Source organism: Hyperolius riggenbachi, chromosome 5 (assembly GCF_040937935.1).
Source record: "Hyperolius riggenbachi isolate aHypRig1 chromosome 5, aHypRig1.pri, whole genome shotgun sequence".
Classification (NCBI taxonomy): Eukaryota; Metazoa; Chordata; class Amphibia; order Anura; family Hyperoliidae; genus Hyperolius; species Hyperolius riggenbachi.
This window is the reverse complement of record NC_090650.1, coordinates 361,249,971-361,394,149: the sequence shown is the minus strand read 5'-3', so window position 1 is coordinate 361,394,149 and position 144,179 is coordinate 361,249,971. Positions and strand designations below refer to the sequence as shown.

General features: G+C 43.8%; 1 long non-coding RNA gene across 1 annotated transcript; it reads right to left on the bottom strand.

Annotated features, from left to right (window-relative positions):
- Nucleotides 1-36,745: 36,745 nt before the first annotated feature.
- Nucleotides 36,746-137,674, bottom strand: LOC137517781 (uncharacterized). Its single transcript, XR_011020664.1, has 5 exons — nucleotides 137,620-137,674; nucleotides 130,174-130,258; nucleotides 76,643-76,890; nucleotides 67,263-67,349; nucleotides 36,746-36,990 (listed from the first exon to the last, which is right to left on the bottom strand). It is a non-coding gene; the product is annotated as an uncharacterized lncRNA (long non-coding RNA).
- Nucleotides 137,675-144,179: the final 6,505 nt, after the last annotated feature.

Sequence of the window (144,179 nt, the reverse complement as noted above, 5' to 3'; positions counted from 1 at the left end):
TTTTTCACTGCGCCCTTTTTTTATGCACGCGTTAAAAAAACGCTTTGCTAATGTAAAGCTATGTGTGATCTTTAACTATTTAAGCCACCTGGACGTGATTGTCACATCCAGGTGGCTGCTGCTGTACTTCTGGGCGCTCCCGCATGCGCCTGCGCACGCGTTTGCCACCCCCCAGTAACCCGGAGATCAATGAATTTAGACATAGTTCCCTTTCATTGATCTCAGTCCCCAGCAGAAAAACCGACGGCTTCCTATCAGAGGCCGTGGTGTTTCTGACATCCTCTATATGCATCCATGAGCGCTGTCACCAGTCTGTATGTATGTTTTATCAAATGTGTATACCATTTGTCTGATTAGCTGCACTGGAAATGTTGTGTTTTTATCGCTAGATTAGCGTTAGGTTTAGCGTTAGGTCTTCCCCAAGGGGGTCCGTCACAGCCGTGGGGAAGTCTAGTAAGCATAATTTGTGCACATATTATCTCTGAAGCTAACACCCCCCTTTGCCTGAAGTGAAGCTAGGTGTGTATTCTAGTCCAGTGGTCATTGGAGCTTTGCACACTGTGGCAGATAATTCATTCAGGTGTAGGTTCACCCCTCACTGAAGTTATGTTCCCCCATTTTTTGTGCCTGCAATGAGTGTTGGTGTGTATTTTAGTCCAGTAGTATTGGAGCTCTGCACATTTTATACTATTAAAACATTCAGGTATGAGTTTCTGAAAGCGCTGCCATTCCTTTTGCTGTATGAATTGAATGTGTGTATACTAGTGGCTAGCTGCATTCACTGATTCACAATTATTCACAAAGCTTTAGATTAGAATCAGCACACAATTTGCATCTGCTTTGCATTCAGGGCGTGTATTTAGTCCAGAGGGGCTGTGCATTGTCCCTGTAGGTTTGCAAGCGAATGCATCCATGAGCGCTGTCACCAGTCTGTATGTATGTGCTCTGGTCAGATGAGACCAAAATGGAACTTTTTGGCCAAAATGCAAAACGCTATGTGTGGCAGAAAATTAACACTGCACATCACTCAGAACGCACCATCTCCACTGTCAAATATGGTGGTGGCAGCATCATGCCCTGGAGGTGCTTCTCTTCAGCAGGGACAGGGAAGCTGGTCAGAGTTGATGGGAAGATGGATGGAGCCAAATACAGGGCAATCTTGGAAGAAAACCTCTTGGCATCTGCAAAAGACTTGAGACTGGGGCGGAGGTTCACCTTCCAGCAGGACAACAACCCTAAAGATAAAGCCAGGGCAACAATGGAATGGTTTAAACAAAACATATTCATGTGTTAGAATGGCCCAGTCAAAGTCCAGATCTAAATTCAATCGAGAATCTGTGGCAAGATCTGAAAACTGCTGTTCACAAACGCTGTCCATCTAATCTGACTGAGCTGGAGCTGTTTTGCAAAGAAGAATGGGCAAAGATTTCAGTCTCTAGATGTGCAAAGCTGGTAGAGACATACCCTAAAAGACTGGCAGCTGTAATTGCAGCAAAAGGTGGTTCTACAAAGTGTTGACTCAGGGGGCTAAATAATTACACACACCCCACTTTGTACACCACTTTGTATTGGTCTTTCATGTGGAATTCCAATAAAATTGATTCATGTTTGGGGAAGTTATGTGACAAAATGTGGAAAACTTCAAGGGGGCCGAATACTTTTGCAAGCCACTGTATATGGACCTGATGGGTTGATGCAGCAGGGGGCAATATGACAGGGATGGGGTATGTAAGTAGCAGCTGTAAATTCAAATAAGCCCTGCTGGCCTGGAGCTAGTGAGGAAAAATTCCCCTTTCTTTGCCATAGAGGCATTCCAAATCATTCTGCAATAGTCCTGGTATCAGCTTACTGGTGTGATTGTCACAGAAAGTAAAAGTTCTAATCATTAAAGGGACACTGACCTCTAAAAATAAACGAAAATGGTACTCACCTAGGGCTTTCTTCAGCCCACCATAGGTCGGGAGGTCCCTCAGCGTCCTCCTGGCTCTTCTCCCGGTCCTACCGCCGCATACCGCACCGAGGACACCCACGCCGGATGTCAGGCTCCCACTTCCTGAACAGGGGCGCTCTTCATCATTACGCTGGCCGCTGCGCGACATCATGGCGACCGGCGTGAAAGTACTGTGCATGCGCAATTTGACCGCGTATGCGTAGTACTGTCACGCCGCCGTGATGACGCGCAGCGGGCAGCGTAATGACGAAGAACGTTCCCGTTCAGGAAGTCAGCGCCCGACACCCGGCGCGGGTGTCCTCGGTGCGGTATGCGGCGGAGGGACCGGGAGAGGAGCCATGACCACGCCGGGGGACCTCCCAACCTACGGTGGGCTGCAGAAAGCCCCAGGTGAGTACCATTTTCGTTTATAATTATTTTTAGAGCTCGGAGTCCCTTTAAGGCCGGTTTTACCAATGCATTGTGGTGAGATGCTCTGCCCCATCGCATCGCACCATAAAAACTTAATTCATATGACTCTGGGGCAGAGTCACGCCCTTCCCTCGCCATGTGACATACTACCTGCTAAACAGGAAGTACATCACTGGAATTCCCAGGTTACCCGTCACATTTGCATCGTTCCATGCATGTGCACCTCACTGTAAAATGTAAAATCCCTGCGTCGCCCATTGACTTACATGCATTCCGCCGCTGCATCGCTGTGGTAAGCATGCTAGGCCCTGTTGCCTTGCATTGTCGTTGCGTTACTCTACGGCAAAACAAGGTAACGCAATGCACACTTGCAAGGCAAGTGTAAAAGGGGCCTAAAAGATCAGGGTGAGATAAGGAAAGTCAGATTATCCTCATTAGAAATCTTATAGAATCCAGCAACTCTCAGGGTGTAGAGAAGAAATGGAACACTGTCTGCAGCTTGTCCCTATTCTTGCTTAGGGTGCCCTCAGGCAGGGAACACACTTGACTTTCAGTTTTCCGCGCGCGTTTTTCGGCATACTTTTTCTGCACACCAAGTGTGTTTCCATGCAGGAAACCGCGCGCGTTTTTTCACAGCAGCTGATGTAAATGATAAAGGAAACTGCCGAAATGTGCAGAATCAGGATGCAAAATGTCCGTTTTTTTTCTGCGTGCGAACAACACAGTAAGTGTGTACTAGCCCATTGATTAACATGAGTTCTCAGTTTTTCTGTGCAGTAAACGCGCACGAAAACTGTCAAGTGTGTTCCCTGCCTCAAGGTAACCTAGCTCCTAAGCCATGCTGGATACTTGTTATTAGGCCCGGTCTGCCCATGATGCCAAGAGATGCGACTTCCTTAGGCGAGGCGGCATAAGTCTGTGGGCAGCAATAGGTAGAAACAGGAAGTGAAGAGAGTGCCTGGCCAACCTGTACTGAAGGCAACTGTACCTAGCTAGCAATACTGAGGGTGTTTTTTTTGTTTTTTGGGGGGCTCACCACAGCTATAACATGCGGTGCAAATTGTCGGGAGCTGTGCAATCATTCCAAGTCGGGGGGGGGGGGGGGGGGTTGGGGCATCCTCACAAGTTTGCCCCAGGCAACAAAAAGTCTAGAACTGGCCCTGCTTGTTAGTATAATTGGGTAACTGTCTCAAGGGAGGTTGGGACCTGTGGAGTAGCTATAGGAGATTGACAGGGTGCGATCACACCAGGGCACCTGAACCTGAGGGATCCACATGCGGCTTTCCTCTAGTCACTATCTTAGCTCTTTATTGGTGCTGTACTGGCAAGGATCACCTCTGTGTATGTTTTGAATAGTGGTAATCATTAACAAACCATTCCTTTTTCTCTGCGTACACTTCTATCACACTTTGCCAGCCTTGGAAAGGTTACTTTATTTGGGTATATCATGTGATGTTTTGGCTGTATCATATTCACATGTCTATTTCACATAGAGTGCTGGGGGGGTGCAAAATTTGCTTTGGAGAGGTACAGTGCAAGTTTTGCACCCCCCCCCCCAGCACGCTATGGGCTTGATTCATGAAACCGTGGTAACTCATATCACGGTTGCACTAGCGGCTTCATGCAAAATTTCGCCTTTTGCGCGCGTTGCGCCTGGGATTGCATGCAAAAATTAGCGATTGCGCGCAAATGTGACACGCGCAAAAGGCTAAATTGCGCACAAAAACACTAGCGGGGCCGTGATATGAGTTATCACGGTTTAGTGAATCAAGCCCAGTGTGTAATAGTCATGTGATACAGACAAAACAGCACATGATATAGCCAAATAAAGTAATCTTAATCAAGCACAGTGCAATAGAAGTGTACGCAGAGAAAAAGGAATGGTTTATTAATGATTACCACTATTCAAAGCAGAGGTGATGCTTGCCAGTACAGCACCAATAAAGAGTTAGGGCTGGTTCACGCGGGCGTCTGATCGACTTTTGGCGGCATTACATTCGGTGGCATTGCGTTCGGGCTTTCAGCGGCTTTCAGTTGTGGTCAGCGTTTTTTTTCCCCATAGAGGGACATTAACTGTGGAGGTTAACTGCCCCAGGATGCTACATGTAGTGTCCAGGGTCGAACACCAGGAAAAATCGGGATCCGAATGCCGCGTTCGCATGAACGCCAGTCAAAGCCTGGTATAAACGCTCCCATTCACTCGAATGGGAGCATTTAACACCAAGTCCCGAATGCCGGCCGTAAACGCGGGGCAGACGCCTGTGTGAACCAGCCCTTAATGGTTCTATGGCTATGCCACTGGTTAGGACAGGGATGCAAGAGACAGGATTAATGTGGCAAAGCAATATAACATTTATATGCAAATAAGCGGACCCAATGTCTCTTTTGTATATTAGAGATAGGTAAGTTGTATAAGATGCTGCTATGTTCGTGCTGGAGTGAACTTATACAGTACATGTGTCTTGAAATGGCTGAGAAGCCCCTCGCTGTAGCCCTACAGAAGCCAGGCGCTACTCGGTTTCAGAGCTTGTTACCATTTGTGTGGCAGTTTGTATGGTTCTGTGGCTGCGCCTGCATGCATGCATCTCAACAGATTCTGTAGTATTTTACTAAGCACATAGAATCATTCACAGTAGTGTACTGTTCACAACATTCTAATGGTTCATAGTAGACTGTATAACTATGTAATGTACAAAGATTTACAGCCCACTGTCCATGGTTCTGAATTCCTATGTTCTAGTAAGAATGGGAATTTATAACATATGAATCCCAATAATCAGACCAGTTTATTCCTAATTCTTCTTTATAAAAAAAGAAGGGCAGTACAGTGGTGTATTAACCACTTCACCACTGAGGGGTTTTACCCCCTGAGCACCAGAGCAATTTTCACCTTTCAGCGCTCCTTCCATTCATTCGTCTATAACTTTATCATTACTTATCGCAATGAAATGAACTATATCTTGTTTTTTCCGCCACCAATTAGGCTTTCTTTAGGTGGGACATTATGCCAAGAATTATTTTTTTCTAAATGTGTTTTAATGGGAAAATAGGAAAAATGTGAGGAAAAAAATAATTATTTTTCAGTTTTCGGCCATTATAGTTTTTAAATAATGCATGCTACTGTAATTAAAACCCATGAAACGTATTTGCCCTTTTGTCCCGGTTATAAAACCATTTAAATTATGTCCCTATCACAATGTTTGGCGCCAATATTTTATTTGGAAATAAAGGTGCATTTTTTTCATTTTTGCGTCCATCCCTAATTACAAGCCCATAGTTTATAAAGTAACAGTGTTATACCCTCTTGACATAAATATTTAAAAAGTTCAGTCCCTAAGGTAACTATTTATGTATTTTTTTTAATTGTAAATTTTTTTATTTTTTTTTAATTACAAAAAAAAAAAAATGGGGAGTGTGGGAGGTAATGAGTTAATTTTATGTGTAAAAGTCATTTATTTGTATGTGAAAAATGTGTAGGGTGTAGTTTACTATTTGGCCACAAGATGGCCACAGTAACTTTTTGTTTTAATGCGACCTCCAAGCTTCCTTCCGGAAGCTTGGAGGAAGTATAAGGAGGCTGGACACGTGAGTTTTTTCTCACAATGATCGCGCTGCCCATAGGAGAGCAGCTGATCATTGCGGGGCTTAGATCAACGAACGGGAATGGATTTTCCCGTTCATTGATCTCTGGGCGAGCAGGCGGCGGCGTGTTTACTAGCGGCGGGCGGCGTGTTTACGAGCGGGAGCGCGGGCAGCGTCGGGAACGCGGAAAGTACGTGTTTCTCCGTCCCTGGTTGTTAAAGGATGGAAAAAGGGGCGGAGAAATACGTACGCGCGGGGGTAAAGTGGTTAAAGGATACCCAAAGTGACATGTGACATGATGAGATAGACATGTGTATGTACAGTGCCTAGCACACAAATAACTATGCTGTGTTCATTTTTTTTCTTTCTCTGCCTGAAAGAGTTAAATATTAGGAATGTAACTGGCTGACTTAATCATGACTCAGACAGGAAGTGACTACAGTGTGACTCTCACTGATAAGAAATTCCAACTATAAAACACTTTCCTAGCAGAAAATGGCTTCTGAGAGCAAGAAAGAGATAAAAAGGGGAATCTCATATCAGTGAGGGTCACACTGTAGTCACTTCCTGTCTGAGTCAGGACTGAGTCAGCCACTTACATACCTGATATTTAACGCTTTCAGGCAGAGAAAGAAAAAAAGGAACACAGCATAGTTATTTGTGTGCTAGGCACTGTACATACCCTTGTCTATCTCATCATGCCACGTTTCACTTCGGGTATCCTTTAAGTAGTCTTCTTATCTTACAGCCTAGTGTTACACTCTCAATTATGATTGTAGTATGAGGGTCAACAGATATTGAATACTATGAGCAGATTGGGTAAGTAAACCTTCATACTACATGGAGGTTGTAAAATTGGTCAGTGATTGGCCAATCATAATTGAAAGTAAGCGTGAGGTCCCAGGCTCAAATGTTGGCCAGGACATTATATGCGTGGAGATTGTATGTTCTCTCCATTGACATGGGTCTCCTCCCACATCTTAAAGAGACACTGAAGCGAAAAAAAATATGATATAGTGAATTGGTTGTGTACTATGAAAAATTACTAGAAGATTGGCAGCAAAGAAAATATTCTCATACTTTTATTTTCAGGTATATAGTGTTTTTTCTAACATTGCATCATTCTATAATATGTGCAGATTACACAACACTCAGCATTCAAAATGATTCTTTCAGAGCAGTCTGTGAACTAATGACCTCTCCTCTGGCAGAGAAAAAGTAAATAGTCCAGGAACAGTTGAGATAATAAAAGTCAGATAACAGCCCTCTCCAGGACTTTGAAAGTCGTAGAGCTTAAAGAGGAACTCCAGTGAAAATAATGTAGTAAAAAAGTGCTTCATTTTTTTACCATAATTATGTATAAATGATTTAGTCAATGTTTGCTCATTGTAAAATCTTTCCTCTCCCTGATTTACATTCTGACATTTATTACATGGTGACATTGTTACTGTGGGCAGGTTATGTAGCTGCTCCTAGCTGTTTTGGCTGTTAGAGACAGCTGTAAACAGCTAATTCCTGTCTGTGAACATTGTTACATTGTGGCAGTTTGCCTAGAGTACCGCGGTACTCAGAGCTTCTTGTGGGAGGGGTTTCAGCACAAAATCAGTCATACAGCACCCCCTGATGGTCTGTTTGTGAAAATCATTATATTTCTCATGTAAAAGGGGGTATCAGCTACTGATTGGGATAAAGTTCAATTCTAGGTTGGAGTTTCTCTTTAATGGCTTTTTTGCATAGAGATAACAACTGGAGTTTCTTAACTCTTCCTGTACTGGAAACAATTAGACTGATGTATCTGATCTTAATGTTTTATTACTTAGCTGTACTATACATACAAATCAAAATATCATAATTTTTTTTCGCTTCAGTGTCTCTTTAAAAACATACTAGAAAGTCAACTGGCTCCTCCTCAAAGTTGGGCTGAGTTTATGAGCTCCTCTGCAAGACAGTTAGTGACAGGACTAGGCTCTCTGTAAAGCAATGTGGAAGATTTTAGTGCTACATAAATACACACTAATAGTAGTAAAGATACTCCTTCCCAAATAATATAGATAACCATAATAATCTTATTTGTGATCCTGTGAGCCAATCACAGCAATCACTGTGTTCTAATAGAAAGAAATTGCTCTGATCCTTAAGGGGCAAGAACCGTTCTGTCCCAGAAGAGTTAGGGCCCGTTTCCACTGGAGCGGTTTCCGCTCCAAATCCGCAGAGTTTCCCCGCACACAAATTGCATAGGGAAACTCTGCCATAGAAAACTATGGTGCCGCTAGCCGAATCGCTTGCGCTAGCAAGTTGGCCGAAACTGCCCACAGTTTTCACACGGGTGGCTGCGCATCCCATAGCCGTGCATGGCACGGCTTCTGGGATTCGCCTGCGATCCCGCACACCCAGAAGTGCCGCCGCGCGTCTCACTGACGAGTGCGGCACAGGTGAAAGCGGGCCCTAAAAGGACACTTGTCACAAACTGTAACAGTCTTAACTGAACATACATTGAAAAAATATATCATTACAGGTGGGACTAACATTAAAGAGGAACTCCAGTGAAAATAATGTATTGAACAAAAGTGCTTCATTTTTACAAAAGTTATGTATAAATGATTTAGTCAGTGTTTGCCCATTCTAAAAGCTTTCCTCTCCCCGATTTACAGTCTGACATTTATCACATGGCGACATTTTTTACTGCTGGCTGGTGATGTCAGTGGAAGGATTTGCTGCTTGCTTTTTTTGGCAAAACAGCTCTTATTTCTCACACTGCAACAAGGCTCCCACAGTGTGATGTCAGCACAGTGTCCTGACATTACACTGTGGGAGGGGTTTCACCACAATATCAGCCATACAGAGCCCCCTGATGATCCGTTTGAGAAAGGGTAAGTATTTCTCATGGGAAAGGGGGTATCAGCTACTGATTGGGATGAAGTTCAATCCTTGGTTACGGTTTCTCTTTAACGTCATCGTTCTCACCTCTCAAATAGGACCTAGATGTGATTACTGGCTTTACTGACCATTGGCAAAGTTTTACTTTACTCTAAATTTAAACAGCTTATATTGGTGAAATCTCTGTGTGTTTTGATATGTTGCTGTGAAAGAAGATAATTATCTGACCATATATTTCATTATTTCAATACGTAGATATTTAGCTTTTTTTTTCATTTCTTCGATACATTGTAGATATTTAGATTTTATCTGTGAGTGCATCAATTACCGGTAACTGATTTCACAGACAGTGGCTTGTGAAGTGCTCATGCAGTGATTTCCACTGTAGAATTGTATCTGTTTATACACAGTGCCATGTGACAACTCAGAGATCACGGCCATCCAATACTGGCATTTGACCTTGTCCCCTGCATACAGAATATTTGATGATTATCGTCTGTTGCCAAGTCTTGTGCCAAAGGGAAGCACATGGCATTGGCACTCTGTTCAATACCAAAGTTCCACCACTCACGGCAGAAGTAAATATATACTATGAGCCATTTTATTTGCTGGGCTTGATGTAGAAAGTTAATGTCTTTTTATCATCATATCTATCATTTTTTTCCTTTGAGGATTGTAAGGGCTTTGTGCCGCAGGTAACTGCCTAACGTAATAGATGTGCAGGTCATAATGACTGCAATGCCGGGGAGATCCTGGACGATATTTTCCACCTCAAAAGAAATTATTTTTAGCTCTAAATATTTAATACCAATATTTCATGTGTACAAATACATCTGACTTGAGGCACAAAAATAAAAGTGTTAAATTCACTTTGAAGTCAATTTTGTCTTCCTGCTATTCTTTCTTAAAGGCACAGGGGGTGTCTCGAGCCGCCAGCCCCAGGGCTAATTCTATCCTCTGCAACCCATCATTTCCTAGCAATAGATTCCTCCCTGACAATCTCCGCTTCCAGTCTCCCTCCAGCATGGTAACAGATATGACAGGCTGTCATCTCTCTGATTCCTTTATGATCTGTAGGGAAGGCGATAGCTTCCAGGCTTCCTACGGCTTCTCGGCTTTTGTGGAACTACAGCTCTCAGTGTTCTCTTAGACTTCTGTCTGATGGCGCCAATTAGCGATTGTTGTTCTCTGTTAGTAAACCAGGCATCAGACCGGTGACTCGATCACGATGATGACGTAGGAAGTCTATTTTTGCTGTAGGCTTGTGTTAATCACAGGCTATTTTGGGATGTTTTACCCTTTTTTCACGTAAAACATTCAAGAGAGCCTCCAGGAGGAATTCCTCCTTCTGTAATGCATACGTATTGTATATCTTTATACTGGGGTGCATTTAGGCTTACACGAAAGCACATGATGTACTAAAGTATATGGGGGGAGGCAAATTGAAGCTATTCTGTGATCATTGCAAAAATCCCTCCCAAGTCTTGTATAGGAGAATTATAAGTCAAAACACTAAGCAAAATATTATTGTACCCAGGCCTGCATTTACATCACTGGAGCCTATAGGCACCAATGTTCTGGTATCCTAGACTTCGCCCTCCATGAACCTACAAACCCCCGCTAAACCACACTACAAGTGTTATGTCTGACTTCTCTCTTTCTTCCCTTGCCGGTCATAGGTAGCTACAAGTGACCCTTAGCATTAAGTGGTCAGATGTACCCTCAGTATTAAGTAGCTAGAGGTGAAAAGGGAGATCTCATCAGTGGAATACAGAAAGCAGGGTGAGTGACCTCTCATTCACACTCTGCTTGGGACTCTGCATAGTGAAGGAGGGAGGAAGGCACTGGGGGAGGGGAGTGGGCCACCATTCTATCATCAGGCGCCTGTAGGCACGCGCCTAAAGTGCCTTTTGGCAAATCCGGCCCTTATTGTACCTTTTTAAATGTGTGTTAGCGGTTTTATAAAAATAACTCAGTTCCTATATTACGTTGATGTCGTCCAACCCCAATTTTGCTGTCAGGATTCAGTTGGACTTAGGGCTGGGATTCACAGGAGCGCTTTCAGCCGCGTTTTGGAATTTCCAAAAAGCGCCAGGGTAATGAAAGTAGAAGGAAGCAAGCCCGCAGGAGCGATTGCCCCAAATCACAACTGTGGGTCCTGCAGCATGTTTGGAGCATTTGCTCTCCAATAGAAAGTATAAGATCGCTGCAAAATCTCTTTGTGATCGCTGTTCAAAAATGAATTTGGAGCGATTTTACTACCCAAACCAAAACAATAAAAAAAAATAAAAAATGAAAAATGTAATTTAACAATCGTCATTCAATTGCTACCATTACATTAAAAAGCGATTCGAAATCGTGCTTTTAACAAGGCAAAAAATGCTACAATCGCAAATGCTATTGCAGTGGGCCCCAGGCTGGTGTGCAGCTCACACTATAATATGTAAGTAATGAGGACTTTTACTACGTTAACCAATTGTTTGTTGGTGTTCTTAGGGTTAACCACTTGAGGATCACAGGTGTACACCCCCCTAGTGACCGGGCGATTTTTCAGAATTCAGCACACTTCAGCTTTAACAGTATATTGCACAGGTGTACAACATACCGTCCAAATGAATCTTACCTTCTTTTCTTCTTACTAGTAGGGCTTTCTTTTGGTGGTCTCTGATCACTGCTGCGATCGTTAGGTTTTTTTTTTTTTCTTTTTTTAAAGAACCTTTTTTAAAAAATGACTGTAGTCCCCCCTCTCTCCCCCCTTCCCCCCTAAATTAACCCTGGACAGCGATCCGTCCACTTCCTCTCCTCTCATAGGCATCACAGAGCTATACCGATGTAGACAAAGAGGTTGTTTTTTTTTCCACTAACAGCCTGCCAGCCGCGATTGCGGGCTGGCAGGCTGATCACGGAGCTTTACTCCGTATCTCTGCAGGGACCAATCATGCATTTGTGCTCGTGTTCCCTGCTATACCCTGCCTACAGGACCTGACACCGAAAGGCGTTACGCTGTCCAGTAGCTGCCACCCTCCAACCAGCGATCGGCATTAGGCGGTCTGGAGGGGGTTACAGAGGAACCATAATGATATACAGTAGTGCATAATTATTTATAATTATTTCTTCAGGATATCCATTTTTACCTTAATTATTATGGTTTCAGTATCAGAAATGCTGTAAATTGGTGTGTAGCCTTCCAGTGATGTTTAGCTTAGGCTATGAGGTCATGCAGCCTTCTCCACCCGAGCGTAAAAACCCCCACTACACAGTGATTCACCTTGTCAGCAGTAAAGATGCTTACATCTCTGATCAATTTAATAATGTAAATCAGGGTGAGGTGAGATTTTACAATGGACAAACATTGACTAAATAATTTACACATTTTGTAAATGAATATTGTAAAAATAAGAAAATGTATTTATCAAGGTATGTATTGTAAAGTTCCTCTTTCAGTATACTCCGTATGTGGTATTTCTCATATCCAGTCCAAAATAGTGGGAATCCATACCCAGGTAGCCATGCCTGTTTTCTAATGATAAGTAAACTTAGAGGTCTCTGCACACATTTACATTTGTACGTCATGCATATGAATCAGCATAGTCCCATCACAGATTTTTTTAGACTAGTAGGTACCAGGCAGATCGAGAGGAAGAAGCAAGAGTATTGGCCACAATCAAAGGATGACTAAACCATGACTATTGAAAAAGTGGAGCAGAGTGCAATGAATACTAAAGGGAATTTATTTCAAACACTCCATCCCCCTTCCTCTCTCCTGAGCCTTAGCTTCTGACTTTATACCTTAGACTCTCTGTTTATGTAGGGTTGTATTTTGAAGGATCTACTATTTATAGCTGATCTCAGTGTTTAGTAGAATATAGTTGTTATTATTATTATTTATTGTATTTATAAACCGTCAACATATTACGTAATAATGCACAACAGATAATTGGGTTAACATACCAGATAGGTAGGACAAGCAGGGCCAGTTCTAGACTTTTTGCTGCCTGAGACAAACTTGTGACGATGCCCGTCACCCCCCAATGAAATGATCACACAGCATCCGACAATTTACTCTGCTTTATTTAATGTTCTCACATGACACGCTGCAGCTCAACACAATAGCACACCGGCTGGCTGTGAGTCTGTGCCAAACATACTGCTCACCCTCAGCCACTCCATTCCTCCTCAGGAAGGTACACACAGTACAAAAATGCTGCCCTTGAAATCTCTGCGCCTGATGCAAATGTTTCACCTGGCTTCATCAGAGAACTGGCCCTGCTTACAAGGAGTTCAGCACAAGAAACAAGATCTTGTGATGGGGTTGAATGTCCTTAGTAACAGTAGTTAAAGTCCAATTTAGTCCATGAGAGGGGTGCCCGGCAATGAGGGTGCATGATCAATCTGGAAATACTAGGGGGGAGGGCCCTGCCAGAGACTTACAATCTAAATGATGGGGGTAGAGACACACTAGGTGCATTGGTTGAGAAGGTGCTCAGCAGAATGTATTATGCTAATGATGCCGGGTGGGGGAGCATGAAGAGATGAGTTTTGAAAGCTCCTTTAACCACTTCCCGACCGCCGTATGTACAATTGGCGGCCGGGAAGTGCACCCCGCAAGGACCGCCGTATTGACAAATGGCGGCGGTCCTTGTAGGGGCATGGGCGGAGCGATCGCGTCATCCGTGACGCGATCCTCCGCCTCCGCCTGGCGCCGCTCACCCGCCGCAACATCCCGCCGGCCATACGGAAGCGCCGGCGGGATGTTAACCCGACGATCGCCGCATACAAAGTGTATAATACACTTTGTAATGTTTACAAAGTGTATTATACAGGCTGCCTCCTGCCCTGGTGGTCCCAGTGTCCGAGGGACCACCAGGGCAGGCTGCAGCCACCCTAGTCTGCACCAAGCACACTGATTTTTTACCCCCCCTGCCCCAGATCGCCCACAGCACCCATCAGACCCCCCCCCCTGCCCACCCCCCAGACCCCTGTTTGCACCCAATCACCCCCCTAATCACCCATCAATCACTCCCTGTCACTATCTGTCAATGCTATTTTTTTTTATCCCCCCCCCCTGCCCACTGCTCCCTCCTGATCACCCCCCCACCCCTCAGATTCTCCCCAGACCCCCCCCAGACCCCCCCCATGTACTGTATGCATCTATCCCCCCTGATCACCTGTCAATCACCTGTCAATCGCCTGTCAATCACCCATCAATCACCCCCTGTCACTGCCACCCATCAATCAGCCCCTAACCTGCCCCTTGCGGGCAATCTGATCACCCCCCCACACCAATAGATCGCCCGCAGATCCGACATCAGATCACCTCCCAAATCCATTGTTTACATCTATTCTCTCCTCTAAACACCCACTAATTACCCATCAATCACCCATCAATCACCCCCTATCACCACCTGTCACTTTTACCTATCAGATCAGACCCTAATCTGCCCCTTGCGGGCACCCAATCACCCGCCCACACGCTCAGATTGCCCTCTGACCCCCCCTTATCAATTCACCAGTGCATTAATTACATCTGTTCTTCCCTGTAATAACCCACTGATCACCTGTCAATCACCTGCCAATCACCTATCACCCATCAATCACCCCCTGTCACCCCCTGTCACCGCCACCCATCAATCAGCCCCTAACCTGCCCCTTGCGGGCAATCTGATCACCCACCCACACCATTAGATCGCCCGCAAACCCGCCGTCAGATTACCTCCTAAATGTATCGTTTACATCTGTTATCTTCTCTAAACACCCACTAATTACCCATCAATCACCCCCTATCACCACCTGTCACTGTTACCTATCAGATCAGACCCTAATCTGCCCCTTGCGGGCACCCAATCACCCGCCCACACGCTCAGATTGCCCTCAGACCCCCCCCCCCCCCTTATCAATTCGCCAGTGCATTAATTACATCTGTCCTTCCCTGTAATAACCCACTGATCACCTGTCAATAACCTGCCAATCACCTATCACCCATCAATCACCCCCTGTCACTGCCACCCAACAATCAGCCCCTAACCTGCCCCTTGCGGGCAATCTGATCACCCACCCACACAAATAGATCGCCCGCAGATCCGACATCAGATCACCACCCAAGCGCAGCGTTTACATCTATTCTCTCCTCTAAACACCCACTAATTACCCATCAATCACCCCCTATCACCACCTGTCACTGTTACCCATCAGATCAGACCCTAATCTGCCCCTTGCGGGCACCCAATCACCCGCCTACACGCTCAGATTGCCCTCAGACCCCCCCCCTTATCAATTCGCCAGTGCAATATTTACATCTGTCCTTCCCTGTAATAACCCACTGATCACCTGTCAATCACCTGCCAATCACCTATCACCCATCAATCACCCCCTGTCACTGCTACCTATCAGATTAGACCCCTATCTGCCCCTAGGGCACTCAATCACCCGCCCACACCCTCAGAATGCCCTCAGACCCCAGCCCTGATCACCTCGCCAGTGCATTGCTTGCATCTATTCCCCCCTCTAATCACACCTTGAGACACCCATCAATCACCTCCTGTCACCCCCTAGCACACCTACCCATCAGATCAGGCCCCAATTTGCCCCGTGTGGGCTCCTGATCACTCGGCCAAACCCTCAGATCCCCCTCAGACCCCCTTCCGATCACCTCCCCAGTGCATTGATTGCATCTATTTTCCCCTCTAACCACCCCCTGAGACAGCCATCAATCACCTCCTGTCACCCCCCTAGCACTCCTATCCATCAGATCAGGCCCAATACAACCTGTCATCTAAAAGGCCACCCTGCTTATGACCGGTTCCACAAAATTCGCCCCCTCATAGACCACCTGTCATCAAAATTTGCAGATGCTTATACCCCTGAACAGTCATTTTGAGACATTTGGTTTCCAGACTACTCACGGTTTTGGGCCTGTAAAATGCCAGGGCGGTATAGGAACCCCACAAGTGACCCCATTTTAGAAAAAAAGACACCCCAAGGTATTTTGTTAGGTGTATGACGAGTTCATAGAAGATTTTATTTTTTGTCAAAAGTTAGCGGAAATTAATTTTTATTGTTTTTTTTTCACAAAGTGTCATTTTTCACTAACTTGTGACAAAAAAATAAAATCTTCTATGAACTCGCCATACACCTAACATAATACCTTGGGGTGTCTTCTTTCTAAAATGGGGTCACTTGTGGGGTTCCTATACTGCCCTGGCATTTTAGGGCCCCTAAACCGCGAGGAGTAGTCTAGAAAACAAATGCTTCAAAATGATCTGTGAATAGGACGTTGGGCCCCTTAGCGCACCTAGGCTGCAAAAAAGTGTCACACATGTGGTACCGCCGTACTCAGGAAAAGTAGTATAATGTGTTTTGGGGTGTATTTTTACACATACCCATGCTGGGTGGGAGAAATTTCTATGTAAATGGACAATTGTGTGTAAAAAAATCAAACAATTGTCATTTACAGAGATATTTCTCCCACTTAGCATGGGTATGTGTAAAAATACACCCCAAAACGCATTATACTACTTCTCCTGAGTACGGCGGTACCACATGTGTGGCACTTTTTTACACCCTAAGTACGCTAAGGGGCCCAAAGTCCAATGAGTACCTTTAGGATTTCACAGGTCATTTTGCGACATTTGGTTTCAAGACTACTCCTCACGGTTTAGGGCCCCTAAAATGCCAGGGCAGTATAGGAACCTCACAAATGACCCCATTCTAGAAAGAAGACACCCAAAGGTATTCCGTACGGAGTATGGTGAGTTCATAGAAGATTTTATTTTTTGTCACAAGTTAGCGGAAAATGACACTTTGTGAAAAAAAACTATTAAAATCAATGTCCGCTAATTTGTGACAAAAAAATAAAAACTTCTATGAACTCACCATACTCCTAACGGAATACCTTGGGGTGTCTTCTTTCTAAAATGGGGTCATTAGTGGGGTTCCTATACTGCCCTGGCATTTTAGGGGCCCTAAACCGCGAGGAGTAGTCTTGAAACAAAAATGACCTGTGAAATCCTAAAGTTACTCATTGGACTTTGGGCCCCTTAGTGCAGTTAGGGTGCAAAAAAGTGCCACACATGTGGTATCGCCATACTCGGGAGAAGTAGTATAATGTGTTTGTGGGAGAAATACCTCTGTAAATGACAATCTTTTGATTTTTTTACACACAATTGTCCATTTACAGAGGTATTTCTCCCACCCAGCATGGGTATGTGTAAAAATACACCCCAAAACACATTGTACTACTTCTCCCGAGTATGGCGATACCACATGTGTGGCACTTTTTTGCACCCTAACTGCGCTAAAGGGCCCAAAGTCCAATGCGTACCTTTAGGATTTCACAGGTCATTTTGAGAAATTTTGTTTCAAGACTACTCCTCACGGTTTAGGGCCCCTAAAATGCCAGGGCAGTATAGGAACCCCACAAATGACCCCATTTTAGAAAGAAGACACCCCAAGGTATTCCGTTAGTAGTATGGCGAGTTCATAGAAGATTTTATTTTTTGTCACAAGTTAGCGGAAATTGATTTTAATTGTGTTTTTTCACAAAGTGTCATTTTCCGCTAACTTTTGACAAAAAATAAAATCTTCTATGAACTCACCATACTCCTAACGGAATAACTTGGGGTGTCTTCTTTCTAAAATGGGGTCATTTGTGGGGTTCCTATACTGCCCTGGCATTTTAGGGGCCCTAAACCGTGAGGAGTAGTCTTGAAACGAAATTTCTCAAAATGACCTGTGAAATCCTAAAGGTATTTATTGGACTTTGGGCCCTTTAGCGCAGTTAGGGTGCAAAAAAGTGCCACACATGTGGTATCGCCGTACTCAGGAGAAGTAGTATAATGTGTTTTGTGGTGTATTTTTACACATACCCATGCTGAGTGGGAGAAAGATCTCTGTAAATGGACAATTGTGTGTTATAAAAATTAACAAATTGTCATTTACAGAGATATTTCTCCCACCCAGCATGGGTATGTGTAAAAATACACCCCAAAACACATTATACTACTTCTCCTGAGTACGGCAATACCACATGTGTGGCACTTTTTTGCAGCCTAACTGCGCTAAGGGGTCCAAAGTCCAATGAGCACCTTTAGGCTTTACAGGGGTGCTTACAATTTAGCACCCACCAAAATGTCAGGACAGTAAACACACCCCACAAATGACCCCATTTTGGAAAGTAGACCCTTCAAGGTATTCAGAGAGGGGCATGGTGAGTCCGTGGCAGATTTCATTTTTTTTTGTCGCAAGTTAGAAGAAATGGAAACTTTTTTTTTTTTTTTTTTCTCACAAAGTGTCATTTTCCGCTTACTTGTGACAAAAAATAATATCTTCTATGAACTCACTATGCCTCTCAGTGAATACTTTGGGATGTCTTCTTTCCAAAATGGGGTCATTTGGGGGGTATTTATACTATCCTGGAATTCTAGCCCCTCATGAAACATGACAGGGGGTCAGAAAAGTCAGAGATGCTTGAAAATGGGAAAATGCACTTTTTGCACCATAGTTTGTAAACGCTATAACTTTTACCCAAACCAATAAATATACACTGAATGGGTTTTTTTTAATCAAAAACATGTTTGTCCACATTTTTCGCGCTGCATGTATACAGAAATTTTACTTTATTTGAAAAATGTCAGCACAGAAAGTTAAAAAAATCATTTTTTTGCCAAAATTCATGTCTTTTTTGATGAATATAATAAAAAGTAAAAATCGCAGGAGCAATCAAATAGCACCAAAAGAAAGCTTTATTAGTGACAAGAAAAGGAGCCAAAATTCATTTAGGTGGTAGGTTGTATGAGCGAGCAATAAACCGTGAAAGCTGCAGTGGTCTGAATGGAAAAAAAGTGGCCGGTCCGGGGTAGAAAGCCCTAGGTCCTCAAGTGGTTAAAGGAATTCAATGAGGGAGTGAGTTAATAATTTTAATTTTAGATTTATTTTAAGGGTAGATTTACACATATATGTGAAACTTGCACCCAGTGGCGTAACCCAGGGACTTGGGGCCCACGGTGTGAGTTTTACACAGAGCCCAAAGCACTCTATTGATATGGAGCCCCAAAACCTACTAAGGACAGCTGCAATGTCAGAGAGGTGTATTTACAGTAAGGGAACAGCTTGTTACATAGTTACATAGTTATTTGCGTTGAAAAAAAGACATACGTCCATCGAGTTCCACCAGAGAACAAAGTACAACACCAGCCTACTCCCTCACATATCCCTGTTGATCCAGAGGAAGGTGAAAAACCCTTATAAGGCATGGTCCAATTAGCCCCAAAAGGGAAAAAAATCCTTCGCTACTCCAGATGGCAATCAGATAAAATTCCTGGACCAACATCATTAGGCATTACCTAGTAATTGTTGCCATGGATGTCTTTCAACGCAAGGAAAGCATCTAAGCCCCCTTTAAATTCAGGTATAGAATTTGCTATAACGACTTCCTGTGCAAATGCATTACTGTAAAGAACCCTTTCCTACATAAATGGCAAAAACGTTTTCCCTCCATGCGCAGTTTATGTCCTCTAGTCCTTTGAGAAGGCCTAAGGATAAAAAGCTCATCCGCCAAGCTTTTATATTGCCCTCTGATGTATTTATACATGTTAATTAGATCTCCTCTAAGGCGTCTTTTCTCTAGACTAAATAAACCCAGTTTATCTAACCTTTCTTGGTAAGTGAGACCTTCCATCCCACATATCAATTTTGTTGCTCGCCTCTGCACCTGCTCTAAAACTGCAATATCTTTCCTGTTATGTGGTGCCCAGAACTGAATTCCATATTCCGGATGTGGCCTTATTAGAGAGTTAAACGAGCATTATTATGCTAGCATCTCGAGTTTTTATTTCCCTTTTAATGCATCCCAAAATTTTATTAGCTTTAGCTGCAGCGGCTTGGCATTGAGTCCGATTATTTAACTTGTTGTCGATGAGTACTCCTAAGCAGGGCCGGTTTAAGGGGCCCTGGGGCCCCAGGGCAAACTTAATCTGTGGGGCCCTCCTTCCCCCCACAGTTTCCTCCTGACCACTAATAATAATAATAATTTGCCTCGCCAGGATTGCACTTTTATTTAGCTTTCCTGTATGACAAGAAGACACCCAACACTAGAGGAAGAGGGAAACAAAGGTGAATGAGGGAGGGCTAGTGCACACCAAGAGGGCTTCTGAGCATTTTTTAAATTGACAGTGACTTGAAAAGCGCTTGGCTAATGTTACCCTATGACGGTGTTCTCACAGCAGGCAGCAGCATTGTGATTTTTTCAAAATTACAAACACACAGCATATAGCATGTTTTTGAGCGATTCATTCAAAAATCGCTCTGAAAAAAAAAATCGATTCACACAATTGAACTCACAAATTGCTAGCGATTGCTATTGTGATTTTGGCATGCACTAGCCCAGAGAGAGAAGAAGGAGTGGAGAGAAATTGAGAATAGCCTGAGATGGAGCAGATAGCTTATCTGTATTGCAGTCCCACATCACACAGAGGCTATTTGCCTGTAATATGACTCCTGTCCCTGCCAGTCTCTCACACAAGTCAGAAAGCAGCCCTGGAGTCTAGGGACTGTCAAAAACTTTTCAACTTGTTTAACACCTTATCCACAAATGCAGTCATTATAACAATGGGGAGAGACCAGACCAGATATTTTCCCACAGACCCTCCAGGCAAGCTCTGCATCATGCTGTGTATATTTACCAGCTTGCCTGCCCTGGAATTGCACTTTTATCTGCTAGCCTAGTGTTTCACATTGCCTTACAACAACAAACCTGAATACACCAGGCATTGGACCGGCCCTAAATCACTAAATAAAAGGCGGCCTGGGGGGAGATTGCCCCCCTTCCCCCAGCACTAGAGAAAGTGGGAAAACAAGGGTGAATGAGGGAGAGATGAGGAGTGGAGAGCTTGAGATAGGGCTGGTGCACACCAGAGCAGTTCTGGAGCGTTTTTTAAAACGCTTGCAGGGGGGAAACCGCTTGGCTAATGAAAGTGAATGGGATGGTGCACACCAGAGCGGCTCGTTTTTTCCACAAATGCAAACTCAGGGGCTGCAGCATTTTTGAGATTTCTGAGGCATTTCTGCCTCAATATATAGTATAGTAAAGTGGAAAACCGCTCTGAAAAACGCTAGATCAGAGCGGTTTTCCAGGCGTTTTTGTTACAGAAGCTGTTCAGTAACAGCTTTACTGGAACAATGTATGAAATCTGCTACACAAAAACGCTCCAAAAAATGCTAGGCATGTTTAGAAAACCTCTCTAAACATGCCTAGAATCATTTTGAAATCTGCTTCAAAAACCTCTAGCATTTCGCAGATCTGCTACAGGTTTTTGGTGTGCATTGTCTGGGCCATAGAGCAGAGAGCATATCTGTATTGCAATCCCACATCACACAGAGGCTAGTTGCCTGTAATGTGTCTCCTGTCCTTGCCAGTCTCTCATTCAAGTCAGAAAGCAGCCCTCCTGGAGTCTAGGGACTGTCAAAAACTTTTCAACCTGTGAAATACCTTATGTAGCTGTCCACATCAGTCTTTACAATAGTGAAAGAGGTGAGTTTTTCTCACAGACCCTGCAGGAGGCAAGCCTCTGTACAGTTACCAGCTTGCCAGCTGCTTCAGCGATTTCAGGGAATTTTTTTAAAAGGTACAGGAGTTATTCCAGACATCCAGCTAGCCATTCACCTTTTCTTGCACACAGTCACAGCATGTCTCTATCCCTCAGCCACTTCTCCCAGGAGATCAGGGGACATCTGTAGGCTGAAAGATAACAGCAGCATGTCTCCCTCCCTCAACCCCCCTCTCCCAGTGCAGTGAGTAACACAGACTCACTGAAATGTGTTCATGCTCTGGGCTGCTTCTGCTTCACAGTCAGCCCCCCTGCTTGTACACACAGACACTATCACTATACCTCACAGATCAACAGCTGCTGAATGCCTGGGGGTGGGCAGCAGAACTTCCTGAAGTGTGCTGGTAGGCGGGGCAGCCTGCATACACTTGGCTTGAACTTTCAAGCCTCTTTAGTAAAAACAAATAAACAGCAGTGAGGAAAACAACTCTGCCAGCAGGGGGCCTTTGAAGTGGTGGGGGCCCTAGGGCAAATGCCTAGTCTACCTGAATGGTAGCGCCGGCTCTGCTCCTAAGTCCTTCTCCAAGTTTGATGTCCCCAACTGTATCCCATTTATTTTGTATGGTGCTAGACCATTGGTATGACCAAAATGACTTTACATTGTTCAACATTGAATTTCTTCTGCCATGTATGTGCCCATATAGCCATCCTATCCAGATCCTGTTGCAATATGTCCCTATCTTCCTGAGAGTTGATGATTCTGCACAATTTTGTATCATCTGCAAAAATAGCAACATTGCTCACTACTGCATCTACTAGGTCATTAATAAATTACCACTTTGCATTGCACATATAGAGGTGTTCATTATCGGCATAGCACCAATGAATAGCTAATAAGATGGATGAAGCAGAACCCCTAGTGGGCCCCTCTGGTCCAGGGGCTCTGGTGCAGTTGCAACCTCTATGCCAATGATTGCCCCTGTATTTTTATATGTGTTCTTTCAGACACCACAGGCTACGTTCTTCAGTCGTAGGAAGCCTTTGGATAATTTAGAAGCTTCTCCGATCCTCCTCTAGCCCTCCATTCCAGCATTGGCTCCCTCCGAACATATTCAATAAAAATGGTTAACTATAAATCATCAGGGAGCCCCCCAGCAAACCTTTGATGGGGCCCACCCCAATATTCACACCCTTTCCCTTGCCAGTCTTTAGTTGTGACTGTCACAGCCGGGGGGGGGGTTTAACTTACAAGAGTCATAAAATAAGTGTGGACATCATAATCTTCCCACCCCTGACAAGTGTAGCCACAAAAACAAGATGGATCCCTTTATCAGGCAAAGTGAAGTAGTAGCTGGGGGCCCCCCTACAGCTCTAGGCCGCCCTGCGGTCACAAAGGGGTTCACGCCTCTAGTTACGCCCTTGTAGAGCACTAACATCTGCAGTGCAGTCCAGCAGTTGTCCTGTCATGTTGTACTCATGACTTAGCATGAGATTCCCTGTAATATCATTGTCCATATCTATATCTATCTATATATACTGTATATATATATAAGGGTACGTGCCTCAACCTTCAAGCAAGAAGAAGAAGTAGCGACATGCCCCCAGGGGCAGTCCTAGACTTGCCGCCGAGCTGGAGGGGGTCCACCGAGCTGGAGGGGGTAGCGGGCAGGAAGGGGGTATTGGGCACAGCGGCGGGGAGGGGGGTCGGACCCCCCCTCTCTCACCTGGATCCCCCATCTGCGCTCCCCCTCTAGCTTAAGTTCAGCAGCAGCTGCCGCTATTAGTGAGAGGTAGTGGGCGGGAATGACTCACCTCTTCCACGCTCCAGCGTGCGTTCCACTGTCGTCACTTCCTGCAATGCCGTCCACTTACAATACAGTGTTTACAATACATACTGTTTACAAAAATATCTGAAAAACAGTTTGATGTGTAAATCTTCAACCAACCCCATGTGCTAGAATAGCACGCCTCTAAATTGTGCAAATACACACACTCATTATGTGCACTTGATTGCCGTTCACAAGTTGTTGCTTCTCAACAACACTGAATGGGCCGGCATATGCCGGGACTCACATAGCTCCTATTGCTGTGCATCAACATCCGGGATCAGAGTCCTCATACACGCTCCTATGTTGCTGTCACTTACAGTAGGTAGTAGAAATCTGACAGAACCTATAGGTCCATCTCTTCATGGGGGTTCTCTCAGCAAAGCTCTTATTTTAAATAAAGACATTTATGCAATGATGCTGGCCAGCTTCCCTGCTCCCTTCACACTTTTGGCAGTTGGACAGAAAAACTGTCATTCACTAAGTGCTTTTGAAAATAAACAAAACACTGAGAATCCCCTATAAGAAGATGGACTAGTCGAAAACCTGTCAGTTCTGTGAGATTTCTACTACCTATTGTAAGTGACAGCAACATAGGAGAAAAGCAATTTATGGCTCATTTCACTCTGGAAGAAACAGACTTCTTATATGTATATGTTTACATGTATTTTAAACTCTGCAATTTTTGCAATAGTGGTCCTTTAATCTCATGGCTAGAGTGGGGCCGAACCTCCGATTTTAGGTTCGCGAACCGGGTTCGCGAACTTCCGCGTAAGGTTCGGTTCGCGTAAAAGTTCGCGAACCGCAATAGACTTCAACTTTGAAAAAAAAAAAAAAATTATGCTGGCCACAAAAGTGATGGAAAAGATGTTTCAAGGGGTCTAACACCTGGACCCCCAGGTGGAGGAGTGGGATACATGCCAAAAGTCCCCGGGAAAAATCTGGATTTGACGCAAAGCAGCGTTTTAAGGGCAGAAATCACATTGAATGCTAAATGACAGGCCTAAATTGCTTTCAAATATCTTGCATGTGTATACATCAATCAGGTAGTGTAATTAAGGTACTGCTTCACACTGACACACCAAACTCACCGTGTAACGCACCGCAAACAGCTGTTTGTGTAGTGACGGCCGTGCTGGACTGGTGCGCACCATGGCGAGAGTGCAGGTTTTGGTGGCTTTACAGCCCATATGGCCGCCTGGCTGATATACAGAACAGGTATGCAGTGGCGGGTTCACTGAACAGAACAGGTATGCAGTGGTGGGTTCACGGAACATGTATGCAGTGGCAGGTTCACTGAACAGGTATTCAGTGGCGGGTTCACTGAACACAACAGGTATGCAGTGGCGGGTTCACTGAACAGGAATACAGTGGCGGGTTCACTGAACAGAACAGGTATGCAGTGGCGGGTTCACTGAATAGTACAGGTATGCAGTGGCAGGTTCACTGAACAGGTATGCAGTGGTGGGTTCACAGAACAGGTATGCAGTGGTGGGTTTACAGAACAGGTATGCAGTGGCAGGTTCACTGAACAGGTATGCAGTGGTGGGTTCACAGAACAGGTATGCAGTGGTGAGTTCACAGAACAGGTATGCAGTGGCAGGTTCACTGAACAGGTATGCAGTGGCGGGTTCACTGAACAGGTATGCAGTGGTGGGTTCACTGAACAGGTATGCAGTGGTGGGTTCACAGTACAGGTATGCAGTGGTGGGTTCACAGAACAGGTATGCAGTGGCAGGTTCACTGAACAGGTATGCAGTGGTGGGTTCACAGAACAGGTATGCAGTGGTGGGTTCACATAACAGGTATGCAGTGGTGGGTTCACTGAACAGGTATGCAGTGGTGGGTTCACAGAACAGGTATGCAGTGGTGGGTTCACAGAACAGGTATGCAGTGGCAGGTTCACTGAAAAGGTATGCAGTGGTGGGTTCACTGAACAGGTATGCAGTGGTGGGCTCACTGAACAGGTATGCAGTGGTGGGTTCACAGTACAGGTATGCAGTGGTGGGTTCACAGAACAGGTATGCAGTGGTGGGTTCACAGAGCAGGTATGCAGTGGCGGGTTCACTGAACAGGTATGCAGTGGTGGGTTCACAGAACAGGTATGCAGTGGTGGGTTCACAGAACAGGTATGCAGTGGCAGGTTCACTGAACAGGTATGCAGGTATCCAGTGGGCTCACTGAACAGAACAGGTATGGTGGGCTCACTGAACAGAACAGGTATGCAGCCAGGAACAAGCTAAGCCTAACTAATCTTTCCCTATGAGAGACAGTCTGCAGCAGCTCGCCCTACTCTCACTAACGCAGGCACATGAGTGAGCGTAATGGCCGCCGCTGCCTGCCTTTTATTAGGGGGGGAGTGGCTCCAGGGGCTAGTGTAGCCTAATTGGCTACACTGGGCCTGCTGACTGTGATGTAGAGGGTCAAAGTTGCATTATGGGGCGAACCGAACTTCCGCAAAAGTTCGCCTACGGGACGCGAACGCGAACCACTGAAGTTCGCATGGAACCGTTCGCAGGCGAACCGATCGGCCCAACTCTACTCATGGCTGAAGTCACCATCTGCCGAGAACGTCTACTTTTTGCCCATTAATATGACAACATACATACTTGAATATGAGTAAATATTACTCTAAACCGAGCCCCACTGAGAAAACAGGTTTAGATGGTTTATGTAAACCATGAATGACAGTCGTGCTCATGACTGGTAATAGTACATGTCACAATGCAGTAAATAATATGATGTCAGTGCTAGGACATGTAAGGAAGAATATCATGCGCTATTGACAATAGAACTCAGGATTTGATGAGACAGCTATGCTTTGGCACACTGAGGTCCCAGTACTGAGTTGCGGAAGGATGAAGGATTGTGGAAATACCAATTATTACTCACGTCATCATATCTGGAAACCAAGCACAGCCTCTGAAACTTTCTCAAATTTATTGCTGGTGATGTCACCAATTTTGACTTTCGATACCAGCAGCGGAAGCAGGCAGGAGTCACCACAGGTGAGAGGGGCAATAAGCTTTTATGATGACACCAAAATACCCGATATACAGTATACTGTGTACTGAATGGCCAGGACCAGTTCACACTATGATGGAGCAGTCAGAGCGGGTAGCGTACCCAATATGCAGTATTCATTCCACAGTACCCACTTCAGTGCGCTTTAAAAGGTGTCCCCAACAAACGTTATTACCCATTTTTGCTGTGCCATGTATTGTTTATGCTTCTGGCCTGTAGATGGCACTGTGAAACTGCATGATTACATGGGATCTATCTACCTGTTCTAGAGATTTGTTAATTCCTGTCTTGCCTGTATGTGTGCGCTGGATACAAAGCTAAGCATGGCTTGATGCAGAGAACTGCAGTAAATTGTAAACAAACCTAGCTCCAGTTATGCTGCATCTGTGATTACTAAAACAACATGTCATCTAAGAGAAATTTCCATGCATCATACGCTTAGGATGCCTCTTCTACATAGAAGTGTCCCCCCAGATGGCAGCACTAGGTAGTTATTCCCCCCTTTGGCCCTATGCAAGTATCGGCCCTGCCTGCTCCAGAAAATGGTCCAGCCAGGGGCGTAACTAGAAATCACTGGGCCCCTCTGCAAAACTTTTGATGGGGCCCCTCTACCCCCCGCCCCTTCTTGCTTTCTGCACAGGTAAACTGAGAACCAATGTTACTCGATTAGATAGTGCGTTTGTGTGCTAGTTTGTTTTCCCCATGCAATTAAAAACAGACAGCAGTAAAGCACTGCACACATTTTCTTTATTCATTACATTAACTTCTGTGATAAAACGTGCATGTTTTTTTCACACATACAGGCACACATGGGACTTGATTCACTAAACCGTGATAACTCATATCAAAGCTGTTTTTCACGTGCGTTTTCGCACAATCGCGAATGTGCATGCGCAATCATGAATTTTTCATGCACAATCGTGAGATTTCACACAAAAATAGCCGTGTTTTTGCGTGAAAATTTGCGATTGTGCACGGAAATTCATGATTGCACATGCAAATTTGCTATTGCGTAAAAACGCGCGTGAAAACGGCCGTGATTTGAGTTATCACGGTTTAGTGAATCAAGCCACATGTGTGCAGAAAACTGAATAGGGACTGTCTACATAAATCTTTCTCTGCAAGAGTTTGTAGGATACCTTAGCAGTGGCTGAGCAGATGCAATTATTAGAACAACTGTGCAGAGAGCAGAAAGTTTTTTTTCTCTCTCCGTGCCCATAGTTGTCAGTCTCTCAGGACAGGGAAAAGAAACCTCTCCCCCCCCCTTGGGGCCCCTTGAGGCTTCTGGGCCCTTCTGCAGCTGCATCCCTTGCAGGGTCTATTGTTACGCCCCTGGGTCCAGTGACAGATCTAGTGTGAACTGACTCTGTGTGCTTTTATGCATGAACACTTTATTAACAAATAAATATGAGTGTTTTACTTTGTTAACTTTAGTTCTTTCCTAATCCTCAATAGATGGTGCCCTACTTCCTCACAATGAGGGAACATGTACCATACATAGTATAGAGCTGCAACAGTTCTGACACTGGGACTGGGCACTGGGACTGCTGAAGACCACCATGCCATTTATGAACTACTTTAAACTTTTCAAGTGATGCCCTGATTTTAGGCTTCCCAGAATCCCCACACATCCCATGCAAAGCACCCCATCATTGCTGGACACAATACAGGCTGGCAATCAGCACGGCAGTCACTCCCTGAACTTGGAAGGACAAAACAATTGATGTATTTATCTTGACTAACCCACAACTGAAATGTAATTACATTTTCTTTTAATTATGAATGCATACAGCGAGCCACAGCAGCATGTGCTTCACAATGACATATCACATTACAGTTGTATCTCAAAATATGCCTGCTATTTACAACTTACAGATACATTATTTTAAAATATAATTATCGCAACCCTGAAGCAAAAATAAATCTATGAGATAATGAATTGTGTGTGTGTAGTACAGCTAAGAAATAGAACATTAGTAGCAAATAAAATAGTCTAATATTGTTTTCCAACACAGGAAGAGTTAAAAAACTTCAGTTGTTATCTATGCAGAAGGGCTTCTCTGAGCTCTCTGACCCAACTTGGGTCAGCTACAGTCCCATTTTCTGAAGCACTTAAACAGCCAAGAAACAGTGAGAGACAGCTTGGGATAAGGTTTTACTGCAGGAAAGTTCAAAAGGTCATTATTTCTGCTTTGATTTATAAAAATACAGTGTAGTTTTAAAGCTACAACTGTGGCAGTCTTGACTGAATTTCATCATATGACTAATTTCTCCACTGTTATGCTACGCTATATGGCCTTCAGCCTCCTACTGCTCTCTCCACTACAAGGACCATGAATATTTACTGTCACTCCCAGTTAGATGTTCAGCCGATGAACTGTCCTAAATTGATCTGAAATGCATTGGCGGGCAAGATGAAGGGTTCCTAATCTTAGAGTGATTTGCCAAAACATCAAACTATGCATGGCTATTGGTTTAGTCTTGGTCTACATTATGCCAGATGCAGAATAGTGCGGATACGTTGTGTCCATCACAGTTTCCTTTTAGTGGCCTAATTACAATTCATGGGGTCCCACAGCAAAACTTTGATGGTGCCCCCCCCCACAATGGTGGGCCCCCACAGCTCGGGGCCCCCTGCTATTGCAGGAGCTGCTCCCCTCTAGTTACACCCCATGTCCTTTGTAGTATCTACACCTTGTGCATGCTATGGACTGTAGTGCAAATGATCGGGTCCACTGCTGCCGCCACTGCTCGGGGTCCACTGCTCCCGCCACTGCTAGGGTTCACTGCTGTGCCCAATGGGGACAGGCACCAATGGGAGTCCGGGCAAAAGCAATCAAGTGCTGAGGCTCCATATTGGATTTAAACAGACCATTGGAAATCATTTTTTCCAGGGAGGTTTCAAATTGGCCTACCACTTATCCATTGATCTGTTTCAATCCAATGGGGAGCCCCAGTGGTTAACGGTATAGCGGTGCTTGTCCCTGGTGGCTACAGGGGCAGACCGGAGCAGCGTCGGCATACAGAAGAAGGCAGAATAGGACAGAAGAAAGCAGATGGTGAAGGCAACAGAAGAAAGAACATGAGTGCATATGACAAGTGTTTATTGTCTCCATTGGCATCTACAGCCTATGCTGTGCACAAAGAAGCTGTACAGGCCAGGAGTTTGCGTTCTGGAATAGATTTGTCGACATACTGTATGTCTGAATGGATCCTATGTTCAACATAGGATCAGGGACACGTTTGTTGGTCTGTTCCAGGCATCACACCATTTTCTGGTCTAGCTTAAACCAGCCTTTACTGTAGAGGATGTACATTTTATAATCTCTGATACAGGAGATATAAGCTTTTATTAATAATCAGCTATGGGAAAAGAAGTAACAATGGAAGGATGCTGCAATAAGAGTCTCTGGTACTTCAAGATGCAGAAAATCTGAATTATGCCTTGAAGCGGACCTAACCTCAGAACTTCCTCTCTGCTCTAAAAGATAAGCAACAGCATAATAACCTTTAAAGAAAAACACTTCTTTGCTACAGCCGATACAAATCCTGCAGTAAATCTGCAGGGTGTCTACTTCCTGCCTTCATGGAAGCAGACATAAGGTTAACATCCTGTGTTTACAAATGAGCTGCTCTGCTGAGGCAGCAAGCTGATGCAGCTGAGAGATTAAATTACACTGTGATTAGTCACAGATGAGGGGGGAATGAGACAGGCTAAACTCTCTAAATATATACAAGGTGCATTTCTCTTCTGTCCTGTGCAAGAGTTCAGGTCCACTTTAAGTAAGGCTGCTTTAACCTTGACTTTGATTGCGTATTTAAAGTAAACACAAGCTTGGCTAAATATTGCTTTTTCAATAAATCAGTCCTATTATGTTAATAGACCTACTGTATTTCTATTGCATACACCTAAATCACAATTAGCTCTTATTCTGGCAGCTAATAGACAGCGAGGCTGGCAGGCATGTACTGATGCTGCTGAATGGTTGTCTGAAATTCTCACGAGGAATTGTCCTGAGCATCAATCATTTACTGTTTTGTAAGTAAATATCCCAGGAGGGCTGTAACCTTGTCAGCAGGTCCCTGTGCAGTCACACCATTTCCTTGGAATTTTAACCTTTAGCATTGTAATCAATAGGGTTTCCTTTTGTCCTTTGAATATATCCTCATTCTGGTCTAATGATCATGATGTTGGAGTGCTGAGATCTTTTTATTTAAAAAAGGAAAAAAGAAAGGAGCAGTTTGGCACTTGCATTCCACTAAAAAAGCTTTATTCTTGCGGCTTCAGAATTTCTCTTGAATAAATACATGTAAAAATCATGTTGAAAATTCCTACCAGGTCCCTTGGGCGCTGTGGGGTTGGTGGGAGCGGTGTGGGGCCTGACGACCGTTTCGCTCACTGAGCGTCCTCAGAGGCTCTCTGCACGCTGCGGCATCCATTTCTGGAATCATTTATAGGGATATCCTCCCTTCCCGTTTGCGTGCTTAATCACCGCCGCTCGCCGGATCCCCGGCCGGCTGTCGCTTGATCGACGTCACGCCGGAACCGGAAGTTCGTGCGTTCCACCGCGGCCTCTCATTGCCAGGAAAACAATGTAACCACTGGCAGTATGAGAAGCCGCCGCTAGATGGCGCCAAAACGTAAAGAGCATATGACCGTTCAGTATGGGAGATTCTTATCTCCCATACCAGAAACCGTCCTATTCTGACCTGGAAGAAAGATTACTGTTTAGTTAAAAAGTACAGGCAACAAAATGAATAATAGTGGATAGTGATGTTGATAATGAAATGCATAAAGGGGGGGAGGGAAAGAAACAAACACACGTGCGGGTGCATGCGCAATGGCCACCAAGGAATAAAGTCCTATTGAGGTCTGCCGCCGCACATCCACCTACACCCCATCCACCCCTAAAGACATCACACCATCCTAAAGGGAAAGGGGGAGAGAGAGGAAAGACCATGGGATAATTTATACTATCTCTCATAGTGTTCGTTTACATTTTGGCTATTCAGTTCCCACTACTCACTCCCACATGTTCCCACCTATTCTGACTGTACTAACTAAAAACAACAATAAAAAAAAGTGCAATTAGACATGTGACTCTTTCCATAATAACTAACTAGGAAGGATGTGTTCTCCACAGGCAACTCACTACATCTAAGTTCAGGGGTCAAGAAAACAGGCCATGTCCACATAATCATTTAGTCCCAACGCGCCCATGGCATCAGTTCTAATAATCCATTGGGTTTCTTTTCTCAGCAGCATTTTCTTCCTATCTCCACCTCTATGTGGTATCATGACCTGTTCCAATCCAGCAAATCGTAAACATCCTGGGTTTCCATCATGTTGTGACCTAACATGTTCTATCAAGCGGGGACAGCCCTTCCCTGACCCTATAGATCCCAGGTGCCTTTGTATTCTTTCTTTGAGTTTTCTGGTCGTCATGCCAACATAAAAACGCTGGCACGAGCACCAGATAATATATACCACATACCTCGTCTGGCATGTGATTAAGGTTTTCAACATGTTTTCTACCGGGCCTACTTTCAAACTCCTTCCCTGCTCCATTTGGGGACATACAGAACAACGTCCACACCTATAGTTGCCTTGTGGCTGCATTTTCTCCAGCCAATTCTGTTTTCTAGGGGTCCTGAACTCACTACTAGTTAGATGGTTTCCCAATGTTGGAGCTCTCTTGAAGGTAATTAAAGGGGGTTCTTTGTAAATTTTCCCTAAAATAGGGTCTCTTTCAATGATTTTCCAATTTTTCAAAATACTCTTTTTTATTTCTCTGGCCATCGGTGTATACTCAAAGGTGAAGGTGAGACGTTCATCTGTTCTCTCTTGTTTTTTGTTTTTCCTTACTATCAGATTCTTCCTGTCCACTCTTTGTGCCCTCATCCAGGCTTCATCTAATTGTTTCTGGTTGTATCCTCTTTTCTCTAGGTTTGATTTGAGTTCTTGTGCCTGTTCCATGAAGTCCTCTTCATTTGTATTATTTCGCCTAAGGCGCAAAAATTGGCTATATGGCAGGGATTTAAATACATGTTCCGGATGGTAACTTTCTCTGTGTAAAAGGGTATTCCCTGTAATTGGTTTTTTGTAGCCTTTTGAAGTAATAAATCCGTTCTGTATTCGGATACATAGGTCCAAGTATGCCACTTCCTTAGTGCTGTAGACATAGGTGAATTGCATATTATTTTTTCCAGTGTTCAGGTATTCAAAAAACTCCTTAAACATGTCCTCGGTCCCGGTCCAAAACACCAGGACGTCATCTACAAATCTGGACCATCTCCTGAGGCATGCGCCATGGGGTACACCCGGGCCATACACGTATAGCTCCTCCCACCATGCCAAAAACAAATTGGCATACGTGCATGACACGGATGTTCCCATGGCGGTGCCCGACAGCTGCCAAAACCACCTACCGTCGTACATAAAGGCATTGTGGGTAAGTATGAACATAAGGCATTCACAAACATATTCAATGTAACAGTCATCTTTGTTTGTTTTTTTGAGGAAATGTCTAACCGCCGTTACACCATCTGCATGTGGTATTCTATTATATAAGTTCACCACATCAATGGTTATTAGGGCATCCCCTTCCCCCCAGGGCACCCCTTCTATGCTTTTCAGCACGTCCAGGGTGTCCTGCAGGTGGGATGGAACCTGTTTGAGCAAAGGCCTCAGGAGATGGTCCAAATACTTTGATAGTCTCTCGGTTAGAGACCCTATACCGGAGACTATCGGACGTCCCGGTGGTTTGTCCCGGGACTTATGGATCTTAGGTAGATGGTACCATATGGGTTTCCTCGGGTATTCTGGTAGCAGATCTTCTGCGAATTTTTGACTTAGATACCCATATTCTACGCCCCTCCTGAGTAGAGATTGTAATGCTCCCTTGAATCGTATTGTAGGGTCCCCTTTAAGTGGTCTATATACCTCATGGTTTCCTAATTGTTGTAAGGACTCCTCATTGTATTGATCAATTGTCATAACCACAAGGGCACCTCCCTTATCCGCCTTTTTCACTAAAATTTCCGTTTTTTGTTGTTTAAACCACTGCAGTGCCTCTCTATCCTCTCGATTCAAATTAGATTTGGCTTCAGTATATTTCAATGCCTTCATCTCATCCTCCACCTGAATCTGAAAAATATCTATGGCTGAACCCTGTGTCACTGGGAAGGGTCTAACTGATCTACAGGGTCTAAACTCTTGTTTTTCCCTGTTCCATTCCTCTGTAATAGCATCCTCCACTGGGTTACTTTCCCTCCACAGATCTTCCAAGGTTCTTAGATTTTCCCAATCAGTGCTCTCCCATGTTACATCCGGTATAAATCCCAGAGATCCGACAGAAATGTTCCTTTCCCATTGTTTCTGCTGTAAATCTTTCTTCTCAAAAAAATGCCTAATGTTCATACGTCTTACCCCCTTATACAAATCCACCTTAAAATCACAAAAATCGAATTCTTGTGTATAGGAAAAATTGAGTCCCTTCTTCAAAAGGTTTTCACAGTGTTTTGGGAGGGGAACCCCACTTATATTAACGACCTCTATCTGCTGTTCCCCTTGTGGAATTTCCTCTTCTTGGATCTTTTTATTTAAAGTGGGATAAAACTCTGACATAACATTCAATAAAAATGTGTTTCCTACATTTTATTACCGATACAGTTACTATATTTGCTTTTGAGCATAAATAAAAGGTCCCAAAGTACAATTTATCCGTTCTGAAAGCTGCCATTGCATTTTATTGCATAGCTGCTGTAGTTATATTTTAAAATATATCTAGTGATCACTTCAGTTGCACACATACTAGAAGCAGCAAGAGCTCAGTTTCAGCATTTTGCTAATATTTCCTAAATGTATCTGACAAAGGAATATAAGCAAAAGATAATGTTATCACCTTCAGATGTGGCCAGAAGCTTTCCTCTGAAGCAAGGAGCTTTCCACTGAACAAAGTACGTGTTCAACTGTTTGAATGCTGTTCTGCTGCTATTTTTTATGGTAGTACATTTTATCCAGTAAATAATCTTTTAGAGCAAAAAAAGAAATGTTGAGTTTCATACCACTTTGATTTTTCCCACACCGGTAGGATGGCCATCACTTAAAGAGGAACTGTAACGACAAAACGTCCCCTGGGGGGTACTCACCTCGGGTGGGGGAAGCCTCCGGATCCTAATGAGGCTTCCCACGCCGTCCTCCATCCCTCAGGGGTCTCGCTGCAGCCCTCCGTGCAGCGGTGACGTCAATATTTACCTTCCCGGCTCCTGCGCAGGCGCTCTGACGGCTGTCGGCTCCGAAGTAGGCGGAAATACCCGATCGCCGTCGGGTCTGCTCTACTGCGCAGGCGCAAGTTTCCGGCGCCTGCGCAGTAGAGCGGACCCGACGGAGATCGGGTATTTCCGTCTATTTCCGTGCCGAAAGCCATCACAGCGCCCCCGCTGGAGCCAGCAAAGGTAAATATTGAATCTACAGTCGGGTCTGTCGCCGGCTGTTCGGAGGGCTGCAGCAAGACCCCCGTGGGACAGAGGACGGCGTGGGAAGCCTCATTAGGATCCGGAGGCTTCCCCCACCCGAGGTGAGTACCCCCCAGGGGAGGTTTTTGATGTTACGACTCTGTAACAACAAAAACCTCCCCTGGGGGGTACTCACCTCGGGTGGGGGAAGCCTCCGGATCCTAATGAGGCTTCCCACGCCGTCCTCTGTCCCACGGGGGTCTCGCCGCAGCCCTCCGAACAGCCGGCGACTGTGCCGACTGTCAGTTCAATATTTACCTTTGCTGGCTCCAGCGGGGGCGCTGTGGCGACTTTCGGCACGGAAATAGACGGAAATACCCGATCTCCGTCGGGTCCGCTCTACTGCGCAGGCGCCGGAAACTTGCGCCTGCGCAGTAGAGCAGACCCGACGGCGATCGGGTATTTCCGCCTACTTCGGCGCCGAGAGGCATCAGAGCGCCTGCGCAGGAGCCAGGAAGGTAAATATTGCGTCACCGCTGCACGGAGGGCTACAGCGAGACCCCCGAGGGACGCAGGACGGCGTGGGAAGCCTCATTAGGATCCTGAGGCTTCCCCCACCCGAGGTGAGTACCCCCCAGGGGCCGTTTTGTCGTTACAGTTCCTCTTTAAGCTGACCTAAGCTGACATGTTTGTGATAGGAATGTTTGTGAAATTCACTCACAGAAAGGTAGTCTAGCTGTGTGTGTTTTTCTGCACTCCCTCTAGCAGCAGGAAAATCAGGATCACTCTGCAAGAGATGATAAAGATAATGTAGTGATAAGTTCAAGTGTGAGGTTTGGGATTTAATCATATAGTTATTTCCCTAAAAACTAATTTGGCACTTAATTGGGGAATGCCACTGTAAATGTGAATACATACACATGTTATCCCCAGGGTTTAGGATTCAATTCCTTGGGGGCCAGTTTTGGACCTAGCTCTGTACAGACTTGATCCTAGCCTGCAGAGGCAGAGGGATGACCCATGGCGCACAAAGTAACGAAGGGAAGGGGTAATAGAGCAGAGGAATAGTGGCGGCCAGTGCTCAGGCTAGATAATCCAACAGGTTGGAGTTCTTGCTGCGTCATCTGGACCACCGTACACATGCTACATTCTTGGCACAGGCAGCCCCAACTCACTACCTTGATTGAGAACTATCTAGCATTTCTACAAAGCTTAAAGCAGGTTTTTGCACATCACACAATGAAAAGTCTTTATTCCACATATAATTGCTGAAAGACATTCCCTGCTTTGTGTTCTGCATTTTTTTAGCCAGATTAAAGTGTCTAATTAGCTCTTATCAGCAGCTGTGAATAAACTACAGAGGAGCTCTGCTATGGCTGTCTCCTCGTACAGTAAACACTGAGGTGTAACCCTTTCAGTGGTCCTTGGAAAGTGAAACCAAATTAAAACTTCTGGTTTTTTTTTATGATTTCCATAAATTGAAATTAGCGATAACTAAAAGGCGTAGGGCGGTGGTTTATATATCATTGGAAAGAGGAGAAAGAGAGCTTTAAAATGATATGCATCTTTCCATAGTTTCTGCACTGCTCGGAGTCCCTTTAAGATGTATACCAGGTGAATGGAGCTCAAACGCGATTTGCTGTATTTAATTTGCAAAATTCAGAATGTGTGTGTTGATACTCAAAATTTCCTAAGACCGCATTTGGTTATGATATACAGTATGCTCCTCTTGTCTTCAATGGCTATTTGTAAACTCTACATTTTAGATTTGTTGTTTATATTTTGTGAGGATAGTATTGCACAATTTTTCATCAATAAAAGTTTTTAAAAGTAAAAACATGAGTAGTTTCATTTTTTACAGATACTATGGTGTGTTTTCTGTTGTATTATATTATAGGATTTAACTTTCTCGAGATGACTTGTCTTGAGATCAATGACTAGCCCTGGCGTGTGTTTATCATGACCATTCACATTTAAAGCTAAAATTTTAATCTTTGTCATTTAAAAGAGAACATGAAGTTTCTATTCACAATAAGGGGATCTGTAAGTACAAAGAACACAAGAGTAGACTGCAGTCCATCTGTAGACTTGGAAATACAAAGTAGACAATTTACTTTTCCCATTAAGTGAGTAACATCTGCGGGGTGGTGATGAAGAGAGAGATTACAGTCAAGATGTAACATCTGCAGATTGCTGAGTAGATGAGTTCCTTAATTATTGCAGAGCTTGGGTACATTTCATGATAGATTGTTCTTAGTTGCAAGACCTTAGATCCACACACCAGGCAACACATCCAAGAAAGGATAAAATGGACCCATCACTTGGTAAAATCAAAGCAAAAATATATTAAACAAAAATACATTTTATGTTTGAAAAAGAGAGAACACACTGTATACACGCTAAAGAAAGTTGAGTAATTTTTATTGCATTTCTTTTTTTTTTTTTAAATTCTGAAAATGTGTATATATATATATATATATATATATATATATATATATATATATATATATATATATAACTTTTGAAATGGTATGGATCCAATGTAGCAGTCATCAAACAGCGTTCAAAATTAAAACCTATTAACAGTTATACAGAACTTGAATAACAAAATGCAGATGGTCCACGGCAATGTTTTCAGAAAAACAGGAACATACAAGACAAATAACATTTATATTGCACTTTTCTCTTGGTGGACTCAGAGCACTTGAGCTTCAGCCAGTAGGGTGCGCTCTATAGTCAGTAGCAGTGTTAGGGACTCTTGCCCAAGGTCTCCTCTCTGAATAGGTGCAGGCTTACTGGACAGGAAGAGTCAAGATTCAAACCCAGGTCTATAATGATTCCTGAGCAAAGCCACACTGAATGCTCAGTTGGAGATTTTATCAGGGCTGATAACAAGTAGGCTAAGTGTAACGATTGTGCAAATCCTCCACAAGCATATAATTTGAGGGAACCCAGCAAAAGGTGCAACTCACCTGTAGAGGGAAATTCCTGTCAGCAGATGGAGCTGTGGAGTGCAGAGGGACAGATCCTCTGCCCTGCCACAAACGCCAGACAGGAATTGTACGAAGGGAAGAAACGCAGGGCAAGATAGCCCTGAAAGAGAGAGATCAAAGTGACAGAGGGTATGTGTGTCCACCAATCTAGTCGCCACCCTGCGACGATGAACACACAACCATGAAGATCAGGTGAGAAGGCAATCGCAAGAGATGGCCATTGCTAACAGCGACACAAGACCGAATAAGCACAGATGAGGAATGTATGTATGTCCACCAATCCAGCCGCCAACCCGTGATGGCGGACACACAACAGAGGAAACCAAGAGAGAACGCAATCGCATGAGAAGCGATTGTGAATGAGAATGAGCACAGGGACAGATTGTATGTGTGTGCACCAATCTAGTCACCAACCCGCGACGGTGCACACACAACAGCAGATACGAAGTAGGAACGCAATCGCGTGAGAGGCGATTGCCAGAGGTGACACAAGGCTAAAGCAAGACAGGGCATGAGAGTAGCAAAGGCACAGCAAATCATACAATGAGAAGATAAGGAAAATAACAAACGCTAACTAAACGCAAACACCGCACTTATTCGCAACAGCGAACACGTTTACAGCGCGGTCTCCACGTGTTAAGCACAACAGAGACAAGCACGCCTAACTAACCACCGACAGACAAACACGAAACAGAGGACGCGAGCGCTTGCTTAATGGTTACCTCACGGAGCCTCCAGCAAGCGTTCGTATCAGACAAGACAGATACACGAAAACAGGAATAAGTGAGAGATACGATCCACTGCTCTTTCCGCCAGAGCGAGTGCGATCCAAGTGACAACAGAGCTAGCAGGATCCACTGCTCTTTCCGCCAGAGCAAGTGTGATCCAAGTATAGCAAGAAAGCTTGGCAGGATCCAATGCTCTTACCGCCAGAGCGAGTGTGATCCAAGTATAGAAACAGAGCGAGCTGGATCCACTGCTCTTTCCGCCAGAGCAAGTGCGATCCAAGTACAGCAAGAGAAACAGATGAACAGAAGGGCCTACCAGTAACAACCGCTGCTCTGGTTAGCACCCTACAGACAGACAGAACAGGCAATGCAAATAATACAATCCTGACTGCTCTAGCAAGGATGCCTAGTGCAGTCCCAAGAATTACTCTAAGCTAATCTTTAAACAATAAGCATGGCTGACACTCCAGGAGTGTTTCACAGGACAACCCTTATGACCAGCGAAGTACTATGGAATCACATGGTATTTATAGAGCAAGCCTACAAAGGATGTGGCTAGGCAATTTGCATGACAAACGTATGCAAATTCCTCAGCAGCAGCGAGCTGCAAAACTGACAAAAGGTCTCTTTTCCAGAGACCTGCAGAATGCAGACCTGAACAGTGGTCAAAAAACTGCAGTGGTCAGGCAGCTGAGCGGATCATTACAGTACCCCCCCCCCCCCCCCCCCCTCTAGGTTCGGATTCCATTCCAGATGACCCTCTAAACTTATATTTGCAAAAGACTCTAACTGAAGACTCATGAAGGTCGGGACAGCCTGACTAGGCCCACCTTCCAGGGTCAATCCTCCCGAAACCGACCTCGTCGGAGACAGAAGCCACCGAAACATGCCAATCAGCACCAAAGGTCTTAGCGTAACACCCATCAGAACTGTGAATGCCAGAGAAAAACCCATCGACACCCACCGAGCCATGCCCACCACCTTCCAGGTACCGTCCAAAAATACCAAACCTGCCACAATACCCATTTGAAGTGTCCCTTTCCACAAGGAACCCACTGTTGATCTCATCTAGGGTACCAGGAAATATTTCTCCCAGGGTCTCCCAGAACACTTTGAAGCTCCGCAGAGATCCCAGGAGGGCAGAACGATCACCAGGCTCACATGGAGAACTATCAAGAACCCCTATGGAACCAATGACAATTCAGGATTCAGAATTACCAGGACAAGCATCAAGATCAGGGCTTTCAGGGACCACTTCTGGGCATGCAGGCAGGCAGGCAACATCAGAACAGGTTTCCACCGAGGAAGCATCTGAGCAGGCTGGCAACCGAGACACGCTTGGGCTTTCTGGGTCACAGAACACATCGGGGTACACTAGCCCAAAGGGAACCTCAGGACACGTCGAGGAACTGCCAACCTCAGAGTCCGTCACGACAAGACCAAAACCGGAACCGGGCAGAGAATCATCACGAGCAGTGGTCACAAGCACTGGACTTTCAAAAGAAGGCTTAGACTCAAACCTAAAAAATTCTGTGACTGTACTGGTATCTAACCCACATTCATCATTAATTACACAATACTGAAGCTAGCTCCTCAAGAGCTGCAACAGTAGTCCATATACCAGTGACGTCTACTGAAGCGGGCCATACTTCAGAGGACCCTGCGGAACAGGAGGCACCTCCCAGGAGATCTGCACTCCTTGGGAGCCAGTCGGAGACCTCCAAAACAACAGACAATAGCTCAGGAGCATCATTTCCCAATTCCTCTGACAAGGAAATCAAGGATTCTGAACTATCCATGTTACAGGGCAAAATATCAGATACATTTTGCGAACAGAGCAAATGTCCCAGGGATGGTTCTGCAATCCGCTGGGACTGAATTTTCTCTTCATGAACCGGATGTACGGGAATATTTACTGGAACACACACTGACTCCCTAACTTCAATCTCACTGCACCCAGAATTCTGCATTGCAGTTAAACTAGCCTGCAACTCCAACACTGCAGAAAAACAGGGGAGTATAGTAGCAATACCTAGACGAGCCTCTAGGGACACTGCAGGAGATTCTAAGCAAGGCCACATTGACTCATCCAGAGTACAGGGTACAGAATCAGCATTTTCCTCAGAACAAGAAAGGGACTCACAAATATCAGTGCGAGTGGATAATCATGTTTTCATTCATGGTACAGGGTAGGCTCAGAGAGAACTTCTCTGGACAGGCAAAGAAGCTTCAGCATCAGATTCGCAAAACCGAAGCGCTGTCTCACTCTTAGATTCGGCTAACAATGTCGAATCCGAGGAGTCAGAACGCAAAACTTGCGAATCCAAAATCGCTTTAGGTTGTGAAACTGATGCTTCCATAGCGCAAACCTCCGCGATCTGCGGAGCAGACTGTAAGGCGTTCAAGACAGAAACACTGGAGCAACTGTCACTAGGCATCGGGCCCTTACAGGTGTGAACAGGGTGACACAAAGACTCATTTGCAGAAGAAATAGCGACAACAACAGGAGAACGTTTATTAGACATATTAATTTTACTTTTGACGCTGCATAATTTAGGAATTTTCCCCATAGCAGGATCATAGATGGAAGATCTTAAAGATCTGTTTTTAGATCACATAAATTCAAACTGCAACAGTCAGGAGAGAATATTTCAGGATTTGCACAGGAGTCAACCACAGTGGTACACCCATTCATTTCAGATCGCACAATGTCTAGACTCACATGCTTTACCCCAGAAAAGCAGGAACAATCATCCAATAACGATGTCTCTTTATTGGAATCAATTGATTGGTGTGTGTGCAATTCATCCAAAATCGTCTGCCACACACACATCACTGGATCCACAAAACATTTGTCACACTCATCAGAATTTATCAAAGTGTACACGGAATTTATACAAGCATTTAGCGTCTCTGCGCTTTCTGCGATATAAAAATCGCAAAACGCCTTCCAATCCATCTCGAATTCCTCAACCAAAGCTCCAATATCCCAGGGAGCAAATGGGGGCTCAGACAACCCGGTATCTAAGTAGCTCTCATACGGGTTGGGGTCAGGTACATGCATAGACTTTCTTACTCCTTTAATATAGAAAATAATTCTGCCTATTAAAGGATCCACAAAAGCTTTGGATTGGGGTAAAAAACCCGGAGACTGAGCAACATCATTGTAAACATCAATAGGGAGTGTTTTATTCAGATGCTTGCGATTTTTAGTTTTTCCCTTTTTAGCAACTTTGCATGTCTGCTGTTTAAATGCAAGAAAAGTATCCAGGCAGTTCTCTTGCATCTGCTTAGAACCTGAAGTGGCAAGAGAAACATTGAACTGATTATCATACTGAATGGTTTTGCATATTTCAGACTTGACAAAAATAACCTCCTTATTTGTAGTTGCTATGGGCAACGAATCTTTTGGCTGACAAGCCGAATCAGCAGACTGGCCTGCAAGCACCCACTCATTAGAATATGCTAACGACTGAGAGGTGTTGCATAAACCCATCTGATCAGCATCTTGCACAGCAGGAAAAAACTCATAGAAATAGCCTGGCAGGGGAATTCTAAGCTTACGAGAAAACACAAGAGCCAGAAACCTGCGACCGTTATGTCTCAGGTTCTTGTGTCTGGCATACTCATCAAACAGATCCCCTTGGAAAAGATTGTAAGCAATCTGACCACTCCAAGTGGAAATATTGGTGGCCTGAAATTCAGGATTTGCCAAGAATCTGGAACATTCTGATATGAACTCATCTCTGGTTTCAGTGTCCAGTATCTTAAACCTCTTAAAGATACAGGACCCATATTCGACCAAATCGTACAAATCGGAAATTCCCTCTACACTGGGAATTTCGGTTTGGCTGGTCATACTGTAACGATTGTGGGATTCTCTCCGTGATCAGCGCACAGGACGTGCGCTGACACTGCGAAAATCCTCCACAAGCGTATCATTTGAGGGAACCCAGCAAAAGGTGCAACTCACCTGTAGAGGGAAATTCCTGTCGGCAGATGGAGCTGTGGAGTGCAGAGGGAAAGATCCTCTGCCCTGCCACAGACGCCAGACAGGAATTGTACGAAGGGAAGAAACACAGGGCAAGATAGCCCTGAAAGAGAGAGATCCAAGTGACAGAGGGTATGTGTGTCCACCAATCTAGTCGCCACCCTGCGACGATGAACACACAACCATGAAGATCAGGTGAGAAGGCAATCGCAAGAGATGGCGATTGCTCACAGCGACACAAGACCGAATAAGCACAGATGAGGAATGTATGTATGTCCACCAATCCAGCCGCCAACCCGCGACAGCGGACACACAACAGAGGAAACCAAGAGAGAACGCAATCGCAAGAGAAGCGATTGCAAATGAGAATGAGCACAGGGACAGATTGTATGTGTGTGCACAAATCTAGTCACCAACCCGCGATGGTGCACACACAACAGCAGATACGAAGTAAGAACGCAATCGCGAGAGAGGCGATTGCCAGAGGTGACACAAGGCTAAAGCAAGACAGGGCACGAGAGTAGCAAAGGCACAGCAAATCATACAATGACAAGATAAGGAAAATAACAAACGCTAACTAAACGCGAACACCGCACTCATTCGCAACAGCGAACGCGTTTACAGCGCGGTGTCCTCGTGTTAAGCACAACAGAGACAAGCACGCCTACCTAACCACCGACAGACAAACACGAAACAGAGGACGCGAGCACTTGCTTAACGGTTACCTCACGGAGCCTCCAGCAAGCATTCGTATCAGACAAGACAGATACACAAAAACAGGAATAAGTGAGAGATACGATCTACTGCTCTTTCCGCCAGAGCGAGTGCAATCCAAGTGACAACAGAGCTAGCAGGATCCACTGCTCTTTCCGCCAGAGCGAGTGTGATCCAAGTATAGAAATAGAGCGAGCTGGATCCACTGCTCTTTCCGCCAGAGCAAGTGCGATCCAAGTACAGCAAGAGAAACAGATGAACAGAAGGGCCTACCAGTAACAACCGCTGCTCTGTTTAGCACCCTACAGACAGACAGAACAGGCAATACAAATAATACAATCCTGACTGCTCTAGCAAGGATGCCTAGTGCAGTCCCAAGAATTACTCTAAGCTAATCTTTAAACAATAAGCATGGCTGACACTCCAGGAGTGTTTCACAGGACAACCCTTATGACCAGCGAAGTACTGTGGAATCACATGGTATTTATAGAGCAAGCCTACAAAGGATGTGGCTAGGCAATTTGCATGACAAACGTATGCAAATTCCTCAGCAGCAGCAAGCTGCAAAACTGACAAAAGGTCTCTTTTCCAGAGACCTGCAGAATGCAGACCTGAACAGTGGTCAAAAAGCTGCCTGCCTGCTCAGGCAGCTGAGCGGATCATTACACTAAGCAGTGAATAATGAAACAGAGAACAGGGTAGGTGTTTTCCCTAATGTTCCCACTGATATATATGGTAATGCATGAGGGTGCTTTGTCTCTGGTTCACTTTAATCAGCCAAATTCTTGGGGTGCATCTGGCAAGTACCCAACAGTGGGGGCATCAGAATGCAAGGCTATACCTTTTTGCAGTAGAATCTGCTGCCCTGGTGCTCAAATGGACAAGGATTTTTTTTTCTTCACCAGCACAGGAACTGTGATATCTTCTGGCCAACACACACTGATTGGATAGTATTGATACTGGTGAGAGGGGTGGAGGACCTTTCCAGTACCTGGCTATAAGGAAGTGGGTTAATGCACACACTGAAACAATTTATTTGTTTTCAGAAGAACAGATACAGGAAGTTTTTTTAAATAGGTTAGATTAGATCTTTCTTAAGCATTTCTAATATGAGTTGAAAAATATGCTTTCCAGAAATTCTCTTCTCTCTTCTCTTCTCAGTTTCTTGACAGAGATACCAGCAGTGCCATGCATCAGCTCTTATTTGGAAAGTCACACAATACCAGTCATACAAAATTTTATAAGACTTTTCCTTTAATGCAACCACCATTGGCCAAATATATTTTGTTTTGGTTCTCTGCTTCCAGACTCTCCCCAGTCTCTACTGTGACTTTTCTAAAAGTCTGGTAGAGACGGGTAAAGTTTTGTACTAAAATGAAGCAGATATGCATAATATTTTTTGTTATCCATTGATATACTCATATAAAAGTTTTCCCAAACTTCTCTCAAACATTTTCCCAAAAGGAGTTAGCAGCTGTGTCTTGTATTTATTAGTCAGGTAGAATGTGTATATGTCTGTCTGCGATATATTTGACTCCTAAATTATATTTAGATTTTAAAGTCCCCATGTTATAATTTTTCCCCATCCATAAGATGATTAAAAAAAATTAAACTTACAAATATATTCCAGCCATTTTGGCCTCTTTATGCCAGGAAAAACGTTTGGAATCTTCAACAAAGGCTTTTAAGGTTTTCAAACAAATGAGCAGATTTTACCAATTTTTCATGAAAACAATCAATAGATTGAAAGGGTACCCAAGGTGAGAGTGATATGGCGTCTGTCTTACTTATTTCCTTTTAAGAAAATACCAGTTGCCCAGCAGCTAATCTAGTCAGACGAGACAGAGCACCTGATCTGCATGCTTTTTCAGGGTCTATGGCGAAAAGTACTGTATTAGAGACACAGGATCAGGGGGACAGCCAATCAAATTGCATTGTTTAAAAGCAGATGAATTTGGCAGCCCCCGTATCCCTCTCAGCTCAGGTTCACATGAAAACTAAACTAACTAACTAAATTGTATTTTGACAAGAGGTTTAGCTTGCCATATAAATTTCCCCTAAAATCACCCCAAGTGTTACTCAATTATTTGTGGTTTCAAGTGTTTTAGGGGTGTGGGGTTCCATGTTTCAGTGGTTTGCACCCTATTTCATTTTATTACTTTAGTCTTTTTTGGTGCCACTGAGAGAGTTTCTAACCCAATTTGGATATTTCTTGAAGGGACTCAAATATATAAAATAACCCTCATTTTTTTCAATATTATCCTTAGGGTTAGCCATTTATTTTCCATTATTTTCATTTTTTTTCCTGCCTAATCTCTGACTCAGCTAGCTTTCAAGCCAGAAGAGTATCCCACTGATTGGCCTTGTCATAAAATATTTGAATAGTAATTTGAAGGGCAGCTTTGGTATTAAAGGCATTCCTTAGTAACGCTCTAAGTTTCAGCCTATCTTAGCTTGTTATAAGTTCACCACTGTCACTAATTGTGAGCAGCTCAGACGATGACGAGAGGAAAACGGATCCTTTATTTTTCTCAAAATAGCTATTAATAGCTTGAGAGATAATATTTTTAACACTGGGATCAGTTGAATATCCTCATTAAGTACTTAAAGGGACACCGAGCAGTGCAGAAACTATGGAAAGATGCATATCATTTTAAAGCTCTCTTTCTCCTCTTTCCAATGATATATAAACCGCCGCCCTACGCCTTTTAGTTTTCGCTATTTTCGCGATTGAAATTGCCACGGCCGCGATTTCGATCGCGAACATAGAGAAAACTAAAAGGCGTAGGGCCACGGTTTAGGTGTCGCCAGAAATAGGAGAAAGAGAGCTTTAAAATGATATCCATCTTTCCATAGTTACATTGTATTACACAGGGTGACTTTTTCTGCTGAATGGAGCTGCTGACTTTGAGAAAAAGTCGCCCTGTGTAATACAATATAGCGAAATAGCAAAAACTAAAAGGCGTAGGGCGGCGGTTTATATATCATTGGAAAGAGGAGAAAGAGAGCTTTAAAATGATATGCATCTTTCCATAGTTTCTGCACTGCTCGGAGTCCCTTTTGGATTCAGCCCGTGGGCGCTATGTAGGTGGCCCATTGTCAGAGGGCTGCATTCCGCTCCTCTCCTCTTCTTCCTCCCAATGTTCTTCAAAAAATACTTGCAGCGCATGTACAAGAAGTAATTCATCCAATCTTTCATTCCAGCGGCAATCTCAATGGCAACAGCGGTGTCATGTGACCTGCCATCATTATGTACCAGTGTGTCACATGATGCCGTCATCGCCATGGAGATCGCCACTGGAACGAGTGATTAGGTGAGTTACACCCAATCATTCTTGGCTGCAGAAGTCTGGAGGGAGGAAGGAAAGGAGGGACTCATGGATTCATGCAGCGAGCCGCATTCAAGAGGAATGGGGCCGAAATAAATCCTTGCTCACCCCTGATCTAGAACTGTGCATTGACGGTGTTGAGCCACACAAGTTATGAAATGTCAGCATCTCAAAGTTGCGGTAGATGAGTGACATCCACAAAAATAAAATCTCAATGGAGGTGCAAAGGTTTTCTTTATTCCTCTGTTATTTTAAAAAATGGAGGACTGGACTTATTCATGGGTGTGTGCATTTTTTTAAAATTAATAATGGGTCTAAAACACTCATCTGTCTTTCCCTGATCAGGGAGCAGCACAGGGAAGCATTATGTTCTAAACTACCAGGCTACTGGTGTGCCTTGTGCAATCTGAAGAGTCATATATTCTGGGTACTTCTGCTGTTTTTAGAGTACACTATGAATGAACTTTGTGAGGAACACAAGGTATTGGTGGAGGATTAAAACACGGAGTAAAAAAAAAGAAAATGATGTGCTGACCGGGCCAATATTATAGACAGATACGTGGGACCTCGATGGGGGCGTCGTGCGCTCCAATGTACGCCTGCCTCCATCTTGGTCTGTGGGAACGGCAAGTGGTATACCTTGATCCAGCATTCCTTGATGGAGTGGCATTGTGGATAAGGTATATAGATGATGTGCTGGTGGTATGGAGGAAAGGTGCAGATGAACTTGATCAATTTGTGAGACGTATTAATAATGATGAGCGCAATATAAAACTCACTTATAATTTTAGTCGGGAGAATCTTCCATTCTTGGATTTGTTACTGACTATAGAGGGCGATCGAATTTGTACGTCGTCATACCGTAAACCTACTGCAGGTAATAGCCTCCTCCATGCCAGTGCCACCAGCCATCACCCAGAACATCTTATTAAGGGGATCCCATATGGACAGTTCCTTCGTCTACGAAGGAACTGTTCCACGGATGCCAGTTTCCGGAGTGAGGCTAGAGAAATGTACACGAGGTTTCGCAAGCGAGGATATCCACACAAAACCCTTAGAAGAGCACTGCGAAAGGCTTGGGACAAAAATAGAGGAGATCTGTTATCCAGTGATAGGGGAGAAGTCCAACAGGGGGACACCGCACTAGATGGAGGACCTGGCACACTATCTGAGAGTAGGGTCAGGTTGATCACCACCTATGGAGCCCACTGGGACAAGCTACACCAACTATTAAGTCGCCACTGGCACATACTCACGGGCTCAGCAGAGATTGTGGAAATGATAGACTCATATCCAAAGGTTGTGGCACGGAGGGCCAACAACCTGAGAGACATGCTAGTTAGCAGTGAATATAAGAAAAGCCCACCCCCGACAACATGGCTAAATAAAACCCCAATTCAGGGGATGTACAGGTGTGGGAAGTGCAAGGCATGTCCCTATGTACATAAGGCCAAGACATTCTGGGATAGTGGAGGCTCTAACGAGTTTCAAATAAGATCTTTTATTAACTGTGATACTGAAGGTGTTGTTTATATGGTGTCCTGTCCCTGTGGCCTTATGTACATAGGGATGACTGAGAGAGCCTTGAAAGTCCGCATTCTTGAGCATATGTGTAATATTGTGAATGGAAACATGGACACGACATTGGGTAAGCACTACGCCCAATACCATGGGTGCAAACTGCAGGGCACACTATTCAAGGGTATTTATAAACTGAATATGTCAAGGCGGAGGGGGGATATGACCAATGAACTTTTATGTAAAGAGGGAATGTGGATCTTCCGGTTGCAGACCCTAAGCCCCCATGGCCTTAACAACGACTTTAGTTTAAAGCCATATCTGAAGAAACAGATTTACACTAGAAGGAAAAAGGTGTATTAATAGTCCCACCACTTACCAGTTACTGATAGGTGAATGAATGTGCTAATTTCTGTTTGTACGCAAGCGAATGCATGGTGAATAATAAGCATGCGCAACTGCTGCACAAAACAGGAGGACTGGATTGTATCTACTATCACCTCTGAGAAGTTCCTAATGGACGTCTGCTCACTTCCTGTGTATAGCAGAATGCTGTATACATATTCGCTGTGAAAAATGAAAAGTAATCAACTATATCACATATGAGAATATAGATGAATTGATCAAGAAAGGATGTATAAGAGATCGTGTTGTTATGATCACTCTTATGTCTTGGCCAATAATGATTGCAATGATGCGGAATCACGTAACTCTCGCTGTCATTTCCTGGAACTTTGTGTATAGTGGTAACAGTTGCCAAGTGGGAGGCGTAGAGGAAACAGGAGCAGTGTATATAAGGAGGAATGTACACGCCCAGTTTTACATCCTGACGAATCGCCTGTGAGGGGCGGGAAACGCGTCGATGGGCGGAGTCCAAGTGTCATGGTGACGTCACACCCGCGCCAACCGATGAACTAGCTCTGCTACACTAGCGCTGCTGTTCCGGCGTTGTGCCGCTGTTTGGGCTGTGTGGTTGATACAAGAAGCCAGCAGGAAACGGGTGTTATGCGCAGTGCTGAGACGCTGATCCGGCGAGGTGCAGCCTGCTCCGCCGTTACAGTGAGCTGGAAAGGATCTGGTGAGCGCAACCGTAGTTTAATTCCGGAAGCTGGATTGTTTCTCCCCATGGTGGGACTCTATCGGGCCAAGACTTCACAGTGGGTACCCACTCAAGACGTCACAGCGGAGGTGGTAAGATTGACTCTTCTGTGCTGAGAATATATCTATTCCTGAGGTGATAGTCCAGCACTTCCATCACTGCTGTGCAGGTGGACCTACTATCCCCTATGGGGAGTGTATCCCCAGTTACCACGCTACATAGAAGAACAAGGCAGCGCTTTTGAGTGCATGGGCGCCATTGTGTGTATGCGTGGGTGGACGAATGATGCCGGCTTGGGTCAGATAGCAATAGGACTTAAGTTATGAGCTTGAATTCATGATACTTGGACCTCCAGCAAGTTTTTACTGGTTTTTAGTGAAGCTGATTTTTGCATGCAGTCAAGCTAGTCTGTGTCATTTGTGTTTTTGACAATAAATTTTCTATTATCTGACTCAATATATCATGAACCCTAGCCTCTGTTTGTATATTAGTAACACAAGGTATTGGTGGAGGATTAAAACACGGAGTAAAAAAAAAGAAAATGATGTGCTGACTACAGGTAAAAAGGTACTAAACAAAACAGGCTCCACATCTGCCATACCACATAGGCAATTAACTAAGTGATTCCTGGTTAAGGAAATGTTCCTGGTGATAGCTGTGCAAAAACATGTAGGGATACTTTACAAACATTGTCTCTGACTAAAATGCATATCCAGCCCCTTTCCCATTCCAAGATTTACTAACTTCCTTTTTTGCCATGTAGGATGGGTGGTTAGGAAAATTGAGCACATAAGTATGGGGATCTACCACTGACCGATGCCAACCCACGTGGCTTTCAGTAGTGTGTGTGTGTGTGTGTGTGTGTGTGTGTGTGTGTGTGTGTGTGTGTGTGTGTGTGTGTGTGTGTGTGTGTGTGTGTGTGTGTGTGTGTGTGCGTGAGTGTGTGTGAGTGTGTGTGTGTGTGTGTGTGTGTATGTGTGTGTGTGTTTGTGTGTGTGTGTGTGTGTGTGTGTGTATGTGTGTGTGCGTGTGTGTGTGTGTGTGTGTGTAACCTTGCATTCTCCCAAGTCTCAGTGCTTAGGACAATCATCCACATGCGCTCAGTAAAGAAAATTAAATTAAAAATGGGCTTTTGGTACCCAGAAAGGAAGGAGTTGACCAAATAACAACCCTACCATGATATATAGGTAAATGGTTCATTTGACACATTCATTTGTAGGTTAACAGTAAAAAAAAGGGAAAAAGTTACAATTGTAACTTGAGTCTACTTTGAATAATATTTTCTTTGCTTCTTCTGTTTACTTATTCGTCATCTGTATTTCTTTTGTTTTGATTGTAGAATGTAGCCTCACTTTCTGCTCCCACTGACAGGGATCCCCCAATTTCAGCATATGTAAATTCCCAATTACACCAATGTGAATACTCACTGGCAAATTCAGATAATTCAAATTAAACCTGATGTGGTCCATTTTTTTTTAACTTCCACTGGTTCAATGGCAAATCCAAGTGCAAAATATAAGTATGCTAGTCCTTCTTTTCATTGTGCCTTTATTTATTTCTTTTTATTATCAACCCATTGTGGAAAGTAGGTACATGATCACAAATTACCTCTTTTATAGTCTACTCCATTCTTTTACCACGTTCCCTGTTCCAGGCCCGCTTGCTTGTGACAAGTGATGCTGGAGGGGGAGCGTTGAAGGAGAGCCTGAGGTGAGGAGGGGGGGGGGGGGGAGTGGCCCCCTCTTCTTACCACTGTGGGTGGCCAATGCTCCCCCCCTGATGCGCTGTGCCCCTGGGCCTGGGGCGACTAACTGGTTACCTACTGTATACCCGGCCTTACTGAGGGCACATATACCTAGCAATAGCGAAGGCACCTATTCCTAGCTATACTGGGAGCACATATACCTGGCAATACTGGGAGCACATATACCTGGCTATACTGGGAGCACATATACCTGGCTATACTGGGAGCACATATACCTGGCTATACTGGGAGCACATATACTTGGCTATATTGGGAGCACATATACCTGGCTATACTGGGAGCACATATACCTGGCTATACTGGGAGCACATATACCTGGCTATACTGGGAGCACATATACCTGGCTATACTGGGAGCACATATACCTGGCTATACTGGGAGCACATATACCTGGCTATACTGGGAGCACATATACCTGGCTATACTGTGGGCATCTATACCTAGCTATAGTGAGGGCACCTATACCTGGCTATATTGAAGGCACCTATACCTGGCAATACTGGGCAATACTGGGGGTGCTTATACCTGGCTATACTGAGAGCACATATACCTGGCTATACTGGGGTCATCTATGCCATTGCCTGGCTATACTGGGGGCACTGGCACCTATACCTGGCTATACTGAGAGCACCCATGCCTGGCTATACTGAGGGCACCTATACCTGGCTATATTAAAGACACCTATACCTGGCAATACTGGGCAATACTGGGGGTGCTTATACCTGGCTATACTGAGAGCACATATACCTGGATATACTGGGAGCACATATACCTGGCTATACTGGGAGCACATATACCTGGCTATACTGGGAGCACATATACCTGGCTATACTGGGAGCACATATACTTGGCTATATTGGGAGCACATATACCTGGCTATACTGGGAGCACATATACCTGGCTATACTGGGAGCACATATACCTGGCTATACTGGGAGCACATATACCTGGCTATACTGGGAGCACATATACCTGGCTATACTGGGAGCACATATACCTGGCTATACTGGGAGCACATATACCTGGCTATATTGGGAGCACATATACCTGGCTATACTGTGGGCACCTATAGTTAGCAATAGTGAGGGCACCTATTCCTAGCTACATGAGGGCACCTTTACCTGGCTATACTGGGGCACCCATGCCTGCATATACTTTCGGCACCTATACCTGGCTATATTGAGGGCACCTATACCTGGCAATACTGGGGGTGCTTATACCTGGGGTGGGGGGTAGTGGGGCCCCATCCAAAGTTTCGCAGAGGAGCAGAGTGATTTCTAGTTACACCCCTGCCTCAGAGTTCTGTTAAACTGCCCGGTGATAAACCGAGAAATGCATTTACCTATTCAATTTAATACAGCAATGGCTGCATGACGCTGAAGGATCACAAACTGCATTTCCCTAGCTTCATAAATCTGGCCTTTTGTTTTACCATGAGAATTTGTAAACCTTTATGAATTATTAATAAAACCTTGCTTGAAATTGAAATTGTTTGCTGTACTTGTGATTTATATTTACCGATCTAATTTTATTTCTTTGAGTAATGGTATATACAGTAAGCAAGCATCTCGGATTCTATATAACTCCCTCACCTGGGAGAGAATTATTTATTGGATGTTTATGTTTTACAAATCTATTTTTATTCTTTCTATATTTTATCCGACTATATCCTCCCATGATGCATTCAAAATATATTTACTGTAATAATAGAATATAAAGTTAACGTTACTGTCATTCATTTCACCATTCTTTCCTTACTGGATCTTTTTTGACATTTATCTTTAGGTTTGTATACACTTGCCCTGAAATGTTAAGGCACTGAAAAATATTTTTTTAAAATAGCCTAAATAAAATACAGCTAGTAGAGTTCCACCCCAGCCATATATTCAAATACTGTATACACAAAAAGTCCAAAGCTATGTTTTTTTTTTTAAAGTATCTGTCTTTATTCTTCAAGTTGCAAGTCTTTCTGGTTCCATGACGTGAAATGTGAACATAATTTAGAGATCCAATTCACAAACAAAAACTGCCTGACACGTGTTTTCATGGCCAAGAGCTGCTTCCTTAGAGACATGTAGTTTGTACACTGTATGCCTCTGATGAAGCGGCTCTTGGCCGTGAAACATGTGTCTGGCAGTTTTTGTTTGTAAATTGGATTGCTGAATTATGTCCACATTTCAGGTCTGCACCAGGAAGATTTGTATCTTGAAGAATAAATACTGATACTGTTCCCCAAAAAAACCCATAGCTGTGGACTTTTTGTGTATAACTGAAAAATATTTGTTCACTTGCAGATAAATCTAAAAAGTGGAGTTTTTAAGTCCAAGTAACACCTCCACCAGGGCCAGCCTTAGGTTTCACAGCGCCCTGAGCGAAACCTAATTTTTGTGCCCCCCTTCATCCTCTTCGCGCATGCACGCGCACGCGCACACACACACACACACACACACACACACACACACACACACACACACACACACACACACACACACACACACACACACACACGCCCATATGCAATTCCTTTTCTCCTGAGATATCTCCTAGGACAGTGTCTCCCAGCCTTTTTTGACGTTGTTACACATCATGTCAAATGCTCAGATCTCTGTGACACGTCTCATATGTATAATAGAAAAAATACTATTAATAACCACAAATAGATGGAAAGAGTGCATTATCTTAAATATACTTAAATGAAGGCCAGAACCTTTCAGGAATATTCATAAAAACAATCAGTGGGACAGTTAGCCACTCCCCCCCCCCACCATTTAGAGTGACAAAGAAAGACAATTTTCACCACACGTTATAGCTGCAGTGTCCCCCCCCGCCCCCCCAAAAAAATAAACGCCCTCAAACTCAGTATAGGTAGGTAGCCAGGTATAGGTGCCATAGTATAGGATCTCATGTGTAGGTGCCATCAATATAGGTTGCCAAGCATAGGTGCCCCAGTACAGGAAGTCAGTTGAAGGAATCCATCCCCCCCCCCATAGGTAGCCAGGCTTAGGTGCCTCCAGTATAGGTAGCCAGGTGTTGGTGCTCTCAGTAAAGGTAACCAGCTATAGGCGCCCCCTTGGAAGCCGGCGAACTGAGCGACCGCTCCGGTCACTCATATCAAAATCCGGCTATGACCTCCACTAGCTTTCTGATACCTAGAACATTTGACTTTCTTGCAGTGTCTATTTGTGCTACTGTTTTTCCTGCAGTGGCTTTTTTTGTAGTGGTTATTTGTGCTGCTAGCTATCTTTATAGCAGCTGCCTCTGGTGCTGCAATTTTTATTCGCCGCCAAAATTTCCTTTTGATTTTAACATGGGCGACTAGAGTGGTGCCTAAACTTCTGTGGCACCCAGGTGCCCAAATTTGCTGCTTGGACTACAGTGGTTTGACCTTTTCTCTATTTCCAACACAGATGATCACTTTCTACAAATTTTTCTAGTGCAAACATTATTGCAATTCGGAAGCATATAGAAAAAGGAACTATCGATTTAAGCTGCAACCAATCTGGATTTTTTTTTCTAAAAGACAGGGGTTATGGCAGTAGGCTAATACCCATCAATTTTCCATTTTGGATAAAATTACCCTTCTAAATGCACACCGCAGGGGTGTAGAAATAGGGGGTGCAGAGTATGCGAAGGCATCGGGCCCTTGCTCATAATAATCACTTCTATAGATACTTTGAATACTTTGAATAATGGTAATCATTAACAAACTGCTCCCCATTCCCTTCTTGCACTTCTGACACTGTAGTTGCCATTGACAGGTTTTGGTGTGTATCAAATCAATAGGGTGCTTGGGGGGCCCTAATGTAAAACTTGTATCAGGGCCACAGCTCCTTAGCTACGCCACTGGCACACCCCTAAATAGCAAGAGGTGACTTCTTGCAAATTATGACTGGAGCAGTTCCCCATGTCTTATAGACCAAATCCGTATGAGGTGACCTATTACTGCAGGGTTCAGAACTGATATAGTGCCTTCTGGCCCTACTCTGCATATGGAGAAACTCACCAGACCAGGCAACAAATAGCTCCATTCTCATCCTCCAACAGTTTGCACTAAATATTATGTCTAAATAAGCCTCAACCATCTGAAATCGATCATTGCACAATTATTTGTACCTGGAGAGAGCAGGTGATTATTCTCATTAACTTTTGGCATTAAAATACAGCTCACCTGGCCAAAAAAGCCAATTGAATCCTGAGAAAAGTTCAGTAGCTCAAAATCTACAATTTTAGATTTAGCATTCACTATGCAGTTGGTTGCAATGGGATCTAATGATGGGCATACACGGCTCGTTTTTTATTATCAATCGAGCCGCTGATGGCTCGATTGATAATATCCGACGTGTCTAATCACCGCGCCGGATCGATACCGCGCTCGATCCCCGCGGGCGGACAATTGAAGAAACGAAGCGTAGATAAGGAAGTGCCCGCGGGGACAAGCGGGAATCGATCCACGCGCCCGCGCGGACGAGCGGGGAAGCGCCGGCATCGAGCCAGCGGCTCGATTCCGGCGCACAAATGAGCCGTGTATGCCCAGCATTAAGTTTCCATGTATGTGTGTGAGTTTCATATATGTCTGTTTTGTGCTTTTGAGATGCGCAACTGAATCTGCTGTCTTTCTTTCTGAACTTCTGAATGGCGCTAGAAAAATACAGAAAATGTACCTTTTGAATAATAAAAGTGATTTTACCACTCTAAACTATGCGTATTCTCAAAAGTATTACTTTACTTATTTTAAGATGGTAGTCTAAAGATCTAAAAAAAAGAAGTTTAGGCCCTGTTCACATTACAAACGCGGACGGCCGTGCATTCGGAACGCAACTCATACGAACGCACGCCATCCGCGTTTGTATGCGTTTAGTGGCTGATCCCATTCACTGAAGTGAATGGGTCAGCCATGCGTTTCTGTAAAAAATGCGTGCAGCATGCGTTCCCGGACCGCACTGGTCCGGAACGCATGCAGTGTGAACATCAGACTTTATGCACTGTCTGATGTCGTGCGTGTCGGCCTTCTGCACGCGTTCCCGAAACGCGGCTGGAAACGCGAGCAGTGTGAACCGGGCCTGAGTGTTTATGTGATTTGTATTTCTCGCTTTGTTCCTCAATCATTTTTGGCATTTGCAAATGCATGCAATGTTCCTTTTGCTCATACATTTTACAGGTTCTGCTACAGTGGAGGGTAAGACAGGGAAAGGGTGTTGTTTTCTGAAATTTGTTTATATTGATGGTATCCCTCGTTCTTATTTCAGAAGACTGGTGGTTATGCTGCTACAGAGTTACTTTAAAGCGGGCCTGAACTCAGAACGTCCTCTCTGCTCTAAAAGATACGCAATAGCATAATGACCTTTAAACAAAAAAACATTTCTTTGTTACAGCTTATACAAATCCTAAAATATATCTGCAGTGTTTCTTCTTCCTGCTTCCATGGAAGCAGACATATTGTTAACATCCTGTGCTTTCAAATGAGCTCATCTGCCGTGGCAGTCATGTGACACAGGGGAGAGATCAAATTACAACTTGTGATTAGACACAAATGAGAGTGGAATTAAGACAGGCTAAACTCTCTAAATACATACAGGGTGCGTTTCTCTATGTTTTCCTTTTGTCCTGTTCAGGTCCACTTGAAAGGAAGCCTAAAGTGAGCAGAATATGGAAACTGCCATCTTCCTGACTTCTGAATTGATGTTCTGCCCCTTTAGGTCACTGGCCTGGAATGAGTATGCAGATCAGATGCTTTGGATCTGGTCTGAGTCCACTGGCTGCATGCTCCTTGCAGGTGACTCAAACACAACTCAAGCCAAAAGCTCAGAATGACAGCCTCAAGGCAACAGTGCTCCAAAGAGAGTACACAGAGTAGTGCTGCCATGGTTGCGAAGCAAAGAAGTGCCGTTTGAGTTTAGTGCCAGTTTTAGAAATTATAAGTTCCCTGCAAATAAAAATGGACAGATTCAATTAAATTACAAAAAATACTTATAAAGCAGCAATCTACTGTATGTTTAAGGCAATTTTTTAAATGCAAATGTAAAGTCCCTAACCTCCCCTTACTTTGCTATGCCTTAATATAAAAGATAAGTATAGGTAGTCCCCGACTTATGAACACCTGACTTATGAATGGAATGGATTCTGTGTTTCCATGGGAACAAGTAAAAAAAATCAAATTGGACTTGTAGTTTTTGAGAAAATCGATTTAAAAAATTCAAAGAAAAAATGGCTTTTTAACTTGTAAAAGCAGGTACAGAGGTGACAGAGGGGGACACTGGAGGCACAGAAGAGGTACAGAGAACAGAGATGGCACAGTGTTCCGACTTAAGAACAGATTCAGGTTAAGAACCTATATATCTATAGTCCCTATCTCGTTCGTTAACCAGGGACTACTTGTACAAAATATCCCTAGAATAGCTTCAGCCATGCTCTATGCCCAGCTAAAGTCCTAATTTATACTTCCAACAGCTGCATTAAATATGAAACGATGAGAAGGAGGGGAACTATTGCACATACAAGAATATATTGACATAGACCTTATCTCAATCAGAGGCAACATTCCCACTCAGCATCCACTGTGGCCAATGTGGATAAGCGAACTAAAACCACCCCATAAGTGGAGCTCCTCTACTAGCTGACTCCATGGGCTTGATTCACAAAGCGGTGCTAACCTACTTAGCACGCCTAAAGTAGTTTAGGCGTGATAACCTTTGCACCAGTAGGTTAGCACCGTTTTCAGGAATAAAACTCACGCGCAAAGTTTTGCGCGCAAAGTTTTACGTGCGCAGAAAGTTGCATAGGGTTTAATGGGTGCATGAAAGTTTACACGCACAAAACTTTATGCGCACTAAACTTTTCGCGTGCAAAACCTTGCGCGCGGGGATTTCACGCAAGTTTTTTTTTTATCACACCTAAACTGAGTTAAGGCGTGATAAAGGGCTTTTCACCAGCGTGCTAACAGTTTCCACCGCTTGGTGAATCAAGCCCCATGTGCTATTTTATTTATTTATTGACTTATGGCACCCTGACACTTTGTGAATTGAAGCCCATGTATTCAGTGCGCAACTAAAGTGTCAGGGTGCCATAAGAATTACCTCATTCAGTAATGCAGAAAACAGCTGATTTTACTGATCACCCTGCCAAATGTCAATTCACTAAACATATAACCGCACTGAAAAGTAAAATTACCGACTAGTGAGGTAAATAACCGACCTACCGAGGTAAATTACCTCAAGAAGTGTTAAGAAATTGCAATTCCCAAAGATTAAAGCATTCAGTAAATCCAACAAAAGTGTTTGGTATTTACCTCCAGCTCTGACCAGCCGGTAGCTCACACTCTCCATGCAGTGGCGGCTCCAGCTTCAGATTTTTTGGGGGGCTCAATAGGGGCTCAATGGCTGGCAGGTGGGGCTCATGCCGAAAAATGGGCGTGGTCATAAGTGGGGCCAAATATACATGACCTTAGCAGTGGTGTAAAAGCTCTGCCAGGAAAGTTTAAACACTGCCATAGTGTTTCCCAACAAAATACATGTAAATCTGACAGCATTTCACCAAAAGTACATGTAATATGGCAGAGGTTCCTTCAAAATACAGATAATATGGTAGGGGTTCCCCCAAAATAGACATAATCTGGCAGCAGCGGTTCCCCAAACATACATATAATCTGGCAGCTGTTCCCCAAAATACACTTAATCTGGCAGCAGCGGTCCATGTGATCTAAGTGAAAAAAAACAAAACATGAATTTCAGGACCAGGAGCGTGTCACATCATGTACGCAAACAGATAAATACTCATATACATTGGCTCTGCTGCGGAGCTCCACACTAGTGTACAGCCGGCCGGGTGTGCCCTGGTGGGTCAGCTGATGTCAGTGTCATGATTCAAGTTGAATCATGACACTGACATTATGGGCAGTTGGGCACCTGACCCACCAGGGCACACCCAGTTGCTGTACACTAGTGTGTAGCTCTGCAGCATAAACTGCATAAGAGGCAATGCAATGTATAAGAGACTAGGAGTATTTATCTGTTTGAGTATATGATGTGAAACTGACTCTCCTCCTGGTTTGGGAATTCATGGTTTTGTTTTTTTTTACTTACTGTAGATGATCAACCATATGTAAAAATCTGTCAACCCAGCCCATGACCCCATGGTATGCACTTTCAGTCGCTCCTGCTTATTGTTCTCCTCCTCATCCTCGGTTGTGTGTCTAACAGTCTGGCTGCACTGACTCTGCAGTGCAGTGCAACTAAGTAGTGCAAGTGCTGGTGTGAGCAACGGGCGCCGGAGTGAAAGCGCCTAGCCTCTGAAGCTGGGCGAGCCATGGCGAGACTGAGCAGCGCGCACAGTGCGTGCGTGTGACGAATGTCATCACGTCACACAAATGTAAACTGCCACGGGAGTTTCCTTGCGGCTCTGGAGGTCAGGAACCGTTTGGACTGGGGGAAGAACACATCCTAGAGGCCCACACAAATTTTTCGATCATGTTTCAAAAGAGTAGGGCACAAGAAGCATCAGAAAGCAGACAGGTTGAGTGGGGACGACAATGCTTTAGTATGCCTCCCCATTCTAGCACCGCAAACCTCCTAGCCGTGCTCCCTTACTAGCATGACCATGGCTGCACTACGCAGGATGGCTTATGCCTGCTCAGTAGCATGGAGCCAACAAAAAGCCGTGCCTGTTTGGCTCCAAGCCAGTGTGCAGCCAAGTTCTGTCGTCAAGTCCCTGCGCTGGATTGGTTAGGGAGAAGTCTCTGGATTCTCCACAGTCTTCCTGTGAATGATTAGGAGGAAGGATCTGGATTCTCCAGAGGTTTCCCTATTACCCAAGTAATTACCCAATTGGGTATTTTTTTTCCTCACAGGTTCCCACAAGTCTCTGTGTCCCGCACTGCAGTTCCGCTGTCTCCCCATTTTTCTGTAAACCTGTCTGTAGTGGCCGCTGACCCTGTGCATGTAAGGGTGTGCGCACACGCCACTCATGCTCCTGAGATCGTTCTCTACTCTAGTGGGAACAGAGCCTTAGTCTTTAAAGGAAACCTTAAGTTGATTTAAAAAAAAAAGGCTTCTGTCAGCCCCCTGCAGCTGCCCTGTACCCGTGCCATCACGGAGTGACCCTCCGGTCCCCCTCCACGGCTAAGTTTCTTTATTGCTGGCTTACAAGGCGATGTCCAATGCACCTGCGCAGCCCCGCACACATCCTAGGCCATGCACATCTTTGTTGCTGCGCAAGCGTCTTGTACTGAGCCTGCGGAGGACGCACCTGGTGATGGGAGCACGAACAAGGATGCACACAGCCAGGGCCGCACAGGCACAGTTAACATCGACTTGCAAACCAGCGAAAAAGAAACTGTTGTGGTGAGTGTCCGGAGCATTGTTCTGTGACGGCGCAGGGCACGGGAAGGCTGCAGGGGGCAGACAGAAGCCCCAGGTAAGTGAAACTCTTTCTTTATAAATCAATTTCAGGTTTCCTTTAACTGCTATTACAAAACATGATGTTATGGCATTAGAATTATGTTTGAGCACACTTGTGGTGCTTTTGAAGGATGTGCCCCTCACCCATAGTGCAGCCACATTGTCAATGTGTATTGTTCCCTTCCCCAGCAATAACCTGGTCCTGGCAGCCTGCTGACGACTTTCCCTTCTCCATTCTCTTTGTGTCTCTGGCATCCTCGCCCTGCTTGCAAGGATGTCAATCAGGTGCAGCCAGATCCCCTCACTCAAAACTGCTGCAACAGTTCCTTTCATTGCGAGGGGGCGGAGCTAAGGATGGAGGCGGAGTTTAACACGGCAGCCAGCCAATAGAGAAGCCCTATTGTAAGCAGGCAGACCAGAAGAACTGGGGGCGGGGCTAAAATCCCGTGGTCGCGGCGGTGCACCAACAAGCTGCGTCCCTTGTTAGAGGAGGCAGCGGCCCGGGGGGAAATCTCCACCTGTCTCAGAGCAGTCCACGCCTGCCTTTTTCTGTTTACCCGGGGTTTTGTCTGCCGGGCCATCCCTCCTCCTTCCTAAATCCTAACTCAGGACTCGAGGTGGCAGCTGGGGGGGCTTTAACAGGGGCTGACAACATCACAGCTGGGGCTGAAGCCTGGGTAAGCCCCAGTGTGGCGCCGCCACTGTCTCCATGCGGTAACATATTGACAAATGTAGCAGACAGCCGATAGGGAAAGCCAGACAGCCAATAGGGAGAGCCACACAGTCCTGCTTCTCACCTAATTTGATCTAAAACCTTGGAGGACGAAACTTACTTTCCGGCACAGCAGGAGAAGGAGAATTTTTAAAAGGCTTTTCTGCATTCCATTAGATGTGCATATCAGTATGCTGTTGTACAGTATATCTCCCCCTAGTGGCTGCAGCACATATAAAGGGATGATAGGGATGCACTGAGCAGAAAACACTAACTCGTACTCACATCATTCTGCCTGACATGCTCCACAGCTGGTAAGTGAGACTTTACGAGCAGGGCTTAGTAAATTGAATTGTTTGTTTGGTAAATTACCAAACAACTACCTCATGAGGGAAATCTTGAGCTTGAAGTTGAATTTGGGAAAAAAATGTAAAATACAGAATGTGGTATTTGTATTTTACCAACCTAAATTATTTTACCGAACTGCACTTAGTGAATTGATGCCATTGACCCTTGTGCATTAAATATGACGATTGTATGAGTAATATTACAGTCCCCTATTCAACTTTACAAACAATTAAAAAGGGTGAAATTTAGTTTTAAACACATGTGGTTTACAACAGATTATCTACACCCTGCAAGACTTCAGTTCCTGTCCAGGGAAGTAGATAATCGTCAATAGGATCCGACGGCTGCCACATCCTCCCGCGCACGTTCTCACTGCCGATTTGTAGAGGGGAGATGAATGTATGGGAATGCAGTTCCCATTTATTAATCTAAGTCCCCGTGTCAATGATCGCTGGCATCAATGAGTTGCTGCAATCATTGTAACTACCCAAAGTAACACATCCATGCATTACTTCCTGTTCATGTACTTATAGTACGCTAATAGGAAATAATTCATCTTTTGGCCAAATAGTAAAATTACACCTACATACATTTACTTTAATAAATATATCCACACATACTTTTAAAATTAACACCTTACCTCCCACACTATCCCATATTAACCCAAATAAAAATTTTGCAGTAAAAAAAAAAAACAATTAAAAAAAATACATAAATAGTTACCTTAGGGACTGAACTTTTTAACATGTATGTCAAGAGGGTATATATTTATTCTGAAAATATGGTCTTGTAAATAGTGATGGACACTAAACTGAAAAAAATGCACCTTTATTTCCAAATAAAATATTGGCGCCATACATTGTACTAGGGAAATATCTTCTACATTGCAATAAACGGGACAAATGGGCAAATAAAATGGGTGGGTTTTAACTAGCATGTATTATTTACAAATTATAATGGCCTAAAACTGAGAAAATAATGACATTTTTAAATGTTTTCTTATTTTTCCTTTTAAATGCATTTAGGATAAAATAATTCTTAGCAACATTTACCATATAAAGAAAGCTGGATTTGTGGCATAAAAACAGGAAATAGATCATTTTGTTGTGATAAGTAGTAATAAAGTTATAGGCAAATGAAAGGAAGGAGTACTGAAATGTGAAAATTGCTCTGGTACAGAAGGGAAAAAGCCCCTCAGTAGTGAAGTGGTTAAATAAAGCTTTATGTAACATATTTACTTTTTGGAATGTGCACATAAAGAGCTGTTCCCTGTTGTCACCCCACTACTGTTAAAACTCTATTATAGCAATACACCTACAAAATGCAGGAGTCATGTGACTGACATCCATAACTTTCTGTAGCCAGAACTTTCTGCACTCTCTGGAGTTTAAGTAAAACCTGATATTAAGCACAAAAACTGCAAAAAAAAGTTGCATTGTCAGAGAGGTTTATGCTGTTTGCTTTAACAGCTTATTACAGCAAACCGATAATTTAAAAAACTTGGTCCAGAGGCTTCCCAATCCATCCCGAGCCTACCTCTGGTGAGCAGGTCCCTGTGAAAGTATCTGAGAAGAGCTTGTTGGATATACTCTTGTGGCCGCGTTCCCCTCTGTGTACAAGTGTGGCCGTACTGTGCATACTGAGCCAGGCCATGCCAGTGCAGTTCCGGAGGGGAGAGCGGTCATCAACATGAAGAAGGTCCTGGCCAGGACACTGAGTATGTAGCTTTCTTTTTTTTTTTTAAATCTTACAGGTTTGCTTTAATGAAAACCATTATTCAGAGCTCATATAGAAGTGATCGTTACCACTACCAGCAAAGCACCAATGAAGACCTTATACAGTGGTTGAAGGGGGGTCCCCTGGTGGGACTTTCTGGTCCAAGGAATCTGCATGCAGGAATTTGAATCCCCTATTTCTAAGTCACTGGGTTTCCATAACTGGAAATTCAGGGATCATGGTCATGAGATTAACTACTCCAGGATCTTTGGTATGCATATCTATGACCCTGTATAATTCAAGTGGCCTAGATATGCGTACTGTTTACTTACCACCGTGTTCACTATCCCCGTGCCGTTTCCATTCATTTCCATTTATTATTTTTTAACCCCTTTCACTCCAGCCCCATAGTTGCCAAAATAAAACACTTGTTAAAAAAATTACATCATTTACAAAAAAAAAAAAAAAAAAAATTACATAAATAACTATTTTAGGGACTATCTTAGGAACTTTTTTTTAATATGTATGTCATGAGGGTATATTACTGTTAATTTTGCAAATAAAGTCCTGTAATAAGTGATATAATAATAAAAATCCCTAAACGTTAAAAAAAAATACACCTTTAATTCCAGATAAAATATTATTGCCATACATTGTACTAGGGACACAATTTACATGTTGTAATAACTGTGACAATCGGCATATAAAACGTGTAGGTTTTATGTATTGAAACACATTTTATTTTAAAACTATAATGGCTGAAAACTGAGAAATGATGATTTTTTTCCCCTTTTTTTTCTTACTATTCCTTTTACAATGCATATAAAATAAAATAATTCTTAGCAAAAAGTACCACCCAAAGAAAGCCTAATTTGTGGTGAAAAAATATGTATAGATCGTTTCAGTGTGATTAGTAACAATAAAGTTATCGCTGAATGAATGGGAGGAGCGCTGAAATGTGAAAATTGTTTTGGTTTTTAAGGGGAAAAAACTGATCCTAAAGTAGTTAAAATAGGTCTAGGAGATTAAAAAAAATATTTTGGCCCATATGCAATTAACATTTTATCCTACATTTTCTTCTAAGCATTTCCTTGCTAGCTGGTGGTCTAAAAAGCATGTTAATGATAATGGCCCATATGCAATTCACTTTTTTACCTGAGTTTTCTCCTAGGTCAGTGATGGCTAACCTTGACACTCCAGCTGTGGTGGAACTACAAGTCCCATGAGGCATTGCAATATTCTGACAGCTCTAAGCATAACTCGGGCAGGCAGAGGCATGATGGGATTTGTAGTTTTGTTACAGCTGGAGTGCTAAGGTTAGCCATCACTGTCCTAGGTGATATTTTTACAAGTTGTCATAAAATGCTATTTAATCCACCAGCAAGAAAGAAAATGCTCAAAATAATTTTGATAGTACCTCTTCACCAAATTTTGGTACTTTTTCAGTTGTAAAATGCAGAAAATTTAGTTTACAGAGAAGATGAAAATTGTCTCCTAGGAGAAAAAAATGAATTGCATATGGACCAATGTGTTAAAATATCACCTAGGAGAAAACTTAGGAGAAAACGTTAATAGAGGGCTATGTGTGATTGCAGTTTAAGTGCATTTTTATAGTAATGGAGTTGTTCAGCAGGTAGCCCTAAGACTCTGGGTAGTTTGCTTGGAGTTCTGCTGTAAACATACTGTGATACAAATGTCGAGAGCCCTCAGAAATTTGCTTAAACACATCGATGATTGAATAAATCAGGCACTATATGTGTCCATCATCTGCTGTATCCAGCGTGAATGGAAGAGTGTATTGTAAGCTATATGAATGGAAAGTGTGCTGGGTTCTATAATAGGACGGTGTCATTGTGCTGCTCAGGTGAAGGTCAGCAGGATGGTTGATGGGTTGAAAAAAAGTACGTCTTTTGTCATGTTCATTTTCATTATAGCCCGTCTACAGTGATATCTCATATTACCCTGGAGAGATAACTTGGCAAGAGAAAATGGAACAGTTTTCAACCACATGAAGGTTATTTATATCAAATAAATTTTACATTTTCTCCTGTATTATAATATCAGTCACATGCTCACTTTGTCCCATCTGCACCTTGATCATACGTCTTGACTTAAAGGGTCATTCCATTCTACTCTGGCTAGTAACACCTTCTCCTCCTCCTGCCTAGACTGAGCTCCCATAAGTCCTTGCTACAGTCTGAGAGTGCCAAGGCACTGGAGAAGCTGTGGGCAAGGCTTGTTAAGTTTATAGGGAATTAGAGTATTAAAACAAACAAAAAAAATATTTTGGCCTTGAGGAATGCCTTATAAACAATATGAAAGAACACAATAATGCAATGAGTACAAGTTTATCTTGGATCCACTTTAACAAACTTACTCTGATTACACCTCTCTCACACTGCAGGTGTCTTTGATAGGTTTTGGGGCTCCATATCGATAGAGTGCTTGGGGTCCCATGTAAAACTCACACTGGGGCCCCAAGCACCTTAGCTACACAACTGCTTTTTAGGGCTGGTTCAGATAGGCTTTTGGTGGTGTCCCATGTAGCCAATTCTAAACGTTCTCTGCAAATGAGCAGGGAAGTGTTTTGGCGTTTGACTTTAAACAGGACTTTAACACCCATAATACCCTTATGAGGAGATAAGGGCCTCAATTCACTAAGATCATGCTGGATATAATAAAGCAAGAGAAAACTTACCATCACACAGTGAGAGAGTTATCTTATCTCATCATTCCTTAAGTTACCTCCTCTGTAGTTAAGTTGCCTCCTCTGTAGTTATTTTCACACACAGTTAACAGCCTGTCTTTAACTTTAGAAATCTGGAGTTATTTTAAGGATGAGTTAACTTAAAGAGACTCTGAAGCGTGAATAAATCTCGCTTCAGAACTCATAGTTAGCAGGGGCACATGTGTGCTAAACCGCCGCAATAGCGCCGCTAAATGGGGGTCCCTTGACCCCCAAACCCCTCACTGCGACACTTGGTCGCAGACTTGGTCGCTCCTGGAGGCAGGGCTAACGGCTGCAGCCCTGCCTCCAGTCGCGTCTATCAGCGGCGCATCGCCGCCTCTCCCCCGCCCCTCTCAGTGAAGGAAGACTGAGAGGGGCGGGGGAGAGGCGGAGATACGCGCTGACAGATGCGCGTGGGGCAGGGCTGCGGCGGTTAGCCCTGCCCCAACCAGGAAGCGCTCCCCCGCATTACGGAGGGGATTTGGGGGATCAGGGACCCCCGTTAAGCCGCGGGATAGCGGCGGTTTAGCAGGGGCACACGTGCCCCTGCTATCTATGTGGTCTGAAGCGAGATTTATTCTCGCTTCAGACTCTCTTTAAAGACAGAAGAGTTAACTTTAGGTTTGCTTGAGGTAAAATGTTTCCTGAATACTACATGCCTTATCACCATGGTGATAACTATAGAAACGTTATCGTTATTAAAGACAGGAGATAAGCTTAGTGAATTGAGGCCAAGGTGATATTTAGTTCCCTAGCGAAGGATCTTCCAGTACCCAGACCTCCTCTTCTTTCTTCAATGGGTCTCCTACCCTGCAATGCCGCTGTCAACGCTGTGAAGATCAGACAGACCCAGCTTTCAAGGCTGCCACTAGACCAACTCCTTCCTTTACATGGCTTCATGGCAGAGTTTGAGTGAGAGGCTACTACCCACTTTCATTATTGTGGCTGAAAAGCGTGGGGTGTACAGAGGGACATCACTCGGTGGCGATACATGGTGCAAATGTCACCACTGCACTAGGGGACAAAAAAGTAGGACATTAAGTAAAAGTAGGACCAGATGATCCATGGAAGCTTTCATTGGTAGACCCATATCTCCTTTTCTCTCCACAATTGTATGTTTTATTTTTTGCCTGGAAATCAGAGTTAAATATAATTAGATTAACATTTGAAGAAAGTAATTTAAATATGGAATTATTTTCGTCTGCTAAAAGAAATTCAAATGAAGTATAAAATGCTTCTTATTCATACAATTTCATATTACATGATTCATACGTTTAATTTGCTTTCTCTGTTAGGTTTATTTAATCTTCAGATTTTATTGTTGTGTTGTGTTCGCAGGTCATTTGCCCATAAATGAATGTCAGATAGAGACATCTTTTGCATTAGGTTTGCACTAATAGAATAAAAATTCAATTAACAGTATGAGTTGTTTTTGATATAGACAAACTTTTTTTTTTGTCAAAGAATCTTTTCCATGCAGTTTTCACACTTTGGAGTTTGTTGCTAGAGCGGTATCTAGAGTATGACAGAGCATGAATCAATAATGGATAAAAATATACCTTTTTTATTATTCAGCTCCCAGAATAGGCCTGAGCATGTTCTCTCACTTCAGGTGTCCCTGATTCCCTTCCATCCTTCCCTGTGATCTGTACAGTAGAATAAAAAATCGGATGAAGACAGAACAAAAGTGTCACTGCTCAACAAAATAATGTATCGGGATTTTAGACATATGGAAACCACAAAAGTCAGGATACTTTGGCCTTTATGTGATGATATTGCAATGAGCAGTGCAGGAATTTTTCTATTGGTTACAATGGGATGTTCCACATGGGTCACTCTTCTTGCATCAATTTTAAAGGAACACCATCAATTTACATGTTTTTTTTTAACCTGGGGTTGAAAGATTACCTGAAGTGCTGTTAAATAATGATGAATACAATTCACTTGCTTTTCTCTTTTGTTTACTGTATCAAATTCCCTTCACTCTAAACTAATGGCAGTCTACTCTAATCTGATGGCAGAGTGAGCCATGAGGGAAGGGGGAATTCCCTCACAGTGCATCTGTTAATCCTAGGTGTGTGAGAGAAAGTCCAGTGTCCTGTGTCTCTGACTGAAGTGTCTGAAGAGAGCAGAGGAAATGTAACTTGCTAAAAAACATTTGTAATTGTCTGTGACATCACAGCTTTTCATACTTGTTTTGCTTTCAGAGAAAAATACTCTGTAGTCTGATAAAAAAAAAGAACACTGGCAGTGCATTGAAGCAGACACCCGTTTAGAGAATGATTTGTCCCAACAGAGCTAAATCCTACGCAAAATGAATTAGAGTTTTAGGGCCATATGCAATTCACGTTTTTCACCTGTATTTTCTCCTAGGTGATATTTTTAAACTTGTCAATAAAATGCCTTTTAAGCCCCCAGAAGGCAAGAAAATGATTAAAATAATTTTGATAGTACTTTTTCACCAACTTCTTGGTACTTTTTTAGTTGAAAAGTACTGGAAAGTTATTTAAAATCAAAGATGAAAAATTATCTCCTAGATGAAAACTCAGGTGAAAAAGAGAATTGCATATGGCCCTTAGCCTCTGATATTTGACATGAAAAATGTTTATACTGCTACTTAGACATTATTTGTACATTGTGATTTTAAAACACCCTGGTCTGATACTGTTCCTTTAAGTAAGCCTGTAAAAAAAAGTGCTCCAGGGAGGTACTTACCTTGGGAGAGGGAGCCTCTGGGTCCCAAAGAGGCTTCCCCCTTCCTTCTAAGCAGAGGGACTCCAGTGTTGGGACCCCCTGAGGATCTCTTTGTCACTGTGCACACATGCACAGTTGCAGCTCTCTGCACAGGCTCCGGCAGAAATAGCCGAGCCTGACTGGGTCCGCTCTACTGCACAGGCGTGAGTCTTTAGCGAAATAGTGGAAAAAAAAAATCAATACATTGCAAAGTGAGAAGTTAAAAAATAGAAGAGAGATGCAGAAATGATTGATATTTGCCATGTAATTTGATCATGTTGTTTGATCGACAATCATCCTACACATCATCATCTTTACTACTTGCAGACATGAAAAAAGCAGACAGCATCAACTTCCATTATCTATCTATAACCACAGCCCCTAATTATGCATTAGGCTAAAAGTTTTTTTTTTTTTTAATAGATATAAATATGCGCAGAGGGAGACACTGGTTGCTTGGCAGCTGGAAACAGCAGTTATTTCCTACAAAATCCAACACGGTTCACAGACAGACTGTTAGGACCATGGTCATGACATCACACTGTGGGAGGGGTTTCACCACAATATCAGCCATACAGACCCCCCCCCCCCCCGATGATCTATTCGAGAAAAGGTAAGATTTCTCATGGGAAAAGTGGTATCTGCTACTGATTGGGACGAAGTTAAATCTGGTTACAGTTCCTCTTTAATGAGCATTGTAACTGATACTTTTTGCACTATTTGCAGTATCCATAGCAGAGTTATACATTAATCCGGTTATTGTGGTGTTTTTGCCTCCAGCATGCAGGTGTCACTGTTACATTATGTACACTGTCTCGATCAACACTTGTCAAGATCTCTTCCAGGTTTTATGTTGTTCTTCCTTGTTTGTTCCACTATTGGCTGTGTGCACAAATCTCTCTAACAAACCACTGTTCAATATTGAGGCTAATATCCGAAACAATTATTATCCTGAAGTCATTGGAAAAACTGGGGTGTCACTGGTCTGAGGTCTGCTGCCAAACCAATATGCATGTGGCTTCAATTACAAGTGCACTCTACCACAACTAAAAATATATTTCAAATTGTGCTGTTAGTTATATGATATGAAATGTGAAATTGTTGTATTTAGGCAAAAAAAAAAAACTTGTTAGGCGGACATGTAACAGCTTGTGCAAGATGAGCATTTTTTGTGGTAGAGACAAAAACCTTTTAGGAATCCTAAAATAGAGGATGAACTTGTTGAAAAAACCCATTGTACATTAGTGAAACCCAGAAAATCAATGGTATAATAGCATGCGGAGAGATGCAGACAGAGATTTTAGCAGAAATCCACATAAAATACAACAAGTTGAAGAAAAATGTCCTTGCATGGCCACACAATCTATTATTTTGCTATAAAAGTCAAATGCTCATAAAGTCTATTAAATCTGTCCTTTCAAGATCAGAGTAGTTATTTCCAAAGGAATGTGTATTTGGGTCATTCTATAGATGTACTTTTTCTGTCCATTGGAGTTTATAACCATTGTGATTATGACAAATGCATGTTTTTGCATTGCTAATGAGGACAGTTATTGTACTTGTACCAATGCTCAAGGCACATAGCCAGGTCAGCTGTATACGTGAAAAAGATTACAGCATACTTTATTGCAGATACTTATAAACTTATATCAATGCTGACGGAGCATAAAGTCATTCAATATGAGTTGCTGAATCCGGCCATGTTTGTCCAGATGGAGTGACAATGTTTCCCAGCAGACAGCAGAGAGAGACTGAAGTCAGGAGAAAGAGAAGTAACATAGGGTGAAAACATGGTGGCCAAAGATTTATATCTCCCTGATATCGGTCACTTACATACAACCTTGCACCACTAGGAGGGGTTGATTCGCCAAATTTCTTTTATCAGTTACTCCTTACCTATTTATCTCATGAACAGTAGTGGCTGCTATTGACCCATAGTCAAAGGGGGCCTGGTGTCAGTGGCCGGAGATAAGAGGAAGTAAAGAGTGACGAGTGGAGAAGTAACTCACCTCTCCAGGTTCCAGTGATAATCCCTTCTAGGTGTCACAGTCTCCAAGGCACTAGTGACCTCTTTCCTCACGTGACCTGCTGGCACATATTGGTGGGTTACATGGTGAGAGATGCCATTGGAGTCATAGAGACAGTGCCTGTGGTGGACAGTGGACGACATTGCTGGAGTGTGAAGAGGTATTTTACTACCCTCCGTTCCACTCACCACGCATGGAGGTCACATCTGGCTACCTGTATTGGGGAAGCGTTCTCTGCCTGCTTAATATTGAAGACCACTCTTATTACCAACTTCTCGGGGTACCTCTAGCTTTCCATACTGGGGGGCTACTTCTGGCTACCTAATACTGGGGGCCCCTTTTACTTCCTGTACTGGAAGCTGCCTATGGCTACTTAATACTGTGAGTATCTCTGGCTAATGTAATATTGAGGGGCATCTCTGGCTATATAATACTAGGGGGTCTCTGCTTACAAATACACGGGACACCTCTGGCTACCTATATTGAGGGGTTAACTTTGGCTACCTTATACTGTCTGGGGGCACCTCTGGAAACATAATACTGGGGGCACCCCTGACTACCACACACACAACCTACCTAAGGGCTGCTTCACATAAGCACACAGACTTCTTTGCCTTAACTCATACTTAACCTTGTGAATTTATATTGTGGACCTACTGTATTTTTTGGACTATAAGACTCACTTTTTCTCCCCCAAAAGTGGAGAGAAAAAGTCACTGCATCTTAAAGTCCAAATGCAGGGAGTTCCTTACCTGTGAATGCCTGGCAATACGAACCTCCAACCCACTGCAATGTCGGGGACTCCATGTACTGTGCCCATGCAGAGGAAGCCACAGGTAGAGAAGCGGAGGACAATGGGGGACACAAAGGGGCATAGAGAAGGACACAAAGGGGCATAGAGGACACAAGGAGGACAGAGGGGGACACAAGGAGGACACAAAGGGGACAGAGGAGACACAAGAGGTACAAGGAGGCATGAGGTACAAAGGTGGAAGAATCCACAGGATGCCCCTTCATAATGGATGAACCAGGTTTAGTATATTTATTTTTTTCTCCTGTTTTTTTTCCCTCTAAACCTAGGTGCATCTTATGGTCAGGATCGTCTTATAGTCCAAAAAAATATGGTAACATATAAAATACAATCCCTTGTGCTTGGATGATGAGCCAATGGGGCGAAGCTACCATCTGTGGGATTATGACTGAACACCTCTAAGTCAGAATCCCCCCTAAACGTTACTGCCAAACAAAAACTGGCTTCCTCAAGACGAGATAAATAACATTTACATTGCACTTTTCTCCTGGTGGACTCAAAGCTCTTGCAGCGGCTACTAGGGTGTGCTCAGTAGGCAGTAGCAGTGTTAGGAAGTGTACCCAATGACTCCTTACTGAATAGGTGCTGTCTTACTGAACAGGAAATGCTGAGAACCCAGGTCTCCTGTGTCAGGGTCAGAGCCCTTATCCACTACACTATCCAGTCACTTAAGACAGCAGCAGTGAGGCAAAACACAGATAATAGTTATAATTACTGTACTACTATAACACTAATGAAGAGTTAATGCACTGACCGACCCAAGGCCCTAGATGGGCCCATCTGAAGCATGGGCCTGGCTGTGGTTGAAGCTTCTGCAACCCCCAGTCCTGTGCCACTGCTTCATGGATATACATTCCTGCCCCCTACTGACTGGAATTTAGCTCTAAAATGGAACTAACCTAAAATCTTGTATCTTTTTGGGTACATAACATGCTAGTAATAATGAGTAAGTTGGAACATACTTGAGACAAAACACTTGTTAAGTATTTTATTTTTTCTTTAAACTTTGATATCTTGCAGTGTGCAGAGAGAGCATGTTTCCTGCATTGGTAGAATGTGTTGACAAGGTTTCCCATCTGTTTGTCACAGAACTCCCTTGAACCTTTCTGTAACACAGTTAGAATGTCTGTGGGTGTTAAATGTTCAAAATTCAAGGTATTCTTTCTGTTTTCCAGAGAGCTAAAAGGAAGCCAGCAAATTGCTTTATCCATTGCTGATGAAAAGAATCACGGTAGGAGTGAAATCACTGAGAAGATAAAAGGTTAGAAGCCACATTTCTGTGAATAATTACCAGACAGGAAGGAAGCAAGGAAGAGCTGCAGAGGAAACTACTTCATGTGAACCTAGAATCTCTGTCTATAATATACTCACACTAGACATTAGGCCCATAACATTACCAGATGCTAACACGGTCTGTGCCCATGTCTGTGCCCATCGTGCCTGTGTTTGTATCTGCAAACCTAGACATGCGCATGCACAGCCCCGCTGCTATTCCTGAGTGGGCCGCGTATGTGCACAATGGACATGGATGCAAGCAGAGGAAACGACTCTGCCATTTTATATATATATATATACAGTGGAGGAAATAATTATTTGACCCCTCACTGATTTTGTAAGTTTGTCCAATGACAAAGAAATGAAAAGTCTCAGAACAGTATCATTTCAATGGTAGGTTTATTTTAACAGTGGCAGATAGCACATCAAAAGGAAAATCGAAAAAATAACCTTAAATAAAAGATAGCAACTGATTTGCATTTCATTGAGTGAAATAAGTTTTTGAACCCCTACCAACCATTAAGAGTTCTGGCTCCCACAGAGTGGTTAGACACTTCTTCTCAATTAGTCACCCTCATTAACCTCCTGAGCGGTCTTGACGAGCTCAGCTCGTCCATCACCGCCGGAGGCTGCCGCTCAGGCCCTGCTGGGCCGATTTTTATCAAATAAAGTGCAGCACACGCAGCCGGCACTTTGCCAGCCGCGTGTGCTGCCTGATCGCCGCCGCTCTGTGGCGATTCGCCGCGAGCAGCGGCGAAAGAGGGCCCCCCTAGCCGCCTGAGCCCTGCGCAGCCGGAACAAAAAGTTCTGGCCAGCGCTAAGGGCTGGATCGGAGGCGGCTGACGTCAGGACGTCGGCTGACGTCCATGACGTCACTCCGCTCGTCGCCATGGCGACGATCTAAGCAAAACAAGGAAGGCCGCTCATTGCGGCCTTCCTTGTTTATTATGGGCGCCGGAGGCGATCGGAAGAACGCCTCCGGAGCGCCCTCTAGTGGGCTTTCATGCAGCCAACTTTCAGTTGGCTGCATGAAATAGTTTTTTTTTAATTTAAAAAAAACCCTCCCGCAGCCTCCCTGGCGATCTTATCAGAACGCCAGGGTGGTTAAGGACACCTGTCTTAACTAGTCACCTGTATAAAAGACACCTGTCCACAGAATCAATCAATCAAGCAGACTCTCCAACATGGGAAAGACCAAAGAGCTGTCCAAGGATGTCAGAGACAAAATTGTAGACCTGCACAAGGTTGGAATGGGCTACAAAACCATTAGCAAGAAGCTGGGAGAGAAGGTGACAACTGTTGGTGCGATTGTTCGAAAATGGAAGGAGCACAAAATGATCATCAATCGACCTCGCTCTGGGGCTCCACGCAAGATCTCACCTCGTGGGGTGTCAATGGTTCTGAGAAAGGTGAAAAAGCATCCTAGAACTACACGGGAGGAGTTAGTGAATGACCTCAAATTAGCAGGGACCACAGTCACCAAGAAAACCATTGGAAACACATTACACCGCAATGGATTAAAATCCTGCAGGGCTCGCAAGGTCCCCCTGCTCAAGAAGGCACATGTGCAGGCCCGTCTGAAGTTTGCCAATGAACACCTGAATGATTCTGTGAGTGACTGGGAGAAGGTGCTGTGGTCTGATGAGACCAAAATAGAGCTCTTTGGCATTAACTCAACTCGCTGTGTTTGGAGGAAGAAAAATCCTGCCTATGACCCCCAAAACACCGTCCCCACCGTCAAGCATGGGGGTGGAAACATTTTGCTTTGGGGGTGTTTTTCTGCTAAGGGCACAGGACAACTTAATCGCATTAACGGGAAAATGGACGGAGCCATGTATCGTGAAATCCTGAACGACAACCTCCTTCCCTCTGCCAGGAAACTGAAAATGGGTCGTGGATGGGTGTTCCAGCACGACAATGACCCAAAACATACAGCAAAGGCAACAAAGGAGTGGCTCAAGAAGAAGCACATTAAGGTCATGGAGTGGCCTAGTCAGTCTCCGGACCTTAATCCATTAGAAAACCTATGGAGGGAGCTCATGCTCAGAGTTGCAGAGACAGCCTCGAAACCTTAGCGATTTAGAGATGATCTGCAAAGAGGAGTGGACCAACATTCCTCCTAAAATGTGTGCAAACTTGGTCATCAATTACAAGAAACGTTTGACCTCTGTGCTTGCAAACAAGGGTTTTTCCACTAAGTATTAAGTCTTTTATTGTTAGAGGGTTCAAAAACTTATTTCACTCAATGAAATGCAAATCAGTTGCTATCTTTTATTTAAGGTTATTTTTTCGATTTTCCTTTTGATGTGCTATCTGCCACTGTTAAAATAAACCTACCATTGAAATGATACTGTTCTGAGACTTTTCATTTCTTTGTCATTGGACAAACTTACAAAATCAGTGAGGGGTCAAATAATTATTTCCTCCACTGTATGTGTGTGTGTGGTGAGGTATCAGTCAAATCAGGCCCATGCGGCTCCTGGGCAAATCGGTGGTGCCATTGACTTCTATATAAAGTATTGGCAAGTCAGCACCAAAAGCGGAAATCCAGGCACATGGCGGCACCTGATATTCACCGATTCTCAGGGTTTCTCTTGCCTTTTTTCCCGTGGCATTTACTGTAAATTGTGTTTTTTTCTTCTTTTGGCATATGCTGAAGGGAAGGATGAGTGTTAGTGATCAGGAACGGGGTTTGTGCGTGGGGGGGGGGGGGGAGTGTGTGATGGTGTGGGGTAAGTGCTAGGCATCAGGACCAGGGTTTGTGGGGGGTTATTAAGAATTAGGCTTTGGGAAGGGTGTTTATACTGGAAGGGGAGGCTAAGGTTAGGAATTTAGGGGCGCCCATTTTCCCTTTGCACCCGTAATTCATGTATACATGTAGTGTTGTTCTAGCACCCATTAATGTAAGGATCTTACTGTCTAGTAAGCGATAATCAATTACAGTGCATATCTGACATTGATTAAAGAAACTGCACACAGGAAGGTAAAAGATCCAATGGTGCTGCCAACATCTGCCCTGATAGTGAAGGCTTTTAGATAGTGCCCCTAACTCCTGGTTTATCTTTGCCGGTACAGTTTTTCCCAAATCGAAAGGCACTACGTTGAGTCTACAAGGGTAGATGCCACAAGGGTGCCAATTTCTTCCAGCTACGTAGACTGTTTATCCTGTTTGTCACTGGGTAGGCCAAAGATTGTGCCAAACAGTAAGAGGCTGAAAACCTCTCTAGATGTTATCTGTCCGAAAACACTCTAATCAACATTTTTTAATTACTGGGTAATTCCGCCACATGTGAACCTCATCATCTCTGTCTTTGGATCACACCTCCAATATGTTTAATTCTTTTCTGGTGAGAACTTGGCCATCCTAACTGGAACGAGGTGCTATCTGGCCACAATTTTATACTGTAACAGCTGTAGTTTTCTGTTTGGATATTTCCAGATCATGTGGAGGATTTTATTTAATTTGTCTCCCTCCAGGCAAAAGCCCAAGTCTGATTTCCACCTACTACACCAGGGAGGGTAGATTCTAGAGTGGTCCTTGGCATAATATCATATTATTAATATTTAGTATTTATATAGTGCTGGCATCTTCCACGGCGCTGTACAGAGTATATTGTCTTGCCACTTAACTGTCCATCAGAGAGCCTCACAATCTAATTCCTACCGTAGCCATATGCCTATATAGTGTAATGCATGTGTTGTAGTCTAGGACCAATGTAGGGTGATGTCAATCAACTTCTCTGCATTTTTTTGCGATGTGGGAGGAAATTGAAGTGCATGGAGGAAACCCATGCAGACACGGGGAGAACATACAAATTCTGTGCAGATAATGTCCTGGCTTGGATTTGAACAGGGGACCCAGCGCTGCAAGGCAAGAGCGCTAAAAACTATGCTACCGTGTTGCCCAAAGTTATACACTAAAGACCACAAATTGGCCAGTCTTTTTTTTTAGGTAGATCCATTTATCTAGAGTATTTAACTGTATTTTGTTGCCACCATTTTTTTTTCTGGAGTTTGAAGAAAACGAGTGATCTGTATCCTACCCCCATGGATGTAGAAGGCTTTTGTGGTCGTTCAAAAATAATTAATTTACTTTTGATTGAAGAAACTATAAAGGTGAATCAGATATCTGTGGGCAGAGCTGATTCCAAGAATGCTTGTTGTTCTTTGTCAATGTATCTTCATTTATTCTTGATTTGAAGTACGGACTTGTCAAAGTAAATTTTTGGCTTGCCAAATGAGTCGTGTTTGGGAATGAATCTGCAATCATGTGACTATCGAGAGTGGTATATTTCATTTCTCACACATCCCGGGAAAGCTGGTGAAATCCAAACCGTTGTTCTGTTTAGAAAACACAGACACAGATTTGTTGTTCAGCTTCTCGCAGCATGAAACCAATTAAAAGCCAGTCACAAAGTGAAGGGAGCAGAATGGAAAGTCATAAGGTCATAATGTTAAACAGCACAGAGCGCTCTGGCTGATGCCAAGAATACACTTGCAACTGAGAAGCCTTTGATCAATGTGATTGAGGAACAACATTACTTCAAATCAAGCTAATTATGTTTCAATGGATTGCATTTGCATGTTAAGGAAAAGGTAAATTAGAACGTGCGCCGTCTTAATACAACCTCTGCAGCACATTAATGAGCAGAGGATTTAGAGCAGAGCAGCGGGTTCATAAGACACGTTTGAGAACCGGAGACCCCCTTATCGGTATTTGCGATGTCACCGCATCTGTTTTGCTCATCAACTCTAATATCTAATTAAGTGGCCTCCAGCTAATCATCTATAAAACCAACAAGGCCAGATGTTTCTGAATGTCACATGAAGCTCATTTATGAGAAGCAGTGTATAGCAGCCTGATCCAGAGTGAGCTACGTTACATTTGTTTGGTTGCTGTATGTAAAGAGCACCCATTACGACTTAGGCCCGGTTCACATTAGCGGTTGTTTGCCAAACGGACCGGATGACCTGACCGGATCCGGACCGGATCCGGATCGGAACCGTACGGTTCTGATCCGGATCCGATCCGGATCCGGTCAGGTTGCATCAGGTGGTAATCAGGATGCGATCCGGATCCGTTTGGCAAAGTTAACGTAAAAAAAAAAAAAATGTTGGGGTCTGGGAGGTCAGCAGAAGGGGGACCTGTGGAATCAGGCCCTCTGCTGTTTAGCACTCACCTCCACCTCCGACATCCTGCCAACATCCTGCCAACACCTCCAGCTCGTGCTGCTCCACTCCAAAATGCTTGCCCAGGTGTCCCCAGCCAATATCGCCGCAAAAATCCGCATAGGAAGTGGGGTAGAACATCCGGATTTCTCAGCCAGTGTGTTGTGCGGCCTCCGGTTTCCATTTGTTTGTATTGGCCGGATGGTGTAGTCCGGCTCCGCCCCGGATACGGCTGCCGGAGGGGCCGGATGAAAAAATAGCGCATGTTGGAACGGAGGCCGGAGTCCGGATCCGGCCCGGATCCGGTCCGGCTCCGGTTCTGCAGAACGGACCCATGTGAACGGACGCATAGGCTTTAATTGCTATGCCGTGCGTCCGTTCCGTCCGTTCTGCAGGCGGTGCGGCTCCGGCACGGCGATTCCGGAGGGCCTCCGCAAGTGTGAACCGGGCCTTATTGCAGAACATAAAGAAATATTCAGGCTACCCAATTTTGCATTAATTACCTGGATTCAGCAGCAGAAATGCTTCTTGCATCTATACATTGCTTTATATTGGTGAGTAGGTCCCGCCCTCCCAGTGATGTTAAAGACAACCCGAGGCGGGGTTCTCACAATGAAATCCCCATACAGAGGCTGGGTCTGCCTATAGAGCACAGCCTCTGTTGCTACTCAGATTCCCCCCCCCCCCCCTGCGCTCAGAAAGACCCCATAAATCACAGCCGCGCTATGCAGCTGTGTTTACCTTTCTAATGTCAGCCTCGCCGCTCCCCCGCCTATAGCATCGCTCCGGTCCCCGCCCGCGTCCCTTCACTCCAATCAGCGCGGAGGGAAGGGACGTGGGCGAGGCCCGGAGCGATGCAGGAGGCAGGGGATCGGCGAGACTGACATTAGAGAGGTAAACACAGCGTGCTGCGACACGCTCTGTGTCGGCAGCGTGGCTGTAATTTATGGGGTATCGCTGAGCGCAGGGGGGATTTAGGGGGAATCTGAGTAGCAACAGAGGCTGGGCTCTATAGGCAGAGCCAGCCTCTGTATGGGGATTTCATTGTGAGAACCCCGCCTCAGGTTCTCTTTAAGCCTAGGCTTTGATGTCATGCAGCCTTCTTCCCCAGAGCACCCTGGGAAGTTAACTGACATTCCTGCTCACTACACACACACACACACACACACACACACACACACCACACACACCACACACCACACACACACACCACACACAACACACACACACACCACACACACACACACACACACACCACACACACCACACACACCACACACACCACACACACACACACACACACACACACCACACACACCACACACACACACACGCACACACACACACACACACACACCACACACACCACACACACACACACACACACACACACCACACACACACGCGCACACACGCACACACACACCACACACACACCACACACACACCACACACACACCACACACACACACCACACACACCACACACACACACACACACACACACACACACACCACACACACCACACACACAGCACACACACACACACACACCACACACACCACACACACCACACACACACACACACACACACACACACACACCACACACACACGCACACACCACACACACACGCACACACGCACACATACACACGCACTACCCCACAGGTAAAAAATAAATTGCTAAAACTCTCTGCTTCAAACACAAAACATTACAATGAGTATGTATATGCATCTGAACAAAATAGCATATTGTATAACATGCTTAGTTATATAAACATTATTTGTTTTATAGACATACACAATTTCTGTATATTCCCTAATTAAAAAAAAATCGCTTGATACAATTGAAGATGTGAGTTTTTAGTCACCGGCCAAATAGACAGTTCCGTAAAGTAGGACAAAGGGGGTTGTTCTTGGTTGTTAGCAGTAACTTCTGATACTGGCACTATATTGTTCTGATGAAGTGGGTCAGCACCTGAAAAACACGTTGTCCCTTTTAGTGCTTAAACGAATAGATACATTTTTTCCAAAAATATTGGTTCTTCCTTCAAGAGAGGTAAAAATTTATACTGCCTCTCATATGCACAATGTTCATCAGAAACATATATACCGGGCACCTCCACCAGTGTTATTGTCTACCTGCTGGAAAAGAAAATCAGTAAACCATGATGAGGACATTTTTTTAATGTATTTCTTACACACAGATATAAGAGAAGATGCCGAGAGCCCAGTATAGTGTAGTATGTACTGTAAATTGGGTATGGAAGGTAAGTATAGGTAGATTATACTCACAAACAAGGGTTGCCATCTAGGTAACCACTATGAAGGCAGGTGAGGAGATTAGACCTGTCCCCACTCAGGATTGAGAAGTTGCTCTCTGTAGATTGGGAAAAAGGAAGAATTCCCCTTCACCAGGGGTGGAAACAACTGCAATAGTAGTACAGAGGTGCCAAAATGGTAAAAACAATATTCCTTTAAAATGGAGAAAATGAAGTAGGTAGCGGTGGACTTACACCTCCAAAACAGACTAAAAAAATTGCCGTTTTAAGCAAAAATCTGTTTATTTACATACTCCGAACAAGGTGCATTGCCTTTCGCGGGTATATCCCACTTCCTCAGGCAATAAATAGGAGCATATAACCAATGCGGTCCGGTACGTAGCCTGGCTCCTCTGCCAGAGGCTCCAGGCTACGTACCAGACAGCATTGGTGATATGCTCCTATTTATTGGCTGAGGAAGTGGGATATATCCGCGAAATGCGTTGCACCTTGTTTGGAGTATGTAATTAAACTGATTTTTGCTTAAAACTGCAATTTTTTGTATCTGTTTTGGAGGGGTAAGTCCACCGCTACCTACTTCATTTTATCCATTTTAAAGAAATATTGTTTTTACCCTGTTGGCGCCTCTGTACTACTCTTACACACAGATTCTGGTTAGGTGATGGAAGGGGTGATTTATAACGTGGCATATGTATGGTGATAATAAAAGGGTCATATAGTATGCAATAGCACTTATCCAGCCCAGTAGTTTGTAAATACCTTAAGTGACAACCGCTATAAGTATAACACTGTTGATCTGGTTAGTATAATAATTGCATGGTTGTATGACAGGTGTTATTACTGTGCTAATTAAGCCATAATTGATTTAGCTGTGTTGATTATTTTTTTCCATTGCTTTGCAACTATGCAGAATGCATGGAATGTGATAATGCTGAACAACGTTTCTGTCTCTGCCCAATAGTTTCATACAGCAAAGGGCCTTAAAATGTTACAGTAGATGCAATATATGTTCTAGCACCATTTGGATGTGGGCAAAAAGTATTCAGCCTAGAACACTGGGGCTCGTATGCAATTATTTTTTTTCTCTTGAGTTTTCTCCTTGGAGATAATTTTTCATCTTCTTATAAAATAACTTTTCAGCTTTTCCCTAGGTGATATTTTCAAACTGTTAGTAAAATGCCTTTTAACCCTCCTGGCGGTTAATTTTTTCTGCCACATAGGCAGAAATCCATTTTTTTTAATTTTGTTTTTTGTTTCATGTAAAGCTACCAGAGTGGTAGCTACATGAAACACCACTAGAGGGCACATGTGTCCCTCTAGTGCGATCGTCGCCGGCATCAATAGAAAACAGGGGAACGCGTATATAATGCGTTCCCCTGTTTGGCTTCTCCTGTCGCCATGGCGATGATCGGAATAACGTCATGGACGTCAGCCGACGTCCTGACGTCAGACGCCTCCGATCCAGCCCATAGCGCTGCCTGGAACTCATTGGTCCGGGCAGCGCAGGGCTCTGGCGGGGGGGGGGGGCCTCTTCCGCCGCGGCGGTGATCAAGCTGTGTGCGCGGCTAGCAAAGTGCTAGCTGCACGCACAGCACTTTAAATGGGGCAAATCCCCTCACCAGTGGCAGAGATATCCTCCTGTGTGGCATAGCCCGAGCTCAGCTCGGGCTTACCGCCAGGAAGGTTAAACCACCAGGAATAGTAATAATAAAAAAATACTCAAAATAATTTTGATGGTACGTTTTCCCCTACTTTTTTGTACTTTTTCCATTGCAAAGAGCTGAAAAGTTATTCTGAATCGAAGATGACAAATTATCTCCTAGGAGAAAACACTCAGGAAAAAACGTTAATTGCATATGGGCACAGAGCTCATATGCAATTAATTTTGAACTTGAGTTTTCTCCTAGGGAATCATTTTTCAGCTTTTTTTTTTTTAATATAACTTTTTAGCACTTTGAAATTGAGAAAGTACCACAAAGTTTGGTGAAAAAGTATTATCATATTTTCTCACTGGGGGTTAAAAAGGAATTTTATTATGATAATAATAATTGTTTTTATTGATTTATAAAGCACCAACATATCCCATGGTGCTGTACAAAGTAAGAAACAAACATGGGGCACAAAATAATACAGACAATGGTGTACACTAATATACAGTACAAAATACAGAATTGGTAATTACCGTGACAAAAGTAACATGATGTATAAAACGAATAAATGATTTTTATTAACAAGGTGTGAAAAAAAATTCGCCTAGGAGACCCCAAAGTGATATTTTCAAACTTAAAACTTAAAAAAAAATAAAATGCCTTTGAAATCACCAGCAAGCAAGAACAATACTCAAAAGTGTTTTGATAGTATAATTTTCACCTACTTTATGGCAATTTTTCAATGTTTAAGTGCTGTAAAGTTATTCTAAATAGAAGATGAAAAATGATCTCCTAGGAGAAAACTCAGGAGAAAAAAGTTAATGGAACATGGGCCTTAACATGAGCAATTACAAAAACAGTGGAAAGTTTTGTTTGCCTGTAAACAGGTATATTTATGGAGTACGGTGGAGTAGTGGTTCACGCTCTTGCCTTACAACGCTGAGTCCCCACTTTGATCCCCAGCCAGGCCACTCTCTGCACGGAGTTTGTATGTTGTCTGCGTAGGTTTCCTCTGGGCACTCTGGTTTCTTCCCACGTCCCAAAATTATACAGATAAGTTAATTGGCTTTCCTCTAAAATTGGACCTAGACTACAATACATAAACTCCATCTACACAATACGATTCTTTGTACGGTTCGGTTACGATTCTATTTGCGATCCGATTAAATCCGACATGTCCGATCAGGATTCGATTCAATTCGAAATCGAATTGGATTGAATCGAATCCCGATCGAACATGTTGGATTTAATCTTATCGTAAATAGAATCGTAATCCAATCGTACAAAAAATCGTATTGTGTAGATTGGGCTTTACACAATATAGACAAATGATTATGGTGGGAATTAGATGGGGAGCCCCTCTGAGGGACAGTTAGTGAAAAGACAATATACTATGTACAGCATTGCGGAAGATGTCAGCACTATATAAATTCTAAATAATAATAATTAATGAATTGGGTGGCTTATATTTTTTTCAATTTGTACCCCCGGTCATCTAATTTTCTACCATGTCCTCCACCTCTTCCCTCCACCATCTAACCTCTCTGAATAGCGTATTTCTCCAGCAACACCAGAACGCTAAATATTTTACATAAAATTAATATTTAACATTTCCAGCCTAGAAAATAAGCAGTTTGCTAATGGATGAAAAAGTTAATTGCTTAATGAGCATGAAATGAAATCCTAATCAATCTTTCAATTACTTTTAAGTTGGAATGACAAATGTGCCACAGAGTGAATGTTGCAGTCTGACTTGTAAAATGTAAATGATTGCATATGTTCTGGATAGGCGGCAAGATGGTGCGGTTCCCTGGGAACATATGATGAAAGTTCCCAGTCATGCCTCCCTCCTACGGCAATTCTCACTCTAAAAATACTGCTCATTTCCATGTATGCCACCGCTATTCCCCACTGCTGTACAAGGTATGGATAGCAGTATATGGAAATGGGCCAGACAGGTGCTTTGTTGGACTGATTATGCTCAGCCTACAAAGATATAAATAAGGTTATAAAGGCTTGTGATGCAGCGCTGGGCACAAAATGATATACTATGGTATCTTTTTGGCATTATTGTACCCAGCACATTTATACAATTATAAAAAAACAATCAGCTTCGACAGGTAATTAAAAATGACAGCTGCTGTGAGAGAACAGTGTCCAAAGTTCAAAAAAGGTAATGTCAAAGGTAAATCAGTGCAGGTCTCCACAATCATAATGGGATTATGAATGACGTCAAATCACCAAACGGTGTCCGAAGCTGTCTTAAACATGTTCACCATCACCAGTATGGGAAATGAGGCTCACACCAGATACCAGCAACAACCCACATTATAAGGTTGTACTGTATATAGGCTCAAGACACTTCACGTGGTGGTGGTAATCATCATCAAGTGTCCTCAGGTGTCCCCTATGTGTCCTCAGGTTCCCATAGTCCCCAGTGTGTCTCCTTCTGTCCTGGCTCCCTGTATGGTCCTCTCCCACCGGTGCAATTATCTGTGTAGCGGCATGTACCTAGTAGTGTGCCACCCATGTGTGTCCCTGGCTCCCCATGTGGTCCGCTCCCCCCCCCCCCGTGCTCGTAGCTTTTGGATCCCCTGCATTTGCCGTATCCGTATAAGTTGCAGGGACTTTCGCCCTCCATTTTTTCGAAGAAAAAGTGTGTCTTGCATTGTGGAAAATATGGTATATGTCCTTTCCTGCTCTCCCTGTAAGCAGTCTCTCATTAATGGTGTTCACCCACCCCTCTATAGGGATGTGTTTATGTAACTGTTCATGTTATTTATTTGAATTCACATGGTTGACATGTTAGCACTTGAAAAAGGCCCACAGGCCAAAATGCTGTGCATTTTATGCTATGGCACTTTAAATAAAGAAACCTATGATAAAATTCAGTTGGAGACCCGGTTATCCTTTTCTTTCCCATATGATATCATATCACATCACATCATATCGCAATGTGCGTTAAATAGAACAACTTGTGTGCTGTTAATGAGCTAATCTCATTCTTACTTATTGATTCATTGCTAAGAGCTTGGAGGTGAGTTTTCATTTTATGACCACTTTTAGGAACATAAATAAAACTGAAATTTCGTTACATTTTTGTGAGATCTTTTAGTTAGATAAATATATTGCCATTAATTACTGTCGTCACTAACAGGGTTTGAACTGGATTCTTCAGAAGGCGTTTGATCAAGTTGCAATGATATATGATAAGCATTGTGTAGAAATTATCAAGGCCATTCATTTTGTCTGACATCATGTTTCAAGCCAGGAATAATGTATGGATTTACTGTCAAGACACGGCTTTGCTTACAGCCTGCTCGTATGATAAATTGAAATGTGGGTAACATGCAAGGTAGCCGTACATGAGAAAGATCCTAGAGAAAAATGAATTGCTATTTGTACACATCACGTGTATGGGGCTGTTACAATGAAGAAGTCATGTTTTTAAAGATTGATTTTAGGCAAGCTTTTTGTTTCATAGTACATGAGGTTAGCTTTTGCCCTTCTGTGATCTCTTGGTCTCATGTGTCTTTGTTCTTCTATTATCTGGAAATTACCCAGAATGCAGCATGCTAAAATTACAAATCCATTGACTACCAGTCAGTGCTGTACACTATTGATTGGCCTGGTAGTCCGGGACACGCCACTGAATTCCTTAGTGCCCAAGAGGTGAGACTCAGGCATGTTCAATTTAACTACTGTATGTGGATGCTACTAAGATTTTAGGCCCTTGAGGTACGGATTTGTCACTACTGAAGTGTCATTCGTTGTTATAAGGGTTGGTCAATGAGATGCTAGTAATTCTGGGTTTATACAGGATTATGCAAATTTCGTATTCAAATGTATGCAGCTTAAAAATGGACCAATCGAATCTCACCAAGGTAGAATTGAATTAGTTAATGTTCAAGCTGCATACATGTGCATAGAAATTTTGCACAATCCTGCATGAACTTGGAAATATTTGCATCCATCCCCACTTGTTGTATGGGGGCAAAATGGCTGAACTTGAAATAGAAGGAACATGATGGTTGCATGTGTTAAAGGGAGCTAATGGCTTATCATAGGAGGTAACATTATTGCACTTGTTGGGGGAAAAACATGATGGTAATAGTCAGGGCCGGCGCTACCATAGTGGCAAAGGAGGCAGCTGCCCCAGGGCCCCAGAGCTTGTAGGGGCCCCCAGTGGCTACAAGAGGAAAAAAGAATTTCAAATCGACCTTATCGTTTTTGAGAAAATCGATTTTAAAGTTTCAAAGGAAAAAAATACACATTTAAAAACCAGCCACCTTTAATGGTTAATAGCAAATCCACCTTAAATTCTAGAAACCCTAAATTTGCATGATATGTTAAGGAGATCATTGGGAATAGGAGGAAAAAACTATTTTTTAAAAAGACCTTATAGTTTTTGAGAAAATCGATTTTAACGTTTCAAAGGGAAAAAGTATACTTTTAAATGCGGCAAATGTCACTTTTAGTAGCAAACCTAACGGTAGTGTAGTTTTACATGTATCAAAAGAAAGAGCAATACATTTCCTGACGGGGTTTCCAGGGAGTCCATACGCAGCCGCAGCACTTTGGCCAGGGATCGCTATACAGCCGCAATATGGCTGTATGAAGAACCCTGGCATTTTTTTCCTATTTTCCCAATTTTTTTTTATGTTTAGAGTGTGGGAATTTTTTTTTTTTAATTATGTGGGGTCCCCCCTCCTGAAACTTTTTAACCCAATGTCCCCCATGCAGGCTGGGGTAGCCAGAATGTGGAGCTTCGACTGATTGGGGCTTCAAACCCTGACTATACCAGCTGCAAAAAAGGTCCCTTAACCTCCTTGGCGGTAACCCCGAACGTAGTTCGGGGTAAGCCGCGCAGGAGGTTTTCTCAGGCCCTGCTGGGCCGATTTGTTTAATTTTTTTTTTGCTGCACGCAGCTAGCACTTTGCTAGCTGCGTCAGCACACCGATCGCCGCCGCCCCGCGCTCGATCGCCGCTATCCATCGTGCCGCACGCCCCCCCCCCCCCAGACCCCGTGCGCTGCCTGGCCAATCAGTGCCAGGCAGCGCTGAGGGGTGGTTCGGGACTCCCAATGACGTCCCGACGTCGGTGACGTCATCCCGCCCCGTCGCCATGGCGACGGGGGAAGCCCTCCAGGAAATCCCGTTCTTGGAACGGGATTTCCTGATCGGAGATCGGCGAAGGCGATCGAAGAGGGCGGGGGGATGCCGCTGAGCAGCGGCTATCATGTAGCGAGCCTTGGGCTCGCTACATGATATAGGAAAAAAAAAATTAAAAAAAACTGCGGCGCTCCCTCCTGGCGGATTTTTTTATTCCGCCAGAGGGGTCTTGTTTTATAAGAGAAAAGCAAGAGAGCGCTCTAAAAACAATAGGTAAAGCACGTTTTCATGTCCATGACAGACCTCACCTGGATTCAGATGGCTGTTGGTGAGATACAGCCTGTGTACGTTTCTGTCCCTTTGAAAAGCCAGGGACCAGGCTCTCAGGATGGCAGCGTGGTGGACTCCTTCAGGAGACGCAGTCATCCGGATGTCCCGTGGGTTGGAAGTCTATTTGCCCAATAAACCACCTCTTTTAGCCATTCACACTTCCTCGTCCATTTTCTGCTGTCACCACGGTATTGCCAAGCAACCGTGTGACACCTACCTCTACTGCATACAGCTTATGGTGGTGTCTGATACGTGAACACCTCTCTCCCATCTTGCACCAGGGGAGAGCTAGTAGCATCGCTGTGGGGCAAGTAGTGTTGGGCGAACAGTGTTCGCCACTGTTCGGGTTCTACAGAACATCACCCTGTTCGGGTGATGTTCGAGTTCGGCCGAACACCTGATGGTGTTCGGCCAAACCGTTCGGCCACATGGCCGAACTAAGAGCGCATGGCTGAACTTTCCCCGAACGTTCGGCTAGCGCTGTGATTGGCCGAACGGGTCACGTGGTTCGGGTAAATAAATACCCGAACCACGTCATATCTCCGCCATTTGTCTGTGGGTTTAGCTTTGGGTAGGCAGGCAGGGTAGTTCGCGCTCCAGCCACGCTAGCCAGGGTCCCCCCAGTCATTGTGTCGCTGCTGGGAATAGTAGTACACCGCTCGCTCAGCCACACTATATAGCATTGTGTTTACTGCCACTCTGTGTACCTCGCTCAGCCACACTATATAGCATTCTGTTTACTGCCACTCTGTGTCTGCTGGGAATAGTAGTACACCGCTCGCTCAGCCACACTATATAGCATTGTGTTTACTGCCACTCTGTGTACCTCGCTCAGCCACACTATATAGCATTCTGTTTACTGCCACTCTGTGTCTGCTGGGAACAGTACTACACCGCTCGCTCAGCCACACTATATAGCATTGTGTTTACTGCCACTCTGTGTCTGCTGGGAACAGTAGTACACTGCCGCTCACTCAGTCACCCCATTACTATATAGCATTGCTGGGATCTGTAGTACTCTGCTCACCCACCCATACCATTGTACTTCCAGTCACTGTGTATATTGCTGGAATCTGTAGTACTTCACTCACCGTCAACCACTATATAGCATTGCGTACTCTGCCAGTCAGTGTGTATATTGCTGGGATCAGTAATACTCCACTCAACGTCAACCACTATATGAGCTTACCATGAGTTCCTCAGAGACCTCCGCTGTGAGCAGCACTCCCAACAACAGCAACAGCCAACGCCCCACGCAAGCTATAACATCCACCCCAGCAGCCAGTGGTCAGCAGCAGCCCTCCCCGGAGGAGAACGTTGTGTCCATCGGTCCGGCGCCAGAGCGATTATTGAGGGCTGCCATTGAGGAGATGATGGGGCCTGATGTGGAGGAGGAGGTCGGGCTCAGGCCAGCATCCCAAGTTAATGTTGAGGACGATGAGGGGTCTGTGTCTGGGGATGTTGGGGTGGCAGAGGTGGTGGGTGGGTCAGACTCAGGAGAAGAGTTGTATGATGAGGATGATGATCGGGACCATCTGTATGTGCCTCAAAGTCTGACCCCAGAAAACATGTTGTATCGTGTGTTTAGGTACTAAAATCTGCGTTCCCACTTCCCAGTACTGCCCGGGTCCAAGGATCCATATAATTTTTTGGGCAGCACTATCAAACTGTGGTACTATGAGTGAGTTGCCATGGTCCTTCTGTGCTGTCACACTCACCATCTGTCTGCAGATGGATTGTTCAACACAGCTACGCCATCTGACATGTAGTCCTTGACCATCTTCTCCAGGCGATTGGTGTTGGAGGACGTGGAACTGCCCGATTGCTGTTCTGTGGGCTGCTGCATGGGTGTCAGAAAATGTTCCCACTCCAAGGACACTGCCAATACCATTCCCTTTTGGGCACTAGCAGCAGCTTGTGTTCTTTGCTGCCCTCCTGGTCCTCCTGGGTTTGCTGAAGTCAGTCTGTCGGCGTACAACTGGCTAGAGAAGGAGGAGGATGTCAATCTCCTCTCTAAAGTCTCCATCCTCAAGGGCCTGCTGGAATTGTTCCATTTTTGACCTGTCTGACACTTTCTTCAATCAGTTTTTTAACATTGTGTTTGTATAAACTGGGTATAAACCCAGTAATTGGTGTTGTCCAGAATAATGAATAATAATGAATAGTGAATAATGCGCGGGCCGCGTTCAATGCAGTCTAGCATGAATTGAGCCATGTGTGCCAGAGAATCCTGCCAGACTCCTCTGTCTTCATGTTCTTGTGAGCGTTGTGATTGTTGTGATGCACCATATTCGTCACCAGCATCACTTTCTTCCTCTTCTGCTGTCCATTCCCGCTAAATTGTGGAAGTCCAACGTGCACCGCTCTGTCCCTCGGCAGTGGGGGCATCCAATTCCTGCTCCAACTCCAGCTGTTCCTCGTCCTGTTCTTTGTCATAGCTGGGACCAGCGTTTCCTGAGGCAGGTTGCCTGATGTTGGTATCATCACGCTGATCGTTTTCATCTTCAGATTCCCCCACTTGCATCATGCCAGCGGTTTCCATCTTCAACATTGATTTCTTCAGTAAACACAGCAGTGGTATTGTAATGCTGACTGTAGAGTTGTCACTGCTCAGTCACAAGCAACGTGGATTGCTCAAAATTTTGGAGGACTTGGCAGAGATCCAACATGGTGGCCCAATCAGATCCACAGAAGCTTGGTAGCTAGCTGCTGGAATGCGCCTCGGCACTGCGCAAAAGCGTGCTAGCATGTGCAGCGCAGAATTCCAGCGCGTAGGGAGGGACATCACCCAGCGAGCGATGGTGCGCTAGATTGAAGCGCTCCTGCATCTCTTGGTGAGTCCTTCAGAAGCGGTACTGGACTTTAAAAAATGTTTTTTTTTCCTTCAACAGAAGATCTGCCACATTGGAGTGAGGAGGACGCCGCCGACCCCGACACCAAGCTGAACCCCGGCGAACTCCAAGCAGAGGATCTTCAGGAACCCTCAAGGCTTTGAGCAAGCTGAGGAGGATCAGCAGTCCCGACGAGACCTCTCCTCATATGTGACTGTGTGCAGTGGAGTAGAGCTCCCCAGAACAACCTCTCACTTGTCACTTTGTCACTTTGTCACTTTGTCACTTTGTCACTTGTCACTTTGTCATTTTGTCACTTTGTCATTTTGTCACTTTGTCAGTCACTTTGTCACTTTGTCACTGGTCACTTTGTCACTTTTCACTTTGTCACTTGTCACTTGGTCACTTGGTCACTTGGTCACTTGTCCAGATGATCTCGGTACACCTCCTGCGATTCAAATTCCTGCACACATTGCTCTGGGATTTGGGTGTGATGAATGATGCATCTAACTGGCCACCGGAGGCAATTAAGGCCTTCAAAGCATTGAAAGCAGCTTTCTGTTCCGCCCCCATTTTGCGTCATGTTGAGTTGTTGACGTCATGTTCATCCTCGGCCTCGCCTTGCATTTCAGTGCGAGGTGCATTTTCCACAGAAAAAGGTTGTGAATCCGGGCACAACATTTGTGGCTGTTCCATTGACCTTTCACAGGTAGAAGATTGTGGGGGTGGGAATAGCTCCTCCGAATAGCCCATTGTGTCCTGAAAACTACTCATTGCATTGCTTTGCGCACGCATTTTTTTGTCCTCATGCAAGGCCTGAGTTGCGCCTGAAAGCGTGGCCTTCTCCTCCTGCGCCTCCTCCTGTTCCATCACGTCTGCTGCTGCTGGGTTAGCGTTGCCGCCCGGTCCCTGTTTATTGAACCTCTTATCTTTATTACATTTATGACTGCATGGCGGTACAAAGCATGCTATCCGCACGCTTCTTGTCCTCATGCAAGGCCTGGGTTGTTGTGTCTCAAAGCGTGGCCTTCTCCTCCTGCGCCTCCTCCTGTTCCATCACGTGTGCTGCTGCTGCTGCTGGGTTAGCGTTGCCAGTCCCTGTTTATGGAACCTCTCATCTTTATTACATTTATGACTGCATGGCGGTAAAAAGCATGCTATCCGCACGCTTCTTGTCCTCATACAAGGCCTGGGTTGTTGTGTCTCAAAAAGCGTGGCCTTCTCCTCCTGCGCCTCCTCCTCCTGTTCCATCACGTGTGCTGCTGCTGGTGCTGGGTTAGCGTTACCGGTCCCTTTTCCTGGAACCTCTTCTCTGTATTACATTTATGACTGCATGGCGACAAAAAGCATGTTACCTGTGCAAAGAAACATGACATTTTCCACATTTAAAAGACAGTTTTTCCTTTGAAACTTTACAATCAATTTTCTCAAAAACTATAAGCTCTTTTTCAAATATTTTTTTTCCTCTTGTACCCACTCCCAAGGTGCACATACCTTGCAAATTTGGGGTATGTAGCATGTAAGGAAGCTTTACAAAGCACGAAAGTTCGGGTCCCCATTGACTTCCATTATGTTCGGAGTTCGGCGCGAACACCCGAACATCGCGGCGATGTTCGGCGAACGTTCGCGAACCCGAACATCTAGGTGTTCGCCCAACACTAGGGGCAAGCGCCACTGCTTCCTTCCAACCCACGGCAAAAATCTGGATGGTCGCCCTGGATCCTAAGGCTGATTGCGTCCCCTGGAGGAGTCCACCACGCTGCCATCCTGTGAGCCCAGGGACGGATCGAGGTGGAAGGTAAGCAGGTATCTTGCCCCAGGCGCAGTTTGTTGAATTCTTAAAAAGGCGGCAAAATAAATGGCAGTTTAGGCGCCAAAACCTGACCTTTAGGCGCCAAAACCTGACCTTGCCCCAGGCGCAATTTGGTCTTGATCCATCCCTGTGTGAGCCTGGTCCCTGGCTTTTCAAAGGGACAGAGGCATACACAGTCTGTATCTCACCGACAGCCATCTGAATCCAGGTGACATCTGTCTTGGACAGGGAAACGCACTTTGTACCTATTATTTTTTAGAGCGCTCTCTTGCTTTTCTCTTTTCTACACAGTGGATTTCTTGAGCTGCCTAAAACCTGGTTGCCTGATTGCACCTCAAAGGGGGTTATCCAGACTCCCATTTAGAGACACTTGTTTTATGACCCTTGTGGGAAGGGTCCCAATGTCGTGAAAGGAATGAAGGGGAGGAAAGGGAACATTGGGGGGCCCCATCAAAGTTTTGCTGGGGGGCAATATGAATTGTAGTTATGCCTCTGACTGTAATGTGAATTTGAGGCTATGGTGCGCTCAGCAATTAAATTGGACACCAGGTTTTGACTATCATATACTTACTGCAATGTAAATTTGCTGCTATGGTGCACTCAGCGAATAAATTGGATGCTGGATTTTGGTTATCATATAGTCCTTGCCACTTGCACTCTCTTGGATTGGTTGATCCTGCTGTCTTACCCATTGGATACCAGGAAAGAGTGTGCACCCTCTGCGCCACTAGGCTATGGAGGATGCTGGTGAGGTGGCACGAATGGGACTCCCATGACTGTGACCAACATGATTTTTGAGTTGAGATGTGAGTAGTTACTACATTATTATGAATGCTGAGGATGCAGTAAGGAAAATAAGCTGTGCATTCAAGGGGCTGCTGCTGATCTTTAACTGAATGTGACATTTTTTTGTTTGGTGGAAAAAAAACGTGACACTTTCTGTGGATAGAGACGTTATAGTGGTCCAATTATTGTTGAACTGTCATTCCAACCTGATTTCCATCTACATTATGGTTTAAGTGAGGACTTCATCTTATATAAAATTGCCTTGAACAACTTTAGAAACGCACTCTCTGTGGCGAAAAAGTCCTATTTTTCTTCTCTAATATCCGCCCATTTACACAATCCAAAACGCTTGTTCAGCACCTTCAACTCCGTTCTCCATCTCCCTCCTCCTCCTCCTTCATCTTGCTTATCAGCTGAAGAATTTGCAACATACTTCACTGATCAAATTGACAAAATCAGAAGTGAATTCTCCATGCAGCCCTCAAATCCCACCTCCACACCTCTCATTGACTGTTCTCTAACTGCCTTCTCTCCACTCTCTGAACACTCTCTTTCCTCTATAATTGTCAAAGCTAATCTAACCACCTGTTCTTTGGATCCTATTCCCTCCCATTTCATTCCGCAGCTATCCTCATCTCTCTTGCCTGCACTAACAACTCTATTTAACCTGTCCCTCTCTACTGGCATCTTTCCGTCCCCACTCTGATTTGAAGGAACCCCATTGGTCTGCTAAGGACCAATGGGGCTCCTTGGAGCCCAAATACAAAGATGCTTAGAGAGCTCTGAGCTATATAGCTCAGAGCTCTGTAGTCCGTGCAGGACGCTAAGTCCCGCCGGCTCTCGCTGCCCTCCCCGCCTCTCCCACATGTCACCTATATACATGCTGGCACCCATGGGTGCCAGCATGTATATGGGTGACAGGTGTGGGTGGAGTGGACGGCGGGAGCCGGCGGGGACTTAGCGTAAGTGTATGCAGCGGCCGGCGGGTGAGCGGCGAGTGACGTCGGGTGCGGTGGAGTTACAAAGTAACAAAGTTGTTACATTGTAACAACTTTGTTACATTGTAACTGATTAGCCAATTTCCGAGGATATTGCGTGGGAACTGGCTTTTAAAGGGACAGGTAAGTATTAATGGTTAATTAAGAATATTAAAGGACTTTTTTCGTGGTTATGTTTTTTGTTCAATTAAAATACTTTTTCTAAGTGTTTGTGTGTTTATTTACTTTTAACTCTTAAAGGAAATGGGTAAGGGGTACAAGTACCCCTATACTCATTTCTCCTGGGAGGGGGGTGGGCATCTGGGGGACCCCTTTTTAAAGGGGACTCCCAGATGCCACCATGAACCCCCCCCCCCAGGAAATCGCGGCCTCCACCTCGACCGCCCATCGGAGGTGGAGAAGAGCCCCTTGTCCTTGGATTGGACAAGGGCTCGGAGGGGGAGGGTAAAGCTTGGCTGCCCCTCCCCTTCCGAGACCCCCCAATCCATGGACCATGCGGGCTGGTATAGTCAGGGTGTGGAGCCCCACGAGGCCGGTGCTCCGCATTCTGGCTATCCCAGCCTGCATGGGGGACAAGGGGTTAAAGAGGTCTGGGAGGGAGGACCCCACGTTGTTTTTTTTTTATATTTCCCACACTCAGAACGAAGTAAGTAAAACTCTTCCCACTTGGGGGAATCTATGAAAATAAAACACTATTGTTACCTGTGCAAAAAAAACGGACATTTTCCGCATTTAAAAGACATTTTTGCCCTTGAAACTTAAAAATCGATTTTCTCAAAAACTATAAGGTCTTTTTGAAAAAAAAAAATTTCCTCTTATTCCCACTGATCCCCTTAATATACCCTGGGAATTTGGTGTTTCTAAATTTTTAGCAGGCTTTGCTATTAACCGTTAAAGTCGGCGGGTTTTTAAATGTATATATTTTTCCTTTGAAACTTTAACATCGATTTTCTCAAAAACTATAAGGTCTTTTTGAAAAAAAAATTTTTCCTCTTATTCCTTCTAATCTCCTTAATATATTCTCCAAATTTGAGGCTCTAAGCAATTAAGGGGGCTTTGCTATTAACCCTTAAAGTCGGCGGCTACCTAACATTGATCCATGCGTCAACTTTTCCGCTTGGGAGCATGGCCTTACGCATTAATTGCTAGTAGGAAATTACGCGTAAGGCAATAACGTAACAACCTGCATTATGGTATTCTTACGCGTAATTGCGTAAGGGCTATGCGTAATTACAGACATGAACCGTAAATAAATGTCTACGCCGTAAGCGTAATTCCGTAATGCGTAATAGCGTAAAATTACGCGTAATGATCCGTAAGCGTAGTTTTTTCCATTACGCCCAGCACTGCTCCTACTCAGATCAGATCTCTTCTCCTCATGCTTTGTCTGTCGGGGTTCCCCAAGGCTCTGTCCTTGGTCCCCTCCTTTTTTCTATCTACATGCATGGTCTTGGTGATTTAATCAACTCATTCGGGTTTCAATACCACCTCTATGCAGACGATACACAACTGTACCTCTCTGCCCCAGACCTTAACTCCCTCCTTAAACGTGTTCCTGACTGCTTGTCTGCTATATCGTCCTTCATGTCCTCTCGCTTCCTAAAACTTAATATGAGTAAAACAGAACTAATAATTTTTCCACCGTCTCTGTCCACCTCCCTGCCTGAAGTTACAATAAATGTTAATAACACTCCCATAACTTCAGTTCCCAAAGCTCGGTGCTTGGGGGTGATATTCGACTCATCTCTCTCTTTTATTCCACATGTTCACTCCATAACCAGCTCCTGCCATCTCCAACTCAAAAACATATCTCGCATCCGTCCCTTTCTCACTCAAGACACAACTAAAATGTTAACACATGCTCTCATAATTTCTCGTCTGGACTACTGCAACGTACTACTTTGTGGACTACCGTCTAACAAACTGGCCCCGCTCCAGTCGGTACTGAACTCAGCTGCTCGTCTCATTCATCTTTCTTCTGGATCTTCCTCTGCCGACCCTCTTTGTCAAGCTCTTCACTGGCTGCAAATTAACCAGAGGATTCAGTTCAAACTCCTAGCCCTAACCTACAAAGCTCTCCACAATCTCTCTCCCCGGTACATATCCTCACTAATCTCCAGATACAAACCCAATCGCAATCTCAGATCGGCACATGATCTTCTGTTGTCCTCCTCTAGAATCAACTCCTCACATTCACGTTTACCAGACTTCGCACGCGCTTCACCCCTCCTCTGGAATGCCCTCCCACAACACATCCGTCACTCGCCAACCTTTGTTACCTTTGTACGCTCTCTAAAAACACACCTGTTCCGACAAGCATATGCTCTACCTTAGGCCACTTCCCTTTGTACTAAGACCAAATTGCACTCCTACTAGGTATCCTAAAACACAAAGCCTCTATATATTTGCTGCATACTACCCCTCCTCCTGTTTCCCCTCCCCCCATTCCCTTTAGATTTTAAAGCTCGCAAGGGCAGGGCTCTCTCCCCCTTTTGTGTCTTGGTAACCATTATACAATTTATTCATCATGTTAATTTTCTCACTGTCATTACCAATTCGATAATTTGTATTTTGTATCATTCTTTGTATTTTGTCACTAATTATGTATCTTGTATATTGGTGTACACCATTGTCTGTATTATTATGTACCCCATGTTTGTTTCTTACTTTGTACAGCGCCACGGAATATGTTGGTGCTTTATAAATCAATAATAATAATAATAATAATTTGATTTATCGTGGGTGTGCGTGGTGGTGTGTGACTGTAAGTATCCTATTGTGGATGCTTCCAGGTTTTGATTTTAAAGAGAACCAGAGATGAAGCACCCTCATGTATTTTACCATATATATGAATGGGAAAATGACAGTAAACACCTACTCTGCTATTTGTTTCATTGTTCTCTGCTAAATCTGCCTGTTACCAGCTCTGATAAAAATCCCTGACTGAGCAGTCTTCTGTGATGTCTTTTCAAACCCAAGTATGCCCCCTTGTGGCTCTGCTTTCCTGCTATGTATCTTTGTAGCAGGAAAGCAGAGCCAGGAGGGGGCAGGCTTGGGCTTGAAAATGCATCACAGAAGACTCAGCTATAACATTCCGGGGCAAAGCTAGACTGAATGCTCAGTCGGGGATTCTTATCAGAGCTGATAACAGGCAGATTTAGCAAAGGAGAATGAAACAAAGAGCAGAGTAGGTGTTTACTGTCATATTCCCATTGGTTCTCTTTAAGTTAGGTTTTAACTTGTTTGTTTATTTATATATTGACTTGGTGCAATAAAGTAATATCATTCTTCAGATACGTTTTTGAATGAAACTCATTTCACTTTGGCATCACTGTCATCTACTCTGTTTTATGTTTATATACATTGTACAGGATGTTCTTTACTATGTTTTAACTTAATCAATTTTGTTAATCTGTGTATTTTGTTGTATTATATAGCATTAATCTGTTCATATTTATACACCATATACTATACATGTTTGCTCAAGCAAAGCAGAATAGCGTCACAGACATACAATATATGCATCAGTTGACATTTTGCCAATTGCCAGTAGTTAACATGCACCTGTCCAACATAAAGATCTTCATGGAAATCACATGCAAATGCTGACACAATAACAGCTTGGTTGTACTCTTCTCTGTTGACTAACATAGACCACGTGTTGGCTTCCAGTACAACAAATCACATTAACATAGTAGACTATTTGTCTTTAAAGTGGTATGAAACTCAGCATTTCCTCTTTGTTCTAAAAGATTATTTACAGCATAAAATCTACTACCACAAAAAATAAAAATGTAGCAGAACAACATTCAAACAGTTAAAGAAGCTCTGTAAGAAAAAAAAGGTGCCCCGGGGGGTACTCACCTCGATAGGGGGAAGCCTAAGGGTCCCAGTGAGTAGCTGCAGGCAGTCCAGCGCTGGCTCCCCCGAAGTGTCCGGCAACCCTCCCTCGACAAGCCTGACAAGCGTTGATTTATTTACCTTTCCTAGCTCCAGCGGGGGCGATGTTGTGGCAAACCATACGGAGATAGGCGGAAATACCCGAGCTCTGTCGGGTCAGGTCTACTACGCAGGCACAGGAGACTTGCGCCTGTGCAGCAGAGCAGGCCGACATCGATCGGGTATTTCCGCCTATCTCCGAGCGGAGAGCGGATACTGCACCTGCGGTGGAGACGGGGAGGTAAATATTTACATGCCCGCTGTTCGGAGGGGCACAGCGAGACCGGAGTGGGACACAGGAGGAAGGAGAAGCCTCGATTGGATCCGGTGGCTTCCCCCTACCGAGGTGAGTACCCCCCAGGGGAGGTTTTTGTAGTTACATGTTTTCTTTAAACACAGCACTTTGTTCTTCAGTGGAAAGCTCTTTAAAGAGACGAAGGACGGTACAGCTCTGATACTTACCCGGGGCTTCCTCCCGCATCATAAACATGTCAGTCCCACGCTTTCTTCCCGCGGTCTGCCGTTCAGTCGCGGTGAGCTCTGTCACCAGCCGCAGACCTCCTGTGCATGCGCTGTAGACCTGGACTGACGTCACTGAGGCTGGTAACCCATGGCGGCTTTGGACTTAGATGTGTTTATGGAGTGGGAGGAAGCCCAGGGTAAATATCAAAGCTGCACTTTCCTTTGTCTCTGAGCCTCTTTAAGCTTCTGGCTGCATCCGAAGAGGCGATAAGATTATCTTTTGTTTACATTCCTTTGTTTACTACAATGAGTATCCAGCCAGCAGTGTGCTGACACTGAACTTCACACATCGTGAGAGCTGAGAGGAAATCACTGGATACATTATAATATAAAAATTCAGCAGCTATGGAATAAAATGCAATGGCAGCTTTCAGAGCAGATAAACTATATTTTGGGAACTTGTAATTTGTAAAAAGATAATATTACTTGTACACAAAAGCAAATATGATAACTGTCTAGGTAAAGAAAAAAATTGGAAAACACATTTTTATTAAATGTTTTGTCAGAGTTTTATCCCACTTTAATAGGAATGCAGGATACAAGGTCAGTCAGCACTCTTTATAGTAAGTCCAGATAAAAATATTTTTTAAAAATCCACATTTCGATCAGTAATTAACTTCCTTGCATTTTCTACATGGTGAACATATTGGATGATCGTACGGTAAAATATATGACAATAAACAGTGAACAATTATCGACTAGTCTAGACAATACATTAAATTGCTATGCTTTATAAAATATTATTAGTAAAAGACATGCAATGATTGAAAGGCATTGACTGAAATCTACTGAAAAGTCACTCCATTAATTTTATGGGTCTCTGCTGGCTGACAGTATGTGCATTTTATAACAACTAAAAGAGCATGATTTACTAATTCTGTGGAATGCATCAATAGCAGCAATTAGGAAAAAATCCAGAACATGGATTTACTATTTTCCAAGAAACTCTCATCAATGTTAAGGGCGGGGGCCACTGCCTCATTACTGCTGCCCAGGAGGAGTTATGGGTAATTGAATGGGGGAAGCTAGCGCATGGTGCTAAGTTAACACACCTTCAGCCATTCAACACCAGGGCCTAGTTACGGCCACCTGCCTATTTACCAAAAAGGGCTTAAAACTGAAAACAAAAAAACTCACTGACAAAATGTATTCCTGAAATAAACACATTTTGTAAAAAAAATAACGTAACCGACATAATACACAACGTACATTATCAAATAGTTTTTTCTTCTATTCAAAATATGGATTTCTTCTACGAGCGTAACTTTATTGCAGGTCTTACAGAGACACTGAAGTAAAAAAAAAATGATGATATAATGAATTGGTTGTATAGTACGGATAATTACTAGAACATTAGTAGCAAAGAAAATATTATCATATTTTTATTTTCAGTTACTGTATATAGTTTTTTTTATAACATTGCATCATTCTCTAATATTTGCAGTTTGCACACTACTCGGCATTCTAAATGATTTCACAGAGCAGGCTAGTAAACTTTTGATCTGTCCTCTGTAGAAAAAAAAAAAAAATACAGTGACTGACACTTGAGATAGTAAGCTTCAGAAGACAGAGCTTTCTACGACTTTTAAAGTCTTGGAGCTCAGTGGCTCACATAGATAACAACTGTAGTTTCTTAACTCTTCCTGTACTGGAAACAATATTAGACTTATGTCTCGGCTCCAAATGTTTTATTTCTTAGCTGTACTACACATACAAATCATAATATCATATTTTTTTTCGCTTCAGTGTCACTTTAAATATAAGAACCTGAGTCAAGAAGGCCACCCTGCCATATTTACCCATTGTTTAACCCATTCAGGTTCCGTCGTTTTCACGTGAGAAATGTTCACCTGCCATTCATTAGCCTATAACTTTATCACTACTTATCACAATGCACTGATCTATATCTTGTTTTTTCCGCCACCAATTAGGCTTTCTTTGGGGGGTACATTTTGCTAAGAGCCACTTTACTGTAAATGCATTTTAACAGGAAGAATAAGAAAAAACGGAAAAAATTCATTATTTCTCAGTTTTCAGCCATTATAGTTTTAAAATAATACATGCCTCCATAATTAAAACTCACGTATTGTATTTGCCCATATGTCCCGGTTATTACACCGTTAAAATTATGTCCCTATCACAATGTATGGCGACAATATTTTATTTGGAAATAAAGGTGCATTTTTTCCGTTTTGCATCTATCACTATTTGCAAGTTTAAAATAAAAAAATATAGAAATATTTCATCTTTACATTGATATTTAAAAAGTTTAGACCCTTAGGTAAATATTTACATGTTTTTTTTTTTTATTGTAATCTTTTTTTTTTATAGTAAACATTTTATTTGGGTAGTTTTGGGAGGGTGGGAGGTAAACAATAGATTTATAATGTAAATGTGTGTTAATTTTAATTTTTTTTTTACAGATGTAGTATTACTTTTTGGCCACAAAATGGCGGCCATGAGTTTGTTTACATGACGTCACTCTAAGCGTAACATACGCTTACAGTGACGCATCGGGAAGGGAACGGCCAGAAAAGGCGCAGCTTCCGAGAGAAGCTGTCGCTTTTTCAGCGGGGGAGAGGAATCAATGATCGGGCACCATAGCCCGATACATTGATTCCCTGGCTACCAAATCCGTGGCCAGGAGTGCGCGTGCACGCGCGCGATCGACCGCAGAAGCGCGCGGTAGCGCGCATGGTTCCTGGACGTAGAAACTACGTCCAGGAACCAAAATAGGTTAAGAATAGACCACTGGCAGGAAATTCCAATTTCAGCTTACCAATTGGGCATATTTGAATGTGCCAGTAAAGATGCACATTGGTTCAGACGAATGGACCAAGGAGAGCTATAGAATAGCAAACCCATACTAGGCTAGGATACTAGCATTAAAGAAGAACTGTAGCGAAACTAACATAATGAATAAAATTGCTTATTTTTTACAATATCTATTTAAAAATTATTCATTCAATGTTTGCACATTCTTTCCTCACCCAGATTTACATTCTGAAATTTATAAGAGGTGGCAGCATCTTTAGTCCTGTCAGATGCAGCTCTGTGCATAAAACTCTCAGTAAACTAACATTCCCATTCCGCAGCGGAAAATTTGGCTTGCTTAGCAGTTGGAAACAGCCATTATTTCCCACAACGCAACGAGGCTACACAGCAAACTGTCAGGACCATGGTCCTGACATCACACTGTGGGAGTGGTTTCACCACAATATCAGCCATACAGATTCCCCTGATGATGATCTATTCCAGAAAAGGGAAACAAATAATTGTGGGAAAGGGGGTATCGGCTACTCTTTGGGATGAAGTTCAAACCTTGGTTAAAGTTCCTCTAGGTGGCTGGATGGTGTAATGGGTAAGGGCTCTGCCTCTGACACAGGAGACCAGGGTTTGAATCTCGGCTCTGCCTGTTCAGTAAGCCAGCACCTATTCAGTAGGAGAGCTTAGGCAAGTCTTCCTAACACTGCTACTGCCTATAGAGCGCGTCCTAGTGGCTGCAGCTCTGGTGCTTTGAGTCCTCCAGGAGAAAAGTGCAATATAAATGTTATTTGTCTTGTCTTGTCTTTAAAATCAAATGTACTGAGCTGGCAAACATTATAGCCCTTTCTCACTTCTACCACCGGCACAAAATGTTTGCCTGAAGCTGGATTTCAGTGCCTTCCAAGTTATATAGGAAGTTGTAGATAATGGTGTGGTTACACTGCAGAATAGACCACTATGGTCTATTTTGTGTGCTTTTCTCTCACCGGTATATAAAAATAGCCAGTGCTATAAATGCATTATGATCCCCTCAAGCTGAATTTTCTGTAAAATCAAATAAAGCAAGTCTATGATAAAAGAAGATAAGGCAATGCTATAAAAGAAAAAAAAAAATACGTTCCCCTTGTCGATTAAGTCAAATGAACTCACTGTGAATGGTTATCGTGTATTTATAAAATGTTTTTCTTCATCCATGAGTACATATCAGGCTGTTGTTGGAACAGCTGCTTCCAGCCGTCTTTCACCATTCTATTACGCATTCTGTTTGATAAAGAATTTACAACATATGTTCCTGTTGATTGAACCCGTTACAAGGACTAGAGAATTACAGTTTAGCGTTCTGGCAATGGAAAACTGCTGGAAGCCAAATGTCTTGCACAAAATTCAGAATCTATACACATCATTCTAACACACGCTCCCTAAGTCTGAAGCCAACGTTAATTTAGGCTTGTCTCTCAAGCTTTAAGATCATCAGCAAATGGTGGAGGATAGAGGGATTTTCCATAGATTAATCAAAAGTAGATTTGATTATTCAAAGGCCAGAACTGCAAAGTTAAATGATATCCGGGGGGAATCAGATGGAAGAAAAAGAGGCCTTACATGGCTTCCTGAAGGTCTCCAGAGAATGACTGTTGGGGCTTGCCTAGAAATTGGTCCAGTATAGGCCGCAACCATCTTAGCATTCAGGAGGACACAGCCAGAGTGACATCACTGACAGTGACAGACTGCGCGTGCAAAACTAGATCCGGGTCAAATGTCTCTGACACCCTGTGGTTGCATTGCAGCTTATAATGGATCAGTTTCCAGGCAAGCAGAACATCGTGGGAGTGAACACACACCACGATCAGTGGCAGGAGACCATCAGGAGACCATGGGAGGCCTCGTTTTCTAACATTTTATTTACATTGGGTATCTTTTAACTTCACAGGTGTTTTTAGTATACACTGAATAGTTTAATAGCTTCTTCCACCTATAGGTAGAGTATGTTGGTAAGAAAAAGTAAAAAAAAATCATAAAGATACCTTTAATCCTAACAAACAAAGTAAGTTTTAGTAAGTAGTTAACACCGCAACCTTTGAGTGATCAAAAGACGTTTTTCTTGCTTTTTTTCTCTCAAGAGATTATTTCTTATCTTCTCTACAAAGTATTTTTTATAACATCTAGCAAGTAATGAAGTAGGGAAGAAAATTAATCCTATATTAAACTTGAGTTAAAAGAACGTACACTGAGTACTTCTTTGTTTTCTGGAGGCTGATTGATAAGGTGTGAAAACATCTCTCGGGAGCAAGTGTACTGAATCATGGCCCTAGTATACCTCGACAGGCATGTCCACAAATATATGACAAATATATGAATACCAAAATGCAAGGTGTATTCACTTTTTAAGAGATACAGACTTTTGTTGATCCCCAGTTGCAGGGAACTGGAGATTTGTGGAAAGTCCGCTAAATTTGGAGTAGATTTATTATTGGATGCTATGCAGCAGAAAAGATTTTGAGCCTTTATCTGCATTCAGCAAATCAATAGTAACACTTGCATACAAACCTTACACTTGGAACAACGCATAACACACCGCAACAACCTTCCAATCAAAATGGTGGATCTTAGTGTTCCAAAGCTGCAGAATTCTCAAAATGACGGCAACCCACCTCTTTGCATTGGAGGGGGATGGTTAATGTTAGGCATCGGCAGGGGAGCTGGTTAGGGCTAGGCGTCGGTATAGGGAGGGCTCTGTGTGAGAATAGGGTTAGGCTTAACTCCACCAATATTTTACTAGTGGCTATTTCCGGTGGCCAAATATCCAGGGGGGGAGGGGGAAGGTTTGCCCAGCATGGGGCCCAGAAAAAAGTTATTACTGTTTCGATAGCCAGTAATATTAAAAATATAAGAACAATTTAAAAGCAACAGTTAGCTGCAACCGCGTCAGACTGTCTCCTGGTATCTCAGCTCATCTCATTTCTTGGTAAGCTGGCACTTTTGCACTAAAGCACCTTATTTATGGCTTACTTTGAACCGCAGGTTTTTTCACTGTCATATTTTATGCTTGGATTTGTTACTGTAATGTATGTGTGTATATTATTATCTGTATGTGTGTATTCCACTTCTTATTGCACAGGGCACTTTGTTTTTTACCATGTAGATTTATCATTGATACTTCAACACTGTAATTGTTTGATCATTTGGAATAGTTTTTTTTCTCTTACTTACATGGTGTGAGATTGTGATTTGTGTATCCCATTAGATTATTATTTATGTATTTTTGAGTAGAGAGTACAGATTATGCTAAGTTACATCAGGAAGATTTTAAATTGTTTTTATATATTTTTAACGTCACTGGAAATTGTCCATTAATAAAATTAAAAATTAATTAATATTAAATATTAATAAAATATTTATCTATATAGCCAAAGTGGGTCACTTATCTAGAGTATGTGTACATTTGTTTTGGTGCTCACCAGTGTATCTATACTGTTTCAATACCGGCATAACTGAAGTATCGAAATTGTTAGCAATGTATGTGGTAACAGCCCAGGAATGTGAAGTGGTTAAAGGCATCCAAGTGACAATATACAAAATGATATAACATACCCTGGCAGGCCCGGACATACATCACAGGAGCCTATAGGCACAGGTGTCCTGGCACCCTAAATTTCACCCTCTGGGAAAATACAAACCCTCGCCGAACTGCACAGCAAGTGTGCTGGCTGGCCCAGCTGTCATTTCTCCCTTACTTCCCTTGCTTAGATCGGTAGCTACAGGTGTCCCCTAGCAATAGGTAACCAGAGGTACCCTCAGTATTAAGTAGGTAGTGGTACCCCTGACTGAAGGGAGATCTCGGCACTGGAATGTCGAGAGCTGGATAAGCAACCTCTCATTTATGCTCAGCTCGAGACTCAAGATACGGAAGGAGGGAGGCACTATGGGAGTGGAATGAGCCGCCTTTTCATTCTCAGGCGCCTGTTGGCAGGTGCCTACAGTGCCTTATGATAAATCTGACCCTGTATCCCGTATGTAAACCTACATTATAAATAGCATGCACCAGCTTAGTCTAGAGTCAGAAAACAGACTGTTGTCATTTAGGAAACAGTGCGTTTTTTAAAACACTCCAGGCAGGATAATTTCATGTGGTTCTACCAAATAAAAATGCAAACATTTATTGCCTAGAAAACATGCACCCGACAGCTGTCATGGATTCAATACACATTGGATTCAAACAGCAATTTACCATTACATTCAGTGTTTGTTATCATTTCAGGATAATGAAAGTTATGAAAATATCACAAGACCTGGTGAAATCTACTGAACCCTAAGATCAAAATCAGAGAATATAATGCATTGTTATGACCACACAATGCTGAGAAGCAGAAATAATGATTTCTCTGTGATGCAAAATAACAGGATGTGCAAATGATAGAGTTTCATCCTCCCATTTTCATGTCTACATCAGAGTCACGCAGTGAAATATGATGAGAAATGTGTAAATTGCATTTTAGGCTGACTGCCAAAGGTAATTAAAGAAAGTTTCCACCTCTGGCTCTACCCAGAGCCCACCATGTCATCTGGAGCCTCTAAAAAGGCCTTGTTGTTTACTGTCTAGTTGGCTCGTGGATACAACATGAAAGATACACAGAGCTGGTGTTCAGTCCTGGCAGAAGCTAAGAAAGGACTCTAATTTCACCTTAGCTGTCTGGTCTAACTTTAACCCTTAGAAACGTAAAGAGGCATTAAAATGCAGAATATATTATAATTAATTTAATCCACATTGAACCCTAGCCTAGGATCAGTAATTGAATGGGTGTATTACTCACCCATGCACCCGAAAATGGACACTATTCTTAAAGGAAACCTGAGATGAACATGTACCTTTAAAATAAACTACAGAGGTTTTAGTCTGAAGACTCACTCAAAAACCACATTCTTCACTTATTCCTTTTATTTTAGTGTGGGCTATACGGTTTGGTAATTACCGTATTTGCCACCGTATAAGACACTTCGAAATATAAGACGCACCTAGGATTAGAGGGCAAAAAAATATATATACTAAACCTGCATCCATATTTCTCTATGTTCCAGGAGCATCTTGTAGATGTTCTCCCACAATTGGTGTTCTCCCTATGTGTATCCATGAGCCCCCTTCTATCCCCATGTGTCCTCTTCTGTCCCCAGTGTGTCCCCTTCGGTTTCTGCTTCTCCCCCATGTCTCCTGCTCCCCCATGTATAATTAGCAGTGTAGCAGCAGAGTGTCTCACCTAATATATGGCTCTTGCGGGGATCGCAGACCCCTCCTGTCCTGCATGGTTCCCCTAGTGATGGCTTCTGCTTATGACGCGATCAGCAGAATTCGTCACTAGAGGAGCAGTGCAGGAGAGAAGAGGTCTGCGATCCCCGCAGGAGCCATAGATTAGGTGAAACACACTGCAAATTATACACATGGTGGGGGAAGGGCAGAGATATGGGGGGGAGCTGATACACATGGCGGGGGGGGGGGGGGGAGTGACCACACAGATGGATCAAAAGTCGGTGATTCCCTGCCTTCACCGTTTAAAACTCAGGGATCGTATAAGACTCAGCACCCAAAACACATAAGAGTTGATTCACTAAGACAAATAGCTTTCCTCATGAGAGTTAACACACCTTATTAGAGTTAACATGCCTTATCAGAGTAGCATAGTGACTTATGCCTGCTAATTGGCAATGACGAGAGCTCCACTTTTCCTGCCCTGAGCCCCTGCGTGTCCAATCACTTTTTTTTTTCTTAAACAATATTTGCCAAAAAGATATACATACAGAAGCATCCAAAAAGGTAATACACAGTTTGACATTACTTTGCCATTAGAATTTGGGATGCTCATTCGGATTTCGCGGAAATGCAATTTTCGAAATTCCGATTGGAAATTGCATTTCGGCATCAGAATGCGGAAATCAGTAATGCAAGTGCGATAGGCGGATTTCCGCCGGAAATCACGGAAATTTCCGCTGGAAATCGTGGAAATTTCACCCAATTTTAACAACGATTTTCTCAAAAACTATAATGTTTTTTTTGAAAACTTTTTTTTGCATCATGTTCACAAGATTCAGTTTAATAAACCCTGAAAATTTGGTGTTTCTAGAACTTAAGGGGGCTTTGCTATTAACCGCTAAAGTCGGCGGATTTTTACTGTAATGTAAAATGCAGAAAATCTGCATCTGCCTATTTTCTGCATTTTACATTACAGTAAAAATCTGCTGACTTTAGCGGTTAATAGCAAAGCCCCCGTAAACCAAATTTTCAGGGTTTATTAAACAGAATCTTCTGAATTTCAAAAAGACCTTATAGTTTTTTGAGAAAATCGATGTTAAAGTCGGGCAGAATTTCCTGCGATTTCCGGCGGAAATTCCGCATTGGAATGCGGAAATTGGTAGCGGTAGCGGAAAGCGGATTTGGTAATTGGCAATGGCGGAAGGCAGATTTACTGCAGAATTGGAAATTGGCATTTCCGACCATCCCTAGTTAGAATGCTATTCAGAATAGTTGTTAGTTGCAAACATTATGTAAATTTTCCAAACGTAAACACCTCAATAACTAAGAACATTATCTGTTGCTATTGGATATAAGGTTCCATAAACTCCAGCAGGACAAGTTTTGAGAGAATACCCAAGGATCATTAGCAGGGTAATTAGTCACTAATATGGCACAGTTTCTTCTCCATGTTTAAGTTCATTGCAGATTGAGCAGTGATTTGCGGTAGCGTAGGAGGTAGCGGGGTACGACAGTTGGATGCAATCAGGTGACGGGTGGTGCAGAGTATTTGTGTGACTTCCAATCTGTGTGGGGTTGGTATGTTGTCAAGTCCCACATGTAGTACCGCGAGTTGTGGAGTTAGTTGAAAAGTTGACCAGATGGCAGTTGAAATATATGAGTTTACTGCTTTCCAAAGGGTCTGGATTGGTTTGCAGTACCAAAAAATGTGGGGTAGTGTCCCTAGAAAGTTGCAGTTTCTCCAACAGTCCGAGGAAGGGCCATTCTTGAATTTAGATAGGCGAGAGAGAGTGGAGTACCAGTGTAGCAGGATTTTCTGGAGTGTCTCCCAATGGGTAGTGCATTTTGAATATTTGGTTACGTGTAATAATGCTAATCTTACTTGATCTACTGACATATCTAGTTTTAACTCATAGGACCAGTACTTCACATATTTTAAAATACAATTGTCAGGAGATCCAAGGATTTCCATGTAGCACAAGGAGATGCCTTTCTTTTTGTGTGTTGTTGCTCTAACAAATTGGGCTATAGCTTTAGGAAACGAGGGTATATTGCCTTGTATAGAGTGCCAGATTTGTTTGAGTTGGCTGTAAGAAAGAAATTCAGATGATGGCAAAGAAAGCTCTTTTTGAAATTGGGGAAAAGGTTTTAGTTTCCCATTAATAAGTAAGTCTGTGATATCTGGGATCCTAGTACTAGTCCAATGCGACAGGTTAATGTTGTCTACAAGGAAGGGAATCAATGTTAAGGGGAGCTTTGGGGGTATTGATTCTTCCTTTGCCTGGCATTTGAGTAGGTATCACCAGGATGCCACTGTGGCTTGTAAAGTGGGATAGGTAATTTCTTGCTTTGTGTGTCCAATGACTTTAAAGGACATTATCCTCGCACTTTGATTGGCCCAATAGACTGCCTGTCAAGTTTCCTGTCAAGTGACAGGCAGCCTATTGGGCCAATCAAAGTGCAGGGATAATGTCATTTAAAATGATTGGACCCGCAGGGGATCAGGGCAGGATGAGTGGAGATCTCGTCATTGCCAATTAGCAGGCATAAGTTTGTAGCGCTTGCTATGCTACTCTGATAAGGCATTCTAACATGGATAAGGCATGTTAACTCTGATAAGGCGTGTTAACGTTGATAAGGTGTGTTAACTCTAATAAGGTATGCTATTTGTCTTAGTGAATCAAGCCCATAGCATCCTGCTGTTCCAACACATGATGTTGCCAGCCCTATTGGGTGCCGTATGCTTTTTTGTATTGTTTAATATATATATATAGCAGGAGTGGTGGGCCTGCTGGAAGCACTGGCTATACCGAGACTGATTACATCCATGATAAAGTTTGTGCCTTTAAATATAATATTTGAAGTGATACTGAAACAAACAAAAGTCAGATACTCACCTATGGAGTGGGAAAGCTCTGGATCTCAAAGAGCTGTCCCGTTCCTCTCTGGGTGTCCTTGCTCCAGCACTGTCACCCTCGTTGCAGGTATCAGACTCATTTGTTTGAATACACCCACACCTCCTAACTTTTTGACATAAGAAAGAGGGGCACTTAAGCCACGCCCCTGCCACACCCCTACTCACGCCCCCAGCACACCCTTAGTTACGCATACCATGAAGGTTTCATAAAAAAAATGTTGTTTTATAATAGAAACCACACTGGTCCTTTCTATTCTTGTTCATTTTCCTTTATATTAACAGATGAAAATAAGAAATATATCAATTTAAAGGATGGGAATAAAGTTTAGAGGTTTAGAGTCAATTAAACACATTTTTCAGTAGAAAAATACATATATTAACATAGATCTGTACATGAGTCCTGAAAGAGGGACAAATGAGGAAGAAAGAGGGACAGTGGGATATGGCTTCCAAATAGGGACTGTCCCTCCAAAAAAAGGGACAGTTAAGAGCTATGTACACCTTCACCTTCTCGGAAGGCTTCAGAAGCACTTGTATCCCAGAGTGCTTCCACAGCCAGGGGGCTTTGTACTGTGCATGTGTGAGTGCACTCTCATGCACACTCACGCATGTGCTGTACAGGCTCCCGGAGGCGGCAAATTTGAATGGGGGACAGAGCTGAAATGAGAACACTGAGGGAAAACCGGGAAGGTTCTATGAGATCCTTCTCCATAGGTCGGTATCTGACCTTTTTATTTGTTGTTCGCTTCAGTATTGCTTTCATGCCGTTTTCCTATCTTTAATACATGATATAGAAACAGTAAGCCTTTCACCTGTTCCGAGTCAGAGGAGTAGCTATGGGTGTGCAAGGGGGGACATATGTCCCTGGGTGCAGCACTGGGAGGGCACTCAGCACGGCCATTGCACGCCCACATGCATGAGAGGTGGCTCGCTGGCTGCTTGAAGTGCCCCTGCTTCTCTCCCTCCCTCTGCAGAAGCGTTAACAGCAGCAGAATAAGGCTATCTAAAGGGGGCACATCTGGCTAACTAAAGGGGCACACATTTGGCTATTTAGAGGGATCACATTTGCCTATCTGAATGGGGTGAAGGGGCACAAATAGCTATCTAAATAACTTTTGACTCCACCCATGACCACATTCTTATGTGCGGCCACGCCCATTTTGTCAAGGGGGGGGGGGGCAAAAACTGTGTTTGTCCCTGGGCGCTGAAAACCCTAGCTACGCCTCTGTTCCGAGTATTTACAGTATTGAGCTTGCCTCTGAAATATTGTGTGCTTGCAGCTCTACAGTATGTTATTCTACAGCAGCACAGACAGCAGACGTTGACATAGACCTTACTTGGAGTAAGGTCCAATTCACACTGGCATGGATGGAAGACTGATACCTGGCACTGGTCAGTTTTTCATCTGTGGCATCAGTTTTCCATCTGTGACCCTCAATGCAATGCATTGCATCTGTCGGTCCAAAAAAATTGCACTAAACCCAAACTGGCGGTCCATTCCCCAGAACATGCCGAATGGATCCGTTCAACTGGCCAATGTAAACGGATCCATTGGTTAACATTGGATCTGTTAGCATCCATTCTCGTCAACTCTGTTACGGTCCGCTAAACCTTCATTTTTTTTCGCCAATGTGAACCGGCCCTAAAAGTTATTTTACAGGACTGGCAACCAAAATATATTCTGGGGAAATATGATAAGTGGTGGCAGATATCTGGTTGTGTGTAGAAAAGGACTGTCAGTTAGACAGGCTCGCTCTGGCTACCTATACTGGCAGTCTGATTATTTTAATATTGCTATATGTAAAGTGTTAATTTAAACAATGTACGGCTTAATATAAAAAAATACTAAAATAAGCAGACCGCCAGGGAGATTAGTGATACTCACCTAGTAGATGGAGTAAAATCTAATGTTGCCACCTTTGCAGATAATAGAAAATGTTTGTGAAATTATTAACTTTGAGCACAATACTTCAGAAGGGTTCTGAAAGCATGGTTCTCCTCTTTGTTACTTTTTATAATTTCCACACTTAGATGGTCCTTGCACTGCATCAACATACTCTTGTTTTTTTTTCTTTTTGGGATGTTTTATGTTTAGGAGCTGACTGGAAATTGAAATATGAAGTCAGGGGTGTAACTACAAATCATGGGGCCCCTCAGCAAAACTTTGATAGGGGCCCGCAATATTTACACCCTATCCCTCTGCTCTGTCACTGTGACCCTCTTAGTTGGGTAATCAGAGATATTGAGGTACACAGGAATAGGCAAGATCAGAGTGGTACAATCCAAAGGTCGGTCCAGGCAGCAATCAAGAGTAGTCGTATTCCAGGCAAGGGTCAGTTCAGGCAGGAATCAAGAGTAGTCGTTATCCAGGCAAAGGTTGGTACACAAGCAAGATCCAATATTAGTGATAATAGCACCCAGCAAAGCACAAAGCTAAAGTTATCACGGGCAATGAACAATGAGCACAGACAGACATTTTTTTTACAGTGCAATCACCAATCAGTGGCCGGCCACACACCCCAACAACCAATCAGATCACAGCAGCATTTGCCTGAGTGTCAGCTGACAAGGAATCAGCTGACACCATAGATTGCCTGAATGTCAGCTGACTGAAGCAGATCAGCTGACACAAACTTGTCTGTCTAAGTGTCTGTCTAAGTGTCAAGTGTCAACTGACTAAGCGTGTCAGCTGACACAAAATCTTCCGGAATCTGAGAGAATAGGACTGACACCTGCCGGAATGCGCCCACCCCCTCTGCTAGCTGGAAGACGGCTGCGCGTCCTGGTTGCCATGGATACCAGGAGTATCACGCACACGCGAAGAGCGAGCAGAGGCGGAAGAGGTAAGCGTTGCCCGAGTCTCAGCAGTGATGGCTGCATCGCGGAATCCTGGAAGTAAGTTGCTGACAGTAGACATCTAAACCTTCCCACCCATGACAATTGTAGCCAGAAAAACATGTGATCTAAACTCTAAAGGATGGACCTCTTTATGGGAGTAAGGGAAAGTTAGTAGTTGTAGCCACCTTACTGCTCTGGGCCTTCCTGCGGTCGCTCCCGTGTAGTTATGCCCCTGTAAGCAGCCCAGCATTTTCTAATACTAGGGTTATAATACCAGAAATGTTGTAGCATTATTTTCTTCCTTGTAATGCAATACTATTTAACTTGCTATTACTTTTAATCACAGATTAATTTAAAAGCGAAGTCGTATGAAGGAATCCTGCCTGTAAGGCCTTTGCGTAGTATCAGGGGCGTAGCAATAGGGATTGCAGAGGTTGCGACCGCATCGGGGCCCTTGGGCCAGAGGGCCCCGAAGGGCCCTCCTTCATCTACACTATTAGCTCTCTATTGGACCTGTGCTCATAATAATCACTTCTTTAGATACTTTGAATAGTGGTAATCATTAACAAACTGTTCCCCATTCCCTTCTTGCACCACTGACACCGTAATTGCCATTGGCAAGTTTTGGTGCACCATATTAACCACCTTAGCGGTATGGACGAGCTCAGCTCCTCCATTACCGCCAGAGGGTGCCGCTCAGGCCCTGCTGGGCCGATTTTGATAAAATAAAAAGCAGCACACGCAGCCGGCACTTTGCCAGCCGCGTGTGCTACCTGATCGCCGCCGCAGTGCGGCGATCCGCTGCGTGCAGCGGCGAAAGAGGGTCCCCCCAGCCGCCCGAGCCCTGCGCAGCTGAAACAAATAGTTCCGGCCAGCGCTAAGGGCTGGATCGGAGGCGGCTGACGTCAGGACGTCGGCTGACGTCCATGACGTCACTCCGCTCGTCGCTATGGCGACAAGGAAAGCCAAACAAGGAAGGCTGCTCATTGCAGCCTTCCTTGTTACTTCTGATTGCCGGAGGCGATCAGAAGAACGCATCCGGAGTGCCCTCTAGTGGGCTTTCATGCAGCCATCTTTCAGTTGGCTGCATGAAATAGTTTTTTTTTAATTAAAAAAAAACCCTCCCGCAGCCGCCCTGGCGATCTCAATAGAACGCCAGGGTGGTTAATTGTTATGTATAGAGTGCTTGGGGGGCCCCATTGTAAACCTTGCATCGTGGCCCACAGCTCCTTAGCTACGCCACTGTTCGGTATTCTCTGTGTGGTGAGAGTATAACTATGCTGTGAGCAGAATAACTGCATTCTGACTGTCCTCATTGTTGAATTTTTTGAACTGGAAAATGCTTGCCTGCCCTCACAGGTCATTTATCATAGCAGCCCAGCGCAGAGAATAATCTCATGTTATTTCCGATCACACTGCTGCCTGCAGATTAGTGTGAATATCCAGAGGAAAAAATAAAATAGCTTCAGATGGACACCTTTTACTTTTGTAGAAGACATTTTATTGCTCCTGCGGAATGATGTCTTCACTTGTGATGATTGAAGGAGATTTCTAGGCATTTTGTAAGTGCCCGGCTGAAGGTGTGTAATTGTACAAGCTCCTCTCTGCCATTTCATCAGATCTTGCTGATTTTTCGATGTGCTTAAAGGGGCACTACAGCGAAAAACTGTAAAATGTAAAATATGTGCAAACATGTACAAATAAGAAGTACATTTTTCCAGAGTAAAATGAGCCATAAATTACTTTTCTACTATGTTGCTGTCACTTACCGTAGGTAGTAGAAATCTGACAGAAGTGACAGGTTTTGGACTAGTCCATCTCTTCATAGGGGATTTTCAGCGAATCTTTTATTATTTATAAAGATATTCCCTAAAAAGGATTTAAACAATGATGCTGGCAAAGTTCTCTGCTCGCGACACAGTTTTTTTGGCAGTTGGACAGAGCAACTGCTATTGACTAAGTGCTTTTGAAAATAAATATATCCCTGAGAATCCCCTATAAAGAGATGGACTAGTCCAAAGCCTGTCACTTTTGTCAGATTTCTACTACCTACTGTAAGTGACAGCAACATGGGAGAAATGTAATTTATGGCTCATTTTACTTTGGAAAAAATGTACTTCTTATTTGTATATGTTTGCACATATTTCAAATTTTACAGTTTTTCGCTGTATTGCCTCTTTAATAAAGGATTGTATGGATAAAAAGCAAACTGGTGCCATTGCACTTACAGGACCACTATCACAAAACTTTTAAATGCAACTAGTAAACTAGTATATGTAAACATGAGGATTTTTTTTTAATGTTTGCATAAAACATTGCGGTCTCCTTTTTCTGCCCTCGTGTCAGCAACAGACCATACTAATGTGCAGTGGTGGATCATTAGCAGGGCCGGATTTGTACTCTTTATCGCCCAAGGCCGCTGTCACCAGCCGCCCCCCTTCAGTATAGGTAGCCAGATGACTCCTCCTCCTCCCCTCTAGTATAGGTAACTTGATGACCCCTCCCCCCTTCCCTCTAGTATAGGTAGCCTGATGATGTCCCCCAGAATAAGTAGCCAGATGACCCTCCCCCTTTCTCTCCAGTATAAGTAGCCAGATGACTCCCTTAATCCCTCCTTTTCCCACTGCCCCCCATTCAGTATAGGTAGCCAGCTTGCCTTCTCACTGCAGCAGCCATCAATGTCACTCATTTCTCAGCTTGTCTCCAGTGCAGAAGCTTCCTCTTCCCCTCTGTCTCCAATGCTGCCCAAGTCCATAGTCACCCACCACAATGCAAACATGTACAGAGAGCAAGATGGCTACTGCACGGGCCACTGGCAGCAGAGAACCGTGGTCAGGCACTGGCCTGATCTCCCTGCATTGCAGCATTTGCAAGCTTGGAAATGCTGCATAAGTTTAGCCTGCTTCTTTGGTGTCCTTGCTCCTGTGGTGCCCTAGGCCATGGCCTAGCAGGCCTTGGCCTAAATCCGGTCCTGGACATTAGCAGCTTGTCACACAGCTGCTTTAGGTTGTTTCCCCAGCATTATAGTCTTTTCCCGTAGCGCACGCTAAAGCTGCGCTATAAAGACTCAGTAGCGGCCCCTAACAATGCCTGTAGAGACTGAACTCTCAAGGTCCTCCCTTCTACAGGCTATTGGTCTGAGCAGTGGTCCAGTGTTACAGTGCTACTTCAGCACACACTATGGGAAAGGATTAACACCAGTGGAGATGAGCTAAAGCAACTGTGTGGCAACCTGCTAACGTCTCCAGAGCTCATTAGTATGGTCTGTTGCAAGGGCAGTTGAGGAAATGTAAGTAAAGGTGGCCACTAATAATTCAATTTGCTAAATGATTGTTTATGAACGATCATTTGAATGAACGGATCGGATAGATTTCATTAATCTGATTGGATTGGTTAAGAGATTTTTGTCTGTTAGTAGTCCCAAACGATCACTCTCGATTGTTCATATGAATAATCGTTCGAAAATGATCATTCGCCAAATTGTATCATTAGTGACCACCTTAGGGTTCTTTCCTTTTTATGCAAGCATTTAAAAGAAGAATATTCATGGGGACAATTTCTATTTATCTATGTGCCAGCAAAAAAAAAAAAAAGTTTTTGTGATAGTGATCCTTTAACCACTTAAGGAGAAACTCCGACCAAGAACTTTATCCCAATCAGTAGCTGATACCCCCTTTTACATGAGAAATCTATTCCTTTTCACAAACAGACCATCAGGGGGTGCTGTATGACTGATATTGTGGTGAAACTCCTCCCACAAGAAGCTCTGAGTACCGTGGTACTCCTGGCAGTTTTTTCTGTCTGTGAACCTTGTTGCATTGTGGGAAATAGCTGTTGACAGCTACTGCCAAAAAAGCATGCAGCAGCTACATCACCTGCCAACAGTAAAAATGTCACCATGTAATCAATGTCAGAATGTAAATCAGGGATTTAAAAGATTTTACAATGGGCAAACACTGACTTAATCATTTTTACATAATTATTGTAAAAATGAAGCACTTTTTTTATACATTATTTTCACTGGAGTTCCTCTTTAAGGACCACAGGCTTAAACTCCCCTAGTGACCTGGTCATTTTTTTACTAATTAGGCCACTGCAGCTTTAAGGCCTCGCTGCATGGCCGCACAACTCAGCACACAAGTGATTCCCCCTCCTTTTCTGCCCACCAACAGAGCTTCCTGTTGGTGGGCTGTGATCGCTACCCCAATGTTTATTTGTATTTTTTCCAAATATTTATGTGTTTATTTTTGTAATAAATGTTGCTATTTCTTGTATTATTTTTTAAACCCACCCTCCCTTCCTCCCCCCGCCAGCCCGTCAGCACGATCAGCTGTCATAGGCTTCCCTGCCTCCAAAGGGAACAGCCGTGTCATTCAAGTGGAGATGTGCACGCATCGGCGCTCGATCTCCTGCAAAACCCCGCCCCAGGACTTAACGCCAATTGGAGTTAGGTGGTCCTGGGGCTGCCGCCGCAATCACGCCCGTCGGCGTGACGTGGTCATAAACAAGTTGAAGGGAAACTGTAATGAGATTAATGTAAATAAACGATATCCATCCCTATGTAGAGCACTCATTGTACTTAGTTCTCTTTCACACGGAGGCGTAACTGCATGTTTGTCGGGCAGTTCAGTCTCCTTGGCTGCCGGACATGAGCATCTTTTTACTGCCATTAAATGCATCCGAAATGGCAGCATTTGTACCCCACTCAGCCAAGAAACAGCGACAGACAGTTTGAAATAAGGTTTTACTGCAGGGAAGTTTAAAGGGTCATTATTTGTGCTTTGTTTTATAGTTGAAAAGACAGAGGGTGGTTTTAAAACGGCAAATATGACAGAATGATGTAATGCTGTAAAAAAGAAAAAGCTATATAACAATAAAAAAGAGACTTTTTTTTGCTACTAATGTTCTATTCTTTATTTGTACACACATAATTCATTATAAGTTTTTTAGCGCTTTTTAGCGCTTTTTAGCGCTTCAGGTTTGCTTTTACATTGTTTGTGATGTCAATGGAAAGAATCATATTCTTTTGTCATGATGTCACCAGCAACAGGAAGTAAAAGGAAAACCAGAAGCTAAAAATAAAAATCTGGATATCCCTTTAAAATGGCAGCTTATTTTTATACCCGCCTCTTTGCGAATACAAGATCGCAGAAAGCTCTGAAAATATTATGTAGCTTTTTGTTGTTGTTTTTTAAACAGTGGCCAAATGAATGTGAAATATGGGCATGTATCATTTCCAGGACGACTGCCAGTAAGAAGCAGCTGTTAGTAGGCAGCAGAGATGCACCTCACACGGTCCACCACATTACTTCATTACTGCACACAGTGACTCAATGGCAGCCTCCGAACTTCCGCCGATGACAGGCACAGCTCAGCAGCTTAGCAGACCGCATTATATTTTAATGTCCTGGAAACAGTTCACTGAGCAATGCTAAACTACAGGAGCTTCCCACTACTCTCATATAAATAAAATATCCAGGGATTTGGGTCATTATAACTAAGTAGGTAATATTTAATATGTCCTGACTACATGTTATGACATCGCAGTGTTAAGGCATGCCATCTGCAGAAAACTCTACAGTGCAACGGTTCATGAGTTGGAGTCTAAGGAGAAGCTAAAATAATGCACAGGCGGTGCCGGTGATGTTCAAACTCTATGTCCCGCCTGAGCAACTATATGGGCTGGCATAGCATAGGCAATGGGTGCAGGAAGAGGCGGGCATAGCTATATCAAAGTTTGCTCCATTCCCAAGCATTCCCACTGATAGAAGTAGAGGACCGCCCTCAAGGCTCTGCACCGGAGGCTTGTGCCTCCCGAACCTCTGTCGCAGCCTGGCCCTGCATGCTATACAACAGCAAATTTGGATGTATGCCTGACTTTTCAGGGGCATAAAGGAAGGATTTGCATATTAACTGAACTGAGCTGAAGTGATGCATCATGGGAGAACGTTCTAGCTTACGTAACACTGAGTACTTGCAAACACTGTTTTAAGAAGGTAAATTATAATTAGCATAATTATTGGAAACCTTACAGGAATGTCATCTGGTGCAAAAATAATGTATAGTGTATGGTGGAAAGCAAACCCAACCCAGCAAACTACACCAAGAGTGTGATTGGAGCCAATTATATGATCCCAGCAAGTTCTTCATGGAGATAAATAATTTCCAGATGAAGAGATGTCCTTGTAGAGCTATTGTTATTGCACTGAAGAAGGATCCAACCATTATTAGACCTTATTAACTTCTTCTCCAGACCTGGACCTGAATGTTAGCCTCATTGTGTCCACTTGACAGGCCTGTGTTATTCTTCTGGTCCTGCCAGCAAGACGATGATGGGACACTGCTGTCTCAGTTCTTCATATATATTTCATTTCAGATGGAGGAAAAAATGATAACATTTAAAATAAAAAGGAAAATAAAAGCTTAATTCCGTGCCTAAGCCTCTTCCCCTGAGAACCAGGCTCGGAGTTCTCAACAATAAAACCAGCCTTCAGCAAAGCTCCACGGCCATTATATGACAATAAAATACCTAATCATCATGGCTGAATTTACAATATCCTGTAAGAACCGCTGCTTTGTTCTCCATTTAATCAACCTCCTCTTGGCAAAAAACTGCACTGTATGCAGAAATGGGAGAGGCCCGTAAGGATGGCTTAAACAGTAGGGTCAGCAAAATGCCACTCTTTTCAGGATGTCTATGGGTAGAGTGTTTCTTCAAAGTCTTAATGAAGAATTCTATTTTGCGGTCCAAAACATTTTTACTTAAAGTGACACTCAAAGTAAGTCATGTAATGAAGATTTCATATTGAAGCCGCATAGATGAGGGACAAATATCGATTGGATAAGTCCTAATCCATTTGGAGTGACCCCAAATATAGTGGCATTTCTTACTGTGACAGATGATGAACATTAGACAGATATAATGTAGGTTTGGATAATTCATTGTCTTCAGTGACCGCATGCGGCTACCATACTTGTGAAATCCACCAACAGCTGTTACTATGCTAAATGGACAGTAGGTGGCACCAACATGTTTACTGTTACTAAATTGAGGCTGCCCTCTACTTACCACAGGTCCCGTTTCGTTAGGTTGTGTGTAAGTCTAATTTGTTTGTCGAACCATGCATTAAATATACTGGTATCTGCAGATAAATTATTTTGCTATTGGACTACTTGATTTGGGCATATAACAATGTTTTTAGTTGTTTTTAATGTGCTTAAAACAACTTTGAACAGTTTAAGGTGGCCATACACACATCAATTTTCTCATTCAATTCCTTGCAGATTCAATTCATCTACTGGGATTCAATTCTCCAAAATTTTAGATTCACAGACTTTTGATCGATTTTGACTAAAAATCAAATCCAATCAAATCAAATCAAATCCAATCATCGGACAGGATTTAAAACAACCACTGGCAGATCGATGGCCTATAGCTTTGCAGTGCATTGATCAAGGCAGCTGTGCAGTTCATTCGATTTTCAACAGATTCCCTGCTGGAATCTATTGGAAAATGGTGAGCAGTGTATGGTAGGAATCGTTTCCTTCTGAATCGATTCTTTCAGAAAGGAATCAATTGTTATGGAACATTGGGTGAAAATTTATAATTGTATGGCTAGCTTAACATGTAATTAGAAAAATGTATAATAACAAAACCAGAACCGTACATTTTGCCTCTGGGGAAACGTGAGCATTTGTAAGAAGACCACTATCTGTAATAGTTTGTAATTCTTAGGCTGGATTTTCACTGCACTAAAAAATGTTCCACGTGGATGTTAATTTGGAATGATTTGGAATAAGGCCTCCTTCGATGCCATGCTCCTGAAAATACAAGGCATAATGGTGGAGCTTCCAAAGCTGGATACACAGATCAGTGGACTAAAACAGAAACTCCTTGATAGTATTCCAGCAGATGACTATGCTAACTATGTCACAGAACTGGCCAGTATGCTTGGAGCCCATTAAAAGTACATTGAGGGCATCAAGAGGGAGAAATTCCAAAGAGACTTGTCCGTCTATACCACTGGCTATATATACCCTTGGCAGAGACTGACACCTAGATGTAGAAAACCTGGATGCCCTCATCCTGATGAGAATAGGCATAATCCAAAAAATCGGGGGGAGGCTACAGATTTTTTTTGCCACAGACTCCCCAATCATCGTCTGCACAGAAGATTGTGCAGAGGTGAATATATAGGAACGTCTGAGACAGCATCCCAACCTGTCCTGACCAGCGTCATCCAGAACAATGTAGTTGATACCACTGTGGATAACATCTCTGCGGTTACCTTAACATCTGCGCAGCAATCAGTACTGGAAAAGGGTCTCTCAATGGCCCCCACCAATTGGCTGAATTTGGTTGACCTTGACATTGATCTCAATAAGTCCTTTAGGACTATCTGTTTGAAATACTATTTCAGCCTCCCATAGGAGCTACGTTTCTTTTCAGATCCACAGGAAGAATGGGAATGCCTTAAATTAAGCGACACCTCAATATGCTCGAAAAGCAAATTCAATCCTACATCATGTCAAATTATTGACAATTTTGTCAGCAAAGTTCAACATCAAGTAAATTAACTATTGGAGAGTCCACAGATGGACATTGGCCATCTTGTCCATCATAACCTATCTCCTTATAAATGTAAAGCATTAAAGGAATTATGTGATAATACTGCCATCACCATCAAGTAGGAGTACAAGGGGAGAGTGGTGGTGATTATGGACACAGAGTATTATAGGGGAATTGATTACTGTTGGACACCAATACTTATTGCAGATTACCAAGAGATCCCCTGTGGGACATTGAGATTAGGATTCAGGGCATCATGAAAATCGCATTGGAATCCGGGATCATTGATCATAAGCTCCAACAGTAATTGACCTAACATTTGCTCCAGCGTACTATGTATGCCCCAAAATCCACAAAAATAGACCTAGGCCTCTGGGCCATCCAATACTAGCAGGCATCAATTCTGAGTTCTTTCCTTGATATTATGTCATGGCTGGTAAATGTTATTTGAGAAATACATCTTTGTTTTTACAAGAATTGCAAAATATGCCAGCCATAGCAAAAAATGCCCTCTTTGTTAACCTGGATGTTGAGAGCCTCTACACCTCCATCACTCATGATGGGGCTGTAGAAGCTGTTGAACATATCCTATCTGATTTGAGTAGGCCGCAGGTCAAATTCCTTTGTGATCTTTTAACAATTGTCCTTTCGTGTAATTAATATTATTTTGTATTAACATAGCGCCGACAATGTAACTATTTTCTTGTCGAGGATCAGTTCTTTCAGCAGCTGAAGTGTACGGTGATGGGCTGGAACGTGGCCCCATACTATGCAAATGTCTTTATGAATACCTATGAAGAAGGGGTTCATTGACACACAGAATCTTTACTGAGCATACCAGATGTTGGATGCATTATATTGACATTTTTTTGTGTGGGTGGGGCCATGTTCAAGACTTTGAGACTTTGTTTATGACCTTATGACACAGTGTCCAGCCGTTAGATTGACTATCCATTATGATGAAAGGGAGGTCAGTTTTCTAGATGCAATGAGTGGTGGGTGGTTCTGATCCAGTTCTGCATCATGCCTGAAAATAAAACAAAGTTTTGAAAGCTTAAAGGGACTCCGAGCTCAGCAAAAAAAGTAAAGTTGTACTCACCAGGGTCTTTCTCCAGCCCAGTGCTGGTCGGGAGGTCCCACGCCGGCGTCCTGGCTCCTCTCCTTCACCCCGCTCCGGTATGGCTGACAGGCCGCAGCCCGGGCGACACTCGGTGGAGTGTCGGGCTGCAGCTTCCGCGTATGACGCGGATTACGTCACACGCCGGCCGCCTCGCGTCATCACGGCGGCCGGCGTGAAAGTACTGCGCATGCGCGCTTTAATCGCGCATGCGCAGTACTTTCACGCCGGCCGCCGTGATGACGCGAGGCGGCCGGCGTGTGACGTAATCCGCGTCATACGCGGAAGCTGCAGCCCGACACTCCACCGAGTGTCGCCCGGGCTGCGGCCTGTCAGCCATACCGGAGCGGGGTGAAGGAGAGGAGCCAGGACGCCGGCGTGGGACCTCCCGACCAGCACTGGGCTGGAGAAAGACCCTGGTGAGTACAACTTTACTTTTTTCGCTGAGCTCGGAGTCCCTTTAAAGAACTCTTATAGGTATCACCTAAACAGCTTTTGTTGTTATGTCACTGGACTGTAAGTAACCCCTTATATCAACTGACTCTAGTGTGATCATGTGAACTTTTGTAACGGATTTAAAAACGTCACACTATAATGTAATTAGCTAACATATTTTTTGAAAAAAATGCATAGGTGAAGTTGTGGAGCTGCTTACTGCCTTGAGCAGACAGAGATGAGCACAGAATAGCTCAGACAAGATCAAACGAAAGACAGGATGGGAGACTGATAGCAGCATGAACAATCACATCACTAAAGACCCAGCAGAACAGCAGGGGAGAGTGCAGTGAAGAAGGTGGAATTATATAAGCCATCACTTATCTTTTAGAACTTTGTAGTTAAGAGTGACATGGATGCAGTACAAGTTTGTAACAGCCTAAGAATTTAGCTGGCAAAGTCTTTGATCAATAAAGACATCGCCATTGATTTTCATTTTCCCAGTGGAGTCTTATTTTTGGCTGATGCATAATGTAGTCATTTATTCAGCTGATGCATAAAAGAACAATTCTAATTCATTTTCAAATCAAAATTCCCACAAGTGCAGAGTCTAACTAAGAATTTGATTGGGTGATGTAATTACCCAGTGAGTTCTTTTGCCCTATGCAACTAAATTTATCACCCTCCTCCCCGGGAAAGAATTGCTTCTTGTCAAACATAAGCGATCACCCCTGTCTCGTCAGCTTCTTTGGGTATCTGGGAGCCTTCTTTACTTCTCTACCAAGGATACCCCAGATGCTCATCTATTTAGTGCACACAGATTTAAAAAATAAATAAAAAAATTCTCACTTGTCACTCCATCGCTGACACATGCCAGTCCTCTGCTGACCAATGGGACACACTCTGCTCTTCTGTTGGCAGCCAGGACCACACGCCACAAATATTCTTCTTTGCATCTCTCTATGCTAGCCAGGAAGTCCCGCCTAAGCATCATTGAGCCTCCCACAGGGCTCCCCATTGGTTTAGGCTTTCAGCAAATGAAAAGTAGAGATGGGCCGAACACCAAATTTAAGATTCATGAACACAAACCTCTGCAAAAATTTGCGAACCGGCGAATCTCCATAGACTTCAATGGGCAGGCAAATTCTAAAACCTACAGGGACTGTTTCTGGTCACAAAAGTGATGGAAAAGTTATTTCAAGAGGCCCAACACATGGGTAGTGGCATGTCGGAGGGGAATCCATGGCAAAAGTCCCGACAAATATTACCTCATTTACGCTGAGTCATGTTTTTATCTCTAAAGGGCAGAATTCAATTACATTCCTAAATTGGTGTAATAAAGTGCTTTAAAACGTCCGGCATGTGTACAGTCCATCAGGTAGTGTAAGGGTTATGCCTGCTTCACACTGACAGACCAAATGCCGCGTTTAAAGCACATCAGTCCGCAAACAACCACAAAGACCTTTAGTGATTTCGTCAGGTGTGCATATCTTTGTTTTTACTAGTTGACACCTCCAGGACATAAATGTTAGTCCTCTTGGCGGGAATGTTTGTGTAGTGGTGTGTAAAGGAGGAGTGGAGTGCAAGTGATCACAGTTTTTCAGCCTCCATGGTCAGGCTGAGGTAATTCAATGAGAGTTTAGTTACCAAAAAACACTGATTCTGCACTGAGGCCTTATACAGGGGGCAGTAGTGGATACTAGATGCAAGTAGTGGTGGTGAAGGATTATTGGGTTATGGTCGGTGCACTACTAAGAGCAGCAGATCTGTCTCCAACAGCTAACTTGTGCACTGGACACAGAGCAGCAATGCAATAGCAAGAAAAACAATGTAACAGCCCTAAGAAAGACTTTGCTGTTCAGGACAATGTGGTAGCAGCAAGAATCTGCACTGAGGACACAGAACACAGGCCTACCTAACGCTCTCCCTGACCTCACCACACTGTCCATGATCTGCCTAGCACAGAAGCCAAACACAGACTGCAAAATGGCTGCTGGCCTTCTGATAGGTGGGGGGCGGTCCAGGTGGGAGGGATAGCTGATTACCTTCCATGTGTCTGTTGACTCTGGGGTGAGGAGTCAAAGTTTGGTTCTATTATAATATATAGGGGGTGGGTTGATCACTGCATGTGTTCGCCTGAGGGGGTGAATGCGAACACCTGTTGTTTGCTGCAAACTATTCGCCTGGCGAATAGTTCGGCCCATCTCTAATGAGAATCTTTGCTGAGGAGGATTTTCATTGAATTTAGTGGACCAATGAGAATCCTCTTTAGGGAGGATTCTCATTGATTGAAAACCTGAACCATAGCGGAGCCCTGGCAGGCAGCCAATCATCAATAATAATAATCAGAATTTAAAGGAATAGATAGAAGAAAAAAAGTAAAAGAAGAAAGAAGTGACAGATTGAAAACAGTATTTGTTCCTGTAATAAAGTTTATTATTTTATTTTTCACACAAAATAGGAATAGGGTCAACATTGAACCTCTATACCTATTAACCTGGAAGGCGTTGGACATCTCGGGCTCCCCTAATTAAAGGAAATCTCTTTCTGAATACAAAAGTCTACCTTGTTTTTTTTTTATACGGAATTCTTAGATCAGTGCTGGGCATGTGTTGTAAATTGGGCCGTTGCTGGACGGCCCAGTTCCTCTCCTCCCTCCCTCCCTCCCTGCAGAGTTGCGAGTGAGGGGAAAGAGAATGGTTAACTCACCTAATTGACATTTCCAGCATTGGTTCTCTATGGCAAAAGCGTCCGGTAATACGCTGGCACGTCCTGACGCCCATGATACCGCTGTTGTCATGGAGAACCAATGCTGGGAGAGGCGATTAGGTGAGTTAACCATTCCCTTTCTCCCTTTCACCTTGATCGCAACTCTGCAGGGAGGGAGGGAGGAGGGAAAATATGTTAGGAATGTGGCCCCGGTCTATAGCCTGCACCCCGGGCCACATAAAGTTTGCCCAGCCCTGGCCGAGATAAATAAGATATTTTAATGCAAAATCCGCAGCAAAAGATTTTCTTACTACTCAGTAATTCCTAAACAAATACATTAAAACAGCGAAGATTTGATAAACTAAAATATGCAAAAGATGGTTTTGAATCAAGTGTGGGATACAATCAAACACTGATATTTACTGAGCTCAGCTTTGAATGTTATAAGCAGCTGTCTCCTCTTCCACATGCAGATTGAAGGAGTTGATCAAACAACCTACAGTGTTTAGCCTAATCAGGAGGGAATCATTGCAATGCTACTCCCATCACGTAACAATTATCACTTTGGAAGTAAGGGTTCCATCTAGTGGACACTCTGGGCATGGTAGATTTGAGAAAAATTACCTTTCCGGTCATGTTATGTTGTATACCACTAAATATTGCATTAATGGCTTGAGTTTAGAAATGTAAGGGGTTCATTTGTTAAGGTTTTAGTGAGATCAAGGACATTAGATCATGGTAGTAAACCTATAATGGAGGTTTTAAAACGTTTACAATCAGATGGCAAAATATTGCAACACTTGTCTGGGACCTGTCAGAACTTAAAGAGAACCCGAGGTGGGTTCTAAGAATGCAAATAGCATACAGAGGCTGGGTCTGCATATAATACCCAGCCTCTGTTGCTATACTGTTTTCCCCCCAGCCCCCCTCTGCGCTCTGCTGTTCCCCATAAATCAATTGCCGTGCTGGCGACACGCAGCGGGTCGCCAGCTGGCTGTTTACATGTGAAGTGTCAGTCTGCCGCTCCCCCGCCTCCTCCATAGCGCCGGTCTTCGCCCGCGTCCCTTCCCTCCAATCAGCGGGGAGGGAAGGGACACAGGCGGGGACCGGCGCTATGGAGGAGGCGGGGGAGCGGCAGACTGACACTTCACATGTAAACAGCCGTTGCCAGCATGGTGATTGATTTATGGGGCATAGCAGAGCGCAGGGGAGACTGGGGGAGACGGTATAGCAACAGAGGCTGGGTATTATATGCAGACCCAGCCTCTGTATGCTAATGGGATTCTTAGAACCCACCTCGGGTTCTCTTTAAAGTGTATTGCTGATAGGTTAGTAGACATGGGTCTTTATTCAATTCACTTTTTGCCAGTTTTCTCCTATGAGATGATGTTTCCGCCTATGTTTAAAATAATTTTTGCAGCACTCTGCAATTGAAAAAGTGTAAGTAAAAAAAATAAAGTACTGATATAATTATTCAGAGAATTTTCTTGCTTGCCGGTATTTTATGATAAGGTGTGAAAAATATCACCTAGGAGAAAACTTAGTAGAAAAATAAATTTATTAGGGGTCTAACAGTTGTGTGACGGTACAAGTTATGTGCAGCAGTCACAATGAGAATGTTTATTTTTTAATTAATTCAGGCAGGCTGTCCTGGTTTTAAAGAGAACTTAAAGTGAGTGGAATATGGAGGTTGCCATCTTCATTCAGGGCCGGCCCTAGACTTTTTGCCGCCTGAGGCAAATTTTGAAAAAATTGTCGCCACCGCCGCCCCCCTCCCTCGCCTGGGTCCCCCGATCTGCGCTCCCCTCCAGCCTTAAATCGAAGCAGCCGCTATTTGTAAGAGGCACGGGCGGGGAGGACTCAGGACTCACCTTTTCCCAGCGTGCACTCCACTGACGTCACTTCCTGCAGCGTTGCAGGAAGTGACGTCAGTGGAGCGCATGCTGGAACGAGGAAGAGGTGAGTCCTCCCCGCCCGTGCCTCTTACAAATAGCGGCTGCTTCGATTTAAGGCTGGAGGGGAGCGCAGATCGGGGGACCCAGGCGAGGGAGGGGGGGGGGTCCGACCCCCCTCCCCGCCGCTAGGCCCAATACCCCCGTCCTGCCAGCTACCCCTCCAGCTTGGCGGCCGGCTCCCCGCACCCACGGACGGGCGGGTGCCGCCCCTGGAAATTTGCCGCCTGAGGAAAAAGTTTCACACCGCCTCATGAGCGGGCCGGGCCTGTCTTCATTTTATAATTAAAAAAAAGCTAATTGGCTTCTGAGTTGATGCTCTGACTCCAATACTTAGGTCAGTGGAATGAGCACGCAGATCAGATGCTCTCTCCATTATGGTCTGTTCCATGAATCTCAACATTTTTAGTCTCAAGTGTGAATTAAACACATCACATTAAAAACATCTTCTGCCTCCTTAAGGACCAGAGGCTGCTGGTATGCTAAAACGCGCATACCGAAGAATCGCCGCAATAGTCCGTCGCTCCTGCCGGGCACGCCGCTCTGTTCCCGCCACAGGCTGCTCTCTCTGCCATCTCTATGACGGCAGAGCGCTGTGCGCCGGTCAGTAGCCTCCCCGGGTGCCAGAGCAATAAAGAAGAGTAGTCTGAGCTGACAGCTGCTGATCTTCTGCTTTGTCTCCGCTGCAAGTAACAGGACTAGTCACCTCTGTCTGTCCTGTGCCTTCACCTCTGTGCTCACGATACATCTCTCCCTTTGATCTTTATCACTCAGCAGGCTGTCTCTGCCACCTAAAGTTGCTTGGAGGTCATTAGGTCAGAGGTCTTGTAGTTGTGCGCTGCTGGAGCTGGTCATCCAGGCAGTGGAGGAAGGAACAATCTCAGCCTAATGATTTGAAGTGTCTGTTTCCCCTGCCTGTCTTATAATGCACACACATAAGGTGTCCAGTTTAACTTACCAGGGACTTCTTCCAGCTCCATCTAGTCATCCTGGTCCCTTTTTGTCTTTCCGCCTCATTCCATTCAGCAGCTGTCTCCTCTGAAAACTGCATGCACAGCCTCGGCCAGGCTCTGGCTGGATTGCACTCCTATGCTCAAAAGTGTTCTTCGCTTGTGCAATTAGAAAGAATGGCAGCATGATTGAGGAGGCACACAGCCATGGCCAGGCATAAGCAGTAGCCCACAACAGCCAAATTTCACAGGGGCACTGCTGCTGAAGGGAGAAGAGCAGAATGACAGTGTGGGGTAAGGATGACTACAGGGGGTCTAGAAGAAGCCCCAGGTAAGTTAAACTGGGAACCTTACTGTCACTTTAGGTTCCTTTTAAAGACTAGAGATGGCCCGAACCTCCGATTTTCGGTTCGCGAACTTCCGCGAAAGGAACTTTCACAAATTGCAATAGATTTCATTGGGGAGGCGAACTTTGAAGAATAGAAACACTTATGCTGGCCACAAAAGTGGTGGAAAAGATGTTTCAAGGGGTCTAACACCTGGAGGGGGGCATGGATGAGTGGAATAGACGCCAAAAGTCCAGGGGAAAAATCTGCCCCTGATGAGTCACGCCCCTTGAGTGACAAAACGCGTTGGGCGGAGCCTTTGGACACGCACGCTTTGCAGACATCACACTGGACGGAAGTTACCAGCGCCACGGCGGGGAAGCCTGGAAGGCGTTATGCGGATATGTGAGATATGCCTGTGATTATTTTTTATCTGGTACGCAACTAATTTTATGGGGCTTTTGCCATATAAAAAGAAGATTTTATGCCATGAGAGGCAGATGTCTTTATGCTTTCTTGTAGCCACGCTGCTGTAAAATATTGATGTGCCTGAAATCAAGCAGACTTTTGGTGAGCAGGGAACTGTGGGGGGGAGTGTGACCCCCATCCTGCATGTGGCATTAGTTTCCCCTTTGCACAGTGTGTGTTGTCGACACAGGGTTTACCAGTGCTTGAGGATTACACGCTATGTGCCTATCTCTTTGATCTAGGTCCGCGAACAGGTGGCCACATTGAAAGAAACACCAGACGTGCTGCTGTGATTTTCTACTGCTTCACACTGACACACCAAACGCACTGTGTAATGCACCGCAAACAGCTGTTTGCGTAGTGACGGCCATGCTGAACTGGTGTGCACCATGGCGAGAGTGCAGGCCGTGGCGGTTTTCAAGCCCATATGGTCGCCGGGCTGTGGTAGCTCAATGATAGAACAACAGTGACTGTCCAGCTGATCAAATTTGGTCTGTCCACAATGAAGCAACGGCCTTATTATCTTCTTGTATGTAGGTAGGCATAGGTAGGTGCCCCAGTATAGGTAGGTAGGCACAGGTAGGTGTCCTAGTATAGGTAGATAGGTATAGGTAGGTGCCCCAGTAGTTAGCTAGGCATAGGTAGGAGTCCCAGTAAAGGGAGGTAGGCATAGGTAGGTGTCCCAGTATAGGTAGATAGGCATAGGTAGGTGCCCCAGTAGTTAGCTACGCTTAGGTAAGAGTCCCAATATAGGTAGGTAGGCATAGGTAGGTGTCCCAGTATAGGTAGATAGGCATAGGTAGGTGCCCCAGTAGTTAGCTAGGCATAGGTAGGAGACCCAGTATAGTTAGGTAGGCATAGGTAGGTGCCCTAGTATAGGTAGGTAGGTAGGTAGGCATAGGTAGGTGTCCCTGTATAGGTAAGTAGGTGCCGCAGTAGTTAGGTAGGCATAGGTAGGCATCCCAGTACAGATAGTTAGGCAAGGCCTGGCTGGCACAGTAATAGCAATTACCAAGGTCCAGCTGCAACAGATAGGGCTGTATAATGCAGTGTCAGTGGGCAACACAAAAAAAAAACACATCAGGAGAACATTAACTCTTAAAAGAGCTGTTGATGGGTGCTATTTTAGCAGTAACAATCAGCCAGGAGCAAGCTAACAAGCCTACAAGAGCCTAACTAATCTTTCCCTATTAGAGTCTGCCAGCAGCTGTCCCTTCACTATTTACTGCAGGTATACGAGTGAGTGTAATGGCCAGTGCTGCCTGCCTTTTATAAGGGGTGGAGTGGCTCCAGGAGATAGTGTAGCCTAATTGGCTACATTGTGCCTGCTGACCGTGATGTAGAGGGTCAAAGTTGAACCTAATGGCGCACTATGGGGGCGAACCGAACTTCCGGAAAAGTTTGCGTTACATGTCGAACGCGAGCCACCGGAAGTTCGCCTGGAACCGTTCGGGCCATCTCTACTAGAGACACCCCTGCTCAGGCTATTGCATATGCTCTCTTGCTGACTGAAAGCATTAAATAAAACAGAAATATTACATGCCATAATAGCATTACATAACAAAACTCGCACCACCGCAGCTACTGTATAACGTGTCGTGCAAATTGTCAGGTGCTGTGTGATCATTCAACATTGGGAAAGGGGGGGATCCTCACAAGTTTTCCTCAGGCAGCAAAAAGTCTAGAACCGGCCATGGTCTCTATAGTTTAACTTTGAAATAAGAGGGGAACGTTTGTGACTTGGTAATTATCTTTCTATAAAATCCCATCGTACTTAGTCACCCCCGCAACATACACAGCTTTATTTCATTTACTCTCCTATCCAACAAATGACTTACTGGTCATAATCTAATCTGAACCGACTGCAGATTACTTGTGTGTTCATGTTTTATAGAGATTATGGTACCTGAATGTGGATCAGACAGAGTTTATTTCAGCGGCAGGAAACATCATTTCATATTAAGCGAAACATGGAGATGATTTTCATTAACCTAGTAAAAATGGAAAGAAACGGAAAAAAAAACGATGAAGGGAAAAGAGGATTTAGCTTGAACAATAAAGCAATTTTCAGATGAAAGTTTTTCGATAAAGCGTTATTACAGGCAGGAGCACACAGTCTTTGTGATTTATCCTCTGTAGCCCCTTCAAGACTTAAACCGCCTGAATTATTTAAACTGAAGCTCAGATCAAATGTACAAGAAAGACGACATTTCCTGCACATTTCATTAAAAGTAGAATAGAGAAGAAGCGTATAACAAAGGACGAGCCGCTATCTAAATGGAAAATGTATCTAGCGATTAGCAGATTGCCATACAGAAGCAATCCTTAGGAGAAGTCCCGTTAAAATAAAACAAAAGCCCCATCGATCTCTGCTGTCTTTTTCATTTGGAAATGAAGGTTGTGGTGGGGTTGATAATGGAGACAAAAGGCAAACAATGACAAGTTGTAGAATTGTCAACAGACAAATGGCCTTGGAATGACGCAGTCGCACCTTTACTCCTGGCGGTCTGGACCGAGGTGGTCGGTGAAGATAGAAGGTGATTTACGCATGACCTTGTCTCATTGCAGCATCCACAAGGTAATATCCCTTCAAAGTTGAGCACCCAGTCCAGAGCAGGGACAAGGTCCTCCAGCACCCAAGGCTGAGACACCAAAGCGCGCCCCTCCACCCCTCCCACCACAGCTGTCACTCACTGATTGCTGTTAGACTAGGAGGGCCACAGGGCCCACAACCTCCCCAACACCTTAATATCTAGTTATCTGGCTTGCAGTCACTGCCATGTATCCTCTTTTCTTATTTCTCTCTGCTTCAAACACAATTAGGAATGACAGCTGAATGAATTCTGTGCCCCCTCCTACACTGCGCCCTGAGGCTGGAGCCTCTCCAGCCTATGCCTCGGCCCGGCCCTGACCCAGTCCATCCCTAGTTACAACATTCTGTTGCAATACTAAATTGTAAAATCATTTGTATATTCAATGAAATTAAAATTTACACATTCATCAAGCCAAAGCCAGGACAAGGTCCTCCAGCACACAAGGCTGAGACACCAAAGTGCGCCCCCCACCCCCCCATCCCTCCCGCCCCAGCCGTCACACACTGATTGCTAATAGACTGATGCTGGGAATACACCGGTCGATTCTGAGCCATTTAGATGGCTTGATAGATAATTTCCGACATGTCCGATCTCGCGCCCGATTGTTTCCATGCTCGATTCTGCATGGAGGATAAGAGAATCGCCCGCAGAATCGGGCGTGGAATCGACCGGCAAAATCGACCCGTGTATTCCCAGCATTGGAGGCACCCCAGGGTCCCCAACACCTTAATCTCTAGTGATCTGGCTTACAGTCACTGCCATGTATACCCTTTTCTTATTTCTCTCTGCTTCAAACACAATTGGGGAATGATAGCTGAGTGAGTTGTGTGCCCCCTCCTACACTGCGCCCTGAGGCTGGAGCCTCTCTCGCCCTATCCTATATAATAATATCCAAGTGTCTCTGCGTCCGTGTGTGTCCCTGTGTGTGTGTGTGTCCCTGCTCATAACGAACTGCGCATGTGCGCAGAGACACTGAGGGGGAGTGACGTGCATCTTCAAGGGGCGGACAGGGCCAACGGGTGGGCAGCGTGACGGGTGCGCGCGTGGCAGACGCAAGTGCAGTGACATGCGGTGACAGACCTAGAGCCTGTTTTTAAATGGGCTTAGGTCAGCTATTATCTATATAGGGCACCTAAAGTTTTTATACATATACACACTTTCTAATATAACCATGGGAATGCATTCAACATTTCATTGAAATAACATAACTTACATCAACATATAAATTAAAGAATAACTCATACTCCAATAGGCGTTTAACAGGCCGCGGCCTCTTTATTTGTTAACGGGGGAGGGATTGGATTACTTTAAACTTGGGAAATTTTTTTCCTTTATTAACAACCCAAACCAGACAACTTTATTAAACCACCATTTACCAAAACACCAAAACATAAACCAGGAAAACCGGGATTGATGGTCAGTGGACCCAACTCAATCCCACCACAAAGTCCTTTTAAAGTCCATAATCTCCCCCCTCGTTCTACAAGGCCCGCGACAGCACCAACTTTAAGAAAACAAAAGGGAGGGCGGGCGGGCGGGCAGCTGCTCAGCTCGCTCCTTGAGTGTGACCCTTCTCTGACAGGAACAGTTTTTATTGACCTGTATCCTTCTTCTGATTGGCTCCTTCAATCCTGGAGGGAAGCGCTGCGACCAATCACCTTCCAGCTGCAGCTGATAGGCTCACAGCTCAACACCTGCTTGACGACAGCTCCCTGAGGTGAGGTAAGCTGACACTTGTATCTGTAAATAGAAAAAAGACTGCCAGTACCAAATCCTTGTTAACCCTTTCCACTCAGTTTCAGCATTCCCATGCTCACAGCAGCCTTATGCAAGCTGCTGTTCTTCCAGTACATGTGTATAGGCATGTGCTTCTTCTTTAAAGAAAACCTGAACTGAAAATTAAAAGTCAAAATAAACATACACAAGTCATACTTACCTCCTGTGTAGTCTACTCCTCAATCTATTTTCCTCTCCTGCATCTTGTTTGTCCACTGTGATCAATGGAATTCTCCGTCCTCCATTTTGAAAATAGCCATTACACCATAACAGCTTTCTGGTCAGCACACAGTTAAACTGTAACATCACCCACTTGAGCTATAGAGAAACATGGACACATCAGTTCTCCTCTCAGCTGTAACTGACAGCAACTGATATATAACTGACAGCAACTGATATATTTCAGTTCTGACAAAATGTTGTCAGAACTAGTAGGGATCACTGTAAGAAGAAAATGGTGGGCTTCTGAGAGGCACTGATGGCAAGGTAACTATGTAATGTTCATTTGAAGTTACCTCATGTGTTTATTTTAAATAATTTTACTCAGTACAGGTTCTCTTTAAGGACATCCAAGATAAAATGTTGAAGCTTGGATCTACTTCCCAGGGGCTTCTTCCAGCTCCTTGCAGTCTATCTGGCCCCTCTGTGTAGTTCCGCTGCCCTCCAGTGTGCGCCGCTAGTCCCTCCCAAAGATCGCCGACCACCGCTTTGGTCGCGGACTATTGTGCAGGTGTATCAGCGCGCCTCTCTAATTAAAGTATTTAAAGAGAACCTGTACTGAGTAAAAATATTTAAAATAAACACATAAGGTAACTTCAAATGAACATTACATAGTTGCCTTGCCATCGGTTCCTCTCAGAAGCTCACCATTTTCTTCTGACAATAATCCCTTCAAGTTCTGACAATATTTTGTCAGATCTGAAATACATCAGTTGCTGTCAGTAAAATATCAGTTGCTGTCAGTTATAGCTGAGAGGAAAACGGATGTACCAGGTAATGTCCATGTTTCCCTATGGCTCAAGTGGGCGATGTTACAGTTTAACTGTGTGCTGACCAGAAAGCTGTTATGGGTAATGGCTATTTTCAAAATGGAGGACGGAAAATTCCCTTGATCACAGTGAACAAACAGGACGCGGGACAGGAGAAAGACACTAAGGAGTAGACTACATGGAAGGTAAGTATGACTTGTGTATGCTTATTTTGACTTTCAATTTTCAGTTCAGGTTTTCTTTAAAGTGGACCTGAAGTCTTGGATAAGGCAGAAGGAAAACTTAGAGAAATGCACCCCCAATGTATTTACAGAGTTTAGCCTGTCTAAATTTCCCCTCATCTATGACTAATCACAAGTGTAATTTGATCTCTCAGCTGTGTCACCTGGCTACTTCGGCAGAGCAGCTAATTTATAAACACAGGATGTTAACCCTATGTCTGCTTCCATGAAAACAGAAAGTAGACACACTGCATATTTATTGCAGGAGTTGTATCAGCAGTAACAAAGAAATGTTTTTCTTTAAAGGTTATTTTGCTGCTGTTTATATTTTAGAGCAGAGAGGAAGTATTGAGTTCAGGTCCGCTTTAAAATTAATTAAGAATAATAAAAAAAAATTCATCGTAGTTTTTTGTTTTTTTTACTTTTGTGGAAATGGGTAAGAGGTACCATACTAATTACCAATACTATGCCAATACTAATACCAATTTCACCTAGGAAAAGGAGGGTCCACTTGTTAAACCTCATGCATTATAGAAAGAAGAGATGGGCACTGGATGAGGTGCTCCAGTGGAGGACAAGTAAGCTTAAGCACCGCTTCCACATTCGTCAAGTGCTCCGGGGGTACACATTACACATTGGTGGAGACTAGTCGGGGTTCTTTTAGATGTCGTGATATTGAACGCCACTACTGTCAAGCACCCAAACACGCCCATTTGAGCAAGATCTTTCCACCATGCCGAATCGATCATTTTAATCAATGTCAACTGGATATCAATCGAAATTATGATCGGGGGGCCACATTGCAGCACTGTATAGACCATGGAGTTCTTCTAGGGAACCTTTCCTTCTGAAGTTACAAAGTAATTGGCAAATTTGTCCCAAAGAATAGTACGCCACTGAAAGTCCTTTATTCTGTGAGCCAGAAGACACTGAAGGTTTGTACTCTCACGATGATGAACAAAGTTACAGTATGTATGGAACAGACCGTTTTCACCATTTTTTTAATTCTTTATTTTACAAAATTTTTGTTGACCACCAACACAAATGGCATGGCTCTCAACCGCCCAGATAAGGACTATAGTGGGGACTACAGAGCTTGTACTCACTATCCAGCATGCTATCGTGACAACCGGGGCTGGATTTGTACTTTTTATCGCCCAAGGCCGCTATCACCAGCCGCCCCCTGACAAACAGCAACCCCCCTACCTCAGACACGTTTTTATTAGTCCCAGTAATTAAGGTATTTAAAGATGCTTATTAACAATGTAATTTTACTGAGCGATCAACCTTCCGATTGATTGGATAGGACAGTGTTGAGGGTGCCAATTAACTACAAATGACTTTCGTTTCTCAATCAATCGTTTTCTCAATCTTTTTTTTTAATCGATTACATCAAATTGATCTTAATGGTTATAATTTTTATTCCATTTATAGGCCAAATCGATGCTTTCTGCTCTGATAGGTTGGAGCTGGATGGAGGGCGGAGTTGGACTCAAAGAGTCCCAGGTACTTGCCCGACTGCTGCGGGTCACATGTTTGCCAGCTTTATGCATGCGTGTGCCAGCCCGCCCCTTGGTTCATGGTGCCCTAGGCCATGGCCTTTGTGGCCTTGCCTGAAATCCGACTATGGTGACAATTGAAACAAACGTGTCCTGGTGAATTTTGTAAACCTTTCGGGGTACTAATAATGGTGGACTAAGAAGCCCAGGCTGTAGAAGAACTTAAGTTTCCATGTCAAAAAGGGGTGTATCCAGTAACTTCAATGATGCAGTCTCCTACTACCAGTAGTAAGCCTTCTTCACAGCAGAATGGACCTCACATATCTCTGCCATACAAAGGAAATAGCCAATGGGACTGTAGGGGCAGGGCACTGCATGGAGTTTGAATGTTCTACCGGTGTTTGTGTGAGTTTCCTCCAGGTACTCCAGTTTCTTCCCACATCCCAAAAACATACAGATAGGTTAATTGCCTTCCCCCCAAATTGGCCCTAGACTACGATATATACACTACACGATACTACACGATACATACTCTGATCTCATCCACCAGGCCAATCAGACCAGCCCACACAGCAGCCCTGGATCTCCGTAAGTGCTGAAAGGTCTAGTTTTTCCTCCACCAGATCTGGCTCTGTGTACTTTGCTCCCAGGAGCTCTGGGCCCCCTCTGCCTGCAATCACCATCTAATGGATTCTGGACCTGACCAACTCAGATTGGACAGTAAGCCAGGGCTATGCTTAAGGGTACTCCCCTCAGTGATCCCCACAGTTCGGCTGGGAGCACATGGTTTCGGACTGATTATCTGACTGTACGCAGGGGTACATCAATCTGCAGCCCTAGAGTGACTCTCTGCCTTTGTCTCTCTCCTCTTGCTTTGTTTTTCTCTCTCTTTCTTTCCTCATTCTCTCTTTTAGCTATTCTTTCTCTCTCTCTCTTTCTCTATTCCAGGGATGTCAAACCGGTCCCGCGAGGGCCGAGATCCTCACACATTTTTGACACCGCTCAAATGAATTGCTGGGTCTGAATCAGGAAAGGTGTGGTTCATCAGGTAGAACACATTCCTCTCTTTCTCAGTCCATCCTAAACACTGGCGTGGATCTGGCCCTCCAGGCCTGGAGTTCAACACCTGTGCTCTATTCACTCTTTTCCAGGACACACTGGAACTGCTGCATAGCAGAGTGAGCGCCGTAGGTAGATGTGGCTGCTCCCCTCACATAGCACTCCAGACCTCCCCACGCATCCTTCACTATAGTTATGTGCCATATATATATATATATATATATATATATATATATATATATATATACTTTTACTTATGTACTATACTGTACCTGATTGTATGTGTTTAACCATCACGTGTATGTGTTTGTACCATCATCGACCCTGTATGAGCCAAAGACAAACCCGTTGTACTTGGCGAAATAAATGATTCTGATACATAAACAAACATATGACTATGGTAGGGCTTAGATTGTGAGCCCCTCTGAGGCACAGTTAGTGACAAGACCATATACTCTGTACAGCACTGTGAAAGATGTCGGCGCTATATAAATACTAAATAGTAATACAAATAACAAATAATAATTGTGTATACAATATATATATATATATATATATATATATATATATATATATATATATATATATATATTTACACTACACAAAAGGCCCACCCATTAAAAAACGGGCACTAGGCCTCTGTACCCTCCACCCACGATGCCCGTGCACACGCCCGCCCTCCTGCGCCCGTCCTCCTGTGCTGCTGTGCTGCCCAAAGTCATTCCGCGTGCCGCGCATGCGCACCAGGCACAACGCATGGACCCAGGGACACAGGAGGACCCAGCGACACAGTGGTTATTATATAGGATACATATATATCACTTTTCAGGTGGATTAACAATTTTAAAATGCTAACAACCAAACAATAAACACAAACACTTGAAAACACCTGTACAACTGTGAGCTTATGCAGGTATACAAAAAAGTCCATGCAAATGATATCTATTATTAACACTAGCCACTTGCTATCAGGTTAATTGGATATATTTGAGATCCCCATGATTTTTTTATGGAAGTATTGTTTTTGCATGGCAACCTCGATAGTCATGACAGCTGGGTTCTAAATCATTAATGAGGCTAAAACCCATGTCTGAATTCCATCAGCTAAGCACGATTTGTCCCTGGTAATCCATATATTTCATATGAGTAGTAAATAACGACAGAAGATTCCTAGTTCTGAGAAAGCATATGGCTTTGCTTTAGAGAAACATTACCTTGTGTTATAGATCTAATCTCAGCCCCACAGCTATGGAAGGGATTACAGCGGGCAATGCCAGCAAAATGTCCACAGGGCTGGATACCGATATTGTGCTATAAATACACGAGGGGTAACAAACCAAATGCTGAACATTTTAAATACTTTATTCGTTGCCAACTTTATTTGTGTCAGACATTTTCCATGTATTCCTGGCTCTATATAGACTGCAGCAAATTAGTATTCATAAAGATGATTTGAACATAACAATGGGATGATCCTGCAGGGTAGCGTTACACAGATAATTATGAGAGCTATTTGGTCTCTTTGTTATCATGACCTTCAGGCCTTGTGGAGCTCTATTTTTAGATTGGGAAATATTAATCATAACGCTTCAGTAACATTTCATTTAAACTTATGAAAAAGTACAAATGAACTATTTCTTTTTTGGAAGGAGAATTGCCAGTGGGCACCTGCCTGAGCATATTCAAGACTGCTGTGCAAAAAGCAAAACAAATACTATACAGGGAATTTTTAAGTGGTCACTAACATGAGCGTAACTACAAGGGAGCAGGCCCTGTGACCGCAGGAGGAACCAGAGCTGTAGGGGGGCCCCGACTACTTCACTACTTCAGATAAAAGGGTCCATCCTTCAGACCAGGAATTTTGGTTGCTACACTTGTTATGTATATGGAGATTGTGATACCCACACTTGTTTTACGCCCATTGCAAGATGTGCCCCCAGGCATTGCCCACCAAGCATAGGAGAGGGTGGGAACATTGGGGGGGGGGCATAAAAGTTTTTCGGGGGGGGGGGCATGATTTGTAGTTACACCCTTGGTAATAAATAAAGGTGACTGGCCACCATGAGGAAAAAAAAGACACAGGTGTTCACTGGTCAGAGCTACTGGCCAGTCAGGTCAGTAGATGTAGAACTGGCTACTTAAAGCCTTTGTGGAAACTTGTGGAAACTTGCGTGATGACTAATCAATGGCCATGTTAAAAGTGTACCCGAGGTGAACCTCAGGTACAAAAAAACATAGGGAAGCCCCTGGATCTTGTAGAGGCTTCCCACGCCATCCTCTTTTCCCCCATTGCTGATCGTGGACTCCCCAAAGAAAACTGACAAGGGCTTGTCAGTAGGGGCTGTGCTCCTCTTAAGATGTGGGTGCGGCCATACTTAGAGTGACCAGATTTTTGTGGGTCCAACCTGAGACAGGGAATGGGGCGGGGGGGGGGGCGGTGGCGCGCACAACGTGCTGCGGCGAACAGTGGGGAGGACTGAGGAGCGCGCAGCGCCGAAGACTGGGGGGAGGGGGCTGCGGCGCGTGCAGCGTGCCGCGGCGATAAAATGGGCATGGCCATGACATTGTATGGGCGGAGCTAACGTAATGATGTAACAGCGAGGCATAAGAAAGCAGTGTTTACGCCATGATGTGGACAAACGAGACTTTGCATCATGGCTGTGCAGAAACTGTGTGATGCTAATAGTATACCGTAACCACAAAGCAGCAAACATAGCCATCTATGACCATTAAATAATAAATGCAGTAACAGTTACCCCGGACACCAGAAAATAAACGCAATAGGCAACATGTCAGCACAAAATAACCGCAATGCGGGCAACATGTCAGTATAAAATAAATGCAATGCGGGCAAACATGTCAGTATAAAATAAATGCAATGCGGGCAAACATGTCAGTACAAAATAAATGCAATGTGGGCAACATGTCAGTACAAAATAAACGCAATGTGGGCAAACATGTCAGTACAAAATAAACGCAATGCGGGCAACATGTCAGTACAAAATAAACGCAATGCGGGCAAACATTTCACCAGAAAATAAACGCAATGCAGGCAAACATGTCAGTACAAAATAAACGCAATGCGGGCACATGTCAGTACAAAATAAACACAATGCGGGCAACATGTCAGTACAAAATAAACGCAATTCGGGCAAACATTTCACCAGAAAATAAACACAATGCGGGCAAACATTTCACCAGACAATAAACACAATGCGGGCAAACATGTCAGTACAAAATAAACGCAATGCGTGCAACATGTCAGTACAAAATAAACACAATGCGGGCAAACATTTCACCAGAAAATAAACGCAATGCGGGCAAACATTTCACCAGACAATAAACGCAATGCGGGCAAACATGTCAGTACAAAATAAACGCAATGCGGGCAAACATGGCAGTACAAAATAAATGCAATGCGGGCAAACATTTCACCAGAAAATTAACGCAATGCGGGCAAACATTTCACCAGAAAAATTAACGCAATGCGGGAAAACATTTCACCAGAAAATTAACGCAATGCGGGCAAACATTTCACCAGAAAAGAAACGCAATGCGGGCAAACATTTCACCAGAAAAGAAACGCAATGCGGGCAAACATTTCACCAGAAAAGAAACGCAATGCGGGCAAACATTTCATCAGAAAAGAAACGCACTGCGGGCAAACATTTCACCAGAAAAGAAACGTAATGTGGGCAAACATTTCACCAGACAAGAAACGCAATGCGGGCAAAGTTCACCTGGAAAAAAAGCATTTACTTACCTGGCAGAAGTCTCTGGCCTCTGGCGCGCTCCTCCCGGGACCACCTTCCCCCTGCATATCTCCCGCGCTGACAGGGCTACGGCAAGATGGCGCCCGAAGCCCTGTACTGGAGACACAGATAATCTCCACTACAGGGCTTCGGCAGCCATCTTGCTGTAGCCCTGCTCGCCTGCCGGTGTCGGAACAGACACCGGAAGAGGAGGCTGGAGCGGGGCTGCAGGCAATGAACTGGCACGGCGTCTATAGACGCCGCTGCCAGTTCATGAGGAGAGAGTGGCCAGAGTCCCGAGGCCGGGACGTCTCGCTGCTAAAAGCGGGACGTTTCCTGGGACCTCATTAAGCCTGGGACAGCGGACCCCGAATCCAGGACGCGTCCCGGGCAATCCTGGTCACTCTACCATACTGCATGTGCACGAGTGTCTCCCAGGCATGGTTCTGCTTGTGTGGATGCAGCACAGCCACACTCATGCAAAAAGAGGAGTGTGGCCTAAGGCTACATACACACTTGAGATAAAAGTCTTTGGAAAAGGCAAGATCACAGACCAATTTTACCCCCTTCCATGTAGTATGAGAGCATACTCTACACAGTCAATTCTATGGAGCTGAACTTCCCATCAGATAAAAATCTTTGCAAGATGCTGCACACAAAGATGCTGTACACATTTAAAAGATCAGTATCTGCAAAAGATCTGTTCCTGCAGAAGATCAGTTCCTGCAAAATGCATTCATAGTCTATGATATCTGCAGATCTCACACACCTTGTTTAACAGACATTCATCTGCAGATCAGATCCACCAGGATGGATTTTCAGATTTGCAGATGATTGTCAGATATGCAGATGAATGTCTGTTAAACAAGGTGTGTATGAGGATCTGCAGATATCATAGACCATGAATGCATTTTGCATATACTGGTCTGTTGCATGTGTGCAGCATCTGTGTGTGCAGCATCTTGCAAAAAATGTTATCTGATGGGGAGTTCAGCTCCATAGAATAGACTGTAGAGTAAGCTCTCATACTACATGGAAGGGGGTAAAATTGGTCTGTGATCTTTCATTTTCCAAAGACTTTTATCTCAAGTGTGTATGTAGCATAATGCTCCAGTGGGTCCCAGGCAGTGGTGGAGGTCAAGACAGACAATTTACATTTATATTGCATTTTTCTCCTGGCAGACTCAAAGCGCCAGAGCTGCAGCCACTAGGGCGTGCTCAGTAAGCAGTAGCAATCTTAAGGTGGCCACTAACGGTCCAATTTCTAGCAAAAAATCGTTGAAAGCACAGGATGTTAACAATACGTCTGCTTCCATAACTCAGGATGTAGAAACACTGCAGATTTATTTTTAGGATGTGTATCAGCTGTAATAAAGAAATGTTTTTCTTTAAAGGTTATTATGCTATTGATTATCTTTTAGAGCAGAGAGGACATTCTGAGTCCAGGTCCGCTTTAAAGCTCGGAAGAACTCTGATAGGATGAGAGACACGTTATCTCTGATTTCTGTGATAGTGATTCTCACAGTGATTATTACATGATCAGGAGCCTTGCATAATGTGCATTATCAGAGCAGAGGCTGAGGATAAGCAGGACAGCCAGGCAACTGGTGTTGTTTAAAAGGAAATAAATATGGCCACCTCCATATCCCTCTCAGTACAGGTTTCCTTTAAACTATACCAGTTGTCTTCCTGTCCTGCTGATCCTCTACCTCTAATGCCTAATATAAGATTTTCTGCAAGATTTACTGCCAGATCGATTATTTCCAATATGTCCGATCTGATTTCCGATCGATTTTTTGATCGATTTTCCATTCACTTCTATGGAAAATTGATCGGAAATCAGATCGGACATGTTGGAAATAATCGATCAGGCAGTAAATTTGCCAGAAAATCTTATCATGTGTACCCAGCATAATACTTTTAGCCATAGACCCTGAACAAGCATATGCAGATGAAGATTGTTTCGGAAATTATTATCAGATCTGACAAGATTAGCTGCATGCTTGTTTCTGGCGTTATTCAAACACTACTGCAGCCAAATAGATCATCAGGGCTGCCAGGGAACTGGTATTGTTTAAAAGGGAATACATATGGCAGGCAGCCTCCATATTCTTCTCACTTCAGTTGTCCTTTAACCTCCTAGCGATAACCCTGTGCTGGACACAGGGTAAGTCACGCAGGAGGATTTCTCAGGCCCCGCTGGGCCGATTTGCATAATTTTTTTTATACACGCAGCTAGCACTTTACTTATGATCGACGTCGCTCTGCGCCGATTCGCCGCTACCCGCCGCGTCAGAGGATGCCCCCCCCCCCTGAGACCCATGCGCTGCCTGGCCAATCAGTGCCAGGCAGCGCTGAGGGGTGGGTCGGGGCTCCCTCTTACGCCACGACGCCGATGACGTCTGTGATGTTGTCGCGCCCGTCGTCATGGTGATGGGGGAAGCCCTCATGGAAATCCCATTCAGAACGGTATTTCCGGGCGGGCTTGATCGCTGGAGGCGATCGGAGGGGGTGGGGGGATGCCGCTGCACAGCAGCTATCATGTAGCTAGCGCTAGGCTAGCTACATGATTTAAAAAAAAAAATTAAAAAATAGTGCTGCGCCGCCTCCCTGGCGGATTTAATTGACCGCCAGGGAGGTTAAAGCGGTATAAAACCCTGACATAATATTCAATAAAAACATGTTTTCCTACTTTTTATATGCCATACGGACATCATATTTGCTTTTGTGCATAAGTATTATTATTTATTTAGAAATTACAAGTTTCCAAAGTACACTTTTTTTACTCTGAGAGCTGACTTTGCATTTTATTCATAACTCCTTTATTCATCTTCTAATGCAAGCAGAAATGCTTTCTGATTGTCTGACTGTGTTCAGGAGAGTCTGCAGTGTCAGAGAAGTATTTACATTCCTCACTTGATACAATTAAGTAAACATAAGATAATATTATCTCCAGTTTAGATGCACCAGCTATCCCGGCAGGGAACTTCTAAGTCCTGTGTTTAACCCTTTGAATGCTCTTCTAGCAAAAAAATAAAAATAAAAATGGTGGTAGTATATAATATGCTGTAAATTTTGTTTTAGAGCAAAAAATAAATGCTAGGTTTCATTCTGCTTTAAGTATTCTGGTCTCAAAATTTCTTCCCAAAGCATAGGTATGCAAAAGCAAGCCCAGCTGCAGAACATTTCTAGAATAGGAAGCTAGAAGTGGACTGGTTTGCTCTCTTGGGAAATAGCCTGATAGAAAGCTGGGCCTCTTTTATAAAGAGCCTCCATTAATTATCAGATAATATAATAACTCGCCCTATGCCACCATCTCTTCAAAACCAAAGTATAACATTGTACGTTACTCTAATTATATAGTTTCCCTAATCATTTCATAATGTTATTTCCTGATTATCTAATTAAATTGCTGATGCAGCTTCATATTTAAGATAATTATAACCAGATGTCTGCAAATCTGTATTGCTCTGCATCAGTTAACATTATTTTTTAATTAATAAAGTAATTTAAAAAGGGGGAAGGAATCCATTGTCAATTCAGCTGCCATACGCACATTTTACTCATTGTAAAGAACAAAGTTTAGAATTTTTGTAATATGGTTGTTAAGCAAACACATTCATTTGAACTCATTACAAGGAGTTTATGGGACAAATCATGGTTTGCTCCATGCTTTTGAGCTACTATTACTGTAGCAAACAACAGCAAGACGTCTAGACTGAAGTCTACCCGTTCCATGGTAATAGAGATCATAAGCTATTTCTTAATGTAAATCGTCACTGCAATATCAGAGCCATCTGTAGTGAAAAACATAAATCAGGATCTCCTCTCCATAACTACCACATAACTGAAGTTTAAATGCTTTAACCACTTCCTGTCCCATGATGTGAAAATAAGTCACTGCACTCGCCTCCCTATAAATATAAAATAGATAACACAGTTTTCTTTATCTCTGAGCTGATAAAAAAGCTACAGAGTTTAAAAGGAATGAAAGCAAACCCCTCTCATCCGCCCAGGACATT